This window comes from Coregonus lavaretus (genome assembly GCF_964263955.1).
Source record: "Coregonus lavaretus genome assembly, chromosome: 23".
Lineage (NCBI taxonomy): Eukaryota > Metazoa > Chordata > Actinopteri > Salmoniformes > Salmonidae > Coregonus > Coregonus lavaretus.
Genome location: NC_140010.1, coordinates 3467540 through 3611718, shown reverse-complemented (window position 1 = coordinate 3611718; position 144179 = coordinate 3467540). Strand labels below are relative to the sequence as shown.

Below are 144179 nucleotides of genomic sequence, written 5' to 3'. Positions count from 1 at the left end.
AGGCTGCTGAGGAGAAACAGACACAGGAATAACTTTGAACCGCCACCCAGAAACATTTTTAAATCTGCCTGCTAAAGACACACTGCCTTATGTCAGGGTCAATCACACACTCGCAGTCCAGCCTCAGTGCATTACTTAGCCATTGTACTGTACAATAGAACAAAAAATGATTCATACCTGGACAATGCATCTGATGTGAGATGTTGGAAGATGTCGTGGCTGTCTCCCAGTCTGCAGCCAAATAGATCCAAGCACTTCAGACTGTGAAACGTTTTGATCTCTTCCAGCTTTTCAGACAGCAAGGGAAACCTGTGGGGAAATAAGGCAACAGGTAGCCAGCCCATTTATGAACAGTCAATGAAGTGCATCGCAAATTCCTAAATGGGTTGTAGGTTACATAATGTTGGTGGTACTACAAGGTGGGGTGAGTAGGCTAGATATAATGTGACATGGAGGGTGTTTTTAACCAAGCTTTGGGGGGGGGGTTAATCAAGTTATTCAAGCCTTACCTATGTCGTAAACAAAGTGACCCGAGCACTATGTCCCCGTATGCATCACTGAACAACTGCAGAGCCCTAGGCGCTGCCTCAGGATCTGAGAATATCTGTTTTTCCTCCGCAGCGGCGAAGAGTCTGTCCCCTACTTGTTCTGGGAATCCTTCGAGTGAATCGACATGGTGGATGTTGTACGCTACAAACAGCAGAGAGATGTCGTAGAGGGATTTGGCAGTGTACCTCAAACTGCCTTCTTTGTTATAGGTGAAGACGAAGTGCTCCTTTTTCAACGCAAGAGGGTTTGTTGTTGTTCTGTGTGATGATGAATGCGGCTTCGTCTCTGCGAGCACAATGTTATTGACGCGACGAAGCTGTCCTCTCTCTCGCACATATACCATGCCAGAGTCAAGGTCGACCATTTTATAAGACTTTACTACGAATTAACGCCGTTCCACACCATTCATCTAGCTTCAGTAGCTAACCATCAAGTCGTTTTAACAAAAGTTAGCTAAAAAGATTTTCGATTCTGCCGCCAGCTTCCGTTTATAATTCTGGCTGACCAGGGCCTAAAATGACGTCTAGGGTAAATGTATTCATTCGTCCTTCACAATAAAGGTCCCTCACGTAGAGAACCTTCAATTCATTAAACAAACCTTTGCTCCCTCAATTTAGTACAACAATACTTCAACATACAACAATAAAACTCACAAGAGAAAAGTTACTAAAGACAACAAATAAAATAGGACCTTTTTTTAGGGGGTAGATCAGCTTTAATATTGCAGATAGTAATTGTCTGCATCACTTCCAATCCCCCATATGTTGTTTTTTTTCCTCTTCTCTCGCATATATATATATATATATATATATATATATATATATATATATAGCTGTGGAAAAAATTAAGAGACCACTGCAAAATTATCAGTTTCTCTGGTTTTACTATTTATAGGTATGTGTTTGGGTAAAAATATTTTTTTTGTTTTATTCTATAAACTACTGACAAGATTTCTCCCAAATTCCAAATAAAAATATTGTCATTTAGAGCATTTATTTGCAGAAAATGACAACTGGTTGTCTTGGCATGCTCTCTACCAGTCTTTCACATTGATGTTGGGTGACTTTATGCCACGCAAAAATTCAAGCAGCTCGGCTTTGTTTGATGGCTTGTGACCATCCATCTTCCTCTTGATCACATTCCAGAAGTTTTCAATGGGGTTCAGGTCTGGAGATTGGGCTGGCCATGGAGATTGGGCTGGCCATGACAGCGTCCTGATCTGGTGGTCCTCCATCCACACCTTGATTGACCTGGCTGTGTGGCATGGCGCATTGTCCTGCTGGAAAAACCAATCCTCAGAGTTGGGGAACAATGTCAGAGCAAAAGGAAGCAGGTTTTCTTCCAGGACAACCTTGTACGTGGCTTGATTCATGCGTCCCTCACAAAGACAAATCTGCCCGATTCCAGCCTTGCTGAAGCACCCCCAGATCACCACCGATCCTCCACCAAATTTCACAGTGGGTGCGAGACACTGTGGCTTGTAGGCCTCTCCAGGTCTCCGTCTAACCATTAGACGACCAGGTGTTGGGCAAAGCTGAAAATTGGACTCGTCAGAGAAAGATGACCTTACTCCAGTCCTCTACGGTCCAATCCTTATGGTCTTTTGCAAACCTCAGCCTGGCTCTTCTCATTGATGAAGGGCTTTTTTCTAGCTTTGCACGACTTCAGCCTTGCTCCTAGGAGCCTGTTTCAAACCGTCCTCGCTGTGCACTTCACCCCAGCTGCCGTTTGCCATTCTTTTTGTAGGTCACTTGATGTCATCCTACGGTTGTTGAGTGATATTCGAATGAGTTGGCGGTCATCCCGGTCAGTAGAGAGTCGTTTTCGCCCTCTGCCGGTCTGTAGCTTTGTTGTCCCCAATGTCTACTGCTTGACCTTGTTCTTATGAAACGCCGTCTTTGAAATGTTAAGGATGGAAGCAACCTGACGCTCACTGTATCCCTCTGCCAGTAAAGCCAGAATTGAACCCTTCTTTTCCTCACTCAAAACTTTCCTTTTCAACTCTTTTGGCATGGTCAATAGTTCTTTTTTGATTAATATTACTTTTGAGATACTATTAGCACTGTTTTTGCCATCCAGCTGGTCCTATTGCAAGAGGATAGTGATGACCACAGCAGTGGTTTTTATACTTTTCCTTGTTAAATAAAGATTTGGTTAATGTGATCACCTAATCAGTACCTAATTCAGTAGAATGAGGTGTGCCTTTGTTGGAATTCAACAGACACTGGAATGGAATGGCTGTCATACATGTAGAGATGCTGATTTAAGAAACATTTGCAGTGGTCTCTTAATTTTTTCCACAGCTGTATATATATACACTGCTCAAAAAAATAAAGGGAACACTTAAACAACACAATGTAACTCCAAGTCAATCACACTTCTGTGAAATCAAACTGTCCACTTAGGAAGCAACACTGATTGACAATAAATTGCACATGCTGTTGTGCAAATGGAATAGACAACAGGTGGAAATTATAGGCAATTAGCAAGACACCCCCAATAAAGGACTGGTTTTGCAGGTGGTGACAACAGACCACTTCTCAGTTCCTATGCTTCCTGGCTGATGTTTTGGTCACTTTTGAATGCTGGCGGTGCTTTCACTCTAGTGGTAGCATGAGACGGAGTCTACAACCCACACAAGTGGCTCAGGTAGTGCAGCTCATCCAGGATGGCACATCAATGCGAGCTGTGGCAAAAGGTTTGCTGTGTCTGTCAGCGTAGTGTCCAGAGCATGGAGGCGCTACCAGGAGACAGGCCAGTACATCAGGAGACGTGGAGGAGGCCGTAGGAGGGCAACAACCCAGCAGCAGGACTGCTACCTCCGCCTTTGTGCAAGGAGGAGCAGGAGGAACACTGCCAGAGCCCTGCAAAATGACCTCCAGCAGGCCACAAATGTGCATGTGTCTGCTCAAACGGTCAGAAACAGACTCCATGAGGGTGGTATGAGGGCCCGACGTCCACAGGTGGGGGTTGTGCTTACAGCCCAACACCGTGCAGGACGTTTGGCATTTGCCAGAGAACACCAAGACTGGCAAATTCGCCACTGGCGCCCTGTGCTCTTCACAGATGAAAGCAGGTTCACACTGAGCACGTGACAGACGTGACAGAGTCTGGAGACGCTGTGGAGAATGTTCTGCTGCCTGCAACATCCTCCAGCATGACCGGTTTGGCGGTGGGTCAGTCATGGTGTGGGGTGGCATTTCTTTGGGGGCCGCACAGCCCTCCATGTGCTCGCCAGAGGTAGCCTGACTGCCATTAGGTACCGAGATGAGATCCTCAGACCCCTTGTGAGACCATATGCTGGTGCGGTTGGCCCAGGGTTCCTCCTAATGCAAGACAATGCTAGACCTCATGTGGCTGGAGTGTGTCAGCAGTTCCTGCAAGAGGAAGGCATTGATGCTATGGACTGGCCCGCCCGTTCCCCAGACCTGAATCCAATTGAGCACATCTGGGACATCATGTCTCGCTCCATCCACCAACGCCACGTTGCACCACAGACTGTCCAGGAGTTGGCGGATGCTTTAGTCCAGGTCTGGGAGGAGATCCCTCAGGAGACCATCCGCCACCTCATCAGGAGCATGCCCAGGCGTTGTAGGGAGGTCATACAGGCACGTGGAGGCCACACACACTACTGAGCCTCATTTTGACTTGTTTTAAGGACATTACATCAAAGTTGGATCAGCCTGTAGTGTGGTTTTCCACTTTAATTTTGAGGGTGACTCCAAATCCAGACCTCCATGGGTTGATAAATTTGATTTCCATTGATAATTTTTGTGTGATTTTGTTGTCAGCACATTCAACTATGTAAAGAAAAAAGTATTTAATAAGATTATTTCATTCATTCAGATCTAGGATGTGTTATTTTAGTGTTCCCTTTATTTTTTTGAGCAGTGTATATACAGTGCCTTGCAAAAGTATTCATCCCCCTTGGCGTTTTTCCTATTTTGTTGCATTACAACCTGTAAATGTATTTTTATTTGGATTTCATGTAATGGACATACACAAAATAGTCCAAATGGGGGAAGTGAAATGAAAAAAATAACTTGTTAAAAAAAATTCAAATAAATAAATAACAGAAAAATGGTGCGTGCACATGTATTCACCCCCTTTGCTATGAAGCCCCTAAATAAGATCTGGTGCAACCAATTACCTTCAGAAGTCACATAATTAGTTAGATTGCACACAGGTGGACTTTATTTAAGTGTCACATGATCTCAGTATACACTACCGTTCAAAAGTTTGGGGTCACTTAGAAATTTTGTCAACAGTGAAGAGGCGACTCCGGTATGCTGACCTTCTAGGCAGAGTTGCAAAGAAAAAGCCATATCTCAGACTGCCCATCTTAATCTTTTATTTTTATTGCCCAGTCTGAGATATGGCTTTTTCTTTGCAACTCTGCCTAGGTCAGCATCCCGGAGTCGCCTCTTTACTGTTGACGTTGAGACTGGTGTTTTGTGGGTACTATTTAATGAAGCTGCCAGTTGAGGACCTGTGAGGCGCCTGTTTCTCAAACTAGACACTCTAATATATTTGTCCTCTTGCTCAGTTGTGCACCGGGGCCTCCCACTCCTCTTTCTATTCTGGTTAGAGCCTGTATGCGCTGTTCTGTGAAGGGAGTAGTAAACAGCATTGTACGAGTTTCTTGGCAATTTCTCGCATAGAATAGCCTTCATTTCTCTGAACAAGAATAGACTGACGAGTTTCAGAAGAAAGTTCTTTGTTTCTGGTCATTTTGAGCCTGTAATCGAACCCACAATTGCTGATGCTCCAGATACTCAACTAGTCTCAAGAAGGCCAGTTTTATTGCTTCTTTAATCAGCACAACAGTTTTCAGCTGTGCTAACATAATTGCAAAAGGGTTTTCTAATGATCAATTAGCCTTTTAAAATGATAAACTTGGATTAGCAAACACAACGTGCCATTGGAACACAGGACTGATGGTTGCTGATAATGGGCCTCTGTACGCCTATGTAGATATTCCATTAAAAATCAGCCGTTTCCAGCTACAATAGCCGTTTACAACATTAACAATGTCTACACTGTATTTCTGAACAATTTGATGTTATTTGAATGGACAAAAAAAGTGCTTTTCTTTCAAAAACAAGGACATTTCTAAGTGACCCCAAACTTTTGAACGATAGCGTATTTACACCTGTTCTGAAAGGCCCCAGAGTCTGCAACACCACTAAGCAAGGGGCACCACCAAGCAAGCGGCACCATGAAGACCAAGGAGCTCTCCAAACAGGTCAGGGACAAAGTCGTGGAGAAGTACAGATCAGGGTTGGGTTATAACAAAATATCCGAAACTTTGAACATCCCACGGAGCACCATTAAATCCATTATTCAAAAATGGAAAGAATATGGCACCACAACAAACCTGCCAAGAGAGGGCCACCCACCAAAACTCACAGACCAGGCAAGGAGGACATTAATCAGAGAGGCAACAAAGATACCAAAGATAACCCTGAAGGAGCTGCAAAGCTCCACAGCGGAGATTGGAGTATCTGTCCATAGGACCACTTTAAGCCGTACAATCCACAGAGCTGGGCTTTACGGAAGAGTGCCAGAAAAAAGCCATTGCTTAAAGAAAAAAATAAGCAAACACGTTTGGTGTTCGCCAAAAGCCATGTGGGAGACTCCCCAAACATATGGAAGAAGGTACTCTGGTCAGATGAGACTAAAATTGAGCTTTTTGGCCATCATGGAAAAGGCTATGTCTGGCGCAAACCCAACACCTCTCATCACCCCGAGAACACCATCCCCACAGTGAAGCATGATGGTGGCAGCATCATGCTGTGGGGATGTTTTTCATCGGCAGGGATTGGGAAACTGGTCAGAATAGAAGGAATGATGGATGGCGCTAAATACAGGGAAATTCTTGAGGGAAACCTGTTTCAGTCTTCCAGAGATTTGAGACTGGGACGGAGGTTCACCTTCCAGCAGGACAATGACCCTAAGCATACTGCTAAAGCAACACTCGAGTGGTTTAAGGGGAAACATTTAAATGTCTTGGAATGGCCTAGTCAAAGCCCAGACCTCAATCCAATTGAGAATCTGTGGTATGACTTAAAGATTGCTGTACACCAGCGGAACCCATCCAACTTGAAGGAGCTGGAGCAGTTTTTCCTTGAAGAATGGGCAAAAATCCCAGTGGCTAGATGTGCCGAGCTTATAGAGACATACCCCAAGAAACTTGCAGCTGTAATTGCTGCAAAAGGTGGCTCTACAAAGTATTGACTTTGGGGGGGTGAATAGTTATGCACGCTCAAGTTTTCAGTTTTTTTGTATTTTTTTTTTTTTTTTTTTTGTATTTTTATTTCTTGTTTGTTCACAATAAAACATATTTTGTATCTTCAAAGTGGTAGGCATGTTGTGTAAATCAAATGATACAACCCCCCCAAATATCCATTTTAATTCCAGGTTGTAAGGCAACAAAATAGGAAAAATGCCAAGGGGGGTGAATACTTATATAAGTTTTAGAACACCTACTCATTCAAGGGTTTTCTTTATTTTTTACTATTTTCTACATTGTAGAATAATAGTGAAGACATCAAAACAATGAAATAACACTTATGGAATCATGTAGTAACCAAAAAAGTAATATATTCTTCAAATAGCCACCCTTTGCCTTGATGACAGCTTTGAACACTCTTGGCATTCTCTCAACAAGCTTCCCCTGTAATGCTTTTCCAACAGTCTTGAAGGAGTTCCCACATATGCTGAGCACTTGTTGGCTGCTTTTCCTTCACTCTGCGGTCCGACTCATCCCAAACCATCTCAATTTGGTTGAGGTTGGTTGATTGTGGAGGCCAGGTCATCTGATGCAGCACTCCATCACTCTCCTTCTTGGTAAAATAGCCCTTACACAGCCTGGAGGTGTATTGGGTCATTGTCCTGTTGAAAAACAAATGATAGTCCCACTAAGCCCAAACCAGATGGGATGGCGTATCGCTGCAGAATGCTCTGGTAGCCATGCTGGTTAAGTGTGCCTTGACTTCTAAATAAATCACAGACAGTGTCACCAGCAAAGCACCCCCACACCATAACACCTCCTCCTCCATGCTTTATGGTGGGAAATACACATACGAAGATCATCCGTTCACCCACAACGCGTCTCACAAAGACACGGCGGATGGAACCAAAAATCTCAAATTTGGACTCCAGACCAAAGGACATTTCCACCGGTCTAATGCCCATTGCTTGTGTTTCTTGGCCCAAGCAAGTCTTTTCTTCTTATTGGTGTCCTTTAATAGTGGTTTCTTTGCAGCAATTCGACCATGAAGGCCTGATTCACACAGTCTCCTCTGAACAGTTGATGTTGAGATGTGTCTGTTACTTGAACTCTGTGAAGCATTTATTTGGGCTGCAATTTCTGATGCTGGTAACTCTAATGAACTTATCCTCTGCAGCAGAGGTAACTCTGGGTCTTCCATTCCTGTGCCGGTCCTCATGAGAGCCAGTTCCATCATAGCGCTTGATGGTTTTTGCCATTGCACTTGAAGAAACTTTCAAAGTTCTTGACATTTTCCGGATTTAAACTTTTAATCGGTAGTATGTATGTGTGTGTATATATATATATATATATATATATATATATATATATGGCATATTTGGGCAATGTTATTGTGTTCTAAACACCAACTAAAATATTTTAAGCCACCATTGGGCATTATGTAGCAATTATTTATTGACGTCTATTTGGCACCATGGAACTGGTAGGCAGCCATATTGGAAAACTGCTGCCCTAGAGTGTAAAAGGTAAAATCTGCAATGGCACTATAGCTGGACATCTTTATTGAGACACATCCTGGCTTTTTGAAAAAGTTTTGTGGTCTCATCATAAAGGGATTTTGCTAAAATGGGTTATCTCTGTCCCTGCTTGCATTCCTATGGGGTTTTACACAGAGATACTTGTACAGGGCAGGTTTCCTGACATTTCTTAAAAGTGACACAGTATATAATATCATATATCATTGTAATCAATAGACTTCAGGAAACAAATATAACTTTTTGTAAACGGTAACTTTGTATTTAATACACCACTTTGAAAGTGAAAATATCAACATTTTACTGTGATTTCTGATGTTTTTTCATCATTGTTACCATCATGAAGGCCAAAACAAAGGCCATATGGTTTGGTTGTTGGTTGAATGTGTTCCTCAAACATTTTAAGCTATTTTGGGGCCATGTAGACCCAACACAGGGGAAGCCATTAACCAAAAGTGAATGCATTTTCACCAAATAAACATACACATATTTAGCAAATGTTATTGTGGGTGTAGCGAAATGCTTGTGTTCCTAGCTCCAACAGTGCAGTAGTATCTAACAATTCACAACAATACACACAAATCGCAAAGTAAAAGAATGGAATTAAGAAATATATAAATATTAGGATGAGCAATGTCAGAATGGCATTGACTAGAATACAGTAGGTGTCCTGGAGGGCAGGCAGTGTGCCCCCGGAGATGCGTTGGGCAGACCGCACCACCCTCTGGAGAGCCCTGCGGTTACGGGCGGTGCAGTTGCCGTACCAGGCGCTGCTACTGTCTATTATCTATCCTGTTGTCTAGTCACTTTACCCCTACCTACAGTATACTGCTGCTACTGTCTATTATCTATCCTGTTGTCTAGTCACTTTACCCCTACCTACAGTATACTGCTGCTACTGTCTATTATCTATCCTGTTGTCTAGTCACTTTACCCCTACCTACAGTATACTGCTGCTACTGTCTATTATCTATCCTGTTGTCTAGTCACTTTACCCCTACCTACAGTATACTGCTGCTACTGTCTATTATCTATCCTGTTGTCTAGTCACTTTACCCCAACCTACAGTATACTGCTGCTACTGTCTATTATCTATTCTGTTGCCTAGTCACTTTACCCCTACCTACAGTATACTGCTGCTACTGTCTATTATCTATCCTGTTGTCTAGTCACTTTACCCCTACCTACAGTATACTGCTGCTACTGTCTATTATCTATCCTGTTGCCTAGTCACTTTACCCCTACCTACATGTACATAGCTACCTCAATTACCTCGTACCCCTGCACATCGACTCTGTACTGGTACTCCCTGTATATAGCCATGTTATTACCTGGTACTCCCTGTATATAGCCATGTTATTACCTGGTACTTCCTGTATATAGCCATGTTATTACCTGGTACTCCCTGTATATAGCCATGTTATTACCTGGTACTTCCTGTATATAGCCATGTTATTACCTGGTACTTCCTGTATATAGCCATGTTATTACCTGGTACTCCCTGTATATAGCCATGTTATTACCTGGTACTTCCTGTATATAGCCATGTTATTACCTGGTACTCCCTGTATATAGCCATGTTATTACCTGGTACTCCCTGTATATAGCCATGTTATTACCTGGTACTCCCTGTATATAACCATGTTATTACCTGGTACTCCCTGTATATAGCCATGTTATTACCTGGTACTCCCTGTTTATAGCCATGTTATTACTGAGAGAGAGCCTCAAATATAAAAAAAAACTTCAAATTTCCATAGGAATACATGGATGTTGACAGTGCTATCACTATCTACAGGTCTTAATGTCTATGGTTAGAAGTCTATGAATGTTAGCAATTGTTATTCTAAAAGCTAGCTACATCAGCCATTGACCCATCAACCAAAATGTAAAGGTGCACTATGCAGGAATCTCTCTGCCATTTCCTGATTGCAAAAATTCAAAAACTTCGCCTAATTTACGTTTTTGTGACAAAACAAGCAAGTATTGTGTAGAGAATCATTGTACCATCTAAACTGCTGTGAAATATATTTTCCATAACCAAAAACATAGTATTTTCAGCTGTTTGTGAAGTTGGTGTACAAAACCGAACGTAAAAGAAGCAAAAACTAAAAGAAATATCGCACATAGAACAGATCTACTGCTTCTTAGACTTGCTTTCAATGAGAAGGACAGATCTATAACTCACATTTCGATGTGAATTTGGTCGGGTCGCCCACCCAAAATTGCATATTGCATCTTTAAATATGTCTCCAAAATAAACCTAGCAAACCAGACCTATGTGAAGCTAGCCACAATAAGGATTAGCCACAATAGTGGGATTTGCGGTTCACCTTCAATATAAAAAGTCCCCCCATTGAAACTGATGCAAACGGATACAAATAGTGGAATAATGCCATATTCGGACTAGATCATGCTAAACAAGGCTGGAATGTTGGTAAATAAATTCAACAAAAGACAATGAGTTAATTTGACCCCAAAAAGTTTGAAAAATCTGTTGAAATCGCACAGTGAATGTATTAGACTTCAGAATTGAATTGGGGCATACTTATTTCACTGTACAGCCTTGCATTTTGATCTTGGGTCTATGAAATAGGGTATGAGCCTTCTCAGTGACACCCACAAAACATAAGTGAAAAGTTTACACAAATATTAGCGCCATAGCACTTATTGCGGGACTTTGACAATGGTGTGAATGGAGCCAAATTAACTAATTGTCTTTTGTTTGATTTATAGAACATTCCAACCTTGTTTAGCATCTAGTCCAAAATGTGGCATTATTCCACTATTTGTATCCATTTGCATCGGTTTCAATTGGGAACTTTTATTTTGAAGGCGAACCGCAAATCCCACTATTGTGGCTAATCCTTATTGTGGTTAGCTTCACAAAGGTTTGGCAAACTAGCTAATTGTCACATTTTTGGTTACCGTAAATACTAGAAAAGTGAGCACCAAATTTGCAAGGGCAGAAATAGGAATCTCTTATAGAATAAGTAAAACAGTGAACCCACAAGATTGACACATTCAGAATATAATTTATTACATTTATAAAAAGACACCAGCAGAAACAAAAAAACTAAAACTTTTTGATAGCTGGAGTAAAAAACTCAATAATTTCAACTACTCAACGAGTACGGTTACATGCGCACAATAATGTGATTATTGTGGCTTGTCGGATTAATATAATAATTTGATTAAAACGTTTATATTAATAATCCTGTTTACATGGACACATCTGAAATCAGGCTACCTGATAGCACTGATGAATGCAGAAAATCGCCAATCAAAATAAACATTCTACAGCAGTGACCATGTTATTTTTGGGAAGCATATTTGATTTGAGTACGGACATATAAAGTTTGTATGTTAAAACTACTTCTAAGACGCATACATTCAGTTGTTCCAAACTCAATTTACTCGCGCTAAAGAGTGAGGCTCACTAGGCTGGTGCTAACACATGCGCAGATCAAACACACCGCTGGAACACTAAGGTCAGGCACCACACCCTAATAGGGATTTTTTCAACTTTTACCAGTTGAATAATAATAATAATAAATAATTTTTAGCAAATATGCAAATGTTGCAATGTCTCATTAAATATGTGCATACCACATACATTAATTTTTTCTGTACACTGGATGAAGTCAGCCTAAATATTTTCATCCAGACTTGTCCAGAGCAGATTGTGGATAAATACTTTTTTCATCTTTCTATCTGTTAAATAAATACTTTTTTTAATTTGTCAAAATATAATGTTACCTAGAATAAAATTTTACAGCATATCAACAATTCCCTCTGGGCAAGTCTGGAGAATATACAGTGCATTCGGAAAGTATTCAGACCCCTTGACTTTTTCCAAAAAAAATTGTTACAGCCTTATTCTAAACTGTATTCAATTGTTTTTTTCTCTCTCATCAATCTACACACAATACCCCATAATGACAAAGGAAAAACAGTTTTTTTTTCATTTGTGCAAATGTATAAAAAAATTAAAACGGAAATATCACATTTCCATAAGTATTCAGAACCTTTACACAGTACTTTGTTGAAGCACCTTTGGCAGCGATTACGGCCTTGAATCTTCTTGGGTATGACGCTACAAGCTTGGCACACCTGTACTTGGGGAGTTTCTCCCATTCTTCTCTGCAGATCCTCTCAAGCTCTCAGGTTGCATGGGGAGCGTTGCTGCACAGCTATTTTCAGGTCTCTCCAGAGATGTTCAATCAGGTTAAAGTCCGGGCTCTGGCTGGGCCACTCAAGGACATTCAGAAACTTGTCCCGAAGCTTTTTTTTGTTTTATTAGCAAAACATTCTAAAAAACCTGTTTTCGCTTTGTCAGTATGTGGTATTGTGTGTAGATTGCTGAGATTTATTTTATTTAATCTATTTTAGAATAAGGCTGTAATGTAACAAAATGTGGAAAAAGTCAAGGGGTCTGAATACTTTCAGAAGGAACTGTATCTAAGGATAACCACACACAATTTGGTGAATGCAGATGCTTCTAAAGCTGAAAAAAATTAGTTTGCGTGTGGGAAGAGTCTGACTTTCAGGAAATGACAGTTAAAGACAAGTACACTGAATTAAGACTACCAATCGTCAAAAGCCTGTTTAGAACCAATCATCATCTCAAAGTAAGTTACTAAATGTAGTCCAGTTTGTAACATTCTCTATAAAATGGGCTTTGAAATTGTGTAATTCAGTGTAGTGAACTTTGAAATGATTGATGCATGTCGATTTTAAAGTCGTTAAAATTCATAAAACTGTTGATGACGGTAGGATGATAAACGAAAGAAAATATAAATGTATTTAAGTTATTTATATTTGTGTTTACTTTTTGAAAATACTAATATAAAAAAATTGACCAAAATACCAACAAATATCAAAATTGATAGGTAAATGCAAAAATGTAATTTCAGCCTGTGGTGCATGGCCTCAAGGTGTCCTAATAATTAGCAAGATTACTCAGAAAACTCGGTGTTTTAATCGGCGTATGTAAGGTATTTACATGACTATTGCATAATCTGTCTACTGCCATAATCAGTTTAATATCTAATTATTACTGTGCATGTAAACATACCCATTGAGTAATAGGCAACCCCTACCACCAACATCTTCACACACAAAACAAGATATGTAAAAGATATGTTAAATTGAATCAATGATCCATAAGTTTGATGCAGGAAGATACGAAAACATTTGAATAATGAAATCGTTTTTTCTTTATACATTATTGGGAGAGATACCTGATGACAACATTATAAACTAAGAACTACTAAAAATGTTCATTTTCCATAGCCCCAGCATTTGAATAGTGTACTGGAATCAACCATTTCAAACAAATATGACGTTTTATCATCACAATTTAGTTGTACTTCTAAACTGTTGCAACACCATCAACTTGTTACCAATAGCAGACAAATGTCACATACTCATTAACTGGTGTCGATTGAGTTTTGATGAGGACGAAACAACTTTCAGTAAGGGTGCGTACCAAATTATAATCCATTTCCTGTATAGTACACTTATTTTGACCAGAGACCTACAGTGAGGGAAAAAAAGTATTTGATCCCCTGCTGATTTTGTACGTTTGCCCACTGACAAAGAAATGATCAGTCTATAATTTTAATGGTAGGTTTATTTGAACAGTGAGAGACAGAATAACAACAAACATAACATTTCTGACATGCGTTTTTCTGGATTTTTTTGTTGTTATTCTGTCTCTCACTGTTCAAATAAACCTACCATTAAAATTATAGACTGATCATTTCTTTGTCAGTGGGCAAACGTAAAAAAATCAGCAGGGGATCAAACACTTTTTCCCCCCCCTCACTGTATGGGCCCTGGTCAAAGGTAGTGCACTAAATAGGGAATAGGGTGCCATTCGGAACGCAAACCAAGACTCTTTGGCCCTTGATTAACCTGTATGAAGTCTCTGATGAGCTTTCAGGCTGCTCTTCTGAGTGAAACTCTTACCACATATCTCACAGCTGTAGGGCTTCTCACCTGTATGAGTGTGCTGGTGTCTTTCAAAATGACTGTGGCGATCAAAACTCTTTCCACAAAAGGAGCATATGAAACATCTATTTCTGGTGTCGTCTGTGGTGGCACTGGCACTGCTGCCCTCTGTACTGTCAAAACTGTCTATACCAAGGGCAAATAAAATTCCCTCTTGACTGTAGTTTGGTTCTGTGATGTACTCTCTCATCGCTGTTTCCTCCTCTACAGGAAGTGGTGGAGGTGGTGCCCGGTCCTGAAACCTGGGTAGTATTCTCTCATCAGCATCCTCCCTGTTCCTTGCATGTAGAGCCATCCCTGCATACTGCTCTTCCTCAATCATATCCAGCTTGTCTTCCTCATCCTGAAAAGACAAGTCTTCAAGTTCCACCTCTCTAGAAGCTGACGTATAGAACCCCTGGTGGTGGTGCTGCTGGTGCAGTCCATCAAAAGGACTGGGATGGTATTTGACACTGGGTGAAACAGGATGGGAATTCTGCTGCTTTGTCACATCGGAGGAGCAACCTGGATGTACTGATCCAGACTCGGTATCACTGTGCCTCTCTGTGAAAGATCTACACAGCTGCGTCTCCCTCCCATCCATGACATACTCTGGGTCGTCCTGATAACCTGGTCGCTCTGTGGTTTGTTGGTGTTGATGTCCTGACTGACTGAGTATCTGGGATCCAAACTGTTTCTCTTGCTCCGCTTTCCCCACCAAGCCCTGCCCCCTGCCCTCCTCCTCACTGTGCCCACAGACAGGCTGTGCTTCAGCAGGTGGGGGCTGATCCATCGGTTCCTCTGGGTTCTCCGAGGGTCTAGGATAAACGTCAGGCTTCTCATCATCAAGCGGAGGTTGTCCCGTTAGCATGTCAGCACCGTCTGCTTGACAGGAAAAGAGTATGAAGTATTTTAGCATAGATTTTAACAACAATACGGCAATTCAAACAATGTAAATCATCCAACGTGAACTGTTTAACTTCATCATAAACCACTGATAGAGAAAGGGAAAACACTTTGTGTCCCAAATGGCACCCTATTCTGTATGTAGTGCACTACTATTGATCAGATCCCTATGGGCCCAGGTGAAAAGTAGTGCACTATGAAGGGAATCGGGTGTCATTAAGGACACAGCCTTATATAATGATATAACAGGCATACTGTCTGTTAATTACAGAATAATTGACTGATTTACGCACTTAAGAGTTAACCTTTTTCATGTATTAAAAGTATGAAAACACATCAATATTATCCTCGTCCCTTACCTCTGTGAGTTTTCAGATGCCCTTTGAGGCTACTCTTCTGGTTGAAACACCTTCCACATATGTCACAACTGTACGGTTTCTCACCCGTATGAATTCGCTGGTGCCTTTCCAGATGACCAACACGCTCAAAAACTTTCCCACAGAATGAGCAGATGAAGCACTTCTTGTCCTTGGTGACTCCTTGGAAGGTTTTAACTTTCCTTGGAAAACCAGAGAAGATGGGCTGATGGTTCAGAGAAGCCCCGTCCATGCCCTGTGAGTTTGGCTGTACTGTCCCGTCACTTGCTATCAAGAGTGTGTCTGAAGGTCCATAATGTTGCTGTCCGACCCGTAAAATCATATCCTCTCTGACATCTACATATGGTTTCCCTGGAGATGAAGCACTGCTGCATGACGCCTCCGCCATTCCTGGGACAGGAGAGTGATCAGTGAGACACTGGGAGTTCTGACCTGAACTGCTGAAATATTCTGAATTGCTCATCTCTATATCATTGTCTGCTTGTGAACCGGACATCCACGGCTGGCTGTCTCTCTCGTACATTGACAGTTCCTCATCCAGTTGATGTTCTGCTCTCCCTGCAGTCTGTTCTTCTGCTTTATGATCCAGTATCTGGGATGCATCCTTCTCCTCCCCTGGCTCAGACTTCATAGGCATTTCAGGAGCAGTTTGGATCACTTCGTCCTTTTCGTTGCACTGCTCTTCCTCAGACTGACGTCTATCCAGGGAAGGCTTCTCCTCGTTGTTAGCTAGTCCGTCCATCGATACTGTGTGGAAAATGGATTAATAAAACAATGGAGGCATAGAATTGTTTATGTCCTATAATAACCAATATATTGGATGTCATTATGTAGTGAATGTGTCCCAAACAGTATCCTATTCCCTATATGATGCACTACTTTTGACCAGAGTCCTATGGGCCCTAGTCAGAAGTAGAGTAGTGCACTAAATAGGGAATAGGTTATTTGGTACACAGGCATGGAATTGTCTTTGACCTATAACCTATGAAGTGATTCTAATCTCTTACCTCTGTGAGTCTTCAGATGCCCTTTGAGGCTACCCTTCTGGTTGAAACACCTTCCACATATGTCACAACTGTACGGTTTCTCACCCGTATGAATTCGCAGATGTCTTTCAAGATGACTGTAACGTTCAAAACTCTTTCCACACAGTGTGCAAATGAAGTGTTTATTAACCTGGCAAAACCTATTGGTCCTCGCTCTCCTTGCGGTATTATAATTCGGGCCAAAACCGAATACGCTTTGAGGGTCTGGGTTTGACTTTACTGTGCCGTCGCTTGTTCTCCTGAGCGCGTCTGACTGATGATAATGTTGTTGTTGTCTGAGCTGTAAAATCATATCCTGTCCGACATCTGACTCTAAATATGGTTTCCCTGGAAACGAAACACTGCTGCATGATGCTTCCTTGTCTTTTCTCCCTGCAGTGTGCTCTTCCTGGTCACCCTCCTCCGCTCCTGGCTCAGTCTTCACTGGAGTCTCATCCGCAGGCCGAACACCTTCATCCTTCTCATTACCGTCTTCCTCAGGCGACGTCCTCCCCACACAAGTGGTACCACTTTTACCAGGCCCTGTGCAAATGAATAAGTATTGTGTGTCAGTCATCAAAAATCATTCACTGTTTGTTTTAATAGTAATCTAAATGAATATGTGCCTGTGGGACAGTTGTGTCAAAGAAGGGTGTAATGGTTTGTAATGATTTGATTTCACAAGTCTCCTGTTTCTATAGCGGGATGTACAAGTACACACCCTGGACAGGATACTAGTCTGTTGTGGGGCATTACCCCTAAATCCATCTCCTTAATGCGGAGTGCCAAGCAGAGAGAGAGTCTCTATGGTCGAACCCCCAACCTTCCAATCTCAGGGCGTAGGCCTGCACTCTGACCACGGAGTTGGTTATAATGATAGTCTTTCCTATTCATCTCCCGTCCCATTGGACAGTCAGAGATATGACTGGAAGACACACGAGGCCTTCAGACTGAAAATGATTAACGTTAGCCCTGGGCTAAGCGCAGTCTGAACGCGAGCAGGCTGATTAAATAGGCCTAGTTACATTGTTTACCTGCAAAATGTGTAATATTGCTGGCTGACTAATGTTACGTCACGTGCATAGTTAGCTATTGATAACTATTGATTGATTGTAAAATAGTTATTGCTACTACGTCGACCCACCTCTCCCAAGATTCCCAGCAGCGACTGATCGACCATGATGAATGCGTTTTCGAGCTTGAATCCCTCGAGCTCTTCGAAGCTCGCTGTCAAGTTGTTGTACAGTCTTTTTCAGGACGTTGATTTCATTTTCCCGTTGACACATTTCCACACGTAACACAACTATGCCATCGTCGACTACTTTGCTAATTTCTGCAACCGCAGCTTTAGAAAGTAACTCTATGATGGAAGCGATCTGAGCCCGGAGAGAAACACTGCTTAACATTTTTCAAACGTTTGCTTCTGCAGATGATTGAAACTTTGTATCTAAGTAATATGCTAATAATTTGGTTTAAATATGCTAGCAACAATGTGAACCGTGTAGTTCTGTGCAGCTACAGAGAGGAAGAGGCGAAGCGAGAGCTTTTAGTCCACCCAAACTCTGTCCAAGAAAATAAGCCCACGAAGTGAGGAATTTTTGTACGGAGGTCAACGAGAGAATGTCGAATTTGGTCAGCAAAAAAATTAATTGGTAATTTGCTACGTGAGGCTTATTTGAAAGAATATACGTTTCGTAATGGTTAGGTTGTTATGAATGTACTGATATAAGTGAACCCATGTGGCAATTTAGGGGGGGAAAAACGACTATATCTGAGTTGTCATAGAGCTAGATAGAGACCTCATCGTGGATATAATAGTGCCATTGAGGGCTTCCATCATTTTAAAGTAATCAACTTGGTGGTGATTTCTATGAGTTGGGAGCAATCAGCCAATGAAGTGGGGAAAAAAAGTAACTACTTTAAAATGGAGACAGACTCAATGGCGCTGCCCATGCTGTCACGGACGCTACAATGGCACAGATACAAAGATGAGTCCTCTATCTATCTCTATGGCTGTTCACACGCGTTTCTGCCCGCTCATTGGCTAGAATGGTCCCACCTGATCTCGCCTCCTCCCGCCTGCCTTCCATCTTTGAGGACATGTATTTCCGTTGTTAGAGTAGTAACTCGAACATCTTGTCAATATAATAGACAATCTTCGATGTAACAAACTAAAAATAGGTGTTATGGCCGGAAGTGATGAAAATAGTGAACCGTAAATAGAAGCGATTATGCGCAAAGGAATTTGAGATCTCGCGTCACTTTTTTGACGAGGCAAAGAAAAATAACATGATGAGGTTCAACATCTTTAATAATTTATATATGAATACTTCATATTTTGGAAACTTAAACCTTCCCAGTACAGGTATACAATATATCCAGTAAACGTGATTTTGAATCCCAAAATACAGGAACTGGAAATGTAACCATTTAGGCTGTGGGCGGGATGTACACTATGACAGTGATTGGCTGGTTTACCAGCATAAACATGTTATTATATGTTTTTTACGGTCATTTAAGAAGTGTCCTTGCTATCAGGAATCCTTGGGACGTCCAACTCTGACATCACCCCATTGAAGTAGAAATGTAGTGTCTGTGGGATTTAGGTTTTTCCTTTTAAATCAGAGACGCAACTTTGGTTTTAGAAGTGGGAGGGGGGGCATAATATAATATATATATATATATTTTAAATCCAGTCAGATTAACACTCCAAACAGCCTACCAACCGCTCGGAGGCGTCCGCATGGTCCTAAAGCACACCGGGGCATCGTTTTGTATCACATTCCAATGATAAAACTGGGGGGGACAAAAATCCACCCCGTCCCAGTCCCCGTCCCCGTCCGTCCCCCCGTCCCCAGTGAAAGTTGCGCCCCTGCTTTTAATTAACACCTAGACAACCAGGTGAGGGGAGTTACTTACTAATTAGTGACCATCATTCATCAATCAAGTACAAGGGAGGAGCAAAAACCCGCAGACACTCAAACCTCCGTGGCACGTGGGTTAAGGGAAGGGTCAGTTACATTAAATCAGATTACAAAAAACTGGTAATTGTAATCAGGTACCTTACCAGCGAAAAATATTAATAATCAGATTCCAGATGATTTTGAAAACATTTTTTAAATTCAGAAAGGATACATTATGACACCTTTCTGTTTTCTCAATGACATTCAATTCAGCATTGAAAAAAGGCGCAAATTTAAGTTTGTTCCACCTGATCAAGTCTATTGGTTTATTCGGATCGCGATTAGCTTTTGCAGAAGCAGCAGCTACTCTTCCTGGGGTCCACAAAAAAACACAAAACATGAGAAGTAACAAAACACTGAGACACTGATAGACAAGGAAAGTCACACAAATGTTAAATACAACGATATACAAACAATACAACAACAAAAAATAAATACTAATAGTACAAGTCTGACCACAAGTCAGAGACCATTATGATGACACACCAAATGCATTTGACCTGAGAGGAAGAGGCAAACTGAGCCCAAAATCTGTCTTCTCCAGCACGGATGGGATCGATGAGTTTTTGTATGAAGGTCAATGAGAGAATGTCAAATTTGGTTAACAAAAATAATGGCTTATTTTCTACGTATGGCTTATTTGAGTAGAAGTCATTTTGTAATGCTTAGGTTGTTACAATTTCTGACAACAATAACGTCTACAACTTAATAATTTGCAAGATGTCAAACTATCGTCAATTAAGCACAAGCTACACGCTGTTTATCAGTGCCCAAAATCACTTGCTAGCTATCTAAGTTCCAACTCTGTGTTTGGCAATGAAGCTAGCAAGTAGTAGCTAGCAGGCACATTGAGCAGCCAGGCCACAATCAGTTTATCAAGTCACTGGTGAGTGGCGACGTGTGTGCTTCGGTGCCGTTTAGTTTCTTTGAACTTTCTAACTATCTATCACCAAACTGTGCGTCTGTCTGTCACTGTTTCATAGGGAATCATGTTGCAAAACAGGTCGCGGGGGGATACAAGATGCTCGTGAATAGGTTTTGGAATATTGACAAGTTGCAGTTGGGATACAAGTGTACTCTGATCGTCTCAATTCTAATTTTGCCCAGAAAAGTGGCAGACTCGAGTGATTAACATTATCAAACATCCGCAAGTAGCCACTCCATAAAGGACTTAGGGCCAAGGGTTATTTCAACAAAACATTGGCGAGGTGTTAAATATATATACAGTGGCGTGAAAAAGTATTTTCCCCCTATCTTGATTTTCTCAATTTTTGCATATTTGTTATCAGCTCTTGAACCAAAACCTAATATTAGATAAAGGGAACCTGAGTTTATAAATAACAAAAAAAAATTGTACTTATTTCATTTATTTAATTAACAAAGTTATGCAACACCCAATTCCCCTGTGTGAAAAAGTGGGTTGTGGGTTTTCAAGCATGAACTGCTCATTTCAAGTCCTGCCACAACATCTCAATTGGCAGTAGGTCTGGACTTTGACTAGGCCAATCCAAAACTTCAAATGTGTTGCTTTTCAGCCATTTTCATGTAGACTTGATTGTGTATTTTGAATCATTGTCTTGATGCATGACCCAACTGCTCTTCAGCTCACAGCTGGATGGCCTGACATTTTCCTGTATAATTCTCTGATACTGAGCAGAATTCATGGTTCATTCTATTAAGGCAAGTCATCCAGGTCCTGAGGCACCAAAGCATCCCCAAACCATCACACTACCACCACCATGCTTGACCGTTGGTATGTGGTTCTTACTCTGGAATGCAGTGTTTGGTTTTCGCTAGGCATTACTGGGACACATATCATCCAATAAGTACTGAAACAGGATACAAGTGGGAAATATAAAGATCCAGTCCATTAAAAAAATTGGAGGCCCCTTACACTTCAGTATTGTGATGCAAAGATTCCAGCAAAATCTATAGCGCATAGAATTAAAAAGGTATTGTTGGACATTATTCATTCTAATCAGACAGGTTTTTTTACATGGACGATACATTGGAGATAATATAAGGCAAGTACTGGAAACATTAGAACATTGAAAAATCTGGGAAACCAGGCCTGCTATTCATAGCCGACTTTGAAAAGGCGTTTGATAAAGTACGACTGGAGTTTATATATAAATGCCTGGAGCGTTTCAATTTTGGATAATCTCTTATAAAATGGGTTAAAATCATGTATAGGTGTAAAATTGTAAATAAGGGCTATTTCTCAGAAAGTTTTAAACTGCCAAGAGGAGTGAAACAAGGTTGTCCACAATCGGCATATCTATTTATTATGGCCATCGAAATGTTAGCTATTAAAATCAGATTCAACAATAATATCAAGGGATTAGAAATCCAGGGCTTAAAAACAAAGTTGTCATTATACGCTGAGGATTCATGTTCTTTTAAATCCACAACTTGAATCCCTCCACAGCCTCATAGAGGATCTAGATACAGTGGGGGAAAAAAGTATTTAGTCAGCCACCAATTGTGCATGTTCTCCCACTTAAAAAGATGAGAGAGGCCTGTAATTTTCATCATAGGTTCACGTCAACTATGACAGACAAATTGAGAATTTCTTTCTCCAGAAAATCACATTGTAGGATTTTTAATGAATTTATTTGCAAATTATGGTGGAAAATAAGTATTTGGTCACCTACAAACAAGCAAGATGTCTGGCTCTCACAGACCTGTAACTTCTTCTTTAAGAGGCTCCTCTGTCCTCCACTCGTTACCTGTATTAATGGCACCTGTTTGAACTTGTTATCAGTATAAAAGACACCTGTCCACAACCTCAAACAGTCACACTCCAAACTCCACTATGGCCAAGACCAAAGAGCTGTCAAAGGACACCAGAAACAAAATTGTAGACCTGCACCAGGCTGGGAAGACTGCATCTTCAATAGGTAAGCAGCTTGGTTTGAAGAAATCAACTGTGGGAGCAATTATTAGGAAATGGAAGACATACAAGACCACTGATAATCTCCCTCGATCTGGGGCTCCACGCAAGATCTCACCCCGTGGGGTCAAAATGATCACAAGAACGGTGAGCAAAAATCCCAGAACCACACGGGGGGACCTAGTGAATGACCTGCAGAGAGCTGAGACCAAAGTAACAAAGCCTACCATCAGTAACACACTACGCCGCCAGGGACTCAAATCCTGCAGTGCCAGACGTGCCCCCTGCTTAAGCCAGTACATGTCCAGGCCCGTCTGAAGTTTGCTAGAGTGCATTTGGATGATCCAGAAGAGGATTGGGAGAATGTCATATGGTCAGATGAAACCAAAATAGAACTTTTTGGTAAAAACTCAACTCGTCGTGTTTGGAGGACAAAGAATGCTGAGTTGCATCCAAAGAACACCATACCTACTGTGAAGCATGGGGGTGGAAACATCATGCTTTGGGGCTGTTTTTCTGCAAAGGGACCAGGACGACTGATCCGTGTAAAGGAAAGAATGGGGCCATGTATCGTGAGATTTTGAGTGAAAACCTCCTTCCATCAGCAAGGGCATTGAAGATGAAATGTGGCTGGGTCTTTCAGCATGACAATGATCCCAAACACACCGCCCGGGCAACGAAGGAGTGGCTTCGTAAGAAGCATTTCAAGGTCCTGGAGTGGCCTAGCCAGTCTCCAGATCTCAACCCCATAGAAAATCTTTGGAGGGAGTTGAAAGTCCGTGTTGCCCAGCGACAGCCCCAAAACATCACTGCTCTAGAGGAGATCTGCATGGAGGAATGGGCCAAAATACCAGCAACAGTGTGTGAAAACCTTGTGAAGACTTACAGAAAACGTTTGACCTGTGTCATTGCCAACAAAGGGTATATAAAAGTATTGAGAAACTTTTGTTATTGACCAAATACTTATTTTCCACCATAATTTGCAAATAAATTCATTAAAAATCCTACAATGTGATTTTCTGGAATTTATTTTCTCATTTTGTCTGTCATAGTTGACGTGTACCTATGATGAAAATTACAGGCCTCTCATCTTTTTAAGTGGGAGAACTTGCACAATTGGTGGCTGACTAAATACTTTTTTTCCCCACTGTACATGTTCTAACCTCTCTGGATTACAACCAAATTATGATAAATGTACTAAATGTATTACGTATTGGATCACTAGAAAATAAAAAATTTACATTACCGTGTAGTTTACCGATAAAATGGTCTGATGGTGATGTGTATATACTCGGAATACATATCCCAAAAGAAATAAATGATCTCACTCCAATAAATGTTAATAGAAAGTTAGCAAAAATAGATAAGATCTTGTTACCATGGAAAGGTAAATACCTGTCTATTTGTGGAAAAATCACCCTGATTAACTCTTTAGTATTATCCCAGTTTACCTATTTGCTTATGGTATTGCCTACAGTTTTTAAAATTATATGAGAAAGAAATATTCAATTTTATTTGGAACAGCAAGCCAGACAAAATTAAACGGGCCTATTTATATAATGAATATGAATTTGGAGGACAGAAATTATTAAATATTAAAGCATTAGACCTATCACTAAAAGCTTCAGTCATACAAAAATTATACTTAAATCCGAACTGGTTCTCTAGCAAACGAGTAAGATTGTCTCACCCCATGTTCAAGAATGGCCTTTTTCCCTTTATTCAGATTACAACCTCTCACTTTCAGTTATTTGAAAAGGAAATAATCTCCCAAATATCACTATTTCTAAAACAAGCCATAGAAAGTTGGTTACAATTTCAATTTAATCCTCCAGAAACGACAGAAGAAATAATGCAACAAATATTGTTGTTAAACTCAAATGTACTAATTGATAAAAAACAAATATTTTTTTTAAAGGTATAATCTTCGTAAATGATGTCATAGGTAGGACTGGTGGAGTTATGTCGCACATGCAGCTAACAAAAACATATGGAAATGCAGCATTACTGCAAAAATGGGAGAGGAAAGTGGAACGGGGTAAAAGTAAGGAACTTGTCTGTCGGCCCTGCATTAAAGACCATAATTGGTTAAAAAAAAAGAAGTGATAAATAAAACAGTATACCAGTTTCATTTAAGGACCAAAGGATTGACAGCCGTCCCATATAGATTGCAAAATAGTTGGGAAGAGATTTTTGACATACCGATCCCATGGCATAGTGTTTATGAAACGACGCCGGATTCAAAACATCTAATTTTTCAATTGAAATGACTATACAAAATTCTTGCTACCAATAGAATGTTATTTATATGGGGGATACAATCTTCCCAGCTCTGCAGATTTTGCTGCGAAGAGACAGAAACATTATATCATTTGTTTTGGTACTGTCCATTTGTAGCTTGTTTTTGGTCACAGGTCCAAGAATGGCTGAAGGATTGCAATATTTACCTGGAGCTAACCCTACAGATAGCATTACTGGGTGATCTGAAAAGTCATAGTCAATCAAGCAAAAACATTTATTTTCAATTTACAATCTGTAGAAACAATGAGAATAGAAGGGTTCAGAACTTTTGTGAAAATCACAGTACGGTTGAAATATATGACAAATAGAATATGGATGGTGTTAAGAGATAGATGGGAGGGGTTGAATGGAGCTGAAGGTTGGGACTAATAACAACTAATAGCAACAAAATAACTAATGTAAAACATACTGTGTCCATAACTAGACACTCTAATGTATTTGTCCTCTTGCTCAGTTGTGCACCGGGGCCTCCCACTCCTCTTTCTATTCTGGTTAGAGCCAGTTTGCGCTGTTCTGTGAAGGGAGTAGTACACAGCGTTGTACGAGATCTTCAGTTTCTTGGCAATTTCTCGCATGGAATAGCCTTCATTTCTCTGAACAAGAACAGACTGACGGGTTTCAGAATAAAGTTATTTCTGGCCATTTTGAGCCTGCAATCGAACCCACAATTGCTGATGCTCCAGATCCTCAATTAGTCTCAAGAAGGCCAGTTGTATTGCTTCTTTAATCAGCACAACAGTTTTCAGCTGTGCTAACATAATTGCAAAAGGGTTTTCTAATGATCAATTAGCATTTTAAAATGATAAACTTGGATTAGCAAACACTACGTGCCATTGGAACACAGGACTGATGGTTGCTGATAATGGGCCTCTGTACACCAATGTAGATATTCCATAAAAAAGCTGCCGTTTCCAGCTACAATAGCCATTTACAACATTAACAATGTCTACACTGTATTTCTGATCAATTTGATGTTATTTTAATGGACAAAAAAATTACTTTTCTTTCGAAAACAAGGACATTTCTAAGTGAGCCCAAACTTTTGAACGGTAGTGTATGTATGAATGTGTGTGTATATATATATATTTGCGGAGAAAAAAAAACATATGGGGGATATGACGTGATGCAGACAATTACATTGATGGAAGTTACAATCTATCTACAATATTAAAGCTGATCTACCCCCTAGAAAAAATGTCAAAAATAAATTTAAAAAAACATTTGTCCAGGTCCTGAAGCATCAAAGCATCCGCAAACCATCACACTACCATGCTTGACCGTTGGTATGAGGTTCTTACTCTGGAATGCAGTGTTTGGTTTTCACCAGTCATTAATGGGACCCATGTCATCCAAAAAGTTGACTCAATTTTGCCAAAAAGCACCTGGATGATCATCAAGACTCTCGGAAGAATGTTCTATGGATTGATGATTCAAAAGTATAACTTTTTGGACACACAAATGTCGCTGAGTTACAGCAGTTCTGCATGGAAGAGTGGGCCAAAATTCCTCCACAGCGACATGAGAGACTTATCAACAACTACAGGAAGCGTTTGGTTGGAGTCATTGCAGCTAAAGGTGGCACAACCAGTTATTGAGTGTAAGGGGGCAATTACTTTTTCACACAGGGGCATTTGGTGTTGCATAACTTTGTTAATTAAATAAATGAAATAAGTATATAATTGTTGTGTTATTTGTTCACTCAGGTTCCCTTTATATGCAAAAGTAGAGAAAATTAGAAAGGGCGCAAATACCTTTTCACGGCACTGTATATGCACTGAACAAAAATATAAACGCAACATGTAAATTGTTGGTCCCAGAAATGTTCCATATGCACAAAAAGCTTATTTCTCTCAAATGTTTTGCACAAATTTGTTTCCATCCCTGTTAGTGAGCATTTCTCATTTGCCAAGATAATCCATCCACCTGACAGGTGTGGCATATCTGTAATGAATACTCGGACAGAGTGGTAAGATCCAATCGCAGAATAGCGATGCTTTATTAGAGTACAGACAAGGGAATAGCTTAATCGTGGTCGGGCGGGCTGTGGTCAAAACCGGGCCAGGCATAGACAGGCAGAGGTACCAAGGGAGCGGGCGTAGTCGTAGTCGAGGGCACAGGCACAGGGTCAGAGTACGGTAATCACTGGGATAGACAAGCAGAGGGTTAAGCAATTCGGGGAGTCAAACAACAAGGCACAGGTCGGATACACGGGTAATCAAAAACAACAAACTCTCTCTCTCGGAACAAAACTCTCTCTCTCTTAGCAAGTCACAATGGAACAATACCTCGCACCGCCTGAACTTCTGAGCACACCTTATATCCTACCCTAATTACGGACAGGTGTGCTCAGAACTCAGGTGAACCAGATCGAGTCTGATGACTCCCCCTCTCTGTAGATCGGGGAAGTGTCAGACTCTGTCTAGACCCAGCCAACCCCCGATCCCTTACAGTATCCCCCTCCCCAGGGCCGGCTCCTGACGGCCTTCTACCTCTACCGGGTGGTCTTCCTCTGGGTCGGGGTCCGGGATGATCTGGGTGTTCAGCGTGGAAAGTGGCCTTGAGAGCGGGGTCTAGTATGTCCTTAGCAGGGACCCAGGACCGTTCCTCCGGTCCATATCCCTCCCAGTCCACGAGATATTCGATGCCCCCTCGTCTCCGTCTTGACTCCAGTATCTCGTGGACTGTATAGGTGGTGTCCTGTTCATCCTCCAAAGGTGGTGTAGTAGGTTGTTGAGCGATTGGTGGGTACATCGGGCTATAATGTACAGGTTTCAACAGGGAGACTTGGAACGTAGGGTTTATCCTGTAGTGTCGAGGGAGTAACAGACGGTAGGTGACAGGGTTAATACGTCTCTGTACCTTGAAGGGACCAATGTACCTGGGTTGGAGCTTCTTGCAGCTCCGTCGGAACCGCAGGTCTCGGGTAGACAGCCACACTCGCTGCCCGGGTTGATAAGTGGGAGTAGGTCTCCGGCGTCGGTCAGCGTAGGTCTTTTGCTGTTGGGAGGCTTGACTGAGATGTTGATGGGCCGTCTCCCAGACCTGCGCACTCCGACGGAACCACTCGTCCACCCCCGGTACCATCCCTGATGCGGTATCCCACGGGAACAGGGGTGGTTGATACCCTAGAACACACTGGAAGGGCGTTAGGCGCAGGGAGGTGTGAATGAGTGAGTTCTGAGCATACTCTACCCAAGGAAGGAATCGGCTCCACTCTTGCGGCTGCCGCGAATATTGTTGCCGTAGATATTTCCCAATTTCCTGGTTGAGTCGTTCTGTCTGCCCATTGGCCTGGGGATGATATCCGGAGGTTAGGCTAACCGAGATGCCCAAGCGTTCGCAGAAGGCCTTCCATACCCGGGATACAAACTGGGGTCCCCGGTCGGAAACAATATCCTCCGGGACACCAAACTGCCGGAACACCTGGGTAAACATAGTCTCAGCCATCTGAGTGGCGTTAGGCAAACAGGTCATGGGTACCAACCGGCACATCTTGGAGAAACGATCGATGACCACGAGAATTACAGTATGGCCCTCTGATTCTGGTAGGTCGGTAACAAAGTCCATAGCAATGTGCGACCAGGGTCGTTGAGGAGTTGGCAATGGCATCAGCTTACCTTCCGGTAGTGCACGAGGTACCTTGGACTGAGCACATACTGGACAGGATAAGACATAGTCTCTGACATCATCTGTGAGGGAATCCCACCAGTATTTTCGGCTGATGAGTCGTGTAGTTCGAGTGATTCCGGGATGACCAGATCCCAGCGACGTGTGGCACCATTCCATCAGTTGAGGTCGAAGTGGAGCTGGTACAAACACCTTAGACACCGGGGTTTCTGGAGGGGCTGGTTCCGCTTGTAAGCTCTCCTGAATAGTGTCATCAATAGCCCACCTCACCGGACCAGCACGGCAACTCCTGGGGAGAATAGGTTCTGGCTCCACGGGTCTTTCCGCGCGCTCGAACCGTCGGGAAAGCGCGTCCGCCTTACAATTCTTGGACCCGGGAATATAAGAGACAGTGAATTGGAAACGGGTGAAGAATAAAGACCACCTTGCCTGTCGGGAGTTCAGTCGTTTAGCACTGTGAAGATACTCCAGATTGCGGTGGTCCGTGAGCACTTGGAACGGATGAGCTGCTCCCTCCAGCCAATGTCTCCACTCCTCCAGTGCTAACTTCACCGCCAGTAATTCACGATTTCCCACGTCGTAGTTCTGCTCGGCCGGATTCAGCTTCTTAGAAAAAAAAGCACAGGGTCGTGATTTGGGCGGCTCACCTTGGCGCTGGGATAGCACGGCTCCAACTCCAACCTCCGAGGCGTCCACCTCCACGATGAACGGCAAGGTAGGATCCGGCTGACATAAAATGGGAGCGGTGGTAAATCGTTGTTTCAATGTCTCAAAAGCCCGCACTGCCCCCTCCGTCCATTTCAGACCACGACCCTTGTAGCTGGTCATCGCCGACAGGGGAGCTGCGGTTGTGCTGAAATTACGCACGAACCGTCTATAGTAATTGGCAAACCCTAAGAATCTCTGGAGCTCTTTCACCATCTGGGGTTGAGGCCAGTCTCGTACAGCTTGCACCTTGGATTCATCCAGTTTTACCCCGTCGGGAGTGAGTATGGCCCCAAGGAAGGAAATCGTCGTGACATGGAATTCACTCTTTTCGGCCTTCACGAACAGAGAGTGTTGTCGGAGTCGGTCCAGAACCTGTCGTACATGGGACACATGTTCACTCAGAGAGTTAGAGTAGATTAGGATGTCATCAATGTACACTATGACAAAGCGATCAATCAAGTCCCTGAAAATGTCATTCATGAACGCCTGGAACACAGAGGGCGCGTTAGTAAGTCCATAGGGCATGACACAATATTCATAATGTCCTCGATGGGTGATGAAGGCGGTCTTCCATTCATCCCCTTCTCTAATGCGCACCAGATTGTACGCACTCCTGAGGTCCAGTTTACTGTAGATGGACGCCTGCCCCACCTGCTCGAGGGCTGCTGGAATCAAAGGAAGGGGGTAACGATTTTTAATGGTAATATCGTTCAAACCTCGATAGTCTATACAAGGACGCAGTCCGCCATCCTTTTTCTTAACAAAGAAAAAACTGGATGCGGCGGGAGACGTAGATGGGCGAATGGCCCCTTGCTGTAGTGCCTCATCAATATACTTGCTCATTGATTCTCGTTCCGGCTGTGACAAAGGGTAGATTCGTCCGCGAGGAGGTGTAGCCCCGGATAGCAGATCAATTGCACAATCCCAGGCCCGATGCGGTGGTAACACGGTAGCCCTCTCCTTGGAGAACACCTGCGCGTAATCCTGGTACTCTGTAGGAACAACAGTAGACACCGCACCCTTCGCATCCTCCACAGTAGACGTTTTGCAAGGTAAAATGAGGCACTCTGCCCTACATACCTCACTCCAAGCCGTGATATCGCCAGATTTCCAGGAGATGACCGGATCATGGGTAACGAGCCAGGGGTGGCCGAGGACTAGCGGCTCCCGTGGAGCGGAGATGACGAACAGAATGATGTTCTCATGGTGCAGGGAGCCCACTTGTAATTTGATTTCCTCGGTACGGTGCGTAATGAACCCAGTGCCCATGGGCTCACAGTCTAGCGCGTTGACTCGCAGGGGAGGTTGAATTGGGATAAGTTGAACTCCCAACTCCTCAGCAAGACCCATATCCAGAAAGCTGGCAGCCGCTCCGGAATCAATAAGTCCTTCCAACCTGCGCACTTTCTCTCCGACAGATAAGGTAACTGGCACATACATTTGTTTAGATGTAATGTTCAACACTGGAGTCTCACTCACCGGTTTGGCAGTTCCGAGGCGATATCCTGGGGTACGGTTGGGTCGTACCGGACATTGACGAACGAAATGACCCGACTGACCACAATACAGGCATAGTCCGTCTTGCCGACGTTGTTGTCTCACCGACCCTTGTAGAGGTGACCGTCCCAGTTGCATAGGTTCCTCCTCAGATTCTCTCCTCCGCTCTGTCGATTGCTGAGGACCAGTGATCGAGGGCTCCCGGACTGTGGATACCTTGTGTTGCACTATCAGATTATCAATAGAGATGGCTATTTTGATAAACTCATGTAGCGCAGTGATATCTCCTCGACAAGCCAACTCAGTCTGTACGTCTTTGCGCAGCCCTCTTCGGAAAACGGTGAGAAAACCCGTCTCGCTCCATCCGCTACCGGCTGCTATAGTACGGAACTCTAAAGCGTAGTCGGCTACGGTGCGACGGCCCTGCTGAAGTTCGCATAGTTGGTCTCCCACACTACGCCCAGATACTGGGTGGTCGAACACCTCCTGGAACAGTCTCTTGAACTGAACTTCCGCATTCAACTCGGGAACCTCAGCTGCCCAAAGCGCAGTAGCCCAATCCAGTGCTCTTCCCGTTAGTAGAGAAATCATGAAATCCACCCTGCTACGGTCATCGGGAAACATAGTACGATTATACGACATATACAGGGACGTCTGAAGTAGAAACCCCTGACATTTGCCAGGTTCCCCGTCGTACCTAGTCGGTAGAGAAATCGGAGGTGTAGGACGAGGACTGACCGTGCTCGGGGTGGTGCCTTCAGCTGCACCAGTGTTGAGTAGCTGTAGGAATTCATCCATCCGTTTCTCCCATCGCCTCTGTAATTCCGCTGGATCCATGGTAATGGCGAGGTATTCTGTAATGAATACTCGGACAGAGTGATAAGATCCAATCGCAGAATAGCGATGCTTTATTAGAGTACAGACAAGGGAATAGCTTAATCGTGGTCGGGCGGGCTGTGGTCAAAACCGGGCCAGGCATAGACAGGCAGAGGTACCAAGGGAGCGGGCGTAGTCGTAGTCGAGGGCACAGGCACAGGGTCAGAGTACGGTAATCACTGGGATAGACAAGCAGAGGGTTAAGCAATTCGGGGAGTCAAACAACAAGGCACAGGTCGGATACACGGGTAATCAAAAACAACAAACTCTCTCTCTCGGAACAAAACTCTCTCTCTCTTAGCAAGTCACAATGGAACAATACCTCGCACCGCCTGAACTTCTGAGCACACCTTATATCCTACCCTAATTACGGACAGGTGTGCTCAGAACTCAGGTGAACCAGATCGAGTCTGATGACTCCCCCTCTCTGTAGATCGGGGAAGTGTCAGACTCTGTCTAGACCCAGCCAACCCCCGATCCCTTACAATATCAAGAAGCTGATTAAACAGCATGATCATTACACAGGTGCAACTTGTGCTGGGGACAATAAAAGGCCACAGTAAAATGTGCAGTTTTGTCACACAACACAATGCCACAGATGTCTCAAGTTTTGAGGGAGCGCACAATTGGCATGCTGACCGCAGGAATGTTCACCAGAGCTTTTGCCAGAGAATTGTATGTTCATTTCTCTACCATAAGCCGACCTCCAACAAATTAGGCAGTACGTCCAACCGGCCTCAAAACCACAGACAACGTGTAACCACGCCAGCCCAGGACCTCCACATCCGGCTTCTTCACCTGTGGGATCGTCTGAGACCAGCCACCCCGACAGCTGATGAAACTGGGTTTGTACAACCGAAGAATTTCTGCACAAACTATCAGAAACCATCTCAGGGAAGCTCATCTACGCAGTGGTGGAACAAGTACTCAATTGTCATTACATTTACATTTTAGTCATTTAACAGACGCTCTTATCCAGAGTGACTTACAGTTAGTGAGTGCATGTTTTTTTAATATATATTTTAGAAAATGACTCAAGTAAAAGTCACCCAGTAAAATACTGCTTGAGTAAAAGTCAAAGTATTTGGTTTTAAATATACCTAAGTATCAAAAGTAAATGGCATTGCTAAAATGGAGTATCAAAAATGTAGTATCAACTAAACACACAACAAAACGAAACGAAATGTGAAGTCCAAGGTAGCACACACACACCATACCTTACCAGGAACAAGATCCCACAACTAGACAGTGCCAATAGGCTGCTTAAGTATGGTCCCCAATCAGAGACAACGAGCGACAGCTGCCTCTGATTGGGAACCACACCGGCCAACATAGAACTATACATACTAGAACACAAACATAGAAAACGCACAACAAAGAATATACACACCCTGACTCAACATTTAAGCGTCCCCTGAGTCAGGGCGTGACAGTACCCCCCCACCCCCCCCCCAAAGGTGCGGACTCCGACCGCACAACATAAACATAACAGGGTAGGGGCCGGGTGGGCATTCCGCCTCGGAGGCGGATCCGGCTCGGGGCGTGACGACCTCTCACTCTCCGCCTCCCTGTTGCGCCACTGGTCTGGTCTGGACCTCGTCGCGCTGCTTCCCCTCTCCTTCTTCCCACGATACGCCAGGCCCTGTCTGGACCCTGGTGTGGGAGACCCCGAACCTGGAGAGGGGCTGACGTCATGGTCTGGATTGGAGCCGCTGACAGGAGCTGGACTAGGCACCGGTGGAGCGGGCTGCTCTGGCTCCGGAGTGGAGTCGCTGACCAGAGCTGGATCAGGCACCGGTGGAGCGGACTGCTCTGGCTCCAGAGTGGAGCCGCTGACCGGAGCTGGACTGGACCCCGGTGGAGCGGACTGCTCTGGCTCCGGAGTGGCGCAGCTGACCGGAGCTGGATCAGGCACCGGTGGAGCGGACTGCTCTGGCTCCGGAGTGGAGCAGCTGACCGGAGCTGGATCAGGCACCGGTGGAGCGGACTGCTCTGGCTCCGGAGTGGAACAGCTGACCGGAACTGGATCAGGCACCGGTGGAGCGGACTGCTCTGACTCCGGAGTGGAGCAGCTGACCGGTGCCGGACCAGGCACCGGTGGAACGGGCACAGGCCGTGCCGGACTGGACAAACGCACCACTGGTCTGGTGCGAGGAGCAGGAACAGGCCGGGCCGGACTGGCGACGCGCACCACTGGCTTGGTGCGAGGAGCAGGAACAGGCCGGGCCGGACTGGCGACGCGCACCACTGGCTTGGTGCGAGGAGCAGGAACAGGCCTGGCCGGGCTGGGAACACGCACCACTGGCTTGGTGCGAGGAGCAGGAACAGGCCGGGCCGGGCTAGCGATGCGCACCACTGGCTTGGTGCGAGGAGCAGGAACAGGCCGGGCCGGGCTGGCGACGCGCACCACTGGCTTGGTGTGAGGAGCAGGAACAGGCAGGGCTGGCGACGCGCACCACTGTCTTGGTGCGAGGAGCAGGAACGGGTCGGCCCGTACTGGGAACACGCAGCACTGGCTTGGTGCGGGGAGCTGGAACGGGCCGGACCGGACTGGCGACACGCACCACTTACTTGGTGCGAGGAGCAGGACTGGGTTCCTTTATTAACCCCCGCTCCTTCTGCTGCCTAACCAGCTCCTCTCGCCGTGCCTCTACTCTTTCCTTCTCCCTTTTAGCCTCCTGTAACGCCTCCTCTGACCGAATAACTCCTGCTCCCTCTGAACCAATAGCCCCCGTAACATGGTGGCCTCCTCTCCTAACCTGCAGATCCGCCCTTTAACGGCCTCCTGCTGCCTCGTCGTCCACACCGTGTGCCCCCCCAAAAATGTTTTCTTGGGGTTGCCTCTCGGGTCTCCGTTTCACCTCTCCTGCCTGGGCTTCCTCCTTCGCCCAGGGTCCGCTATCGGCTAATCTCACCTCCTTCTCCCTCATCCCTTTCAGGGCCTCCATATGCTTGGCCAGATCCTCTCTTATCTCCTCCCAAGTCCATGATCTCTGCTCCATTACCTGTGTCCAGGGTGTCTGCTGCTCCTGGGCACGCTGCTTGGTCCATGTTTGGTGGGATCTTCTGTCACGTTCGTTGAAGGACGGGTCAGACCAAGGCGCAGCGTGATATACGTACATGTTTATTAAACCAACTAAACACACGACAAAACAATAAACGAAACGTGAAGTCCAAGGTGGCACACACAACATACCTTACCAGGAACAAGATCCCACAACTAGACAGTGCCAATAGGCTGCTTAAGTATGGTCCCCAATCAGAGACAACGAGCGACAGCTGCCTCTGATTGGGAACCACACCGGCCAACATAGAACTATACATACTAGAACACAAACATAGAAAACGCACAACAAAGAATATACACACCCTGACTCAACATTTAAGCGTCCCCTGAGTCAGGGCGTGACAGTATGGATGACCAGGGATGTTCTCTTGATAAGTGTGTGAGTTGGAATATTTTCCTGTCAAAATGTAATGAGTACTTTTGGGTTTCAGAGAAAATGTATGGAGTAGAAAGTACATTATTTTCTTTAGGAATGTAGTGAAGTAAAAGTTGCCAAAAATATAAATAGTAAAGTACAGATACTCCAAAAAACTACTTAAGTAGTACTTTAAAGTATTTTTACTTAAGTACTTTAAATCTACGTGCTCGTCGTCCTCACCAGGGTCTTGACCTGACGGCAGTTTGGCGTCGTAACCGACTTCAGTAGACAAATGCTCACCTTCGATGGCCACTGGCACACTAGAGAAGTGTGCTCTTCATGGATGAATCCCAGTTTCATCTGCACTGGGCAGATGTCAGACAGTGTGTATGGCGTTGTTTGGGCGAGCGGTTTGCTGATGTCAATGTTGTGAACAGAGTGCACCATGGTGGCGGTGGGGTTATGGTATGGGCAGGCATAAGCTATGGACAACGAACACAATTGACTGATTTCCTTATTTAAACAGTAACTCAGTAAAATCGTTGAAATTGTTGCATGTTACATTTATATTTTGGTTCAGTATTCGGAAAGTATTCAGACCTTTTTACTTTTTCCACATTTTATTACGTTACAGCCTTATTCTAAAATGTATTAAATAAAACAAATCCTCATCAATCTACACACAATAACCCATAATGACGAAGCAAAAACAGGTTTTTAGACATTTTTGCAAATGTATGAAAAATAAAAACAGAAATATCACATTTACATAAGTATTCAGACCATTTCTGTTCCACACAGTTTTTTTTAATTTTTTTTTTATTTTTTAGTTTTATCATTGCAATGTGATAGAAAACTAGGCAACAGTGTGCTTTAGGACCATGTGGATGCCTCCGAGCGGTCGGGCAGGCTGTTTGGAGTGTCCAACTGGATAAAAAAGTTATCCCCCCCCCCCCCCCCCCCCCCACTTCTAAAACCAATGTTTCACCAGTCAAAAGTTTGTACACACCTACTCATGCAAGTGTTTTTCTTTATTTTTACTATTTTTTACATTGTAGAATAATAGTGAAGACATTAAAACTATAAAATAACATATGGAATCAATGTAGTAACCAAAAAAGTGTTAAACAAATCGAAATATATTTATATTTGACATTCTTCAAATAGCCACCCTTTGCCTTGATGACAGCTTTGCACACTCTTGGCATTCTCTCAACCAGCATCATGAGGTAGTCGCATGGAATGCATTTCAATTAACAGGTGTACCTTTTAAAAGTTAATTTATGGAATTTCTTTCCTTCTCAATGCGTTTGAGCCAATCAGTTGTGTTGTGACAAGGTAGGGGTGGTATACAGAGGATAGCCCTATTTGGTAAAAGACCAAGTCCATATTATGGCAAGAACAGCTCAAATAAGCAAAGAGAAACAACAGTACATCATTACTTTAAGACATGAAGGTCAGTCAATACGGAAAATGTCAAGAATTTTGAAAGTTTCTTCAAGTGTAGTCGCAAAAAACATCAAGTGCTATGATGAAACTGGCTCTCATGAGGACCACCACAGGAAAGGAAGACCCAGAGTTACCTCTGCTGCAGAGGATAAGTTCACTAGAGTTAATGCCACCTCAGATTGCAGCCCAAAAAAAATGATTCACAGAGTTCAAGTAACAGACACATCTCAATATCAACTATTCAGAGGGGACTGCGTGAATCAGGCCTTCATGGTTGAATTGCTGCAAAGAAACCACTCCTAAAGGACACCAATAAGAAGAAGAGACTTGCTTGGGCTAAGAAACACGAGCAATGGACATTAGACTGGTGGAAATCTGTCCTTTGGTCTGATGAGTCCAAATTTGAGATTTTTGGTTCCAACCGCCGTGTCTTTGTGAGACGCATAGTAGGTGAATGGATGATCTCCGCATGTGTGGATCCCACTGTGAATCATGGAGGAGGAGGTATGATGGTGTGGGGGTTCTTTGCTGGTGACACTGTCTGGGATCTATTTCGAATTCAAGGCACACTTAACCAGCATGGCTACCACAGCATTCTGCAGGATACGCCATCCCATCTGGTTTGTGCTTAGTGGGACTATCATTTGTTTTTCAACAGGACAATGCGGGCTATTTGACCAAGGAGAGTGATGGAGTGCTGCATCAGATGACCTGGCCTCCACAATCACCCGACCTCAACCCAATTGAGATGGTTTGGGATGAGTTGGACCGCAGAGTGAAGGAAAAGCAGCCAACAAGTGCTCAACATATGTGGGAACTCCTTCAACACTGTTGGAAAAGCATTCCTCATTAAGCTGGTTGAGAGAATGCCAAGAGTGTGCAAAGCGTTCATCAAGGCAAAGGGTTGCTACTTTGAAGAATCTCAAATATAAATAAATTGATATTTGTTTAACACTTTTTTGGTTACTACATGATTCCATATGTGTTTTTTCATAGTTTTGATGTCTTCACTATTATTCTACAATTTAGAAAATAGTATTTAAAAAATAAAGAAAAACCCTTGAATGAGTAGGTGTGTTCTAACTTTTGACTGGTACTGTATATGTACGTTTATTTTATTTTTTTATGTTCACAATTAAATAGGCAAATTTTACATACGAAGTGTTAGGCACTGAACTCACTTACAAAACTCTGTTTTGGACGAGACTGACTTAATGACCAAAATTATCCTATTTACATTTTACATTTGAGTCATTTAGCAGACGCTCTTATCCAGAGCGATTTACAGTTAGTGAGTGCATACATTTTTCATACTTCGTAGTACATTTTGTCACTAGAATTAATGTTTCTGACTCAAATCGATGCCATACAGGCCGTTTAAAAACGGAGAAGTTGGTTCTAAGGGGCAGTTGGATTTAAGGGGAAAATAATCCAAAAGTAACTGAAAGTAATCAGATTCCATTACTGAGTGTGGGATAATGCAAAAGATATGCTACTGATTACAATTGTGGACAGGTAACTAGTAACTGTAAAGGATTACCTTTAGAAAGTAATTTAGCCTGCCCTGGTAAGGGTTAAGGTTAGGTTTAGGGTAAGGGTTAAGGTTAGGTTTTAGGGTAGGGTTTTGCCAAGGATTCAGTATAACACTGACCATTTATGAAGTGCAAACATACAATCAATTATTTGATATAAATAATACAGTTATATGAATCAATTTACATACAAATCGCATTATGTACAAGACAAGGACATTTTTCAAAATTCCTTAATACGAAAGAAATAAAAAAAAGTTATAAATTAAGTGAAGGAAATGATGGGAGGAGTTTAGCGGGATCGTGGATTCTTCACAGCTGCGTTGTTGTAGGCACATTATTGCAAGCATGGCCGGGGACACTGAAACACATCTGAGCGACTCTGCCGAAAATGACAACATTATCCGACAACCATTCCTTATCGGTGTGTCCGGAGGCACTGCCAGTGGCAAGGTTGGGACCTCAGTACATTTGGCACCTTACATAGATTGTCTATTGTTGTATGTTTTTAGTTGTTGTTGCAACTGATGGAATGTGTTCGAGTCGCTCGTCAACTCGCCGACCGCGTGGCTCATATCAAACTGTTTGAATGACATCAGCCTCTTGCCATCCTTTTAGTCATCATCAGCGTTTATTGATGAGTTAGCTAATTGATTGTAACTTTTACATGTGGTCTCCTTCATCCCTTGCCCCCAGGATGCCTAATTCCACCACACACAATGGAAACAGTTTGCAAAATTGGCAAATAGCTAATTAGTATATTTGGCTATGAAATCAACCCAAAGTTTCTAGTAAGTAAATGAGCTAAACTATAATAGTTTTCATCCCCGGCACTAAATGCCAACTAGCTAGGTTTGTAACTAGACTGGCTAGACATCTAGCTACATTTTTGCGCACACCGCTAGAGATTGAGAAAGCCTACCCGATTCTGCTATGAGACTAAGGTTAGCTTGCTATCTAGCTACAGCCAGCTAAAACATTCTTTTGTTTAAATTTCTTTGATTAGCTAGCTAGCACCGCTTGTTAGCCGAATAAGACCACTGTTCGTACCCCCTTTTGAATGTCAAAGTGACGAACTATTCGACACAATGTGGCTATTACCCACGATTGGACTTATTTATTGACGGGGGAACACGCCTTTTGGCTATTTTTATTTAATCGATTGCTGACGCGTAGCTACCTAGCTAACATTAGCTACATAACAATAACAGAGGTGGGCGCTAGCGGTCAACGGGCGTCAGTTCCGACTCATACAAAATAATATATATATTCATTCTCTTAACTTTCTCAGCGTTGGGATTACAATTCAAATTAGCCCTTTCTGTTTGGTTTTTACATATTTTGATTCCCAGGTATGTAATAACATATTTTATGGGAATATCGGCAATGTCAACCAAATAATTGTTTATCCTTTAAAGCAAATAAATCACATCCGACTTAGAGTTCCTTCCTTGAGCCGACATGACATAGACATACATGGATTTTCAGATGTGGGGGGGGGGGTTAAATTAGTCTGGGTACTAATCTTTTTAGCTAACATTCATTCCACTCCTGTCTTTGGCAAATGAAAGGAGTGGCAAGGAGTCGAATGTTTGCTAAAAATACTGGTACCCAGGCTATAAAGAAATGTATTTGTGAGAGAGATTATTACAGTTAATAAAGTAGGACAGGACGATGTCAAGATTGTTATGTAGTTACCACGCTATGTAGTTAATAGCTTTGTGTGATTGATCATGACAACGTGGGAACACCGAGCCTAGTATGGTCTGTAGCTTTCTGCAGTAGTTTTGTTCCTACTTGTTGGTTTGAGACCAGAATTAAATACCAGTCTTGATACCAACAGTAGTTTGGAAAGCAAATGAATAGTAGTTGCATTGGTAATAAACCATTCTGAAACCACCTTGTGAACTAAACTAAAGTTCAAGTTCTTGAACTAACTCGATTGAAGCTCCCATCCCATGCCCTTTTCTTTCCCTGGCCCCTTCGTTGCCCTCCGGTCCTACTGTTCAGTTGACCCAGATATGAAGTTAGCTTTTGGCATAGGGCCACTGTTTGGCTCCTTGAAAATCCCGTACATGGCGTTGGGTGGGTGGTTTGGGATTGCTGGCCCCAGAGTTATGAGGAAGTAGTGAGCTAACAGTAATAACCCCCCTCCCCCAGTATCCCAAGGTGTTAGATCACTGAATTTCTGGTAAACTGGTGTAACAAACATGACATAACATTGCCCTACTGTAAGTGCAATGAAACCAATATGGCTCGGGTTGAATGACATCCAGGCTTTTGCATGCTTGTATTTGTTAACTGAGATTACTTACTGCCTGTAATATTTACTGTACACACTCCCTGCTGTAGTGGGATGTCTTGCCAAGTCATAGACAAATGAGGCAATTTTATTTCAAATGTTAGTCTGTATGTAGAAGCTACATCATGTTTGATAGGCTCTTAGATGAGCAGCTTTAGGTTAGTCTGTGTGCTGCAGTGCTGAACAACACGGTCTCCCGAGTGGGTGTCTGATTTCATTGTGACACCTTTTCACGGACACAAAAGCACCATAGTCTGTGGCAGGGCAGGAGAATGCCCCGTCAGCACTGGTAGGCAGGAGATCCTGGCATTTGAGGGTGTCGGTGAGGACAGATGGCCTGGGCACTGGGAAGGCCACTTGGGTCCGGGGTGGTGCTTCCATAGTGCTCCATGTTCTACTGGTGTACTAGGGACAGTATATTCTACTGGTGTACTAGGGACAGTATATTCTACTGGTGTACTAGGGACAGTATATTCTACTGGTGTACTAGGGACAGTATATTCTATACAGTATGTTCTACTTGTGTACTGTACAATATGGTGTGCTAGTTACATTCTGTTCTACTGTGTACTAGTTACAGTATGTTAATAATAAATAATAATATGCCATTTAGCAGACGCTTTTATCCAAAGCGACTTACAGTCATGCGTGCATACATTTTTGTGTATGGGTGGTCCCGGGAATCGAACCCACTACCTTGGCGTTACAAGCGCCATGCTCTACCAGCTGAGCTACAGAGGACCACATGTTGTACTGGTGTACTGTGTCAGCCAGTGATTGTCAAGCAAATAACTGCCTGTCTCACGGTAATTGACCGTTAATTAACAAACACATTTAGCATCTCCTGGCTTCCACGCATAGCCTACAAGCCACTGATACAGACCTTTGGAACATCTACATTTAAAAAAGTCTAATAAATCCATTATTTATTTTAGACCGGTCTAAAGAAACAAGAAATGAAGAAAATGTAGTCTAGTTCAGAAGAACAGAATAGCATACTCTGAGTTGTCCTTATGTCAGGCTGTGGGCTGCACTAGTTCATTTAGCAGACAAGATTTGCTTAGAATTCCGTGGCATTATTTTTTTAGTATGAAGAACACAGTTGAACATAGCTGAATAAAATAGAAAGGTTATTTTCTCCAAACCATTTGAGGGAGTGCGCACATGCGGCTATTCTGTGTTGAGCTGTTTAATTTAGTTATTTATGAAACTTCAGTTGTGATATAAACGTTGGGCTATATGTTTGGCTGCATGATGCAACTCTAATGATGATTTGAAAAAGGTCACATGAAAGGCATGAGCTTTGTTTTTTGCGCAGGCTGCACACACTTCATCAGTCTCTCATTCACAATTTGACAAGGACTTGAAAATGCCTTGAATTTCCCGTAATGACCCCTAAAAAAATGCTTGCCTTTTGTGGCCGTTGTGCCCTTGGGCTGACTATAATAATTATAATTCCCGGCTGCGTGCTCCGAAGCACCTCTCACAGATATCTCAATTGTTATTAGCCAATGCCCGTCACGTGATCGGGTCCTTCTCACAGGCTACAAGTGAAGAGACACATCGGATGTTGGAAGAACTGTCCACATTTACTTTTCGTCAGCCAACGAAATGAGTAGGCCTAACGAACAACAAAAGCACTAGCCTATGTCGATCTACTATCCCCCATAGCACAAAAGTTGACCTATTCTATTGGTCAACTTTTCCTTTTGTGCGAGAAACAAATATACAAACATTGTCTGGGACAGTTGTGGGGTGCGATAGATCCCAAATTAATACAACCACTAGCATCAAAAAACATTTTTTAAGCAATGTGGCTGATGCAACGGATCAGAACATTTAGATCAAAATGTTAAACTATTAGGCTATTTCTTCACATAAGCTCAGCAATGCACACATGGCAGTAGGCTATAAGCGCGATTGTTCCAAAATGCAATCAGTTAGCGGGAAAATCAAATCAAGTGTCACATGCACCAAATACAACCGGTGTAGACCTTACCTTGAAATGCTTACTTACAAGACTTTAACCAACAATGCAGATTTACAAAAAAAACAAAAAAACAATGAGGCTATATACAGGGGGTACCGGTACAGTCAATGTGTGTGGGTACAGGTTAGTTGCCGTAATTGAGGTAATATGTAAATGTAGGTAGGGGTAAAGTGACTATGCATACATAATAAACAGCAAGTAGCAGTAGGAGGGGGGTCAATGCAAAAAGTCTCTGGGAAGCCATTTGATTAATTATTCAGCAGTCTTATGGCTTGGGGGTAGAAGCTGTTAAGGAGCCTTTTGGACCTAGACTTGGCGCTCCGGTACCACTTGCCGTGCGGGAGCAGAGGGTACAGTCTATGACTTGGGTGGCTAGAGTCTTTGGAAATGTTTTGGGGCCTTCTTCTGACACCACCTAGCATAGAGGTCCTGGATGGCAGGAAGCTTGGCTCCAGTGATGTACTGGAACGTACGCGCTACCCTCCATAGCACCTTATGGCCGGATGCCGAGCAGTTGCCATACCAGGCAGTGATGCAACCGGTCAGGATGTTCTCGATGGTGCAGCTGTAGAACTTTTTGAGGATCTGGGGACCCATGCCAAATCTTTTCAGTCTCCTGAGTGGGGAAGGGTGTTGTCGTCCCCTCTTCACAACTGTCTTTGTGTGTTTGGACCATGATAGTGTGTTGGTGATGTGGACACCAAGGAACTTGAAGCTCTCAACCTGCTCCACTACAGCCCCGTCGATGAGAATGGGGGCATGCTCAGTCCTCCTTTTCCTGTAATCCACAATCATCTCCTTTGTCTTGATCACGTTGAGGGAGAGGTTGTTATTCTGGCACCACACAGCCAGGTCTCTGATCTCCTCCCTATAGGCTGTCTCATCGTTGTCGGTGATCAGGCCTACCACTGTTGTCGTCTGCAAACTTAATGATGGTGTTGGAGTCATGCTTGGCCATGCAGTCATGGGTGAACAGGGCGTACAGGAGGGGACTGAGCACGCACCCCTGAGGGGCCCCCGTGTTGAGGATCAGCGTGGCAGATTTGTTACCTACCCTTACCACCTGGGGGCGGCCCGTCAGGAAGTCCAGGATCCAGTTGCAGATGGAGGTGTTTAGTCCCAGGGTCCTTAGCTTAGTGATGAGCTTTGAGGGCACTATGGTGTTGAACGCTGAGCTGTAGTCAATGAATAGCATTCTCACGTAGGTCTTCCTTTTGTCCAGGTGGGAAAGGGCAGTGTGGAGTGCAATAGAGACTGTCATCTGTGGATCTTTTGGGGCGGTATGCAAATTGGAGTGGGTCTAGGGTTTCTGGGATAATGGTGTTGTGAGCCATGATCAGCCTTTCAAAGCACTTCATGGCTACAGACGTGAGTGCTACGGGTCGGTAGTCATTTAGGCAGGTTACCTTAGTGTTCTTTGGCACAGGGACTATGGTGGTCTGCTTGAAACATGTTGGTATTACAGACTTGGTCAGGGACAGGTTGAAAATGTCAGTGAAGACACTTGGGAGTTGGTCAGCACATGCTCGGAGTACACGTCCTGGTAGTCTGGCCCTGCGGCCTTGTGAATGTTGACCTGTTTAAAGGTCTTACTCACATGGGCTACGGAGAGCGTGATCACACAGTCGTCCAGAACAGCTGGTGCTCTCATGCATGCTTCAGTGTTGCTTACCTCGAAGCGAGCATATAAGTAGTTTAGCTTGTCTGGTAGGCTCGTGTCACTGGGCAGCTCGCGGCTGTGCTTCCCTTTGTAGTCTGTAATAGTTTGCAAGCCCTGCCACATCCAACGAGCACCGGAGCCGGTGTAGTACGATTCAATCTTAGTCCTGTATTGACGCTTTGCTTGTTTGATGGTTCGTCGGAAGGTATAGCGGGATTTCTTATAAGCGTCCGGGTTAGAGTCCCACTCCTTGAAAGCGGTAGCTCTACCCTTTAGCTCAGTGCGGATGTTACCTGTAATCCATGGCTTCTGGTTGGGGTATGTATGTAAAGTCACTGCGGGGACGACGTCATCGATGCACTTATTGATGAAGCCAGTGACTGAGGTGGTATACTCCTCAATGCCATCGGAAGAATCCCAGAACATATTCCAGTCTGTGCTAGCAAAACAGTCCTGTAGTTTAGCATCTGAGTCATCTGACCACTTCTGTATTGACCGAGTCACTGGTGCTTCCTGCTTTAGTTTTTGCTTGTAAGCAGGAATCAGGAGGATAGAATTATGGTCAGATTTGCCAAATGGAGGGCGAGGGAGAGCTTTGTACGCGTCTCTGTGTGGAGTAAAGGTGGTCTAGAGTTTTTAACATGCTGGTAGAAATGAGGTAAAACTGATTTAAGTTGCCCTCCTTGCATTAAAGTCCCCGGCCGCTAGAAGCGCCGCCTCTGGATGAATATTTTCTTGTTTGCTTATGGCCTTATACAGCTCGTTGAGTGCGGTCTTAGTGCCAGCATCGGTTTGTGGTGGTAAATGGAAATCTGCGAAAAATATAGATGAAAACTCTCTTGGTTAACAGTGTGGTCTACAGCTTATCATGAGATACTCTACCTCAGGTGAGCAAAACCTAGAGTCTTCCTTAATATTAGATTTTGTGCACCAGCTGTTGTTTACAAATATACACAGACCACCACCCCTTGTCTTACCGGAGGCAGCTGTTCCATCTTGCCGATGCACCGAAAACCCCGCCAGCTGTATGTTATCCATGTCGTCGTTCAGCCACGACTCGGTGACACATAAGATATTACAGTTCTAAATGTCCCGTTGGTAGGATATTCTTGATCGGAGCTCATCCATTTTATTATCCAATGATTGTACGTTGGCTAATAGGACTGATGGTAGAGGCAGATTACCCACTCGCCATCGGATCCTTACAAGGCACCCTAACCTACGTCCCCAATATCAGTCTCTTCTTCATGCGAATGACAGGGATTTGTGTCTTGTCGGGTGTCTGAAGTAAATAATTCGCGTCCGACTGGTTAAAGAAAAAATCTTTGTCCAGTACGAGGTGAGTAATCACTGTCCTGATATCCAGAAGCTCTTTTCGGTCAGAAACATTATGTACAAATAAGTTCCAGATAACGCGACAAAACACACAATAGCCATTATTATAGTATCACAAGTGATAGGCTAATATTGCCACCCATCAGACTGTTATTAATTCAATCTTGTCTTTACATATACTAAATCATGTGTGAAATTTGTTTTCATTTAGAATGGACAGTTATCATGCACCTGCCTCGAAGCAGGGGAAAAAATACATCTATGCACTTAAATAGCGAATGGGGGACACTTTTCCCGTGGTTAATTTTCATGCCAGCCAGGTAGGCTGTACTCCTGTTGTAAAGAGAAGCAATGTGCTTAATATTAGGAAGGTTGAGACATAAATAAAGGAGCCTAGCCTATAGAAAGCTGATGGGATCCTCTATTAGAGGCCATCTCAACTGTTCTCACAATTGCATAGCCTATAGAAATGTTGCGCAACATGAGGTCATGGGCTCTCATGAAGTGTTTGATTTCTATTTTTGATGACATTTGCATTGATGTCAGAGTGATTAGAGGGACAATAGAGTGCTGAGTACCAGGCATGTTTGGTAGGCTACTAATGGCCACCAGAGCTTGGTAGGCTACTAATGGCCACCAGAGCTTGGTAGGCTACTAATGGCCACCAGAGCTTGGTAGGCTACTAATGGCCACCAGAGCTTGGTAGGCTACTAATGGCCACCAGAGCTTGGTAGGCTACTAATGGCCACCAGAGCTTGGTAGGCTACTAATGGCCACCAGAGCTTGGTAGGCTACTAATGGCCACCAGAGCTTGGTGGGCTACTAATGGCCACCAGAGCTTGGTGGGCTACTAATGGCCACCAGAGCTTGGTGGGCTACTAATGGCCACCAGAGCTTGGTGGGCTACTAATGGCCACCAGAGCTTGGTGGGCTACTAATGGCCACCAGAGCTTGGTGGGCTACTAATGGCCACCAGAGCTTGGTGGGCTACTAATGGCCACCAGAGCTTGGTGGGCTACTAATGGCCACCAGAGCTTGGTGGGCTACTAATGGCCACCAGAGCTTGGTGGGCTACTAATGGCCACCAGAGCTTGGTGGGCTACTAATGGCCACCAGAGCTTGGTGGGCTACTAATGGCCACCAGAGCTTGGTGGGCTACTAATGGCCACCAGAGCTTGGTGGGCTACTAATGGCCACCAGAGCTTGGTGGGCTACTAATGGCCACCAGAGCTTGGTGGGCTACTAATGGCCACCAGAGCTTGGTGGGCTACTAATGGCCACCAGAGCTTGGTGGGCTACTAATGGCCACCAGAGCTTGGTGGGCTACTAATGGCCACCAGAGCTTGGTGGGCTACTAATGGCCACCAGAGCTTGGTGGGCTACTAATGGCCACCAGAGCTTGGTGGGCTACTAATGGCCACCAGAGCTTGGTGGGCTACTAATGGCCACCAGAGCTTGGTGGGCTACTAATGGCCACCAGAGCTTGGTGGGCTACTAATGGCCACCAGAGCTTGGTGGGCTACTAATGGCCACCAGAGCTTGGTAGGCTACTAATGACCAGCAGAGCTTGAAGAAGACTAAACAATCACCTGGAATTTGACTGCGGTCATGACTCGTGTGGCGGTAATAGTCACCTTAACCAGCCCTAGGACTGTGTACTAGTTACTGTAACTAGTTACTGTATGTTTATAGTATGCAAGATATGAATTGCCACTGTTCTTCAAATTATGTATTTTGTTAACTGAAAAATGAAGTAAATAGCCCACATGTTGAAAAATGTATTTAAAGGTATTGTTTTTCCAGGTTTCCATTTTTTTCAGGTTTTCGCTCTCAAAATCACTTTTTTTTTTTTAAATAGAAAAACAAAATTGGATGGAAGTCCACAACAATCTTAAAACCCTTTCCTCCAGTCAAATGACCAAATCGCCCTCTAGTGGCCTCATGGGTGGAATGTTATGAATATTTTTAATTATTAATAAACATTTATTTATTTTATCTGTTTCTGTCAAACGATTTTGTTATATTTCAGTCTTCTGTGATGTGTGTGTATAAAAGTGTAATATTGGGATGCAAACTCAATGTAATACATTTCAACTCTGACATGGTACAGGTGTCTTCTTTGTTTAAGCGCATAACCGTGTGTGTGGCATATACTCTTGTTTCAAAGTAGATTTGTTTGACTACCAAGAAACACTGTGACCCTGATTTAAGGTAGCTTAGTGGGTAAGAGCGTTGTGCCAGTAACCGAAAGGTCGCTGGTTCTAATCCCCGAGCCGACTAGGTGAAAAATCTGTCGATGTGCCCTTAAGCAAGGCACTTAACCCTAATTGCTCATGTAAGTCGCTCTGGATAAGAGCGTCTGCTAAATGACTTAAATGTAAATTTAAGCCCACTGCAGTAAAAGGTTAAACCACAGCAGGAGACCACTTTTGAAGTCTTGGAAAAATCGGAGATTTATTTTTGGGTGTATTTACCCTTTAATTTATGTGCATACCTAGCAAGAGGCTGTTTAGCTGTGTTTTTTTAGCGCATATGTGATGGTAGAGTTTGCAAAACAAATAGCCACTGGATTGAAGAAAATAATCATATTCTGCCAGGTAAGCATAGGTACCTTGTAGTTTAGTCTACCAGAAGACTGTTCATTAGCATAATCACTAATGGCTACACAGTGGTAGACGCGCGCACCGCGCACACACACACCGACAGAGGCATTCTCGTTGCTTCAGAAAGTTGCAGGAAATAAGAATCACTGATGCATTCTGTTCATGTCTTATGATGAACTTGGTTTTAATGCCTGGATTCCGCGAGGGCCCAAATGATCAGAGGCTCTCCACTACTACCTATTGTTCCTGCAGTGATGATTCACCATCTTCATCGAATGTTTCCATAATTTATCTGAAGGTAATTGTCAAAAAGCCTAGGCCTACCAGTAGCATATGCAAATTAGCGAGCTAAATGAGCGGCTCTCTCTCACCGATGCGATCCGGTAGTCTACAGACGAGTCACTCACTTTAGCGTCACTGTTTGGCAAGCCCCGACGTCTAGGAAATCCTTTGGTTTACTTGTCCCGACGTGATACCATGGACATGTAACTACGTTGCATGGTATATGAATGGCAAAGTGCCTTCGGAAAGTATTCAGACCCCTTGACTTTTTCCACATTGTTAGGTTACAGCCTTATTCTAAAATTGATTAAATTGTTTTTTTCCCTCATCAATCTACACACAATACCCCATAATGTTTTTAGTAATTGCTAATTTAAAAAAACTGATATCATATTTACATAAGTATGTTGGGTTGGATGGGGAGCGTTGCTGCACAGCTATTTTCAGGTCTCTCCAGAGATGTTAGATCGGGTTCAAGTCTGGGCTCTGGCTGGGCCACTCAACGACATTCAGAGACTTATCCCGAAGCCACTCTTGCATTGTCTTTGCTGTGTGCTTAGGGTCTTTGTCCTGCTGGTGGTGAACCTTTGCCCCAGTCTGAGGTCCTGAGTGCTCTGGAGCAGGTTTTCATCAAGGATCTCTCTGTACCTTGCTCCGTTAATCTTTGCATCGATCCTGACTAGTCTCACAGTCCCTGCCGCTGAAAAACATTCCCACAGCATGATGCTGCCACTACCATGCTTCACAATAGGGATGGTGCCAGATTTCCTCCAGACGTGATGCTTGGCATTCAGGCCAAAGAGTTCAATCTTGTTTTTTTCAGACCAGAGAATGTTGTTTCTCATGGTCTGAAAGTCTTTAGGTGCCTTTTGGCAAACTCCAAGCGTCTGTCATGTGCCTTTTACTGAGGAGTGGCTTCCGTCTGGCCACTACCATAAAGGCCTGATTGGTGGAGTGCTGCAGAGATGGTTGTCCTTCTGGAAGGTTCTCCCATCTCCATCGGGTTCTTGGTCACCTCCCTGACCAAGGCCCTTCTCCCCCGATTGCTCAGTTTGGCCGGGCGGCCAGCTCTAGGAAGAGTCTTGGTGGTTCCAAACATCTTCCATTTAAGAATGATTGAGGCCACTGTGTTCTTGGGGACCTTCAATGCTGCAGAAATGTTTTGGTACCCTTCCCCAGATCTGTGCCTCGACACAATCCTGTCTCGGAGCTCTACGGACAATTACTTCGTCCTCATGGCTTGGTTTTTGCTCTGACATGCACTGTCAACTGTGGGACCTTATATAGACAGGTGTGTGCCTTTCCAAATCATGTCCAATCAGTTGAATTTACCACAGGTGGACTCCAATCAAGTTGTAGAAACATCTCAAGGATGATCAATGGAAACAGGATGCACCGGAGCTCAATTTCAAGTCTCATAGCAATGGGTCTGAATACTTAAGTAAATAAGGTATTTCTCTTTTTTTATTTTTAATACATTTGCAAAAAATTCTAAACCTGTTTTCGCTTCGTCATTACATTTACATTTTACATTTTAGTCATTTAGCAGACGCTCTTATCCAGAGCGACTTACAGTTAGCACATACATTATTTTATCAAACCCACAACCCTGGCGTTGCAAACGCCATGCTCTACCAACTGAGCTACATTCCCTGCCGGCCATTCCCTCCCCTACCCTGGACGACGCTGGGCCAATTGTGCGCCGCCCCATGGGTCTCCCGGTCGCGGCCGGCTACGACAGAGCCTGGATGTGTGTGTAGATTGCTGAGGATTTTCTTTTATTTAATCAATTTTAGAATAAGGCTATAACTTAACAAGTCTGAACTTTCCGAAGGTACTGTAGGAGATTTACTTTATGCAGTCAGTTCCACACCTTTTATAAACTAGTCAACACTTGCTGTTCAGTTGTCAATCAACACACAGTAAACAGCCTTCTATGTGCTACAACTCCGCGTGGCTGGCTATGTGGAACACGAGAAAGAAAATAAATGAATGTGTCACAAGGCAATTAAGCTAACTCGTGGATTTAGACTCAACGTTACCACTTACGTTAAATGGGACGTGCAAATTCACGAACATCATGCTCTCTCCGAACTCCCGTGTAAAGAAATGTGACTGCAACCAGAGATCTGTAATATAATGACGTGATGTTCATGTCTTCGCCCTAACGATGGGAGTCGTTGTTCCAAAGGCGGGAAGGCAGGCGATAAGCTTAAGTCTACAATAAACCCATAGAAACGCATTGGGCTTATTTAGGACCGATTTTTGGCGAGTGAAACCTCTCGCTTCGCCTCTTCCTCTCTCCCGCGTTTCCCTTTTCACCATCGCTTTGTGACTGACAGGCGCCTATCCTATCAATAGATCTCTAAAATGTTCATTCTAGCGGGAGAGGGCTCGACGTACTAGCGAATTGAAACTTTTAAAAGAAAAGTAGGCTAGTTAATATGAAGTGGAAAATGTAGCCGGCTGAAAATATGCCTGTAACCGGGCTAATGGAAAACACTACTGTATACTAGTTACACTACCTTTTAACTCTCACTTTCTTCTAACATGCAAGGGGATCTTGACCCACATACAGTACAACATACGTGTGGCGCTTCCTGTTCCTGTCACCAAAGGAAATGCTTAGCTAGTCAATCCTTTGTGTATAAATACTACACGTGACTATGGTATGGGCTTTGTGTAGCTACACATCTCTGCACAACAATGTTTTAAGCCTATCAAATATCAATGTTCTACAACATGCGTAGTCTATCCTACAACAGTGTAAAATGCGTCCGTGTTCTTCTGTGTCTGCAGTCGTCGGTGTGTGAGAAGATCATGGAGCTTCTGGGGCAGAACGAAATCGACCACCACCAGCGACAGGTAGACAACCTCACTCTCCATTCTCTCCCCCCCGGTCCTGGTTTTTCTGTACCGTAGCTCACAGCCCCAGCACTCAGGGGTCAGGGGTTAGCTTCCACTTCCGGTCCTGGTTTTTCTGTACCGTAGCTCACAGCCCCAGCACTCAGGGGTCAGGGGTTAGCTTCCACTTCCGGTCCTGGTTTTTCTGTACCGTAGCTCACAGCCCCAGCACTCAGGGGTCAGGGGTTAGCTTCCACTTCCGGTCCTGGTTTTTCTGTACCGTAGCTCACAGCCCCAGCACTCAGGGGTCAGGGGTTAGCTTCCACTGTCTAGCCCTGACCTATCGGTGTCATTATTTTTCCAGGAAACCAACCTCTCTCCAATCTATCCCTGTTCAGGTTTTTCTATATACCGGTATTATACAACCTGAGATGGTTAGCTGCCACAGTGTAGTGCTGACTTATCTGTCGTTGTTTTCCAGGTAGCCATCCTCAGCCAGGACAGTTTCTACAGAGAGCTGACTCCAGAACAGAAGGCAAAAGCACTCAAGGGCCAGTTCAACTTCGATCACCCAGGTATGGGGTCAGGGCCGCTTGTGACTGCTAGCTACACATAGGACTGCTAACTATGGGGCTGCTAGCTACACAGGACTGGTAACTATGGGGCTGCTAGCTACACATAGGACTGGTAACTATGGGGCTGCTAGCTACACATAGGACAGGTAACTATGGGGCTGCTAGCTACACACAGGACTGGTAACTATGGGGCTGCTAGCTACACACAGGACTGGTAACTATGGGGCTGCTAGCTACACACAGGACTGGTAACTATGGGGCTGCTAGCTACACACAGGACTGGTAACTATGGGGCTGCTAGCTACACACAGGACTGGTAACTATGGGGCTGCTAGCTACACACAGGACTGGTAACTATGGGGCTGCTAGCTACACACAGGACTGGTAACTATGGGGCTGCTAGCTACACACAGGACTGGTAACTATGGGGCTGCTAGCTACACACAGGACTGGTAACTATGGGGCTGCTAGCTACACATAGGATTGCACCGAGCTGTCTGTTTGAACTACTGGCGCACAGCTCGGACACCCATGCATACCCCACAAGACATGCCACCAGAGGTCTCTTCACAGTCTCCAAGTCCAGAACAGACTATGGGAGGCGCACAGTACTACATAGAGCCATGACTACATGGAACTCTATTCCACATCAAGTAACTGATGCAAGTAGTAAAATTAGTTTTAAAAAACAAACACCTTATGGAACAGCGGGGACCGTGAAGCAACACAAACATAGGCACAGACACATACATACGCACTATACACACATGTACACATGGATTTTGTACTGTAGATATGTGGTGGAGTAAGGGCCTGAGGGCACACCATGTGAATGTAATGTTTTTTAAATTGTATTTACTGCCTTAATTTTGCTGGATCCCAGGAAGAGTAGTTGCTGCCTTGGCAGCAGCTAATGGGGATCCATAATAAATACACATACAAATTCCCAATTACATATATCACCAGTAGTACATTTACTGTTAATAACATCATTTCTAATCTACAATGTTTGTTTGGCTACGGTAATTTCTGCTAATGCATTCAATATAATATTATTATTATTATTAGTTGTTTGCAGAGCGCACAACCAATGCTAGACTTGTGAGAAACAAGTTTTAAGTTTATTTCATTCAATTTACGAATTTTGTCAATTTATTCGTTGGCTTTTGTTTGGAGCGCTCCTGTCAATGTTGAGTAAGGACTTGTACCTGATTACACATAGAAGTATGGCCTAGCCTACCTGGCCTGCACGCGATTGTATAAATGTGCCCATTTGGGGATCTGATTAGTATTTCTTATTGTCTTAACTCACCACCACTAATGAACTGTGGAGCTTCTCAAAGTAATTTTGAGAAGCTCCACAGTTAAATTCAATGAGTGACAATAGTTCCTCAATGTATTTTTTAAAAATATTTCCAGCTCTCTCCCTTTCGATAACCACTTGGCGTGAAAGGGAAAAATGTCATGCTCTGATCCAGTGAAAATGTCATAAAATAGGCCTACCTGATTACTTCTTATCTCTTGCACGAATAGTCTACAGCTGTGTCAGTCCGGAGCTCACATGCTCGGGAAACTCTGAGGGTACAGAATATTTTATACAATGTTGCTAGTTTGCTAGCACGAGCTTAGGGGCCGGACCCAGTTGATAGTTGATCCAATGATTCACCCTTTTTGATTCCATTTCAAACAACACTACATTTTTTTTTAAATCACATGACCCACAGCCACATTCCATAAACAATTTCAGAGGTACTCAAGTTTTTACCATTGCATACCTGATCCATTTTTGGCCTCTGTTGGCCATCCATCCCTGATACTCTTAGCCCATCTTCCTGACATACTCCTAGTCAGCAGAGCTATAGTAGCAGAGTCTCTCTCAGCTGCTGCAAGGCAAGGGGGTGCGTCTCAATCCCTACTTTCTCCTGAAGTGTGCACTTGTTCATTTCCTTTCACTGATTTTAAAAGGGAAATGCCTGGCATACAAAATTGGGGAAATTCCCTCTAGTCTAGCCCATGTCTCCACCAATCCAATGCTTTTAGATTTGTAGGGAGGAAGTGTCAGGAGATAGTATTAGGACACACCCAGGGACTGAGAGAAAAACCTTAACAGCTGTGACCCAGTAGACTCCACAAAGATTCCTCAATTACATTAGGCTAGTGTGTGTGTGTGATAGCGTGGGCTCACACGTGTACTTGGTTGAGGGGGAGGCCCATGTATGGTCAGGTATTTTACCAATGGAATAGAAGTGAGAAACCTTATTGGAATGTCTCTCTCACTTTTCTCTTAAACCATTTCTCTCCCGTCTCTTATTTTACTTGTGTGAACCTCGTGGAATTTCTTTCTCTAAAACTGTCATTCTTCAGATGCCTTTGACAATGAGCTGGTCACGCAGACTTTGTGGCAGATCATGCAGGGGAAGACCGTACAGATCCCTGTGTACGACTTTTTCACCCATTCCAGGTGAGCTCCTCGATACTCTGTGAGTGTGGTGTGTCCAATCTGATGCAGTGCCGTTATGGTGATTTACATTATTGAAGCCATATTAGGCTCCCATGCTGTATTCAATGTTTCTCCGTCACAGGAAGGATGTTTGTAACTGTGTACCCAGGTGTTCGAGGGCATCCTGTTGGGTCATCCTGATTTTTATATTCATGGTGTCTTGTTCGATTCCAGGAAGGATGAGTTTGTGACTGTGTACCCGGCTGACGTGGTGTTGTTCGAGGGCATCCTGATGTTCTACTCCCAGGAGATCAGAGACCTGTTCCAGATGAAACTGTTCGTAGACACGGATGCAGACACACGGCTCTCACGCAGAGGTGTGTGTGTTTGCTGACTCCACTTCTGTGTATATTTCTGGATAAGGAGAAGTCGTACAAAATCTTGCCAGTCAGACTTGGTGTCAGTATCTCTTCACTTCTAACGCGTGTGTTCTGTGTTCCAGATCTAACGTGTGTGTTCTGTGTTCCCGTTTTTTTATGTTTTATTTCTTCCAGTGCTAAGAGACATAGGTGAACGGGGCAGGGACCTTGAGCAGGTTCTTACTCAATATATCACGTTTGTCAAGCCTGCCTTTGAGGAGTTCTGTCTTCCAGTAAGTCTCCACTCTCTGTATGTCTCTGTTTTATATTGTATGCCTGGCTTCATTGACCAGCACAATCTTTGCAAGTACTTGCCTAGTTATTGTAATGTTTGTTTCCAGACCAAGAAGTATGCTGATGTGATCATCCCTCGTGGAGCAGATAACTTGGGTAAGGAGGAAGGTCCATGAGATCCGATCCTTGAATACCCCTTTGTGTTGTATGGAATCTTTTTTTGCCCCTTTTTGTCAATATAGTAAAGGGGTATGGTAAGGAAATGTTGGCTCTTACGGAGCCGTCACGTTACATGACTCATCAATTTTCCCTCAGTGGTTTCCTTGTTGATACCTCTTTGTGAATGTACCATGGTCACACTGACTTCGCTCTTCCCTTCCTCCTGACTATTTTTTCTTTTTCAGTGGCAATAAACCTGATAGTACAGCACATCCAGGACATTCTGAACGGCGGACTGACCAAGCGGCACAACGGCTGCATGAACGGGCACAGCACGCCCGCCCGGCAACGACTGACCTCCGAGTCCAGCAGTCGCCCTCATTGACCTCTCCTTTATTGAAGGCGGAGTGTGGTTTAGACCTGTACATAATTCCCAATGGCATTGCTGTATTTAAGATGGAGGAAGGCTACGTCCTGATTCTCTACCCTTTTACCGGAGTTTGTGCTTGCAGGAGAAGTCCTTTATAGGAGAAGGGTGGAGAATCGGGATGCAGCCGAAAGAGGAACTACAATGCCTTCATTATTATTATTACTACTACTGTTATTACAGTTACTTTTATTGTAATTGTTGGACTTGATTTGTTTCAGGCGGGGAGAGAGAGAACCTCTGGTTTTTGCAACGAGACCATGTGTTAAGAATGAACCCCTTTTCTGTTTTCATCCATTTATTTCAAATTTGTATTTAAAAAGTATTTCATATCGTCTGCTGCTTTTTGGCAGACTGAATAAAAGAGGGAAACTGTTGGTGTTGTCCAATGAAAATGAAACCCTAAAATCACAGGCTGGGATCCAATTCATCAGTGAGAAGAATTTTGGATTTAGAACATGTGGACGAAACTAGACTGAAAGTTGAAATGTGAACTCAGGATTGCTCACGTAGTCCTGTGTAGCTCAGTTGGTAGAGCATGGCGTTTGCAACGCCAGGTTGTGGGTTCGATTCCCGCGGGGGGGGGGGGCAGTATGAAAATGTATGCACTCACTAACTGTAAATCGCTCTGGATAAGAGCGTCTGCTAAATGAATAAAATGTAAAAAATGTTATTTGTTTTTGTTGGCAATCTTGAAGTAGGTTTTTCCTACCCCTTTTTGTCAGTCCTATCGTGTTTTTTTAAATCTGTATGTTCCATTCCCTAGCTGAGTTGTCTTGTACCTGTGCGCTTAACCTGCACCATTCTCAAAGCTACAGAACCTCCACAGTAGCGCAGTTCCAAACTCCATGGCATTCAGAAACGCTAATAGACACACAGAATATGAGGTTGAGAAAAGTGAGCTAAGAAGTAGTAACAAAGGTTGAATATTCTCAAACATGGGTTTTCCTTTATGGAAGCCCAATTTAGATGTTACTTACCTGACAGCAGTGATGTGGTTAGTTTGGGCTGACTCGTCCATGATAATGTATTGTGTATTTCCTGGTGGGGTAATCCCAATCCAAACTCGTCATCAACACAGTCATGATGCGTGATATAGCACAAATATATATTTTATTTTTGTCAGGTTAATTTATAAAATGTTCCTTAAATTAATTATGCTTCAAGATTAATTATCACTAGGAACAAATTAATTATATTAGTTTAATTTCCCCTAGTCGTCATTTAGTAGTGGTTATTTCCAGAAATAGCGTGATGATTTTTTTTTGAATACTTTTCTCAGGTTGACGGAAAACCATTAAAGTGCAGAGATATTAGTCAAACTGATTGAAGGGTCACATAACAGCAATACACATGTGTTCAAATGGCTTTTATATGCCAAGTGCTGTATTTAATAAGCATTCAGTTGCGGAATTGTGACTTGATTTTTACCATACAATTTTGTGGAGTCGATGTTGGATGATTGAAACAATAAAAGCCCATTGCAAAATGGTCTATGAAAAACTGGAGGCGTGTTTGGCTTCATTATTCAATAACTAATTGATTCTTGAGAATCTCAGTTCGGTATGTACGAGTAACAGTGTAATTGAATACGGAAAAGCGTGCCTTGACGTAGCTACGCTTCCGTATTTTGAAACTAGTGTTTACGCAAATGTACTAGTGTCAAGATGGTGGTAAGTGAGGCCACATCATTCAGAGCATGCACTTCTGCCAACAATAATATTTACATTATAATGAATTAAATACGTGGTATTATATTTTTCATAGAAAATTGGGCTGCAGTTCAAAGCCACTTTGGAAAATGTCACAAATGTGCGGCCAGTGGGTGAAGACTTCCGCTGGTTTCTAAAGGTAACTAAGAACGTGCTAACAAGCTGAAGCTAGCCATTTTACGATTAGCTCTATATCATGACACACAATAAGCGAATTTGTCAAATGGTGAAAAGGTGTGTCACTACATAAACAAGACATTTAAAACACGACTAGCAACGAAAGGTACTCATGCGACGTTATTTTCAAAACATTATTGCTCGTTTTTAGCCAGTAAGCATTAAGTATGTGACGTGTAACGTTAGCTACGCTACTGTTAGCTAGGTAACAAAAGCAATGCTGATGCAGTGTTGTGGACTCACAATAACCCATAGAATTAGGGTTAGAATAGAATCTCTATGCCACAATCACACACAATGCATGCTTCCCTAGTTGACACACTATTCCCTATTGAGTGCACTACTTTTTTGACCAGCGCATGCGCCCTGATCAGAAGTAGTGCACTATATAGGCAATAGGGTGCCATTTGGGACAAATATAACATACCTACTTTTGTTACAGTTAAAATGTGCCAATTGTGGTGAGATCCCAGAGAAATGGCAGTATATCAACCTTATGGTAAGTAAAGGTGGATTTATAAATGTCTCTTTTTATTATTTAACATCACATTGATATGGTGACAACGGTTATCGCACACTTTGCAGTGACTGTCAGTTTCCCTAGGACAGTGTGCCACTCAAAGGAGGACGAGGGAGTGCCAGCATGGTGCAGAAATGTAAACTCTGTGCCAGGGAGAATTCTATCGGTAAGCAAACAGAAGCATTACACATCTGCATTTTAAGTTGTTTCACACATTCTGCCTATATAGTCTCCTGAGTGGCGCAGTGGTCTAAGGCACTGCATCGCAGTGCTAACTGTGCCACTAGAGATCCTGGTTCGAATCCAGGCTCTGTCGCAGCCGGCCGCGACCGGGAGACCCATGGGGCGGCGCACAATTGGCCCAGCGTCGTCCAGGGTAGGGGAGGGAATGGCAGGTAGGGATGTAGCTCAGTTGATAGAGCATGGCGTTTGCAACGCCAGGGTTGTGGGTTCGATTCCCACGGGGGGCCAGTATAAAAAAATATGTATTCACTAACTGTAAGTCGCTCTGGATAAGAGCGTCTGCTAAATGACTAAAATGTAAATATTTCACTCTCCTTTGGGGATCTAAGATGACTGGATAGGGGTAAGCAACAGCTCCACCTTGTTTCTGCAATGATGTTCATATGTATGTGTCTGTTCACAGATATCATGAGAGACACAATCACCCCTTACAACGTGAGTACAGTACTTATTGCGAAGCTTACCTCTCAATCGATCAATTGAAGGCGGGAAATGTTTAGTAATAATACTGCCTATTTCATCCTACCACTCTGTTGCTGCTGATGCTTGAAGTGTTCTGCTGTACTGGTACAGAACAATACATCTTTAAAACACAAGAGTATTTCTTTATTTCAGCCACTCACACCATCTTATCTCTTTCTCACGGTGCTGCTGCTGTGAAGGCTGAGGATAGTGAGAGGTTTAAGACCATGGTGCAGTTTGAGTGTCGAGGCCTGGAGCCAGTGGACTTCCAACCACAAGTGAGAACAGAGTACACTCTTGTACTGTATATTGTCAAATCTCAACTAAGGTTGCGGTTACAGCATCAAAGTGGAATTTGTTTCCTTTATGACTATTTCTGATTAAAGTATAAAAATTGGATCCACTCTACCATTCAAAAACAGATTCCAAATGTTTAGCATAGACATTTCTAACACCTTGACATTTTCTTTATTTAGTAAGTTTGTAAAAGTTTTTTTTTTGTAACAGCAAATAATTCTGTTTTCAATGACAATTGTTCTTAAGAACTTGTAATACTGCTGAAATAACAATAAAGTCAACTAAAACATTTGCTTTACAACACTTCAACCTTGTCCCATGTCTCTAACGTCACATTTTACTTTGACCTTGAAACACACCAGGCGGGCTTTGCAGCAGAGGGAGCTGAGTCTGGGACCAAGTTTACTGAAATCACCCTACTGGAAAAAGTGAGTATTTTTTTCTTTCTCTACGGCCAGTAGGTCAACATAGTAAATGTGAATATTGATAATAAGACTAGTTTCCAGTACCCAATACAATACAGTTATTTTCAGTTCTAGGAAAGCATTTTTAATACTTCTTCTCCATATCAGGACTGGACAGACTACGACGAGAAGGCCAGCGAGTCAGTGGGCATCTATGAGGTCACACATCAGTTCATCAAGTGTTGAGTTACGGTCAAGCGCTTTGTACGACCAGCTACACTATGGCCAGATATCCACTCATCCACTGGCTGACTTCCAATGCTAATGCAGTGCTGTTGACAGTTATAATGCAGTGCTGTTTGGTTTGTGACGAGCAAGAAGCATTGGAGGATTGATTGGATGGAATGGCCGTCCACATCATGCTGGATTGAATGATCCAAAATGCCTTGCCTTTTGTCACTACCCCAATAAAGATCATGAATGGAAGAAAACCCCCAGATCATGTGTTTTTAAAAATGTTTTCTTCTCTGCCTGGAATGATCAGTATCAGAATGCATTGAGTAAATCTGAGGCAGTTCGGTCACAAGAAGTAGTGATGAAACTCAGCAATGTGTGACTGCCACTTTTTTTGAAAGTTTGTCTGTTACTATTGTCAACAATAGTACAGTACTTTGCTCTTAAATGCACTTTTTAATACAGCCAATAGCAAAACGTTATCTAGCTACGTATTTGGTCAGCCCCTTTATGTCAACAGAGTATATCCATTGCTTACACAACTGGATACACTTTCAACTGACTTCATTAAGAAGTCATTGAATTGTGTAACGTTAATATGGGTAAAGGGAGCTAGCTACACGACAGGCAAGGAGTTATGCTGCGTTCACGTGCTCCACTGAAACTCCTTCTTCGTAGTACTTTGACTTCTCAGTTGGGTAAACTGTCATCATCCGTATTGTCACTCTGCCCTCTTGGAAGCACTAGTCTCAGCACAACAACCAGAATGGCTCCTCAAAAGAACAGAGTATTCGTCATTGGAGTGGGAATGACAAAGGTAAATCTTGCTATTCGATATAATAACCTATAAAGGGTTGCATTTCGACTAGCATCCGTGCTAGCTGGATTGCTATCTGGCATTGAAAGACAATTTAGCAAAGAGCTAGCGAGTTGTCCTTAGCTAGCTAGCAAACGTTACCTGTCATGTCACGTTGGCTAGCAGCATTTCCCAAAAACGTAGGTAGCTACAGTAGCTTGTAATTTATTTCGATATTTAACGTAGGCTAACTAGCTAGTTAACATCTAACGCGAGATTCAAGGCTTTTGTGAGCTGTTCATGTTGGTGTTACTAGCTGACTAGGTAGCTAACTTAGCTACTTGCCAGCTTTCTAGCTCTGCTAGTTAGCTAACACGAAACATTGAATAACAAATGTATTGGGCTAACGATGTTTACAATTGTATTGTGAAGTATGGCTTGGAAATGCATTTGCTAAATGCAATTGTCATACGTGGCATTTTAAAACACCGTCTTATCTGAAAGTCCAATACTCCATGGTCAAAGGCTAATTGTGCCAAGGGTCATGGATGCATTGTACACACCGATAGCTAGATAATCACTAGCTACATTACATGCAGCTGAAGGACGTACCTCATGTACAGTCAGAATTAGAAGAATACTTTCTTTGTCCATTGCCTTTTTAGATCACACACAGGAGTTGGAAGCCAGGGTCAGCTATAGGCCCGAGCAGTAAACGGGCAAAGTGCCTTGCTCAAGTACGCAGCAGTCATGTTGACCCAGAGCGCTGTCTGTGTAGTAATTGAACTGTTATCCCCAGTCTGAGGTTTTATCCGTAGCCCTCTCCCGTGTTTTGTCTTTGCAGTTTGAGAAGCCAGGAAAAGAAGACTTTGACTATCCCGACATGGCAAAGATAGCAGGTGGTTGTCATTTCATTACTGCACCTGTCCTGTACTTAGCTATAAATGAAACATTTTTGCCAACATTACTACATTCACCTGGATACTACCTGGTTATAATACCCTGTGTTATACATGTCATATAATAGCCCCATTCTACATGCAACATTTTGAGTGATGTTCCCTGTGCTTGTGTCTTTTAATCACGTTCTTATGAGTCAGGTGAGAGGGCCTTGTCGGATGCTGGAGTCCCCTACTCTGCCATAGAGCAAGCCTGTGTGGGCTATGTGTATGGTAAGAGACTGTCATTGATTATTAATTGTAAGTTGGTTAACGGTACGTTACTTAACTGTATTCTTTTGGGCATATTAAACGCCTTGTGAGTTGGCTTCAAATTCAGTTAAAAAGGGCTGTAAGTGTCCGCCTAGTAATAAGCTATGATGTTGTATATAGGCCTGTAAGATATTATAACACAATGTAATCCTTCACCTGAGCTGACCTGTGTCTGTGTCATGAAGATAACTATCTAGTGATGAACTATCGTGTTTAATACAAGATCACTTTAAGATGAAGTCATTTTGACATCTGTCCGTCCATCTTTGTCTCATCATGTCTCAGGTGACTCCACTTGTGTTACTGTCAATGTAAATGACCATGTTATTATCATACTTTTTCAGGTGACTCTACCTGTGGCCAGAGGGCCATCTACCACAGTCTTGGCCTGTCAGGGATCCCCATCATCAATGTCAACAACAACTGCTCCACAGGCTCCACTGCCCTGTTCATGACCCGACAGCTAATTCAGGGAGGTGCGTGGGACTCGACCATAGATACATGAATCATATCTGTGTTATACATACAGTACACTATATATACAAAAGTATGTGGACACCCCTTAAAATTAGTGGATTCGGCTATTTCAGCCACACCCGTTAATGACGGGTGTATAAAATCGAGCACACAGCCGTTCAATCTCCTAGACAAACATTGACAGTAGAATGGCCTTACTGAAGAGCTCAGTGACTTTTAACGTGGCACCGTCATAGGATGCCACCTTTCCAATAAGTCAGTTCGTAAAATTTCTGCCCTGCTAGAGCTGCCCCTGTCTACTGTAAGTGCGAAGTGGAAACGTCTAGGAGCAGCAATGGCTCAGCCGCGAAGTGGTAGGTCACAAGCTCACAGAACGGGATCGCCGAGTGCTGAAGCCCGTAGCGAGTAAAAATCGTCTGTCCTCGGTTGCAACACTCACTACCGAGTTCCAAACTGCCTCTGGAAGCAACGTCCGCACAATAACTGTTCGTCGGGAGCTTCATGAAATGGGTTTCCATGGCTGAGCAGCCGCACTCAAGCGTAAGATCACCATGCGCAGTGCCAAGCGTCGGCTGGAGTGGTGTAAAGCTTGCCGCCATTGGACTCTGGAGCAGTGTAAACGCGTTCTCTGGAGTGATGAATCACGCTTCACCATCTGGCAGTCCGACGGACGAATCTGGGTTTGGCGGATGCCAGGAGAATGCTACCTGCCCGAACGCATAGTGCCAACTGTACATTTTGGTGGAGGAGGAATAATGGTCTGTGGCTGTTTTTCATGGTTCGTGCTAGGCCCCTTAGTTCCAGTGAAGGCAAATCTTAACGCTACAGCATACAATGACATTCTAGATGATTCTGTGCTTCCAACTTTATGGCAACAGTTTGGGGAAGGCCCTTTCCTGTTTCAGCATGACAATGCCCCCGTGCACAAAGCTAGGTCCGTATAAAAATGATTTGTTGAAATTGGTGTGGAAGAACATGACTGGAGCCTGCACAGAGCCCTGACCTCAACCCCATCAAACAACTTTGGGATGAATTGGAACGCCGACTGCGAGCCAGGCCTAATCGGCCAACATCAGTGCCCAACCTCACTAATGCTCTTGTGGCTGAATGGAAGCAAGTCCCCGCAGCAATGTTCCAACATCTAGTGGAAAGCCTTCCCAGCAGAGTGGAGGCTGTTATAGCAGCAAAGGGGGGGGACCAACTCCATATTAATGCCCATGGTTTTGGAATGAGATGTTCGACGAGCAGGTGTCCACATACTTTTTTTTTCAGTACGTCATTGGATGGGACACAGGGAGGTGAGTAGAACTGGGAGAGAGGGGGGCAGGATTAATGCCTAGAGCCAGGAGTCTTTCCCTGCTCTGGTCACATGTTCAGGACAAACTCCTGGCCCTAGTGATGCCATGTCCTGGAAGATTTCCTGTTGAAAGTTGACAAATAAGCAAACTGAAATAGGACGCGTGTTCATCTCCTATGATACGTTTTATGCTGGACCTGAACATTTACCTTATCTTTGCTGACTGTAGGTCTGGCTGAGTGTGCACTAGCCCTGGGCTTTGAGAAGATGGAGAGAGGCTCCTTGTCATCAAAGGTAAGACCAGGGGTGGGGTATTGTAGTACATGGACAGGACTAACCCAGTGTATTGTTGTACATAATCTGGACTAACCCAGTGTATTGTAGTACATCATCTGGACTGACCCAGTGTATTGTAGTACATGATCAGGACTAACCCAGTGTATTGTAGTACATGGACAGGACTAACCCAGTGTATTGTAGTACATGGACAGGACTAACCCAGTGTATTGTAGTACATGATCAGGACTAACCCAGTGTATTGTAGGACATGGACAGGACTAACCCAGTGTATTGTAGTACATGGACAGGACTAACCCAGTGTATTGTAGTACATGGACAGGACTAACCCAGTGTATTGTAGTACATGGACAGGACTAACCCAGTGTATTGTAGTACATGATCAGGACTAACCCAGTGTATTGTAGTACATGATCAGGACTATCCCAGTGTATTGTAGTACATGATCAGGACTATCCCAGTTTATTGTAGTACATGGACTGGACTAACCCAGTGTATTGTAGTACATGATCAGGACTATCCCAGTGTATTGTAGTACATGATCTGGACTAACCCAGTGTATTATAGTACATGATCTGGACTAACCCAGTGTATTGTAGTACATGATCAGGTCTAACCCAGTGTATTGTAGTACATGGACAGGACTAACCCAGTGTATTGTAGTACATGGACAGGACTAACCCAGTGTATTGTAGTACATGGACAGGACTAACCCAGTGTATTGTAGTACATGGACAGGACTAACCCAGTGTATTGTAGTACATGATCTGGACTAACCCAGTGTATTGTAGTACATGGACAGGACTAACCCAGTGTATTGTAGTACATGGACAGGACTAACCCAGTGTATTGTAGTACATGGACCGGACTAACCCAGTGTATTGTAGTACATGGACAGGACTAACCCAGTGTATTGTAGTACATGGACAGGACTAACCCAGTGTATTGTAGTACATGGACAGGACTAACCCAGTGTATTGTAGTACATGGACAGGACTAACCCAGTGTATTGTAGTACATGGACAGGACTAACCCAGTGTATTGTAGTACATGGACAGGACTAACCCAGTGTATTGTAGTACATGGACAGGACTAACCCAGTGTATTGTAGTACATGATCTGGACTAACCCAGTGTATTGTAGTACATGGACAGGACTAACCCAGTGTATTGTAGTACATGGACAGGACTAACCCAGTGTATTGTAGTACATGGACAGGACTAACCCAGTGTATTGTAGTACATGATCTGGACTAACCCAGTGTATTGTAGTACATGGACAGGACTAACCCAGTGTATTGTAGTACATGGACAGGACTAACCCAGTGTATTGTAGTACATGGACAGGACTAACCCAGTGTATTGTAGTACATGGACAGGACTAACCCAGTGTATTGTAGTACATGGACAGGACTAACCCAGTGTATTGTAGTACATGATCTGGACTAACCCAGTGTATTGTAGTACATGGACAGGACTAACCCAGTGTATTGTAGTACATGGTCTGGACTAACCCAGTGTATTGTAGTACATGATCTGGACTAACCCAGTGTATTGTAGTACATGATCTGGACTAACCCAGTGTATTGTAGTACATGGACAGGACTAACCCAGTGTATTGTAGTACATGGACAGGACTAACCCAGTGTATTGTAGTACATGATCTGGACTAACCCAGTGTATTGTAGTACATGGACAGGACTAGCCCAGTGTATTGTAGTACATGATCTGGACTAACCCAGTGTATTGTAGTACATGATCTGGACTAACCCAGTGTATTGTAGTACATCATCTGGACTGACCCAGTGTATTGTAGTACATGATCAGGACTAACCCAGTGTATTGTAGTACATGGACTGGACTAACCCAGTGTATTGTAGTACATGATCAGGACTATCCCAGTGTATTGTAGTACATGGACAGGACTAACCCAGTGTATTGTAGGACATGGACAGGACTAACCCAGTGTATTATAGTACATGATCAGGACTATCCCAGTGTATTGTAGTACATTATCAGGACTAACCCAGTGTATTGTAGTACATGGACAGGACTAACCCAGTGTATTGTAGTACATTATCTGGACTAACCCAGTGTATTGTAGTACATGGACAGGACTAACCCAGTGTATTGTAGTACATGATCAGGACTAACCCAGTGTATTGTAGTACATGGACAGGACTAACCCAGTGTATTGTAGTACATGATCAGGACTAACCCAGTGTATTGTAGTACATGGACAGGACTAACCCAGTGTATTGTAGTTCATGGACAGGACTAACCCAGTGTATTGTAGTTCATGGACAGGACTAACCCAGTGTATTGTAGTACATGGACAGGACTAACCCAGTGTATTGTAGTACATGGACAGGACTAACCCAGTGTATTGTAGTACATGATCTGGACTAACCCAGTGTATTGTAGGACATGGACAGGACTAACCCAGTGTATTGTAGTACATGGACAGGACTAACCCAGTGTATTGTAGTACATGGACTGGACTAACCCAGTGTATTGTAGTACATGGACAGGACTAACCCAGTGTGTTTTTGTATTATAGTTCATGGACAGAACTAACCCCATGGACAAGCACATGGAGGTGATGTTCAACACATATGGGATGGCAGCAGCACCAGCAGCACCACAGATGTTCGGCAACGCCGGCAGAGAACACATGGAGAAATACGGTAAACATGATGGCGTGCGTGCACATGTGCGCAGTACTGTATGAAGTGTGTTGTTGGTGCTGTGCTTAGCCTTTTCTTTCATTTAGATGATACACCATGTAGCGTGTGAGTGTGGAACTCTGGGAAGTCTGTCATAGAATAGTTAACTATTTCTATTAATTCTCGGGACTCTTCCAGGCACTACACCAGAGCACTTTGCCAAAATCGCATGGAAGAACCACAAGCATTCCACCAACAACCCGTAAGACTGCAGCCATCAACTATTTTCAACACACAGAAGGCCTGATCAATGTTTTCCTGCCACTGCAAGACAACACATATATGTTTATTTATATATATATATACAGTGAGGGAAAAAAGTATTTGATCCCCTGCTGATTTTGTACGTTTGCCCATTGACAAAGAAATGTTGTCACCTTCTCATCAAGCTGCTTGGCGATGGTCTTGTAGCCCATTCCAGCCTTGTGTAGGTCTACAATCTTGTCCCTGACATCCTTGGAGAGCTCTTTGGTCTTGGCCATGGTGGAGAGTTTGGAATCTGATTGATTGATTGATTGCTTCTGTGGACAGGTGTCTTTTATAGAGGTAACAAGCTGAGATTAGGAGCACTCCCTTTAAGCGTGTGCTCCTAATCTCAACTCGTTACCTGTATAAAAGACACCTGGGAGCCAGACATCTTTCTGATTGAGAGGGGGTCAAATACTTATTTCCCTCTTTAAAATGCAAATCAATTTATAACATTTTTGGCATGTGTTTTTCTGGATTTTTGTTGTTGTTATTCTGTCTCTCACTGTTCAAATAAACCTACCATTAAAATTATAGACTGATCATTTCTTTGTCAGTGGGCAAACGTACAAAATCAGCAGGGGATCAAATACTTTTTTCCCTCACTGTATATATGTGTGTGTGTGTGTGTGTGTGAACAGGTACTCTCAGTTCCAGGATGAGTACAGTCTGGACCAGGTCAAACAGTCCAGGAAGGTGTTTGAATTCCTCACTCTGCTCCAGTGTTGGTAAGGAGCCCCACTAGCTCTCTGGGGCAGTGTTTCCCCTACCAGAGGATAGGCAGGGCGGGGCAGGCCCCTCTGACCTCCACCTAAAAGAGTTTGGCTTTATTTGAATACAATTTAAAATGTTGGTGTTAAGGACCAGGGTGTTGCTTTGGGGCTTTTGCACTCTGTCCGGAAAACAATCTAGGGGAAACTAACACTGTTGTTTCTACCCCCCCCCTCCCAGTCCTACCTCCGACGGTGCAGGGGCAGCTGTCCTGGCCAGTGAGGACTTTGTGAGGCGTCATGGTCTAGAGGGCCAGGCGGTGGAGATCTTAGCCCAGGAGATGGTCACAGACCTCGCCACCACGTTCGAGGACAACAGCTGCATGAAAATGGTGAGAGGGACTTAAAGCTGTTCAAAAGTAGTGTCTCCAACAAAAAGATAGCATGATCAGTTATTATTCAAGGTGTGGGTATTTCCCTTGAGCTAAAATCTGGGGGGGGGGAAAGCAAGGTTTCTCAATAAAACACCAAGTAGTGACCTTTTGGAGTTGTTTCCCGTTAGGTTGGATATGACATGACCTCCCTGGCAGCCAAGAAGTGTTTTGAGTCAGCGGGTCTGAAACCCAGTGACGTCAATGTGATCGAGCTGCACGACTGTTTTTCTGCCAACGAGCTGATCACGTACGAGGCTCTGGGGCTGTGCCCAGAGGGTGAGTCTGACCCTACCAATCTACGACCTATTTCTGGTCACATAAAAGTAGCATTGTTAAACTCCCTATAATGTTTTTTCACCGTCTCTGATTTAATGTTCAGTTCAATGTTTTTGCTATAGTTTAATTATTAATAGTCAGAATGAGAGGCCATCTGTGTGTCTATTTTAACTCTTGTCATACTCCTGTCATAAACATAGTGAGTTTTCCCCCCTGGCTGTGTTCCCTTAGCATTCTGACTTTTCCCCCTGGCTGTGTTCCCTTAGCATTCTGACTTTTCCCCCTGGCTGTGTTCCCTTAGCATTCTGACTTTTCCCCCTGGCTGTGTTCCCTTAGCATTCTGACTTTTCCCCCTGGCTGTGTTCCCTTAGCATTCTGACTTTTCCCCCTGGCTGTGTTCCCTTAGCATTCTGAGTTTTTCCCCTGGCTGTGTTCCCTTAGCATTCTGACTTTTCCCCCTGGCTGTGTTCCCTTAGCATTCTGACTTTTCCCCCTGGCTGTGTTCCCTTAGCATTCTGACTTTTCCCCCTGGCTGTGTTCCCTTAGCATTCTGACTTTTCCCCCTGGCTGTGTTCCCTTAGCATTCTGACTTTTCCCCCTGGCTGTGTTCCCTTAGCATTCTGACTTTTCCCCCTGGCTGTGTTCCCTTAGCATTCTGACTTTTCCCCCTGGCTGTGTTCCCTTAGCATTCTGACTTTTCCCCCTGGCTGTGTTCCCTTAGCATTCTGACTTTTCCCCCTGGCTGTGTTCCCTTAGCATTCTGACTTTTCCCCTGGCTGTGTTCCCTTAGCATTCTGAGTTTTTCCCCTGGCTGTGTTCCCTTAGCATTCTGACTTTTCCCCCTGGCTGTGTTCCCTTAGCATTCTGACTTTTCCCCCTGGCTGTGTTCCCTTAGCATTCTGAGTTTGTCCCCTGGCTGTGTTCCCTTAGCATTCTGAGTTTGTCCCCTGGCTGTGTTCCCTTAGCATTCTGTTCTGTTTTACCTTTGTACCACACTTTGTGACTGTCTGCCTGTAGGCCTACATGAAAAGTGCTTTAAAGATGAAGTGGATTATATGATTTAATGTATCACTGTTCTATTTTCCTAGGTAAGGCTGGAGAGCTGATAGACAGAGGAGACAACACGTACGGAGGCCAGTGGGTGGTCAACCCCAGCGGAGGACTCATCTCTAAAGGTCACCCTCTGGGAGCCACAGGTAATAACAACCTCTAACCCCTCACCCGTCTGGCCGTCACAAGTAAACACAACCACCTGCTGCTGACCCAATAACCCCTGACCTCGTAACCCTTGACCCCTATATGAGCTACAGGTAATAACAACCTCTAACCCCTCACCCGTCTGGCCGTCACAAGTAAACACAACCACCTGCTGCTGACCCAATAACCCCTGACCTCGTAACCCTTGACCCCTATATGAGCTACAGGTAAACAACACAACCACCTCCTGCTGACCCAGTGATCTCTAACCCCCTGACCTTTCACCCCTGACTTCATCATCCTCCTAATCCAACAACTAATTCTGTATGTAACAAATCATGTTGAAAAAGCAACATTATAGATTCAGAAGTTGCAAAAAAATAAATATCTAATGGAATCTGGATGTGTGATGTGACTAATGTGTTTCAGTCATGACCACAAGAGGGAACTAGTCTCCTGGGAAAGTCAGTAACTCCCACAAAAGCCTTTATCCATGCTCTGCCTGTTACACACAGGCAGCTAGGCAGACAGACAGACAGGCAGCTAGGCAGACAGACAGGCAAACAGAAAGACAGCTAGGCAGACAGACAGGCAGCTAGGCAGAAAGACAGACAGGCAGACAGACAGGCAGACAGAAAGACAGCTAGGCAGACAGACAGGCAGACAGACAGAAAGACAGCTAGGCAGACAGACGGGCAGCTAGGCAGACAGACAGACAGGCAGAAAGAGAGCCAGCCAGGCAGACAGCCAGAGAGAGACAGACAGGCTGTGACATCTTGGAGGATATTGAACGGTCTGCTAAGTGCTGGGTCCACTCCAGAGAGCAATAAGTGACACTCAGGGTTTTTTCTGGATCAAAAAGGGGCGTATGTGGTGGGCGTGGCAGGGGGCGCGGTCGGCCCGTCGGCGCAGCTGAATTTGAAATAATTTTAGAGGCCCCCATCTTGGCGGTGTAGAGAAATGTTAGCATTTCTACACATTTCTCCATAGAGCTGAGAGACATTTTTGCAGTTTAAAGCAAATTTGCTGCCAATTCTATGTATTTTGACATGACTAATGTTGTGTTCTTTTTCTCAAACATAATAACAAAATCTATACCGCTAAATTAATTGTTGATTTTCAAGTCTCTCTGACTGTGTAGCTTTTATTTTGGTGATTGTTATTTCTCAAAGATTATATTATTGTAAAATATAGCCCTACACCCACTTGAACTTTTATCATATTTTGTTGCATTACAAAGTGGGATTGAAATGTAATTAATTGTAATTTTTTGTTGTTGATCTACACAAAATACTCAATGTACAAAATAAATGAATAAAATATAGTTGTTGCGTAAGTATTCACCCCCTTTGTTTAGGCAAGCCTATATTAGTTCAGAAGTAAAATTTGGCTTAACAAATCACATAATAAGTTATATGGACTCCCTCTGTGTGAAATAATAGGGGTTGACATGATTTTTAGGCACTGTATTGTATTTATTAAGGATCCCCTTTAGTTCCTGCCAAGGCAGCAGCTACTCTTCCTGGAGTTTATTAAGTATCCCCTTTAGTTCCTGCCAAGGCAGCAGCTACTCTTCCTGGGGTTTATTAAGTATCCCCATTAGTTCTGCCAAGGCAGAAGCTACTCTTCCTGGGGTTTATTAAGTATCCCCATTAGTTCTGCCAAGGCAGCAGCTACTCTTCCTGGGGTTTATTAAGTATCCCCATTAGTTCCTGCCAAGGCAGCAGCTACTCTTCCTGGGGTTTATTAAGTATCCCCATTAGTTCTGCCAAGGCAGAAGCTACTCTTCCTGGGGTTTATTAAGGATCCCCTTTAGTTCCTGCCAAGGCAGAAGCTACTCTTCCTGGAGTTTATTAAGTATCCCCATTAGTTCTGCCAAGGCAGAAGCTACTCTCCCTGGGGTTTATTAAGTATCCCCATTAGTTCTGCCAAGGCAGAAGCTACTCTTCCTGGGGTTTATTAAGGATCCCCACTAGTTCTGCCAAGGCAGCAGCTACTCTTCCTGGGGTTTATTAAGTATCCCCATTAGTTCTGCCAAGGCAGCAGCTACTCTCCCTGGGGTTTATTATGGATCCCTATTAGTTCCTGCCAAGGCAGAAGCTACTCTTCCTGGAGTTTATTTAGGATCCCCATTACTTCCTGCCAAGGCAGAAGCTACTCTTCCTGGGGTTTATTAAGTATCCCCATTAGTTCCTGCCAAGGCTGCAGCTACTCTCCCTGGGGTTTATTAAGGATCCCCATTAGTTCTGCCAAGGCAGAAGCTACTCTTCCTGGGGTTTATTAAGAATCCCCTTTAGTTCCTGCCAAGGCAGAAGCTACTCTTCCTGGGGTTTATTAAGGATCCCCTTTAGTTCCTGCCAAGGCAGAAGCTACTCTCCCTGGGGTTTATTAAGGATCCCCATTAGTTCTGCCAAGGCAGAAGCTACTCTTCCTGGGGTTTATTAAGTATCCCCTTTAGTTCCTGCCAAGGCAGAAGCTACTCTCCCTGGGGTTTATTAAGTATCCCCATTAGTTCTGCCAAGGCAGAAGCTACTCTTCCTGGGGTTTATTACGGATCCCCTTTAGTTCTGCCAAGGCAGAAGCTACTCTCCCTGGGGTTTATTACGGATCCCCTTTAGTTCTGCCAAGGCAGAAGCTACTCTCCCTGGGGTTTATTAAGGATCCCCATTAGTTCCTGCCAAGGCAGAAGCTACTCTCCCTGGGATTTATTAAGTATCCCCTTTAGTTCTGCCAAGGCAGAAGCTACTCTCCCTGGGGTTTATTACGGATCCCCATTAGTTCCTGCCAAGGCAGAAGCTACTCTCCCTGGGGTTTATTACGGATCCCCATTAGTTCCTGCCAAGGCAGAAGCTACTCTCCCTGGGGTTTATTAAGGATCCCTATTAGTTCCTGCCAAGGCAGAAGCTACTCTCCCTGGGGTTTATTAAGTATCCCCTTTAGTTCTGCCAAGGCAGAAGCTACTCTCCCTGGGGTTTATTACGGATCCCTATTAGTTCCTGCCAAGGCAGAAGCTACTCTCCCTGGGGTTTATTACGGATCCCTATTAGTTCCTGCCAAGGCAGAAGCTACTCTCCCTGGGGTTTATTACGGATCCCTATTAGTTCCTGCCAAGGCAGAAGCTACTCTCCCTGGGGTTTATTACGGATCCCTATTAGTTCCTGCCAAGGCAGAAGCTACTCTCCCTGGGGTTTATTAGGGATCCCTATTAGTTCCTGCCAAGGCAGAAGCTACTCTCCCTGGGGTTTATTAAGTATCCCCTTTAGTTCTGCCAAGGCAGAAGCTACTCTCCCTGGGGTTTATTACGGATCCCTATTAGTTCCTGCCAAGGCAGAAGCTACTCTCCCTGGGGTTTATTACGGATCCCTATTAGTTCCTGCCAAGGCAGAAGCTACTCTCCCTGGGGTTTATTACGGATCCCCATTAGTTCCTGCCAAGGCAGAAGCTACTCTCCCTGGGGTTTATAGTACCCCATTAGTCCTGCCAAGGCAGCAGCTACTCTCCCTGGGGTTTATTAAGGATCCCCATTAGTTCCTGCCAAGGCAGCAGCTACTCTTCCTGGGGTTTATTAAGGATCCAAGGCAGCAGCTACTCTCCCTGGGGTTTATTAAGGATCCAAGGCAGCAGCTACTCTCCCTGGGGTTTATTAAGGATCCAAGGCAGCAGCTACTCTCCCTGGGGTTTATTAAGGATCCAAGGCAGAAGCTACTCTTCCTGGGGTTTATAGTACCCCATTAGTTCTGCCAAGGCAGCAGCTACTCTTCCTGGGGTTTATAGTACCCCATTAGTTCTGCCAAGGCAGAAGCTACTCTCCCTGGGGTTTATTAAGGATCCCTATTAGTTCCTGCCAAGGCAGAAGCTACTCTCCCTGGGGTTTATTAAGGATCCCTATTAGTTCCTGCCAAGGCAGAAGCTACTCTCCCTGGGGTTTATTATGGATCCCCATTAGTTCTGCCAAGGCAGAAGCTACTCTTCCTGGGGTTTATTACGGATCCCCATTAGTTCTGCCAAGGCAGAAGCTACTCTCCCTGGGGTTTATTATGGATCCCCATTAGTTCTGCCAAGGCAGAAGCTACTCTCCCTGGGGCAAGGCAGCAGCTACTCTTCCTGGGGTTTATTAAGGATCCAAGGCAGCAGCTACTCTCCCTGGGGTTTATTAAGGATCCAAGGCAGCAGCTACTCTCCCTGGGGTTTATTATGGATCCAAGGCAGAAGCTACTCTCCCTAGGGTTTATTATGGATCCAAGGCAGCAGCTACTCTTCCTGGGGTTTATTATGGATCCAAGGCAGAAGCTACTCTCCCTGGGGTTTATTAAGTATCCCTATTAGTCCTGCCAAGGCAGAAGCTACTCTTCCTGGGGTCCAGCAACTTTAAGGCAGTTAATGTATATGTAGGGGGGAAATGATTGATCCATTATGAATTATTATTCGGCTGTATGGATTACCGGTAGTTAACGTTTTGGAGGCCTTTTTTGTCAACAATAACATGTTTTTAGTTGTTGCCAGGAAGTCCAGGATGTGATGCTTATTATGGCAAGGAGGGGGCACAGCACGTGTCCTCCGGTTTGGCCATTTGCACACTGAAAATATAGAAGATATTGTTTATTTTACAAATTGACATTACTAATTCAGACATTACACATTTTCCGCCTTCACTTTGACAGCCTGATGTCAGTTGTGGTGAGCGTAGATGGAGGATGATTTCAAAATGGACTTTTCACTGTTGATTATTGTACATAGAGATCCAGCTTTCAATTCTAGTTATGTGAGAGGTTTGAGGTATTTAATGTTGCCTAAACCTAAAAAAACGTTTTTTAGCATAGACCTCTATACTACAGTATTAGCATCCTTCCATACTTTGTTCTAAAAGGTTAGTTTGCCTCAGGATGCGTCCTAAATGGAAGCCTATTCCCTATATACTGCACTACTTTTGACCAGAGCCCTACCAGCTACAGGGTCAACTTGTCAACCCTCTTTGATGTGGCAGGAAAGAGTTTATGGAAATTAAGTGCATTGCGACACTAGAGAGAGTGAGATTTTTGACCACGATGACCCGACCTGGTTAAATCGGAGAGGATTATAAATGTCTGTAATGGAGACCCTGTGTGGTCATTTTTCAACGTAAAAAATGAGAAAATCAAAATGGAAGGTCGTTGTGTTTTTAAAGGGACCAATGACGTGCTGTGTCAGGGACCTAGGGTTATTTTTAATTTGTGAAATGACATCCTGCCTCAGCCACACTCTGGGTTCAGATGCCTGTTGTCCATCTGGTTAGACTTAACAATCCAGCATTAGCACTCACAGGCTGGATGGGGCTGTGTGTGAGCCCGTTTGTCTGTGCCCATGTGCAGTGTGTGTGTGTGTGCGTAAGGAAGGACTGAAACAGGAAATCTGTCATCTGTGATAGGAAATCAATCTGATCATTGAGATGCCTTTTCAAATATGAAAACATTTGAAATATGAAATGTTCATACGTGATATTCAGTTTGTTGTTCAAGTAGATATTACAGTAGGCTTTCCAATCCCTCTGGTCGTCAGCATGATGAGTTTCTTATATAACGCTTATATAGCTGTAGATTGCGTTGACCTGTGATCTGGGAGTTCTGGCACAGTGTTCTGATCTCACAGACACCCTACAGTTCTATGTTTTTTTTATTTTTTTTATTTCACCTTTATTTAACCAGGTAAGCCAGTTGAGAACAGGTTCTCATTTACAACTGCGACCTGGCCAAGATAAAGCAAAGTAGTGCAATAAAAACAACACAGAGTTACATATGGGGTAAAAAAAAACATAAAGTCAGAAATACAACAGAAAATATATATACAGTGTGTGCAAATGTAGCAAGTTATGGAGGTAAGGCAATAAATAGGCTATAGTGCAGAATAATTACAATAGTATTAACACTGGAATGCTAGATGTGCAAGAGATGATGTGCAAATAGAGATACTGGGGTGCAAAAGAGCAAAATAAATAACAATATAGGGATGAGGTAGTTGGGTGGGCTAATTTCAGATGGGCTGTGTACAGGTGCAGTGATCGGTAAGGTGCTTTGACAACTGATGCTTAAAGTTATTGAGGGAGATAAGAGTCTCCAGCTTCAGAGATTTTTGCAATTCGTTCCAGTCATTGGCAGCAGAGAACTGGAAGGAATGGCGGCCAAAGGAGGTGTTGGCTTTGGGAATGACCAGTGAGATATACCTGCTGGAGCGCAGACTACGGGTGGGTGCTGCTATGGTGACCAATGAGCTAAGATAAGGCGGGGATTTGCCTAGCAGTGATTTATAGATGGCCTGGAGCCAGTGGGTTTGACGACGAACATGTAGTGAGGACCAGCCAACAAGAGCGTACAGGTCACAGTGGTGGGTAGTGTATGGGGCTTTGGAGACAAAACGGATGGCACTGTGATAGACTACATCCAATTTGCTGAGTAGAGTGTTGGAGGCTATTTTGTAAATGACATCGCCGAAGTCAAGGATCGGTAGGATAGTCAGTTTTACGAGGGCATGTTTGGCAGCATGAGTGAAGGAGGCTTTGTTGCGAAATAGGAAGCCGATTCTAGATTTAACTTTGGATTGGAGATTCTTTATGTGAGTCTGGAAGTTGAGTTTACAGTCTAACCAGACACCTAGATATTTGTAGTTGTCCACATGTACATTAACCTCCCCTCTCTGTGGCGTATTACTCAGGTCTGGCTCAGTACATTAACCTCCCCTCTCTGTGGCGTATTACTCAGGTCTGGCTCAGTACATTAACCTCCCCTCTCTGTGGCGTATTACTCAGGTCTGGCTCAGTACATTAACCTCCCCTCTCTGTGGCGTATTACTCAGGTCTGGCTCAGTACATTAACCTCCCCTCTCTGTGGCGTATTACTCAGGTCTGGCTCAGTACATTAACCTCCCCTCTCTGTGGTTGATGTGTCGTATCAAATCAAATCAAATTTTATTGGCCACATGCGCCGAATACAACAGGTGCAGACATTACAGTGAAATGCTTACTTACAGCCCTTAACCAACAGTGCATTTATTTTTTAATAAAAAAGTAAAATAAAACAACAAAAAAGTGTTGAAAAAAAGAGCAGAAGTAAAATAAAATAACAGTAGGGAGGCTATATATACAGGGGGGTACCGGTGCAGAGTCAATGTGTGGGGGCACCGGCTAGTTGAGGTAATATGTACATGTGGATAGAGTTAAAGTGACTATGCATAAATCATTAACAGAGTAGCAGCAGCGTAAAAAGATGGGGTGGGGGGTGAGGGTGGGGGGGCAGTGCAAATAGTCCGGGTAGCCATGATTAGCTGTTCAGGAGTCTTATGGCTTGGGGGTAGAAGCTGTTGAGAAGTCTTTTGGACCTAGACTTGGCACTCTGGTACCGCTTGCCGTGCGGTAGCAGAGAGAACAGTCTATGACTAGGGTGGCTGGAGTCTTTGACAATTTTGAGGGCCTTCCTCTGACACCGCCTGGTATAGAGGTCCTGGATGGCAGGAAGCTTGGCCCCAGTGATGTACTGGGCCGTACGCACTACCCTCTGTAGTGCCTTGCGGTCGGAGGCCGAACAGTTGCCATACCAGGCGGTGATGCAACCAGTCAGGATGCTCACGATGGTGCAGCTGTAGAATTTTTTGAGGATCTGAGGACCCATGCCAAATCTTTTCAGTCTCCTGAGGGAGAATAGGCTTTGTCGTGCCCTCTTCACGACTGTCTTGGTGTGTTTGGACCATGATAGTTTGTTGGTGATGTGGACACCAAGGAACTTGAAGCTCTCAACCTGTTCCACTACAGCCCTGTCGATGAGAATGGGGGCGTGCTCAGTCCTCTTTTTTTTCCTGTAGTCCACAATCATCTCCTTTGTCTTGGTCACGTTGAGGGAGAGGTTGTCCTCTGTAGCTCAGCTGGTAGAGCACGGCGCTTGTAACGCCAAGGTAGTGGGTTCGATCCCCAGGACCACCCATACACAAAAATGTATGCACGCATGACTGTAAGTCGCTTTGGATAAAAGCGTCTGCTAAATGGCATATTATTTATTTTTATATTATCCTGGCACCACACTGCCAGGTCTCTGACCTCCTCCCTATAGGCTGTCTCATCGTTGTCGGTGATCAGGCCTACCACTGTTGTGTCGTCGGCAAACTTAATGATGGTGTTGGAGTTGTGCCTGGCCATGCAGTCATGGGTGAACAGGGAGTACAGGAGGGGACTGAGCACGCACCCCTGAGGGGCCCCCGTGTTGAGGATCAGTGTGGCAAATGTGTTGTTACCTACCCTTACCACCTGGGGGCGGCCCGTCAGGAAGTCCAGGATCTAGTTGCAGAGGGAGGTGTTTAGTACCAGTATCCTTAGCATAGTGATGAGCTTTGAGGGCACTATGGTGTTGAATGCTGAGCTGTAGTCAATGAATAGCATTCTCACGTAGGTGTTCCTCTTGTCCAGGTGGGAAAGGGCAATGTGGAGTGCAATAGAGATTGCATCATCTGTGGATCTGTTGGGGCGGTATGCAAATTAGAGTGGGTCTAGGGTTTCTGGGATAATGGTGTTGATGTGAGCCATGACCAGCCTTTCAAAGCACTTCATGGCTACAGATGTGCTGGCCCAGGTCTGGCCCTGTGTTCTGACCTCTCTCTCTCTCTCTCTCTCTCGTTTGTTCTTGTTGATTACTCAGGTCTGGCTGAGCGTTCTGATCTCTAAGATTGGCTCAGTGCATTGACCCTATCGGTTTGTGTGATTGCTCAGGTCTGTCCCAGTGTGTTGGCCTCATTTCTCTCTGTGGTTGATTACTCAGGTCTGGCCCAGTGTTCTGATCTGATCTCTCTCTCTGTGTATGTGTCATTGACCTCCCCGCTCTCTCTCTCTCTCTCTCTCTCTCTCTCTCTCTCTCTCTCTCTCTCTCTCTCTCTCTCTCTCTCTCTCTCTCTCTCTCTCTCTCTCTCTCTCTCTGTCTCTGTCTCTGTCTCTGTCTCTCTGTCTCTCTGTGTGTGACTGTGCTTGCTCAGGTCTGGCCCAGTGTGCGGAGCTGTGCTGGCAGCTGAGAGGCCAGGCTGAGAGGAGGCAGGTCCCGGGGGCGAAGGTGGCCCTGCAGCACAACATCGGTCTGGGAGGAGCTGTGGTCGTCACTCTCTACAGGATGGGCTTCCCTCAGGACGCCAGGTGAGTTTATCTGCCAACCAACTAACTAATTAACTGACTAGGTGAGAAACACACCACTGAGGTGATTTACCAACTAACTAGGCTAGCTAACTAACTAGTTAACAAACTATTAAACTAATTAGCGAACTGACTTAACTGACTGCTAGAAGAGTTAATAATGTGTGATTTCTTAGTCTATATCTCTCAGATCCTTGCAGAAATCGTATGTTGTTTAAAATAATAGAAACCAGCTTTAGCATAAAGGCAAAGTTTTTTTTTAAAAATTTTAGGGGCAATTCCATGGTAACAGAATTTTTCTACTTTAAAATGTACAATAAATAAAACCATTGCTTTCCATGTTTAACAAACCATAAAACTCTATGCACAAGGACAACTTTAAACAATTTCCACAGAACATGTTGCAACACAGATACAACGTTTTTCCAATAAAGGTTTTTATAAAAACAATTGACTGTTTTTTATTTGTTCAAAGTAGTCATTGTACATAGAGTTGTTTGGTTTATCAAATGTTGAAATCAATGTTTTTTTGTTAGGCAAATATTTTAAAGTGACAAAATCGTCTCAGAGTAATTCTGTTACAGAGGAAATGGCTGGATCTCTTCAGGCTTACATCTTCAAAAAGTCATTGTTTGAGCTGGGTAACATGGTTCTCATCTCAAAACTGTTTTTCACGGTATTGAATTGGCTTCAAAGATATAGTTGGTGGCATTGTGAACAATCTTGTTGCTTCTCTGTATGATAGTTGTTGTGAATATTGTGAGGTAAAATGTGAGCATTCCTCACAACTCGGTCTTATCCTCTATACTGCACCAAACCCATGTTTTGTAAAAAGTTCCTAATGTGAGAGAAAGATGAATGTGTAACATGTTTACCTGCTTTGTTTAACAAATAGTAAGACATTTCTGTCCTATTAATGCTGTGTTTTTGTAAAGGGATGGTTTCTACTCCAGCTCCCTGCAGCTAGTCTAGGCGTGTGGTCAAGGACATGGGGTTTTACTTGAGATATGGGTATCTGGAGCTGGCAACTGATTTATGAATGTCTAGGTGATAAAACCAACAGCCACATTCCATTTAACGATGTGTGAGAGGGAGATGTCTCTGGTCTGACTGAGCCTGCATTTTGAATTGGTGTTTGTGTAATGTAAGGTACCAGGGAGAGATGGCTCGGGTGTGGATAATGTTGATAAGAACCTTGTCTTGGGGGCCAAACCCTGGTTTCCATACAATGAGAACAGTCTTCACCGCAGATACTGTCTGCTGTGAATTATTAATTGATTTCATACAAATCCTAACCTTTTGACTCATTCCACACATCTGCTGTTTGTCATGTAGAGTGAGAGGGGGTATCGTGCTATAAAAGATGTCAGAGCTCTCAACCCAACAGTCAAGAGTGTTGGGTCGACCAGCCTCACTTTACTACCTTATTAATACGTTTTGAATAAAGTAATATCCTGATCGGTGATTGACCTTGTCTCTCCTCATTATTGATTAGAATTTCCACGACACTAATAACTGAGAAAAGCAAACATTCTCACACACACACACACACACACACACACACACACACACACACACACACACACACACACACACAAACACACAACAACAGGGACAGACCTACTTGTCTTTTTTCCACCTGTTCTTTCTCCTGAGTGACAGGCTATAGAAAAACACTTGGCATTCAGGTAAATAGTCTACCTGTCGTTCAGACCTGTCGTTCAGTCTACCTGATGTGTAGGTAGACAGACCTGTCATTCAGTCTACTTGATGTGTAGGTAGACAGACCTGTCATTCAGTCTACCTGATGTGTAGGTAGACAGACCTGTCATTCAGTCTACTTGATGTGTAGGTAGACAGACCTGTCATTCAGTCTACCTGATGTGTAGGTAGACAGGTCTGTCGTTCAGTCTACCTGATGTGTCGTTCAGTCTACCTGATGTGTAGGTAGACAGGTCTGTCGTTCAGTCTACCTGATGTGTCGTTCAGTCTACCTGATGTGTCGGTAGACAGGTCTGTCGTTCAGTCTACCTGATGTGTCGTTCAGTCTACCTGATGTGTCGGTAGACAGGTCTGTCGTTCAGTCTACCTGATGTGTCGTTCAGTCTACCTGATGTGTAGGTAGACAGGTCTGTCGTTCAGTCTACCTGATGTGTACAGTTCGGAACAAGTCGGATGTTTACATACACTTAGGTTGGAGTCATTAAAACTCGTTTTTCAACCACTCCACAAATTTCTTGTTAACAAACTATAGTTTTAGCATGTCGGTTAGGACATCTACTTTGTACATGACACAAGTAATTTTTCCAACAATTGTTTACAGACAGATTATTTCACTTATAATTTACGGTATCACAATTCCAGTGGGTCAGAAGTTTTACATACATTAAGTTGACTGTGCCTTTAAACAGCTTGGAAAATTCCAGAAAATGATGTCATGGCTTTAGAAGCTTCTGATAGGCTAATTGACATCATTTGAGTCAATTGGAGGTGTACCTGTGTATGTATTTCAAGGCCTACCTTCAAACTCAGTGCCTCTTTGCTTGACATCATGGGAAAATCAAAAGAAATCAGCCAAGACCTCAGAAAAGAAATTGTCGACCTCCACAAGTCTGGTTCATCCTTGGGAGCAATTTCCAAATGCCTGAATGTACCACGTTCATCTGTACAAATAATAGTATGCAAGTATAAACACCATGGGACAACGCAGCCGTCATACCGCTCAGGAAGGTGACGCGTTCTGTCTCCAAGAGATTAACGTACTTTGGTGCGAAAAGTGCAAATCAATCCCAGAACAACAGCAAAGGACCTTGTGAAGATGCTGGAGGAAACCGGTACAAAAGTATCTATATCCACAGTAAAACGAGTCCTATATCGACATAACCTGAAAGGCCACTCAGCAAGGAAGAAGCCACTGCTCCAAAACCGCCATAAAAAAGCCAAACTACAGTTTGCAACTGCACATGGGGACAAAGATCATACTTTTTTGGAGAAATGTCTTCTGGTCTGATGAAACAAAAATAATAATAAATAATAATAATATGCCATTTAGCAGACGCTTTTATCCAAAGCGACTTACAGTCATGCGTGCATACATTTTTGGGTATGGGTGGTCCCGGGGATCGAACCCACTACCTTGGCGTTACAAGCGCCGTGCTCTACCAGCTGAGCTACAGAGGACCAATGGTCATTATGTTTGGCCATAATGACCATTGTTACGTTTGGAGGAAAAAGAGGGTAGCTTGCTAGCAGAAGAACACCATCCCAACTGTGAAGCACGGGGGTTGCAGCATCATGCTGTGGGGGTGCTTTGCTGCAGGAGGGACTGGTGCACTTCACAAAATAGATGACATCATGAGGAAGGAAAATTATGTGGATATATTGAAGCAACATCTCAAGACATCAGTCAGGAAGTTAAAGCTTGGTCGCAAATGGGTCTTCCAAATGGACAATGACCCCAAGCATACTTCCAAAGTTGTGGCAAAATGGCTTAAGGACAACAAAGTCAAGGTATTGGAGTGGCCATCACAAAGCCCTGACCTCAATCCTATAGAAAATGTGTGGGTAGAACTGAAAAGGCGTGTGCGAGCAAGGAGGCCTACAAACCTGACTCGGTTACACCAGCTCTGTCAGGAGGAATGGGCAAAAATTCACCCAACTTATTGTGGGAAGCTTGTGGAAGGCTACCCGAAACGTTTGACCCAAGTTAAACATTTACATTTTAGTCATTTAGCAGACACTCTTATCCAGAGCGAGTTACAGTTAGTGAGTGCATACATTTAATTTTTTTATACTGGCCCCCCATGGGAATCGAACCCACAACCGTGCTCTACCAACTGAGCTACATCCCTGCCGGCCATTCCCTCCCCTACCCTGGACGACGCTGGGCCAATTGTGCGCCGCCCCATGGGTCTCCTGGTCGCGGCCGGCTACGACAGAGCCTGGATTCGAACCAGGATCTCTAGTGGCACAGCTACCACTGCGCCACTCTGGAGACAATTTAAAGGCAATGCTACCAAATACTAATTGAGTGTATGTAAACTTCTGACCCACTGGGAATGTGATGAAATAAATAAAAGCTGAAATAAATCATTCTCTCTATTATTATTCTGACATTTCACATTCTTAAAATAAAGTGGTGATCCTAACTGACCTAAGACAGGGAATTTTTACTAGGATTAAATGTCAGGAATTGTGAAAAACTGAGTTTAAATGTATTTGGCCAAGGTGTATGTAAACTTCCAACTTTAACTGTAGGTAGACAGGCCTGTCGTTCAGTCTACCTGATGTGTAGGTAGACAGACCTAAAAGTACTGTGGTACTTACCTTAAAACATTCTGTACAAAGGACTAACAACAGCAGAGCATTATGATCTACTAGCTACTGGTGTTTTATTAAAGGCCTTTTTAGTAGGACAAAAGCCAAGGCGTGTGTGTGTGTGTGTGTGTGTGTGTTTTTGTGTTTGAATGTACCAATGTTGAAAGTGGTGTGTCCAAGGCCATTATTGTGTGTGTCAAAAGTAGTGCACAAACTAGGGAATAGGGTACCATTTGGGCCTCAGACACAGCCTGTACTTTAACCTTCTGTGTTGGAACAGTTTAAGTGGAGCCACTGCAGTATGACCTTGGACAGACTCCTTTCAACACACACGTTTACTTTATGACTGTCCTTCAATGATGATGTTGCAAACACACACTCATTTTTAATAGCCTCTCTTTCTCTCTCGTAGAGAACGCTCTCCAACTGAAGCCTGTCTCTGTGTGTGTGTTCTAGGTCCCAGATAGCGGCTGTCCCCACCAGAGCAGAAAGTCTGGAGGGCTTCAAAGCCTATTCTGTCTTCCAGGAGATAGAGAAGAAACTACACGAGGTACACCCCCTGGACAAACCAAATTCCTATTAACCATTTATATCCTTTTAATGCAAAGTCCAAATGTATTCATGTTCTGTGTGGGTGCTGACGACTGCAGACTCTTACCTCAGTCTCACTCTGCAGTGTCATTGCTGCTTGTTTGTCACATCAATTAAGTGCCACATTTTAATGTTATTTAACAAAGCTTTTTGTATTATAATAATGACTTATTTGCCACATTTGAATTTTATTTAACAAAGCTTTTTTAAAAATTATAATAATGACTTTATGAGGTCATTTGTGTCTCTGTTTAACAGTCTGTCACCAGAGACCAATGTCAAGGTAGTCTCAGAACCCAGTAAAACTAGCTAGCTACGTGATTTATGTGAGTCCGTCACCTCATACAGTACCAGTCAAAAGGTTGGACAAACCTACTCATTCCAGGGTGTTTCTTAATTTTTTACTATTTTAAACATTGTAGAATAATAGTGAAGACATCAAAACTATGAAATAACACATATGGAATCATGTAGTAACCAAAAAAGTGTTAAACAAATCAAAATAAATTTGAGATTCTTCAAAGTAGCCAACCTTTGCCTTGATGACAGCTTTGCACACTCTTGGCATTCTCTCAACCAGCTTCACCTGGAATTGTTTTCCAACAGTCTTGAAGGAGTTCCCACATATGCTGAGCACTTGTTGGCTGCTTTTCCTTCACTCTGCGGTCCAACTCATCCCAAACCATCTCAATTGGGTTGAGGTCTGGGGATTGTGGAGGCCAGGTCATCTGATGCAGCACTCCTCACTCTCCTTCTTGGTCAAATAGCCCTTACACAGCCTGGAGGTGTGTTTTGGGTCATTGTCCCACTAAGCGCAAACCAGATGGGATGGCGTATCGCTGCAGAATGCTGTGGTAGCCATGCTGGTTAAGTGTGCCTTGAATTCTAAATAAATCACTGACAGTGTCACCAGCAAAGCTCCATCACACCAACTCCTCCATGCTTCTAGGTGGAAACCACACATGCGGAGATCATCCGTTCACCTACTCTGCGTCTCACAAAGACACGGCGGTTGGAAGCAAAAATCTCAAATTTGGACTCAACAGACCAAAGGACAGATTTCCACCGATCTAATGTCCATTACTCGTGTTTCTTGGCCCAAGCAAGTCTCTTCTTATTGGTGTCCTTTAGTAGTGGTTTCTTTGCAGCAATTCGACCATGAATGCCTGATTCACTCAGTCTCCTCTGAACAGTTGATGTTGAGATGTGTCTGTTACTTGAACTCTGTGAAACATTTATTTGGGCTGCAATCTGAGGTGCAGTTAACTCTACTGAACCTATCCTCTGCAGCAGAGGTACTCTGGGTCTTCCATTCCTGTGGCGGTCCTCATGAGAGCCAGTTTCATCATAGCGCTTGATGGTTTTTGCGACTGCACTCTTGACATTTTCAGTATTGACTGACCTTCATGTCTTAAAGTAATGATGGACTGTCTCTTTGCTTATTTGAGCTGTTCTTGCCATAATATGGACTTGGTATTTTACCAAATAGGGCTATCTTCTGTATACCCCCCCTACCTTGTCACAACACAACGGATTGGCTCAAACGCATTAAGATGGAAAGAAATTCCACAAATTAACTTTTAATAAGGCACACCTGTTTAATTGAAATGCATTCCAGGTCACTACCTCATGAAGCTGGTTGAGAGAATGCCAAGAGTGTGCAAAGCTGTCATCAAGGCAAAGGGTGGCTACTTTGAAGAATCTGAAATATAAAATATATTTTGATTTGTTTAACACTTTTTTGGTTAGTACATGATTCCATATGTGCTATTTCATAGTTTTGATGTCTTCACTATTATTTTAAAATGTAAAAATAAAGAAAAACCCTGGAATGAGTAGGTGTCCAAACTTTTTTGACTGGTACTGTATATATTTAGGTAACGTTAACCCGACGCCAGCCTCCGCTTCCGTGTTTGAGTGATGGACAAGACTTTGAAGTATGGTGATGCAACATTAACCTAACACAACCCAACAGAACGCAAAGCCATAACAGTCCATCTCTCTCTGCTCTGATTGGGTCACATTGCAGGAAGGAAAAGACGTTGTGAAGAAGATTGGTGGAGTTTTTGCCTTCAAGGTGAAAGATGGACCAGAGGGGAGAGACGCTCTGTGGGTCGTAGACGTGAAGAATGGACAAGGCTCCGTGAGCAACGATGCTGGTGTGTGTCTGTCCGTGTGTCTGTCCGTGTGTGTCTATGTGCGTGTCTCATCAGAATATTTGGTCTTTGTGTTTTGACAATGTTGAGTGTTTTTATCAATGTGAGCGTTAGAGGACTTGGAGGAGCTGGGATTCTGCCATATTAGATTTCCTGACAAAAAAAAAACAGAACTAATGTCCGTCTGAGGAGATGGTTGTCTGCAGAATATAAAAGGATGGACAGTCTGTCTTCTGAGAGCAGCTCTCTAATGCAAAGACAAAGAAGGATTTTAATCAAACGCCAAACGCACACAAACACAACTTTTAAATTGCATCCTTTAGGAAACACACACACAGTCTCACAGATAAACTTTTTAAATTGCTTCCATTATGGCTGTCTGGACCAGTGTCCTGTTCTTCCACTCAGCTCTGTTGAAAAACCTTTCTAAACTTGACCTTCCTCTGAGCATGTTATCAAACCCATCTCACTTGTTAGGATGTTGTATAGAAAGCAAGTGTGCGTCCCAGATTGCACCCAATGCCCTATATGGTGCACTACTTTTGACCAGAGCCGTATTCGGGTGGCATTTGGGACACAGCCCCAACAGTACGTTGAATGGTCTCTAAAGTGCAGCGAACATACTCTTCCTGGGGTCCAAACATATTAAAACACTTACATTACATATAAAAACAAAGTATAAAACAGTACATCATATAACATTATTACACCACTACCTATCTACAATACAACATGTTTAATACCACCATACAACAATATCACAAAGGGTGCGTATGCATGTGTCTATACCTTTGTGTGTGTCTCTTCACAGTCCCCGTTGTTCCATAAGGTGTGTTTTTATCTGTTTTTTTAAAAATCTGATTCTACTGCTTGCATCAGTTACCTGATGTGGAATAGAGTTCCATGTAGTCATGGCTCTATGTAGTACTGTGCGCCTCCCATAGTCTGTTCTGGACTTGGGGACTGTGAAGAGACCTCTGGTGGTATGTCTTGTGGGGTATGCATGGGTGTCCGAGCTGTGTGCCAGTATTCCAAACAGACAGCTCGGTACATTCAGCTTGTCAACACCTCTTACAAAAACAAGCAGTGATGAAGTCAATCTCTCTTCACTCTAAGCCAGGAGAGACTGACATGCATGTCATTAATTTTAGCTCTCCGTGTACTTTTAAGGGCCAGCCGTGCTGCCCTGTTCTGAGCCAACTGCAGTTTTCCCAAGTCCCTCTTTGTGGCACCTGATCACACTACTGAACAGTAGTCTAGGTGCAACAAAACTAGGGCCTGTAGGACCTGCCTTGTTGATAGTGTTGTTAAGAAGGCAGAGCAGCGCTTAATTATGGACATACTTCTCCCCATCTTAGCTACTGTTGTATCAATATGCTTTGACCATGACAGTTTACAATCCAGGGTTACTCCAAGCAGTTTAGTCACCTCAACTTACTCAATTTCCACATGATTCATTATGAGATGTAGTTGAGGTTTAGGGTTTAGTGAATGATTTGACCCAAATACAATGCTTTTAGTTTTGGAAATATTTAGGACTAACTTATTCCTTGCCACCCATTCCGAAACTAACTGCAACTCTTTCTTAAGTGTTGCAGTTATTTCAGTTGCTGTAGTAGCTGACGTGTATAGTGTTGAGTCATCCGCATACATAGACACACTGGCTTTACTCAAAGCCAGTGGCATGTCGTTAGTAAAGATGGGAAAAAGTAAGGGGGCTAGACAGCTGCCCTGGGGAATGCCTGACTCTACCTGGATTAAGTTTGAGAGGCTTCCATTAAAGAACACCCTCTGTGTTCTGTTAGACAGTTAACCCTTTATCCACATTATAGCAGGGGGTGTAAAGCCATAACACATACGTTTTTCCAGCAGCAGACTATGATCAATAATGTCAAAAGCCGCACTGAAGTCTAACAAAACAGCCCCCACAATCTTTTTATCATCAATTTCTCTCAGCCAATCATCAGTCATTGATGTAAGTGCTGTGCTTGATGAATGTCATTTTCTATAAGCATGCTGAAAGTTTGTTGTCAATTTGTTTACTGTAAAATAGCATTGTATCTGGTCAAACACTATTTATTCCAATAGTTTACTAAGGGTTGGTAACAGGAGATGGCTCCTGAGTGGCGCAGTGGTCTAAGGCACTGCATCGCAGTGCTAACTGTGCCACTAGAGATCCTGGTTCGAATCCAGGCTCTGTCGCAGCCGGCCGCGACCGGGAGACTCATGGGCGGTGCACAATTGGCCCAGCGTCGTCCAGGGTAGGGGAGGGAATGGCCGGCAGGGATGTAGCTCAGTTGATAGAGCATGGCGTTTGCAACGCCAGGGTTGTGGGTTCAATTCCCAGAGCATGGAGTTTGCAACGCCAGGGTTGTGGGTTCAATTCCCACGGGGGGCCAGTATAAAAAAAAAAAATGTATTCACTAACTGTAAGTCGCTCTGGATAAGAGCGTCTGCTAAATGACTAAAATGTAATGTAAATGTAACAGGCTGATTGGTCGGCTATTTGAGCCAGTAAAGGGGGCTCTACTATTTTTAGGTAGCGGAATGACTTTTGCTTCCCTCCAGGCCTGAGGTTACACACTTTCTAGTAGGCTTAAATTGAAAATATGGCAAATAGGAGTGGCAATATCGTCCGCTATTATCCTCAGTAATTTTCCATCCAATTTGTAAGACCCCGGTGGCTTGTTATTGTTAATAGACAGCAATACGTTTTTCACCTCTTCCACACTCACTTTACAGAATTCAAAATTACAGTGCTTGTCTTTCATAATTTGGTCAGATATACTTGGATGTGTAGTGTCAGCAGTTGTTGCTGGCATGTCATGCCTAAGTTTGCTCATCTTGCCAATGAAAAAATTATTAAAGTAGTTGGCAATATCAGTTGGTTTTGTGATGAATGAGCCATCTGATTCAATGAATGATGGAGCTGAGTTAGCCTTTTGTTGTTGTTTTCATGTTGAGTTAATAATAATAATAATAATATGCCATTTAGCAGACGCTTTTATCCAAAGCGACTTAGTCATGCGTGCATACATTTTTGTGTATGGGTGGTCCCGGGGATCGAACCCACTACCCTGGCGTTACTAGCGCCGTGCTCTACCAGCTGAGCTACAGAGGACCACAAAAACTAGACGTTGAACTGACGTCTGTGCCCAGTGGGTTGCGAAAGTTTCCATGTCCCCTAATGTTTTTACAGCTACTAGGAAGATTTTAACCTACTTAACCCAAACATTTCCCCAAGTTTTCACCATCATTGTAAAGCTCTAGGTATGTTGTTGCTTTGACAGTCATTTCTGAAAGACTATTATTTAATCATGTGATTAGTAATTCATTTACGTCTCTCATTTTAAGGTCAACCCTGTTACTTGAACTGAACTCTCGTTTTATAGTCCAAATAAATATTGAACATCTAATAGTGAAATCATAATGTACAAGCAGGGTGAGCTCTTTTTCGCCGTTTTGTGGTGGAAAACTGAGGGGCTCGAGCGTAACACGTAAAAACCCTCTTATCCATAGATAGACAGGCTAGAAATGTTTTTAACCATTACATTTTTTTTGGTGAAACATGCATTCAATTGCCCCTCGCTGTTGCACACAACAAGCTTCCATTCCCCCTGTCACAAGGGGAGTTATGGCTGATAAGATGAAATCATCAACCCTGATACTTTATTTGGAACTTATAGGCATTTACTATAGTATAAAAAAAAAAAATTACTATAGTATTTACAATTTTTTTTACTATAGTATTTTTTTTACATTTAAACTCTTGATGTGAACATTTGTTATTTTATTAAGTTGAACATGTGAGCCAGTTTCATCATAGCGCACATAACATGTGCTCTTTAAAACAATGTTAAAATTAGGTGAAATCAAACGTTTTTTTTGGACCAAGTTATACTACTCAAAAGGCACCCAATTGGTGGAACGACCCAACAACCGAGTCTATCATCTGTCTAGCTATGAATAGCAAAGTCCTTATTATTATGGTGCAAATAATTGATGTTCCCATGTACTGCATTGTTGATCAGACCATTCTCACCTCATCCTACCCACTTATGTATGTCTGTGTCCCAAATAGGCTCTGGTCAAAAGTACTACACTTTATAGGGAAAACGTTGCCATTTGGGACACAGCCTATGTCACATGTAATCAGTAGTACAGTAATCATTTTAATACTGGAAAGTTATGTGGGGCAGGATAATTGAAGGAAGGTTATGTGGGGCAGGATAATTGAAGGAAGGTTATGTGGGGCAGGATAATTGAAGGAAGGTTATGTGGGGCAGGATAATTGAAGGAAGGTTATGTGGGGCAGGATAATTGAAGGAAGGTTATGTGGGGCAGGATAATTGAAGGAAGGTTATGTGGGGCAGGATAATTGAAGGAAGGTTATGTGGGGCAGGATAATTGAAGGAAGGTTATGTGGGGCAGGATAATTGAAGGAAGGTTTTGTAGGGGCAGGATAATTGAAGGAAGGTTTTGTAGGGCAGGATAATTGAAGGAAGGTTTTGTAGGGCAGGATAATTGAAGGAAGGTTTTGTATGGCAGGATAATTGAAGGAAGGTTTTGTAGGGCAGGATAATTGAAGGAAGGTTTTGTAGGGCAGGATAATTGAAGGAAGGTTATGTGGGGCAGGATAATTGAAGGAAGGTTTTGTAGGGCAGGATAATTGAAGGAAGGTTTTGTGTGGCAGGATAATTAAAGGAAGGTTTTGTAGGGCAGGATAATTAAAGGAAGGTTTTGTAGGGCAGGATAATTGAAGGAAGGTTATGTGGGGCAGGATAATTGAAGGAAGGTTTTGTAGGGCAGGATAATTGAAGGAAGGTTTTGTAGGGCAGGATAATTGAAGGAAGGTTTTGTAGGGCAGGATAATTGAAGGAAGGTTTTGTAGGGCAGGATCATTGAATGAAGGTTTTGTACGGCAGGATAATTGAAGGATGGTTTTTGTAGGGCAGGATAATTGAAGGAAGGTTTTGTGGGGCAGGATAATTGAAGGAAGGTTTTGTAGGGCAGGATAATTGAAGGAAGGTTTTGTAGGGCAGGATAATTGAAGGAAGGTTTTGTAGGGCAGGATAATTGAAGGAAGGTTTTGTAGGGCAGGATAATTAAAGGAAGGTGTTGTAGGGCAGGATCATTGAAGGAAGGTTTTGTGGGGCAGGATAATTGAAGGAAGGTGTTGTAGGGCAGGATAATTGAAGGAAGGTGTTGTAGGGCAGGATAATTGAAAGAAGGTTTTGTAGGGCAGGATAATTGAAGGAAGGTTTGGTAGGGCAGGATAATTGAAGGAAGGTTTTGTAGGGCAGGATAATTGAAGGAAGGTTTTGTAGGGGAGGTTAATTGAAGGAAGGTTTTGTAGGGCAGGATAATTGAAAGAAGGTTTTGTAGGGCAGGATAATTGAAGGAAGGTGTTGTAGGGCAGGTTAATTGAAGGAAGGTTTTGTAGGGCAGGATAATTGAAGGAAGGTTTTGTAGGGCAGGATAATTGAAGGAAGGTTTTGTAGGGCAGGATAATTGAAGGAAGGTTTTGTAGGGCAGGATAATTGAAGGAAGGTTTTGTAGGGGAGGTTAATTGAAGGAAGGTTTTGTAGGGCAGGATAATTGAAAGAAGGTTTTGTAGGGCAGGATAATTGAAGGAAGGTTTTGTAGGGCAGGATAATTGAAGGAAGGTTTTGTAGGGGAGGTTAATTGAAGGAAGGTTTTGTAGGGGAGGTTAATTGAAGGAAGGTTTTGTAGGGCAGGATAATTGAAGCTCTGTTATTTTATTCTCTCCTCCATTCAGATAAGAAGGCTGACTGTACTATCACCATGGGAGATGAAGACTTAATGATGCTGATGACAGGCAAGATGAATCCACAGACGGTGAGTCTTTAAAACAACAATGAGTAATGCTGCCTATTCCTTATATAGTACACTACTTTTTACCAAAGACCTACGGTAATAGGGTTCCATTTGGGATAAAGCCCAATGCTCTTGTCCTCTTGTTCAGTTTTCACGAGGTAAATAGGTGTTAGATGACCTTTTATAGAACACGTGTGCATTTACTTTACACAGATGTCACATGAGAATGAAAGCTCCTAAAATGGATCCCTCGTCTTGGTTATAATCATGCATGGATGAAAGTGGCGAAGTGTTGCTGTTTACACATTTTTGGGTGAAGGGTGAGTACTTCACCTGGATATGACCACACTTGAAGTTATATACAGTAAAGTGGATCTCTATGTCTCATTGATGGAGATCAGTCATTTCAATATCTTTTATATTGAGATTCTTCACTCACTTTTAGTCCAAATTAGGCTTGGGCGGTACACCAGGGCATTTGGAAAAAGCCACGGGATGGTTTTTCAATACCGTCAAAACTATTTATTTAAAGTTTTCAATAAATGTCAATGTTTGTAGCTGCTTTTTAAGTGAATACCTGCAGTGAACTTGTGCAATACGTTAGGAGATAAAGCAGATCACATTCTTCATTTCACTTGTCACTTTATTTTACATTATGAGGCTTACCGTAGTTCCCCAGAACAGTTGAGCCAGTCACGTGTTTTGTTGTTGTAAATAACACAACAGGTGTTGAGCTGGTGAGTCCATAGCGTTCTATACTCTCTGTTGTGCGGCGGACAGGTGATGAAGTTAAACTTGTATGCAATTCACTACTAAATGTTTGATATCTTATAATAGCTTTCTGACAGAAGTCAAAGAGCCCTGGATGAGTTCTGTACAGCTGCCATTTTGTCCCTGTGCTTCCTGCTAGTGTTCTTTTTCTCCTCCGTTCTCCCCTCTGCTCCGTGTGCACATGCTGCTCTTCCTTCAGAAAAGCATGCATCACAACTTTGTTCATTTTCACAATTAATCTCGTTCACTTTCGCTTGTAAATGTCCCCACTCACTGAAAATGACAAGCTACTAGCGATGCTTGTATAACTTGATGAGCTCTCTCTCTCTCTCTCCCCTTCTCTCTCTCTCACCCCTTCTCTCTCTCTCCCCTTCTCTCTCTCTCACCCCTCCCCTAATAAATAAATGTCTAGTCAAGGCCTCCAGATGTATTAAGTGTACTAAGGGCAGTCTGTTCATGGACATTGACCCTGGACGTAAGGGACACAGTCTGACAACGCCCACAGACCAAGGACAATACACTCAACATGTAACAGACAGAGAAAAATTTTTATTGAAGGAGTTAGTTCCGTTCGGAAGCCAGGTAACACAGGGAAAGGACAGGTTTGGTCTCAGACCTCCGTTCAGAACCCAGGTAACACATGGGCCAGATTTGGCCAGGTTTGGTCTCAGACCTCTGTTCAAAACCCAGGTACCAGAGGGGCCAGGTTTGGTCTCAGACCTCCGTTCAGAACCCAGGTGCCAGAGGGAAAGGCCAGGTTTGGTCCCAGACCTCCGTTCAGATATAAAGGATTTCAAAGACCTGAGAGAGATTAGATTTATTGTTATTCAACTAACCTCGTCCCCAGGCCAGCTGGGGGACCAGACTATTATTGAAGTAACCTCGTCCCCAGGCCAGCTGGGGGACCAGACTATTATTGAAGTAACCTCGTCCCGAGGCCAGCTGGGGGACCAGACTATTATTGAAGTAACCTCGTCCCGAGGCCAGCTGGGGGACCAGACTATTATTGAAGTAACCTTGTCCCGAGGCCAGCTGGGGGACCAGACTATTATTGAAGTAACCTCGTCCCCAGGCCAGCTGGGGGACCAGACTATTATTGAAGTAACCTTGTCCCGAGGCCAGCTGGAGGACCAGACTATTATTGAAGTAACCTCGTCCCGAGGCCAGCTGGGGGACCAGACTATTATTGAAGTAACCTCGTCCCCAGGCCAGCTGGGGGACCAGACTATTATTGAAGTAACCTCGTCCCCAGGCCAGCTGGAGGACCAGACTATTATTGAAGTAACCTCGTCCCCAGGCCAGCTGGGGGACCAGACTATTATTGAAGTAACCTCGTCCCCAGGCCAGCTGGAGGACCAGACTATTATTGAAGTAACCTCGTCCCCAGGCCAGCAGGGGGACAAGACTATTATTGAAGTAACCTCGTCCCCAGGCCAGCTGGGGGACCAGACTATTATTGAAGTAACCTCGTCCCGAGGCCAGCTGGGGGACCAGACTATTATTGAAGTAACCTTGTCCCCAGGCCAGCTGGGGGACCAGACTATTATTGAAGTAACCTCGTCCCGAGGCCAGCTGGGGGACCAGACTATTATTGAAGTAACCTCGTCCCGAGGCCAGCTGGGGGACCAGACTATTATTGAAGTAACCTTGTCCCGAGGCCAGCTGGAGGACCAGACTATTATTGAAGTAACCTCGTCCCGAGGCCAGCTGGGGGACCAGACTATTATTGAAGTAACCTCGTCCCCAGGCCAGCTGGGGGACCAGACTATTATTGAAGTAACCTCGTCCCCAGGCCAGCTGGGGGACCAGACTATTATTGAAGTAACCTCGTCCCGAGGCCAGCTGGGGGACCAGACTATTATTGAAGTGACCTCGTCCCCAGGCCAGCTGGGGGACCAGACTATTATTGAAGTAACCTTGTCCCGAGGCCAGCTGGGGGACCAGACTATTATTGAAGTAACCTTGTCCCGAGGCCAGCTGGGGGACCAGACTATTATTGAAGTAACCTCGTCCCCAGGCCAGCTGGGGGACCAGACTATTATTGAAGTAACCTCGTCCCGAGGCCAGCTGGGGGACCAGACTGTTATTGAAGTAACCTCGTCCCGAGGCCAGCTGGGGGACCAGACTATTATTGAAGTAACCTCGTCCCGAGGCCAGCTGGGGGACCAGACTATTATTGAAGTAACCTCGTCCCCAGGCCAGCTGGGGGACCAGACTATTATTGAAGTAACCTCGTCCCGAGGCCAGCTGGGGGACCAGACTATTATTGAAGTAACCTCGTCCCACCAGACTATTATTGAAGTAACCTCATCCCGAGGCCAGCTGGGGGACCAGACTATTATTGAAGTAACCTCGTCCCGAGGCCAGCTGGGGGACCAGACTATTATTGAAGTAACCTCGTCCTCAGGCCAGCTGGGGGACCAGACTATTATTGAAGTAACCTCGTCCCCAGGCCAGCTGGGGGACCAGACTATTATTGAAGTAACCTCGTCCTCAGGCCAGCTGGGGGACCAGACTATTATTGAAGTAACCTCGTCCCCAGGCCAGCTGGGGGACCAGACTATTATTGAAGTAACCTTGTCCCCAGGCCAGCTGGGGGACCAGACTATTATTGAAGTAACCTCGTCCCCAGGCCAGCTGGGTGACCAGACTATTATTGAAGTAACCTTGTCCCGAGGCCAGCTGGAGGACCAGACTATTATTGAAGTAACCTCGTCCCCAGGCCAGCTGGGGGACCAGACTGTTATTGAAGTGACCTCGTCCCCAGGCCAGCTGGGGGACCAGACTATTATTGAAGTAACCTTGTCCCCAGGCCAGCTGGGGGACCAGACTATTATTGAAGTAACCTCGTCCCCAGGCCAGCTGGGCGACCAGACTATTGTTGAAGTAACCTCGTCCCCAGGCCAGCTGGGGGACCAGACTATTATTGAAGTAACCTCGTCCCGAGGCCAGCTGGGGGACCAGACTATTATTGAAGTAACCTCGTCCCGAGGCCAGCTGAGGGACCAGACTATTATTGAAGTAACCTCGTCCCCAGGCCAGCTGGAGGACCAGACTATTATTGAAGTAACCTCGTCCTCAGGCCAGCTGGGGGACCAGACTATTATTGAAGTAACCTCGTCCCCAGGCCAGCTGGGGGACCAGACCATTATTGAAGTAACCTTGTCCCCAGGCCAGCTGGGGGACCAGACTATTATTGAAGTAACCTTGTCCCGAGGCCAGCTGGGGGACCAGACTATTATTGAAGTAACCTCGTCCCGAGGCCAGCTGGGGGACCAGACTATTATTGAAGTAACCTCGTCCCCAGGCCAGCTGGGGGAACAGACTATTATTGAAGTAACCTCGTCCCGAGGCCAGCTGGTGGACCAGACTATTATTGAAGTAACCTCGTCCCCAGGCCAGCTGGGGGACCAGACTATTATTGAAGTAACCTCGTCCCCAGGCCAGCTGGGGGACCAGACTATTATTGAAGTAACCTCGTCCCGAGGCCAGCTGGGGGACCAGACTATTATTGAAGTAACCTCGTCCCGAGGCCAGCTGGGGGACCAGACTATTATTGAAGTAACCTTGTCCCCAGTCCAGCTGGGGGACCAGACTATTATTGAAGTAACCTCGTCCCCAGGCCAGCTGGGGGACCAGACTATTATTGAAGTAACCTCGTCCCGAGGCCAGCTGGGGGACCAGACTATTATTGAAGTAACCTTGTCCCGAGGCCAGCTGGGGGACCAGACTATTATTGAAGTAACCTCGTCCCGAGGCCAGCTGGGGGACCAGACTATTATTGAAGTAACCTCGTCCCGAGGCCAGCTGGGGGACCAGACTATTATTGAAGTAACCTCGTCCCGAGGCCAGCTGAGGGACCAGACTATTATTGAAGTAACCTCGTCCCCAGGCCAGCTGGGGGACCAGACTATTATTGAAGTAACCTCGTCCCGAGGCCAGCTGGGGGACCAGACTATTATTGAAGTAACCTCGTCCCCAGGCCAGCTGGGGGACCAGACTATTATTGAAGTAACCTCGTCCCCAGGCCAGCTGGGGGACCAGACTATTATTGAAGTAACCTCGTCCCCAGGCCAGCTGGGGGACCAGACTATTATTGAAGTAACCTCGTCCCCAGGCCAGCTGGGGGACCAGACTATTATTGAAGTAACCTCGTCCCCAGGCCAGCTGGGGGACCAGACTATTATTGAAGTAACCTCGTCCCCAGGCCAGCTGGGGGACCAGACTATTATTGAAGTAACCTCGTCCCGAGGCCAGCTGGGGGACCAGACTATTATTTAAGTAACCTCGTCCCCAGGCCAGCTGGGGGACCAGACTTTTATTGAAGTAACCTCGTCCCGAGGCCAGCTGGGGGACCAGACTGTTATTGAAGTAACCTCGTCCCCAGGCCAGCTGGGGGACCAGACTATTATTGAAGTAACCTCGTCCCGAGGCCAGCTGGGGGACCAGACTATTATTTAAGTAACCTTGTCCCCAGGCCAGCTGGGGGACCAGACTATTATTGAAGTAACCTCGTCCCGAGGCCAGCTGGGGGACCAGACTATTATTGAAGTGACCTCGTCCCCAGGCCAGCTGGGGGACCAGACTATTATTGAAGTAACCTCGTCCCGAGGCCAGCTGGGGACCAGACTATTATTTAAGTAACCTCGTCCCCAGGCCAGCTGGGGGACCAGACTTTTATTGAAGTAACCTCGTCCCGAGGCCAGCTGGGGGACCAGACTATTATTGAAGTAACCTCGTCCCCAGGCCAGCTGGGGGACCAGACTATTATTGAAGTAACCTCGTCCCGAGGCCAGCTGGGGGACCAGACTATTATTGAAGTAACCTCGTCCCTAGTCCAGCTGGGGGACCAGACTATTATTGAAGTAACCTCGTCCCCAGGCCAGCTGGGGGACCAGACTATTATTGAAGTAACCTCGTCCCGAGGCCAGCTGGGGGACCAGACTATTATTGAAGTAACCTCGTCCCCAGGCCAGCTGGGGGACCAGACTATTATTGAAGTAACCTCGTCCCGAGGCCAGCTGGGGGACCAGACTATTATTGAAGTAACCTCGTCCCCAGGCCAGCTGGGGGACCAGACTATTATTGAAGTAACCTCGTCCCGAGGCCAGCTGGGGGACCAGACTATTATTGAAGTAACCTCGTCCCGAGGCCAGCTGGGGGACCAGACTATTATTGAAGTAACCTCGTCCCCAGGCCAGCTGGGGGACCAGACTATTATTGAAGTAACCTCGTCCCGAGTCCAGCTGGGGGACCAGACTATTATTGAAGTAACCTCGTCCCCAGGCCAGCTGGGGGACCAGACTATTATTGAAGTAACCTCGTCCCGAGGCCAGCTGGGGGACCAGACTATTATTGAAGTAACCTCGTCCCCAGGCCAGCTGGGGGACCAGACTATTATTGAAGTAACCTCGTCCCCAGGCCAGCTGGGGGACCAGACTATTATTGAAGTGATTCCCAGGATCATTGTCTGACATTGAGGAGAGAGGGAGAAGACACAGCAGAGAGATTAGATTGATTATCGTGATGTCTTCAGCAGGTGGGCGTTTTCCAATCAACTTTTTGCCACTGATACAAAAACAATACAATTAGAGGAGAAATTCAACAGGGGAAGAATGTGATTAGTGATAGTGGATGTTTTTGGGCAAGTGAAGTGGGCGATTTTCAATCAAACTTTTGTTGCCAGGCCAGATCTAGGCCAACTTCCCACCCACACACCTGGGGCCATTGATTTATTTGGTTGAATTTATCCTTTCAGCAACACTGAACACAATCCTTTCTCTGTTTTCCCCTCCTTCATTTCCCCAAAGGAAAAATAAACCCGCACACTGCTCTTCTTACTATCACTTATGTTATTCAAGCTTTACGTGTCGGACTCTTAGTCTTCATCAGAGCTTTTATTTTGAGAGTCAGCATCAGCAAGCATAATTAATTGAACCTTTATTTAAACAGGAAAGACACTTGAGGTTAGAAACCTATTTTTGTAACTTTAACAGACATCACACACATACTTCCTCTAGGATGAATCCTGTAATGTTATGGTTATTTTGAGGGTTTAGGTCTGGGCCATTAATCCTGTCACCGTTTCTGCATTGGGTTTTATCTGAACGGCTGAAACGCAGGCAGGCACGCCTCCAGTTGGTTCCTGTCAGAGCAGAGCCGTTCCCTGGCTGAAAGCTGTCACCCTGACCAACACTGACATGGCCAGCCACTTGCTCCCTCCCTCCCTCCGTCCCTCCGTCCGTCCCTCTCTCCCTCCTTCCCTCTCTCCCCCTCTTTCTCTCTCCCTCTCTCCGGTGTCCCAGTTTTCAGTGTACCGTATTAATCCTGCAACTGGGTAACCTGAACCCTTTAAACCGCTGAGCCTGAGCCGTAGTTGACTTTCCCTATGCTTTAACCCATTCTCCTCTGATTTATAATTTCTCTCCCCTACATGTCCGCTGCAGGCGTTCTTCCAGGGCAAGCTGAAGATCGCAGGAAACATGGGCATGGCCATGAAGCTTCAGAGTCTGCAGCTGGTGCCAGCCAAAGCCAAGTTGTGATTGGCTGATAGACCCTCAGCTCTGGAACTCCTGCCATATGTAGCAGTTATGCACATTCTCTCTCTCACCTCTCCTCCTCTCTCACCTCTCCTCCTCTCTCACCTCTCCTCCTCTCTCACCTCTCCTACCTCTCTTCCTCTCTCTAACCTCTCCTCCTCTCTCACCTCTCCTCCTCTCTCACCTCTCCTCCTCTCTCACCTCTCCGCCTCTCTCACCTCTCCTCCTCTCTCACCTCTCCGCCTCTCTCACCTCTCCTCCTCTCTCACCTCTCCTACCTCTCTTCCTCCCTCTCACATCTCCTCCTCTCTCACCTCTCTCACCTCTCCTCCTCTCTCACCTCTCCGCCTCTCTCACTTCTCCTCCTCTCTCACCTCTCCTCCTCTCTCACCTCTCCTCCTCTCTCACCTCTCCTCCTCTCTCACCTCTCCGCCTCTCTCACCTCTCCTCCTCTCTCACCTCTCCTACCTCTCTTCCTCCCTCTCACATCTCCTCCTCTCTCACCTCTCTCACCTCCTCCTCTCTCACCTCTCCGCCTCTCTCACCTCTCCTCCTCTCTCACCTCTCCTCCTCTCTCACCTCTCCTACCTCTCTTCCTCTCTCTCACCTCTCCTCCTCTCTCACCTCTCTCACCTCTCCTCCTCTCACCTCTCGCTCACCTCTCCTCCTCTCTCACCTCTCCTCCTCTCTCACCTCTCCTCCTCTCTCACCTCTCCTACCTCTCTTCCTCTCTCTCACCTCTCACCTCTCCTCCTCTCACCTCTCGCTCACCTCTCCTCCTCTCTCACCTCTCCTCCTCTCTCCTCCTCTCTCACCGCTCCTCCTCTCACCGCTCCTCCTCTCTCACCTCTCCTCCTCTCTCACCTCTCTTCCTCTCTCACCTCTCCTCCTCGCTCACCTCTCCTCCTCTCTCACCTCTCCTCCTCTCTCACCTCTCTTCCTCTCTCACCTCTCCTCCTCTCTCACCTCTCCTCCTCTCTCCTCCTCTCTCCTCCTCTCTCACCTCTCCTCCTCTCTCACCTCTCCTCTTCTCTCACCTTTCTCTCACCTCTCCTTTCTCTCTCACCTCTCTCTCACCCCTCCTCCTCTCTCACCTCTCTCTCACCCCTCTTACTTCCCCTCCTCTCTCACCTCATGCCATCTCATCTCTCTCCACACCCTTTCACACTCACTCTTAATAATATAGCCTCTTGCTCTCTCTATCTCTATCTCTCTGTGTCCTTCGATCTGTCTATCGATCTCTTTGTCTCGATCTTTGAAATAGATTCTGTAGTAGATAATTAGTTAGAAATCAACCCCAGTGTGCCAAGATTCTAACTGCCTCAAGTGTCCTCTAACATAATTAATAATTAGATATTTTTCATATTTAATTCACATTTTCCTCATGATTATGGGTTCCTAATGTTTCGACCAACCAATGTGAAGATACATATATATATATATACACATAGAACTGGGAAATGTGTCTTAACTGTTGTCACAATATTCTGCTATCAGCTGCTGGGATAAACTGGAGGAGGAGAGATTGTGAAAGTTGTGAAAAGCAATTGAGGTCTCTCTGGACTCTTTGACGGCCATCTTATAAACAGCTTATGAAGCTGTTGCTGTGTCAAGAAAAGGAAAATATCATCTTTAAGACCCAACTAATCTGGTTTGATCTCCGGCACTGCTGTTCAGTCATTTAATACCACAGCGACCAGGCGTTAGCTGTGAGAAGACGGCAGGGACTCTCGCCTGCTCTCCCGCTACATAATAATAACACTGTCATTGCAGTAAATGTATACAATATTTTATGATTGTGTAGTAAATAATGTTTAATAGTAATGTAACATTGTGGACTAGTTGATAATAATACTGTCTGGACACCACTTTATGTGGCTCTGGGGTCTTTTTCTATGAACTGACAGTCTGATAGGTCCTGATTTGAGGAAATTATTTTGTATAGAATGTATATGTGTGAATGACTGAGCGAATGCTATTGATTTTTAAATAATAAATAACCCCCTATATTGACCAGCAGACTGAGCGTTTCATTAATTACATACAGATGAGACCGTATTAATCATGTGTTTGCTGATTTTACGTTTAATTACTTCACAAAGTCACTGCATTTTTGGGAAAGAGCTCTCAAGGTAAGAATTTCACAGTACTGTTTTACACCTGTTGTATCCTGTGCACATGGCGAATAAACTCTGAAACTTGAAATGCTTGACCAGAAGTGTTTTGGGTGAACCAATTATCTGTACATACGTACACGGACCGTTTGCTTTGTTCCTAATATGCCTTCCTTACATTTTCCTCAACAATTATTCTGTTCTGAAGTAGTTTATTTTGTTGTTGTTAAAGGTATAATGCATAGTAATGAAATCCCTTTCCCCAGTTTTCTCTGATGAAACCTAGAGGGCTACAGCTTTGGGATTTGGCATCCTATTCTCTATTTAGTGCACTACTTTTGACCAGAAAAGTAGTGCACTAAAAACTGAATACTGTGCCGTTTTGAAAATGGCTTTGTGTTTGTGTAGTAAGTCTCCCAGTCTGCATAGCGATATCTACTGCATTTAAAACCCATGTTTATTGGAGACAACTTGTTCTATCTACGGTCTCCAGCTTTAATTTGATTTCCACCTTGTTCTGACACATCTACAGTGCCTTCAGAAAGTATTCACGCCACTTGACTTTTTCCACATGTTGTTTTACAAAGTGGGATTAAAATGGATAAGTATTTTTTTGGTCAACGATCAACACAAAGTGAAAGAAAAATTCTAATATTTTTGTAAATAGAATAATGAAAAATAATACATTAATATATCTTGATTAGATAAGTATTCAACCCCCTGAGGCAATACATGTTAGAATCTCCTTTGGTAGTGATTACAGCTGTAAGTGTTTCTGGGAAAGTCTCTAAGAGCTTTGCACACCTGGATTGTACAATATTTGCCCATTTTTATTCTTTTCAAAATTCTTCAAGCTCTGTCAAATTGGTTATTGATCATTGTTAGACAACAACTTCCAGGTCTTGCCATAGATTTTCAAGCGGATTTAAGTCAAAATTGGAACTCGGCCACTCAGGGACATTCACTGTCTTCTTGGCAAGCAACTCCAGTGTAGATTTGGCCTACTGAAAGGTGAATTAATCTCCCAGTGTCTGGTGGAAAACAGACTGAATCAGGTTTTCCTCTAGGATTTTGCCTGTGCTTAGCCCATTCCGTTTATTTTTATCCTGAAAAACTCCCCAGTCCTTAACGATGACAAGCATACCCATAACACGATGCAGCCACCACTCTGCTTGAAAATAATGGAGAGTGGTGCTCAGTAATGTGTTGTATTGGATTTGCTCCAAACATAACACTTTGTATTCAGGACACAAAGTTAGTTGCTTTACCTCATTTTTTGCAGTATTACTTTAGTGCCTTGTTGCAAACAGGATATTTGGAATATTTTTATCCTGTACAGGCTTCCTTCTTTTCACTCTGTCAATTAGGTTAGTATTGTGGAGTAACTACAATGTTGATCCATCCCCAGTGTTCTATCACAGCCATTAAAGTCTGTAATTGTTTTAAAGTCACCATTGGCCTTATGATGAAATCCCTGAGTGGTTTCCTTCCTCTCCGGCAACTGAGTTAGGAAGGATGCTTGTATCTTTGTAGTGACTGAGTGTATCGATTCACCATGTGTGATTAATAACTTCACCATGTTCAAAGGGATATTAAATGTCTGCTTTTTATTTTATTTTTACCCATCTACCAATAGGTGCCCTTCTTTGCGAGGCATTGTAAAACCTCCCTGGTCTTTGTGGTTGAATCTGTGTTTGAAATTCACTGCTCGACTGGTCAGATAATTTTGTTTGTGAGGGGTACAGAGATGAGGTAGTCATTCAAAAACCACGTTAAACACTTATTGCACACAGTGAGCAAATTAAACTTATGTGACTTGTTCAGCAAATGTTTACTCCTGAACTTTAGGCTAGCCATAACAAAGATCTTGAACACTTATTGACTCAAGACATTTCAGCTATTCATAAAAAAAAATATATATATATATATATATTATAAAAACATAATTCCACTTTGACGTTATGGGGTATTGTGTGTAGGCCAGTGACACATTTAAAATGTAGGCTGTAACACAACAAAATGTGGAAAAAGTCAAGGGGTGTGAATACTTTCTGAAGGCACTGTATTCGCTGGTCTGGAATTGTAATTATGCAATATTTGACATATGAGTATTGTTAGAAGTCAAAGTTTCCTTTTAAATTCCCCTTGCCTTAAGGGGCAATCTGCAGTTGCTACATCCATTTTTTGAATTATAAATACATTTTACGTACCCATTGATTCTAGAAGAATGACTTATAAAATGGCTCATGAGCTTAGTTAAACTGTCCTACCCCATCAGAACCCAAAATATAAGCTTGTTTTACTCCAATGTTTGTAAACAAAGTACATGTAAACAAACACTAGATAGCCTCAAACCATGGTTAAAACTAGAATGTTCATATCACGGACGGTCAGTCCTTGCATCCATAGCTCTGTCTATGAGTTTGAGAGTGGTTACATTTTAATAGCCCCATCCCTTAGATTTTTACCAAAAGTCAAGTGGTGGGATTAACTTTGTCATTGTTTCAAATGAGGATTGCCCCTTTAAATACTGTTCTGGCACAACTACTCTGGAATTGTAATGATGCAAAGTTCAAAGTTCCAGGACTAGATTAAAACAAATTGACATCAGCATAGTGGTTGTTTTGGCGGTGTCGGAACCGCATTAGAGCTGTCAAATCCACAAGCGGCTCGTTGCATTACCTTATCGCGGACACTGCCATTGGATGCAACAAAACCACACCCGACTTTAATCCGGCAAATCACATGCAGCCGCATTAGAAGTTCATGCAGCAGCATTACAAGTTCAAACACTTGAATTAGACCGATAGGCCATAAATCCCCCCACCCAAATGAACATGAAAACATATATTAGTCTAACATCAATGGTTTGACATTTGAGAGTCCTTATTTCTAAACTCGATAGAGCCTACACTTTCTTGCGCCATTTTGAACTTCTAACGCAGTGGGGACAATAAGGAAGGTAGTGGTTTGTGACACACGAGCATCCGCTCACCGATATGTCAGCTCATATGTCAGTTACCTCTCCAACACCTCCAGAACATCTGCTGTCAGTTACACCTCCAACACCTCCAGAACATCTATCAGTTACACCTCCAACACCTCCAGAACATCTGCTATCAGTTATACCTCCAACACCTCCAGAACATCTGCTATCAGTTATACCTCCAACACCTCCAGAACATCTGCTATCAGTTACACCTCCAACACCTCCAGAACATCTGCTATCAGTTATAGCTCCAACACCTCCAGAACATCTGCAATCAGTTACACCTCCAACACCTCCAGAACATCTATCAGTTATACCGCCAACACCTCCAGAACATCTATCAGTTACACCTCCAACACCTCCAGAACATCTGCTATCAGTTATACCTCCAACACCTCCAGAACATCTATCAGTTACACCTCCAACACCTCCAGAACATCTATCAGTTACACCTCCAACACCTCCAGAACATCTGCTATCAGTTATACCTCCAACACCTCCAGCACATCTGCTATCAGTTATACCTCCAACACCTCCAGAACATCTGCTATCAGTTATACGTCCAACACCACCAGAACATCTGCTATCAGTTATACCTCCAACACCTCCAGAACATCTGCTATCAGTTATACCTCCAACACCTCCAGAACATCTGCTATCAGTTATACCTCCAACACCTCCAGAACATCCATCAGTTACACCTCCAACACCTCCAGAACATCTGCTATCAGTTATACCTCCAACACCTCCAGAACATCCATCAGTTACACCTCCAACACCTCCAGAACATCTGCTATCAGTTATAGCTCCAACACCTCCAGAACATCTGCTATCAGTTACACCTCCAACACCTCCAGAACATCTGCTATCAGTTACACCTCCAACACCTCCAGAACATCTATCAGTTACACCTCCAACACCTCCAGCACATCTGCTATCAGTTATACCTCCAACACCTCCAGAACATCTATCAGTTACCCCTCCAACACCTCCAGCACATCTGCTATCAGTTATACCTCCAACACCTCCAGAACATCTGCTATCAGTTACACCTCCAACACCTCCAGAACATCTGCTATCAGTTACACCTCCAACACCTCCAGAACATCTGCTATCAGTTATAGCTCCAACACCTCCAGAACATCTGCTATCAGTTACACCTCCAACACCTCCAGAACATCTGCTATCAGTTATACCTCCAACACCTCCAGAACATCTGCTATCAGTTATACGTCCAACACCACCAGAACATCTGCTATCAGTTATACCTCCAACACCTCCAGAACATCTGCTATCAGTTATACCTCCAACACCTCCAGAACATCTGCTATCAGTTATACCTCCAACACCTCCAGAACATCCATCAGTTACACCTCCAACACCTCCAGAACATCTGCTATCAGTTATACCTCCAACACCTCCAGAACATCCATCAGTTACACCTCCAACACCTCCAGAACATCTGCTATCAGTTATACCTCCAACACCTCCAGAACATCTGCTATCAGTTATAGCTCCAACACCTCCAGAATATCTGCTATCAGTTACACCTCCAACACCTCCAGAACATCTGCTATCAGTTACACCTCCAACACCTCCAGAACATCTATCAGTTACACCTCCAACACCTCCAGCACATCTGCTATCAGTTATACCTCCAACACCTCCAGAACATATATCAGTTACCCCTCCAACACCTCCAGCACATCTGCTATCAGTTATACCTCCAACACCTCCAGAACATCTGCTATCAGTTACACCTCCAACACCTCCAGAACATCTGCTATCAGTTATACCTCCAACACCTCCAGAACATCTGCTATCAGTTATACGTCCAACACCACCAGAACATCTGCTATCAGTTACACCTCCAACACGTCCAGAACATCTGCTATCAGTTATACCTCCAACACCTCCAGAACATCTGCTATCAGTTACACCTCCAACACCTCCAGAACATCTGCTATCAGTTACACCTCCAACACCTCCAGAACATCTGCTATCAGTTATACCTCCAACACCTCCAGAACATCTGCTATCAGTTACACCTCCAACACCTCCAAAACATCTGCTATCAGTTACACCTCCAACACCTCCAGAACATCTGCTATCAGTTATACCTCCAACACCTCCAGAACATCTGCTATCAGTTACACCTCCAACACCTCCAGAACATCTGCTATCAGTTATAGCTCCAACACCTCCAGAACATCTGCTATCAGTTACACCTCCAACACCTCCAGCACATCTGCTATCAGTTATACCTCCAACACCTCCAGAACATCTATCAGTTACCCCTCCAACACCTCCAGCACATCTGCTATCAGTTATACCTCCAACACCTCCAGAACATCTGCTATCAGTTACACCTCCAACACCTCCAGAACATCTGCTATCAGTTATACCTCCAACACCTCCAGAACATCTGCTATCAGTTACACCTCCAACACCTCCAGAACATCTGCTATCAGTTACACCTCCAACACCTCCAGAACATCTGCTATCAGTTATAGCTCCAACACCTCCAGAACATCTGCTATCAGTTACACCTCCAACACCTCCAGAACATCTGCTATCAGTTATACCTCCAACACCTCCAGAACATCTGCTATCAGTTATACGTCCAACACCACCAGAACATCTGCTATCAGTTATACCTCCAACACCTCCAGAACATCTGCTATCAGTTACACCTCCAACACCTCCAAAACATCTGCTATCAGTTACACCTCCAACACCTCCAGAACATCTGCTATCAGTTATACCTCCAACACCTCCAGAACATCTGCTATCAGTTACACCTCCAACACCTCCAGAACATCTGCTATCAGTTATAGCTCCAACACCTCCAGAACATCTGCTATCAGTTACACCTCCAACACCTCCAGCACATCTGCTATCAGTTATACCTCCAACACCTCCAGAACATCTATCAGTTACCCCTCCAACACCTCCAGCACATCTGCTATCAGTTATACCTCCAACACCTCCAGAACATCTGCTATCAGTTACACCTCCAACACCTCCAGAACATCTGCTATCAGTTACACCTCCAACACCTCCAGAACATCTGCTATCAGTTATACCTCCAACACCTCCAGAACATCTGCTATCAGTTATACGTCCAACACCACCAGAACATCTGCTATCAGTTATACCTCCAACACCTCCAGAACATCTGCTATCAGTTATACCTCCAACACCTCCAGAACATCTGCTATCAGTTATACCTCCAACACCTCCAGAACATCCATCAGTTACACCTCCAACACCTCCAGAACATCTGCTATCAGTTACACCTCCAACACCTCCAGAACATCCATCAGTTACACCTCCAACACCTCCAGAACATCTGCTATCAGTTACACCTCCAACACCTCCAGCACATCTGCTATCAGTTATACCTCCAACACCTCCAGAACATCTATCAGTTACCCCTCCAACACCTCCAGCACATCTGCTATCAGTTATACCTCCAACACCTCCAGAACATCTGCTATCAGTTACACCTCCAACACCTCCAGAACATCTGCTATCAGTTACACCTCCAACACCTCCAGAACATCTGCTATCAGTTATAGCTCCAACACCTCCAGAACATCTGCTATCAGTTACACCTCCAACACCTCCAGAACATCTGCTATCAGTTATACCTCCAACACCTCCAGAACATCTGCTATCAGTTATACGTCCAACACCACCAGAACATCTGCTATCAGTTACACCTCCAACACGTCCAGAACATCTGCTATCAGTTATACCTCCAACACCTCCAGAACATCTGCTATCAGTTACACCTCCAACACCTCCAGAACATCTGCTATCAGTTACACCTCCAACACCTCCAGAACATCTGCTATCAGTTATACCTCCAACACCTCCAGAACATCTGCTATCAGTTACACCTCCAACACCTCCAGAACATCTGCTATCAGTTACACCTCCAACACCTCCAGAACATCTGCTATCAGTTATACCTCCAACACCTCCAGAACATCTGCTATCAGTTACACCTCCAACACCTCCAGAACATCTGCTATCAGTTACACCTCCAACACCTCCAGCACATCTGCTATCAGTTATACCTCCAACACCTCCAGAACATCTATCAGTTACCCCTCCAACACCTCCAGCACATCTGCTATCAGTTATACCTCCAACACCTCCAGAACATCTGCTATCAGTTACACCTCCAACACCTCCAGAACATCTGCTATCAGTTACACCTCCAACACCTCCAGAACATCTGCTATCAGTTACACCTCCAACACCTCCAGAACATCTGCTATCAGTTACACCTCCAACACCTCCAGAACATCTGCTATCAGTTATACCTCCAACACCTCCAGAACATCTGCTATCAGTTACACCCCCAACACCTCCAGAACATCTGCTATCAGTTATACCTCCAACACCTCCAGAACATCTGCTATCAGTTACACCTCCAACACCACCAGAACATGTGAATGTCAGCCAACGCTAGTTAACGCTCGATCTGATTGAATATAGACCCTAGATTTTTGTTCTGTTATGTTGTACACAAGTATCTTTAAGGGTCAAATGTCATGTTGATCTTTCTCTCAGGACATGATTGGTTTTCTACAAAGACAGAACTCCTGCATACCAGTTGACACACTATTCCCTATATAGTGCACTACTTTTGACCATATATAGTGCACTACTTTTGCCATTTAGGAAGTAAGCAGCGAGTTTGCAGTCTTTCCAGCTTCAGTTGGAAGTGATTGCTTTAGCTGTGTTGTTTGCTAGCTCCTCTGAACAACAGTTTCCTGACGAGTGAGCACATTTTCTATGCCAGGCGAAATCGCACCTCATTAGCTCATTGTTATGGATGTATCCAAATAAATGTCACTAGAAAAGAGCTTAAACAAATGCAAATGCGGCTACTTTACTGTTATTCTGGCTGCACTTTTTGACGTGACTGTAAGTTAGCCGTAGTTGGCTAGCTAGCAAGCAAGGGATAAGTACGTTGCCAGCCAGTATTTAGAACGAACGACTGTGTCACGTCCATAGTTACAGAACAAAAAGACTGAACGACCAGCCGGCTTGGGTAGCAGCCCTAGATTTGTGTCGGGACTATATCTTGTGGAAGGATGAAATAGCATTAATAAATTAATAGAAACTAATATTTATAACGAAAATATGTCTATCATTATTTGATTATGTTGGTAACCTGTTGTATAAAAGTGATAATGCCCTCGAAACCGGTGTTTGGAGGATATATAGGAGAACAACACCGGTGCCAATGTATCCTCCAAACACCGGCTTCTCTGGCATTATCACTTAAGTGTGCATGTGCACGTGTTTGTCTGACAGAGAGTGAAGGTGATTGTGTAGTGGCGTTGGGAGTTAGTTCTGGTTGGTGAAGGTGACCAGACGTGTTAGGAGCTGATGTGGTTCATGCTCAGGCCCTGAAGGTATACATTAGATTTGTGGTGGAGAGATCCTCAGGCTGAACATGCTCAGGCAATCTACCTCTGAGCGTGCCTCTGTGGTATATTTGTTCCTAAACCTTTTTGGAAGAAAACCTTTCTTTTTTTGGAGGGAAAATCCTTTGATTGAATCCTGGCTTAAAGACATGTTCCGGGAACTTTGGTGACAAGTGTGTTTTAAAACTTCCCGGTTTGGGCTGGATGTGTCAATGTGTAGTTCATACATACATAATTTATGAGCAGAATTACTGTCTTACCTCAATTAGCCACGAAATCCCTAGTTTGCAAGCGACGGATTTCTGGAAGCTGTGCTACACCATTTTCCCTAAATATTTCCCCCACATGGGCCAGCCCCCTAGCAATTCGAGGTTCATCTAGTGAGCTTCAGCCCCTTGCCTTTTGGGTGACAGCTATGCAATTTTCGGGGACCACTTTTGGCTCATGAGCGCTACTTTCACAACTACTGGCTAAAAAGTATACAAAAGTACCGGAGAATCTCTTTATCCCTCATACTACCGACTGGGATCAATTTGACCCCAAAGGCATATTTTTGATCATAGCCCAAAGGTGGTTTTTTCAGTTCTTCAAAATTTTCATGATTTGTCCATCAACTTGTTTTTAATAAATCTAAATAATTGTTTAATCTCTGTATCAATATAGACTTTTAATAAAAGTCCTTTGAGGTCATTTTCACCCCCGCCAAAAACACCTAATTCTGCCTATAGTAATTTGATAGATAGGACCTTTATTTGAATCTCGTTATCTCTGGAGACATACCACCAGTGGGTGGAGGGGGACCTGTATCAGTATTGTGTACTGCCCCTTTAAATGGCAGTCGTTTTTACCATATAAATATGACCAAATTACACTGAACAAAAATATAATAGAAACATGTAAAGTGTTGGTCCCATGTTTCATGAGTTGAAATAAAAAATCTCATACACACAAAAAGCTTATTTCTCTCATTTTGTGCACAAATTTGTTTACATCCCTGTTAGTGAGCATTTCTCCTTTGTCAAGATAATCCATCCACCGACAGGTGTGACATATCAAGAAGCTGATTAAACAGCATGATCATTACAAAGGTGCACCTTGTGCTGGGGACAATAAAAGGCCACTCTAAAATGTGCATTTTTGTCTCACAACACAATGCCACAGATGTCTCAAGTTTAGAGGGAGCGTGCAATTGGCATGCTGACTGCAGGAATGTCCATCAGAGCTGTTGCCAGAGAATGTAATGTTCATTTCACTACCACAAACGTTGTTTTAGAGAATTTGTCAATACATCCAACCGGCCTCACAACCACAGACCACGTTTAACCACGCCAGCCCAGGACCTCCACATCCAGCTTCCTCACCTGCGGGATCGTCTGAGACCAGCCACCCGGACAGCTGATGAAACTGTGGGATTGCACAACCAAAGAATCTCTGCACAAACATTCAGAAACCGCCTCAGGGAAGCTCATCTGCGTGCTCGTCATCCTCACCAGGGTCTTGACCTGACTTGCAGTTCGGCATCATAACCGACTTCAGTGGGAAAATGCTCACGTTCGATGGCCACTGGCACACTGGAGAAGTGTGCTCTTCACTGCTGAAACCCGGTTTCAACGGTACCAGGCAGATGGCAGACAGCGTGTATTGCATTGTGTGGGGTAGTGGTTTGCTGATGTCAACATTGTGAACAGAGTGCCCCATGGTGGCGGTCGCGTTATGGTATGGGCAGGCATAAGCTACGGACAACGAACACAATTGCATTTTATCGATGACAATTTGAATGCAGAGATACCGTAACGAGATCCTGATGTCCATTGCCGTGCCATTCATCCGCCACCATCACCTCATGTTCAGCATGATAATGCACGGTCCGATGTCACAAGGATCTGTACACAATTCCTGGAAGCTGAAAATGTCCCAGTTCTTCCAAAGCCTGCATACTCAACAGACATGTCACCCATTGAGCATGTTTGGGATGCAGTGGATCCACATGTACGACAGCATGTTCCAGTTCCCGCCAATATCCAGAAACTTCGCACAGCCATTGAAGAGGAGTGGGACAACATTCCACAGGCCACAATCAACAGCCTGATCAACTCCATACGAAGGAGATGTGTCGCGCTGCATGAGGCAAATGGTGGTCACACCAGATACTGACTGGTTTTATGATCCACGCCCAACGTTTTTTTGTAAGGTATCTGTGACCAACAGATGCATATCTGTATTCCCAGTCGTGGAATCCATAGATTAGGGCCTAATGAATTTATTTGAATTGAATGATTTCCTTATATGAACTGTAACTCAGTAAAATCTTTGAAATTGTTGCATGTTGCATTTTATATTTTTGTTCAGTGTAGTATTTACTTCCAAATTCAAAAAACTAAAATTATATCACAATCAAATCATGCTTTTTAGTACTTATGTGGATTGTACTTTGGAAAAAAGCTGCACATTATTTAAGGGAAACATTTATATTCTCGTTTTACAGAATATGCAAATTACTGTAATTTAAGTTTTTAAAAATTTTTCAGATAACATTATTTACATGTCTAATGATGTTTTGATAAGAATTAAGTTTATGTTTTTCTATGATTGTTGCTTTTTCCAGTAGTTATTTCTTGGGGTCAAAACGATCCCAATTGGTAATCCATGTATGTAAAATATGTTGCTAGTATGAGGGTTAAGCAGGGGAGAACGACTGCCCCCTCTCATTGAAGCCACGGAAGTTCAAGGCCGACCGCGGTACTGCACGCATTGTTAGCAGAAAACAGGATCCCCATTATAGTGAATGGAAAAATTGCAATCTTTGTGTATCTAAAAATTATTTTTGAAAACAATCATGGTACCAATAATTATTTATAGTACACCAGATGTATGTCCTTGAACCAATTATTTTAAAATCGCACGCAGAAGAGGATCATTTAGTTGCTAATTGCAGCCTGCAGTACCACGGTCGGCCTTCAACTTGAGTTACTCAATGAGAGGGGGCAGCACTGAGCTAGCCTGTAACGTCACTTCCTGGAGTAGCTCAAACTGTGCATGTTATGTCTCCATGAGACGCCATCTTAACCGACTTCATTTGGCTTCAATGCGCTATTGAGTCTTCACATAGGAATGAATGGTGTCACGTGACCGATGGCTTTGTCCATTCATATATACAGGAGGTTGGTGGCACCTTAATTGGGGAGGACGGGCTCATGGTAATGGCTGGAGCGGAATAAGTGGAATGGTATCAAATACATCACACACATAGTTTCCATGTGTTTGATGCCATTCCATTTGCTCCGATCTGGCCATTATTATGAGCCGTCCTCCCCTCAGCAGCCTCCTGTGGTTCATATATACAGTCATTGCGGTTAAGCCTCTGAGGCTTTTTGGTAAAGCAAAACAAACAGAACAAAACAAAAAGCACTGTTTCTAGATGATCCGAATTAGAACAAATTCTGAATGGCTTCCGAGGCATTTGTAATTTCCATTTTGTGCATTCATCTCATGATGCCCCCCCCCCGCCCTGCCCTCCCCCCACGCTTAACCCACCTCCACCCTAAATCTAACCCCACCGGGCCGCACCTTCTGCCAGATACAGCCTGGGCTCTTAATATCTCCCTCCACCCCTCCCTCTATCCACCCCTCCCTTCCTCCATCCAACGGTGCCAACAGCTGTGGCCGTGTGGCCTGGCTCAGGGACCATTTAGTCAATCCCCTCAGTCCCGGGCTACCAGAATTAAGGCACCTTAACGTTACCGGATAAGGGAAACTAGTGGGATCTGATCTAAGAAGAAGAGAACCAGGGCAGGCTGGTGTTAAGACTAAGGGGATCCCTTAAGGACTACCGATTTGGGTTTGTGTCGCAAATGGCACCTTATTCTCCAGAGCCCTGGTCAAAAGTAGTGCACTACACAGGGAATAGAGTGCTATTTGGGATGCGACAGTGGCCACAGTATGGAAAGTGTGAACTCAATGTTCTATTCTGAGACTGTATCTCGTTCCTGGCTCACTCAGGAGAGCTCACCAAGGAGTGCGCAGCAGCTTATCTTCTCTCACCCTGTCAGGCTGTGGGCCGTGCGCATCAACGCTAGCGGTTGCTATAGATTATGGTAACTATGACTTTGATAGAACATTGGGTTCTTTGAGAATTTATCCATTTGGTTTTTGAACTTTTGTAACTGACCGTTTCCTTCCTCAGAGGAGCATTTTGAATGTTTGCCATGTCCCTTCTGTGTTGTCGGTCTTCTTTGAACTCTTAACATGGTCTTTCTTTTTGTTCAACATAATAAGGTGCAGAAAGTGTATTTACAATAGCAAGAAAATCCAACTCGGCTAGCAATTCCAAACTACCGATTTCAAATAAGAACACCAAACAATCAGATCATCAAAAGAAACAATACACCACAGTTCAATATGTGTATTTGTGTTTCCTTATATATTTGTTGTTGTTTTTTGTTTTGTTTTTACAGAAAAGGGGGTTACATTTGGTGCAATTGGACTAGATGAAACAATGAATAATTATGTTCATTTCATGACAAAGAGATATAATGGCGCCTGTTGAATCATACTGTCTGTTTATACAAACTACAAATTCCTTTTCACTTTTGAAATAAATATATGTACAGCATATATTATCATAAACATTATCAGAGTATGACCTGTGGTTATTTAGTTTTAGCTTGCTGCTCTTGCCTTGAATGTTTAGGGGTACCCCCATATGATTTGGGGTACCCCCATATGTTTAGGGGTACCCCCATATGGTTTGGGGTACCCCCATACTGTATACGACTGTATTATCTCCCCACATGCTTCTCCTTTGTACTTTAAGCCAAAGAGGGAATACTATGGGTGCAAATCATTTTACACTAGACATTTTTCAATAAGGGCTAACACCAACTGGCGCACTATGGCTCTGACACATACATAACCTATCTCCGTCACTGTGTGCATCCCATATGGAATCTTATTCCCTATATAGTGCATTAGAGTTTGGGCAATAGAACCCTGTTCCCTACAGTGTACAGTGCACTGTGTTATGGAACAGGATGCCATTTGGTCTCCATCATGCCAGTTACCATATATGAGTCAGAGGTGTACTACCCTGATTACAAGGGAATAAAAAGGCAAAGAAGAAAAATAGGATGGAAATGTTGAGCAGAAAAGGTACCAAAAGGTTGAAATCAGTGAGAGAGATGCAACATGCTCAGTTTGCTGAGGAAGGAGAGTAGAGCAGTGAGAATAGGAGTTCTACAGATCCCTTCTTTGCTGAATGTGAACACAAATGTCTTGAAAAGCAGTTCTAGATATCGATGAACGGAGTTCTTCCAAAACATAACCGCCAGAGTAAATGTACCAACTCATTTCTCAATGACAGAAAACATTTAGACATGTATCTCTTTGTTTTAGATGTGGGAAAAAATTAAATAACTAGATTTGACCTTAGCTAGATTTGACCTCAGCTAGATTTGACCTTAGCTGAAAAGTTTTACAAATAACCTCCAATGATGATTGTGAGAGTAACCTGCTGGGTATATAAGACTAACCAATGAGCCTAAAATGACCATAACCCTGTGTGGGGGTTTTGAGGGAACATTATATTTGTTTGTGTGATGATGTTGTTCAAAAAGAGAAGAACTGATTGATCAAAACATAAAAAAATCAACAAGAAAAAAACAACGCAAAATATGATAACATTTTTCAATAACATTTCAATAATTTTTCAAAAAAGAAATTAGCGCTTCCTACTTATCCATAATCCACAACATTTTTACATTTTAGTAATTTAGCAGACGCTCTTATCCAGAGCGACTTACAGTTAGTGAGTGCTTACATTTTCATACTGCCCCCCCCGTGGGAAACGAACCCACAACCCTGGCGTTGCAAGCGCCATGCTCTACCAACTGAGCTACAGTAATGAGAGCGTAGTCACATTCACCTCTCAGCTCAGCAGACAGACAGATAGACAGACAGACAGACTGACAGACTCACACATCCATTGTGAGGGGGGCGTTGATTAGCTAAGATGGAAGGCTAAAGCTCAAGTTTAGCTGTCCTGTCATTAGCCACAGGTCCACAGTTCCCCAATCCCCGACTGAAGATTCCCACAGTTCCTCTTCTTTATCCCTTATGTCATCGTATAGAATGTATACTTATCATATAGAATGTCTGCTTATCATACATAGAATGTCTCCTCATCATATCAAAAATCTGCTTTTCATATAGAATGACTCCTCATCGTATAGAATGTCTCCTCAACATATAGAATATCTGCTTTTCATATAGAATTACTCCTCATCATATAGAATCTCTCCTCATCATATAGAATGTCTCCTCGTCGTATAGAATGTCTGCTCTTCATATAGAATTTCACCTTGTCATATAGAATGTCTGCCCTTCATATATAATATCTCCTTGTCATTTATAATGTCTCCTCATTGTATAGAATGTCTGCTCGTCACATAGAATGTCTCCTTGTCATATAGAACATCTCCTCAAAGTATAGAATGACTCCTCATCATATAGAATGTCTGCTCTTCATATAGAATGACTCCTCATCATATAGAATGTCTGCTCGTCATATAGAATGTCTCCTTGTCATATAGAATGTCTCCTCATCATATAGAATGTCTCATTGTCATAGAATGGCTCCTCATCGTATAGAATGTCTGCTTGTCATATAGAATGACTCCTTGTCATTTAGAATGACTCCTCATCATATAGAATATCTCCTCATTGTATAGAATGTCTGCTCGTCATATAGAATGACTCCTCATCATATAGAATATCTCCTCATTGTATAGAATGTCTGCTCGTCATATAGAATGACTCCTCATCATATAGAATATCTCCTCATTGTATAGAATGTCTGCTCGTCATATAGGATGACTCCTTGTCATTTAGAATGTCTCCTGATCATATAGAATGTCTCCTTGTCATGTAGAATGTGTTCTCAACATATAGAATGTCTGCTATTCATATAGACTGTCTGCTCATCCTATAGAATGGCTGCTCGTCATATAGAATGTCTCCTTGTCATTTAGAATGTCTCCTCATCATATAGAATGCCTCCTTGTTATATACAATACCTCCTTGTCCTATAGAATGTCTCCTTGTCATATAGGTTGCATTCGTAAATTCGCTCTGGCTATCTACTCCAATTTCAGAGCACTCTCGTCTGAGTGTGCCAGAGCGCAGAATAACTGAGGAATTTGCGAACGCTCAAAACCCGTTGAATATGGCCGGTGTCAGTAAACTTTGGCAAAAAAACTTAATTAAATTGTTGCAAGCAGCACCGTTACAGTCACCAACGCTCTGGATAACATGAAAACAGCCTAACCAGCTCTGCTAGGGTGAGTAAAATGGTCAGAGTGAGCTGTTCATTTGTGTCTGGAAGTAGCTAGCAAGCTAGCCAGTTAGCTTGGGTACTTGACTTCTGTTGTTAGGTCAGAACGCTCGGATCAACCCTACTCCTCGGCCAGAGCGTCCAGTGTGCGCTCTGAATGCTCCGAGAGCGAAACGCTCTGAATTTACGAATGGACAATCTGACAAAGCTCTGAATTTATGAACTCTCAGAGCGCACTCCAGATTGAATTTACGAACACACCCATTGAATGTGTCCTCAACGTATAGAATGTCTCCTCATCATATAAAATATCTCGTCATCATATAGAATGACTCCTTGTCATATAGAATGTCTCCTCATCGTTTAGAATGTCTGCTCTTCATATAGAATGGCTCATCATCATATAGAATGTCTTCTTGTCATATAGAATGTCTCCTCATTGTATAGAATGTATGCTCTTCATATATAATGGCTCATCATCATATAGAATGTCTCCTTGTCATATAGAATGTCTCCTCATTGTATAGAATGTATGCTCTTCATATAGAATGGCTCATCATCATATAGAATGTCTTCTTGTCATATAGAATGTCTGCTTGTCATATAGAATATGTCCTCTACGTATAGAATGTCTCCTCATCATATAAAATGACTCCTCTTCATATAGAATATCTCCTTGTCATATAGAATGGCTCATCATCATATAGAATGTCTGCTCTTCGTGTAGAATATCTCCTTGTCATATAGAATGTCTCATTGTCACATGGAATGTCTCCTCATCATATATAATATCTCCTTGTCATGTATAATGTCTCCTTATCATATAAAATGCCTCCTCATCATTTAGAATGTCTCCTCATCAAATATAATGTTTTCTTGTCATATAGAATGTGTCCTCAACGTATAGATTCTCTTCTCATCATATAAAATGCCTGCTCGTCATATGAAATGTCTCCCAGCACATCCCTCTGCTGGTGTATAACAACTCTGATAAATATATACACACACATGCACAATCATAGTGGGTTGTAATATAAATAATGTAGAAAATCATCGTTCTTTTTGGATCCTCTGTCCTGCATCCTGCATCTGGTGCAGTTAGTCAGTCAGTCCCTTCCTCTCGCCCTCTCTCTCGCCTGTAGCTATAATCCTGGCTGCATTCTGATTGTCTACCCTTTTTCCAAAGTATGCACTTTTCCCACTCCTTGTCATGGTGTTAAAAGCATTGGATTGGTGTCACCATTGGCTTGAGGGAGTTGTTAGATCCATGACGGAGAGTGTGCATTTCAGGAGAAGTGTGGAGAATCGGGACGCAGCCGGTAGCTGTGGTGCTGTTGGCTGGCTCCCTCTATACGTTAGTCTCCAGGCCGTTCATGTCGATGGAGCAGTGGTCCTTGTCCTTGTAGTCCCTCTTGGGTTGGGGCGCGTGGGGGTTCCTCTTCCTCTGCTCCGGCCGAACCCCCTCCTCCAGCTGCACCAGACGGGCCACGTCTGGGCTCCCGGGGACCCCCGGGCCGCAGGGAGGCTGGTACCCACCGTTCTTCTGGTACGTCATCATCTGCTGGATGCTGATCATGGGCTTGGTCTCGCAGATCAGAGGCACCTGCAGGAGGGTAGAAGAAGGAACCAATACCTGAATATGTGCCAAAGCAACGTATTCCCTATGCAAAACAAATAGATGGCCTTGGATCTGACTATTGGATCAAAATAGTTTTTCTGCGTCCAGAGAAACGATCATATCAGAGGCACCTGAGGGCCACAATGGAGAATAGGAAACCCAAAATGAAAAGGCCAGCGCTCACACGTGGATATAAGTTGCAATTGAAGCTTTGTTTTAATGTTCTTTAATCTCATAACAACATTTCTTAATAGACCATGTGTCTGTGCCTATGTTTGTGTTGCTTCACAGGTGTATTTATATCTGGTTTTTAAATTTTACTGCTTACAGCAGCTACTTGATGTGGAATAGAGTTCCATGTAGACATGGCTCTATGTAGTACTGTGCGCCTCCCATAGTCTGTTCTGGACTTGGAGACTGTGAAGAGACCTCTGGTGGCATATCTTGTGGGGTATGCATGGGTGTCCTCCCGAGTGGCACAGTGGTCTAAGGAACTGCAACGCAGTGCTAGCTGTGCCACTAGAGATCCTGGTTCGAATCCAGGCTCTGTCGTAGCCGGCCGCGACCGGGAGACCCATGGGGCGGCGCACAATTGGCCCAGTGTCGTCCAGGGTATGGGGAGGGAATGGCCGGCAGGGATGTAGCTCAATTGGTAGAGCATGGCGTTTGCAACGCCAGGGTTGTGGGTTCAATTCCCACGGGGGGCCAGTGTGAAAAATAAAAATATAATGTATGCACTCACTAACTGTAAGTCGCTCTGGATAAGAGCGTCTGCTAAATGACTAAAATGTAATTGTGTCCGAGCTGTGCACCAGCAGCTCAAACAGACAGCTCAGTGCTTTCAACATGTCAATACCTCTCATAAATACAAGTAGTGATGAACTCAATCTCTCCTCCACTTTGAGCCACTTAATGTTTGCTCTCTGTGTACATCCAAGGGCCAGCCATGCTGCCCTGTTCTGAGCCAATTGCAATTTTCCTAAGTCCCTCTTTGTGGCACCTGACCACACGACTGAACAGTAGTCCAGGTGCGACAAAACTAGTAGGACCTGCCTTGTTGATAGTGTTGTTAAGAAGGTAGAGCAGCGCATAATTATGGACATACTTCTCCCCATCTTAGCTCCTGTTGTATCAATATGTTTTGACCATGACAGTTTACAATCCAGGGTTACTCCAAACAGCTTAGTCACATCAACTTGCTCAATTTCCACATTATTTATTACAATATTTAGTTGAGGTTTAGGGTTTAGTGAATGATTTGTCCCAAATACAATGCTTTTAGTTATAGAAATATTCCTTGCCACACACTCTGAAACAAACTGCAGCTCTTTGTTAAGTGTTGCAGTCATTTCAGTCGCTGTAGTAGCTGACGTGTATAGTGTTGAGTCATCCGCATACATAGACACACTGGCTTTACTCAAAGCCATGTCATTAGTAAAGATTGAAAAAAGTAAGGGGCCTAGACAGCTGCCCTGGGGAATTCCTGATTCTACCTGGATTATGTTGGAGAGGCTTCCATTATAGAACACCCTCTGTGTTCTGTTAGACAGGTAACTCTTTATCCACAATATAGCAGGGGGTGTAAAGCCATAATGTTTTTCCAGCAGCAGACTATGATCGATAATGTCAAAAGCCGCACTGAATTCTAACAAAACAGCCCGTTGAGCTATTTGTTGTTTGTATCCACTCCGGGCTTGTCGTTGGGAGTGTAGACTGCTTTGCGGGAGGCTCTTCGGCTTCCACGGCTCGTGACATGCGACCATCATTAATTGCCTTGCTGCTCATGCTGTGCTCCTTCGACTCCGCTATCAGATGGGGGAGCGCCTGGCAACACCGGCCAGTCGGATAACGACAAACGACAAGGCGAAGATGCGTCCAACAAGCGCGAATGCCGTCCAGCCACCGGCGTATAAAATGTTAACATTCCACTCTGCATTTTCCCCAGTTTCTTACGTAGGCTGGCGACCTGCGTGATCAAGGAAGCCACCTCAAGCCTATAATCCTCGGCAAGCAAACAATTGCCGCATTGGAACTCTGAGTGATCCGGTTTGTCCCGAAACAAAGCGTAGTAGATACACATCCTACAGCGCTGGAACGGTTAATTTATTTCTCCAGGCGAAGAGGGCTCCATTGCAAAACTCATCTGGTACCAACTTCGTTAGCTTGATGGCTAGCAGCTTAGCGTCTCTGTCAAGCACGCTTCAACCTGTCTGTTAAGCGGGATTCTGGTACAATAAATAGCGGTCCTAGCTGTTAAAAGCTAACCGCGTCGCGAAATCCACACAAAAACAAGTTCAGTATTCGTATTTAATGAATAGCGGTTTTGTTTCAATAAAAAATGACAAACCGAGTGTTTCCAGCATACTATGCTAAACAAATAGATAGCCCAGGATCCGACTACAGCATCAGAGGTTTGTTTTGCGTACAGAGAAATGAGGAAAATCATCAGGATTAGTTGAGTGAGATGGAGTGCAAATATAATTGAGAAGCTCATAAATATTAGAGTAAGATGGTCAAAACCTAATGAACTTTGTGTGATTGTTTTTGAATATAATGGGAACGATAGACTTTATTGTGCATTTAGCAGAGAGAGTGAACAATAGGAACCATATAGTATCTGTATTCAACAGAGAGATTGGGTGACAGAACTGCTAGTAAGAATTGTAATATCTGTATTCAACAGAGAGATTGGGTGACAGAACTGCTAGTAAGAATTGTAATATCTGTATTCAACAGAGAGATTGGGTGACAGAACTGCTAGTAAGAATTGTAATATCTGTATTTAACAGAGAGATTGGGTGACAGAACTGCTAGTAAGAATTGTAATATCTGTATTCAACAGAGAGATTGGGTGACAGAACTGCTAGTAAGAATTGTAATATCTGTATTCAACAGAGAGATTGGGTGACAGAACTGCTAGTAAGAATTGTAATATCTGTATTTAACAGAGAGATTGGGTGACAGAACTGCTAGTAAGAATTGTAATATCTGTATTTAACAGAGAGATTGGGTGACAGAACTGCTAGTAAGAATTGTAATATCTGTATTCAACAGAGAGATTGGGTGACAGAACTGCTAGTAAGAATTGTAATATCTGTATTCAACAGAGAGATTGGGTGACAGAACTGCTAGTAAGAATTGTAATATCTGTATTTAACAGAGAGATTGGGTGACAGAACTGCTAGTAAGAATTGTAATATCTGTATTCAACAGAGAGATTGGGTGACAGAACTGCTAGTAAGAATTGTAATATCTGTATTTAACAGAGAGATTGGGTGACAGAACTGCTAGTAAGAATTGTAATATCTGTATTCAACAGAGAGATTGGGTGACAGAACTGCTAGTAAGAATTGTAATATCTGTATTTAACAGAGAGATTGGGTGACAGAACTGCTAGTAAGAATTGTAATATCTGTATTCAACAGAGAGATTGGGTGACAGAACTGCTAGTAAGAATTGTAATATCTGTATTTAACAGAGAGATTGGGTGACAGAACTGCTAGTAAGAATTGTAATATCTGTATTCAACAGAGAGATTGGGTGACATAACTGCTAGTAAGAATTGTAATATCTGTATTTAACAGAGAGATTGGGTGACAGAACTGCTAGTAAGAATTGTAATATCTGTATTTAACAGAGAGATTGGGTGACAGAACTGCTAGTAAGAATTGTAATATCTGTATTCAACAGAGAGATTGGGTGACAGAACTGCTAGTAAGAATTGTAATATCTGTATTTAACAGAGAGATTGGGTGACAGAACTGCTAGTAAGAATTGTAATATCTATATTTAACAGAGAGATTGGTTGATAGGTGGCAAATAAATGTTTGGGTCTCTTCTCGGCTTTTGTATAAGTTTTCTACTGCGGTACGTACTACAAACAGTGTCACATTCTCCAAGGTTCTGCCCAGTTACCACTCCTCAGTCAATTCGCTGTACACAACGGAAATAAAACTCCCTTGAATGGAACGTTTCTAATGTTGAGGGACTTGAGAGTGTCTGGCAGGCATTGTGATGACATGTGAGCGTGTTTCTCTCACCTGCTCTCCTTCCTTGACAAAGTCTTTTCTACAGATGTGAGCCATGATCCCCGTGGCCAGGGCATCTCCCATCACGTTGACCATGGTCCTGAAACGGTCCCTGGAACACAAAATGGAAGTTCAGCTGCCTTGGTGGTGTTGGGAGGCTCTGTGGTGCGCTGGCTCTGGAGCTGCAGTCTACACTAGTAGTCTTGTGAGACACAACACTATACAATTACAGTAGCAATGTTTTTGTGGCATATTGACATCACTTTGTTATATATTTGAAAATCACCTTGTCATAATGTCTCAGTAAAACGTCAATAACATTTTACCCTGTAAAATATGACCTACTTTATTTTGGTTTAATCTTATCAACCCCATAACCTTTATTGCTATATGTATAAGCATTAATAAGACTAACCAAGGAGAATACAAACTATACTTACAACGCCCAATCCACAGCGATGATAAGAGTGATGTCATCAGTGGGCAGGCCCACCGAGGTTAACACGATCACCATGGTGACCAATCCGGCCTGCGGGATTCCAGCTGCACCAATACTGGCCGCCGTAGCTGTGATACTGGGAACGAAAGAGGAAATGGTATTAGTGACCTTGACTGGATTATTGCAGATCTGTACTGTGTCCAACACCTTTCAAATGATGCCTCAGTACAAATCAAATCAAATCATATTTTATAGGTCACGTACACATTTTTAGCAGATGTTATTGCGGGTGTAGCGAAATGCTTGTGTTTCTAGCTCCGAAAGTGCAGTAATATCTAACAAGTAATATCTAACAATTTCACAACATGTACCCAATACACACAAATCTAAGTAAAGCAATGGAATTAAGAATATATAAATATATGGATGATAACCCTCTAGTTGATTGTATTGTAGGCTATTGACCATGGTGCATCCCAAATGGCACCCTATTCCATATTTAGTTCACTACTGGGCTCTGGTCAAAAGTAGTGAACTGCATAGGGAATAGGGTGCTATTTGGGACACAGTCCATGAGGGACAGAAAAGAGAGAGCGAGAGAGTGAGTGAAGAAAGACAGTGAGGCTCTGAAATCATTGGTTTCTTGGTGTGTGATGTAATGATTGAATTTTACCAATAATCCTTGACCTGTGATTCTGACACACACAGCATGTACTACACAGTACGTCCCTCCACACGGACACAGTACGTCCCCCCACACGGACACAGTACGTCCCCCCACATGGACAGTACGTCCCCCACACGGACAGTACATCCCCCCACACGGACAAGGTATGTCCCCCCACACGGACAGTACGTCCCCCCACATGGACAGAGTACGTCCCCCCACACGGACACAGTACGTCCCCCCACACGGACACAGTATGTCCCCCCACACGGACACAGTACGTCCCCCCACACGGACAGTACGTACCCCCACACGGACAGTACATCCCCCCACACGGACACGGTATGTCCCCCCACACGAACAGTACGTCCCCCCACACGGACACAGTACGTCCCCCCACACGGACACAGTACGTCCCCCCACACGGACACAGTACGTCCCCCCACACGGACACAGTACGTCCCCCCACACGGAGAGTACGTCCCCCCACACGGACAGTACATCCCCCCACACGGACACAGTACGTCCCCCCACACAAACACGGTATGTCCCCCCACACGGACAGTACGTCCCCCACACGGACAGTACATCCCCCCACACGGACAAGGTATGTCCCCCCACACGGACAGTACGTCCCCCCACATGGACAGAGTACGTCCCCCCACACGGACACAGTACGTCCCCCCACACGGACACAGTATGTCCCCCCACACGGACACAGTACGTCCCCCCACACGGACAGTACGTACCCCCACACGGACAGTACATCCCCCCACACGGACACGGTATGTCCCCCCACACGAACAGTACGTCCCCCCACACGGACACAGTACGTCCCCCCACACGGACACAGTACGTCCCCCCACACGGACACAGTACGTCCCCCCACATGGACACAGTACGTCCCCCCACACGGACAGAGTACGTCCCCCCACACGGACAGTACGTCCCCCCACACGGACAGAGTACACAGTACACGGACACAGTACGTCCCCCCACACGGACACAGTACGTCCCCCCACACGGAGAGTACGTCCCCCCACACGGACAGTACATCCCCCCACACGGACACAGTACGTCCCCCCACACAAACACGGTATGTCCCCCCACACGGACAGTACGTCCCCCCACACGGACACAGTACGTCCCCCCACACGGACACAGTACATCCCCCCACACAGACACAGTACGTCCCCCCACATGGACACAGTACGTCCCCCCACACGGACAGTACGTCCCCCCACATGGACAGAGTACATCCCCCCACACGGACAGTACGTCCCCCCACACGGACAGAGTACACAGTACATGGACACAGTACGTCCCCCCACACGGACACAGTACGTCCCCACACACGGACACAGTACGTCCCCCCACACGGACACAGTACGTCCCCCCACACGGACACAGTACGTCCCCCCACACCGACACAGTACGTCCCCCCACACGGACACAGTACGTCCCCCCACACGGACACAGTACGTCTCCCCACACGGACACAGTACATCCCCCCACACAGACACAGTACGTCCCCCCACATGGACACAGTACGTCCCCCCACACGGACAGTACGTCCCCCCACATGGACAGAGTACATCCCCCCACACGGACAGTACGTCCCCCCACACGGACAGAGTACACAGTACATGGACACAGTACGTCCCCCCACACGGACACAGTACGTCCCCACACACGGACACAGTACGTCCCCCCACACGGACACAGTACGTCCCCCCACACAGACACAGTACGTCCCCCCACACGGACACAGTACGTCCCCCCACACGGACACAGTACGTCCCCCCACACGGACAGAGTACGTCCCCCCACACGGACAGTACGTCCCCCCACACGGACAGTACGTCCCCCCACACGGACAGAGTACGTCCCCCCACACGGACAGTACGTCCCCCCACACAGACAGAGTACACAGTACACGGACACAGTACGTCCCCCCACACGGACAAAGTACGTCCCCCCACACGGACACAGTACGTCCCCCCACACGGCCACACAACGTCCCCCCACACGGACACAGTACGTCCCCCCACACGGACAGTACGTCCCCCTCACACGGACACAGTACGTCCCCCCACACGGACACAGTACACAGTACACGGACACAGTACGTCCCCCCCACACGGACACAGTACGTCCCCCCACACCGACAGTACGTCCCCCCACATGGACAGAGTACGTCCCCCCACACGGACACAGTACGTCCCCCCACATGGACACAGTACGTCCCCCCACACGGACAGAGTACACAGTACACGGACACAGTACGTCCCCCCACACGGACACAGTACGTCCCCCCACACGGACACACAACGTTCCCCCACACGGACACAGTACGTCCCCCCACACGGACACAGTACGTCCCCCCACACGAACACAGTACGTCCCCCCACACGGACACAGCACGTCCCCCCACACGGACACAGTACGTCCCCCCACACGGACAGTACGTCCCCCCACATGGACAGAGTACGTCCCCCCACACGGACAGAGTACGTCCCCCCACACGGACAGAGTACGTCCCCCCACACGGACAGTACGTCCCCCCACATGGACAGAGTACGTCCCCCCACACGGACAGTACGTCCCCCCACACGGACAGAGTACGTCCCCCCACACGGACACAGTACGTCCCCCCACACGGACACAGCACGTCCCCCCACACGGACACAGTACGTCCCCCCACACGGACACAGTACGTCCCCCCACACGGACAGTACGTCCCCCCACACGGACAGTACGTACCCCCACACGGACACAGTACGTCCCCCCACACGGACACAGTACGTCCCCCCACACGGACAGAGTACGTCCCCCCACACGGACACAGTACGTCCCCCCACACGGACAGAGTACGTCCCCCCACACGGACACAGTACGTCCCCCCACACGGACACAGTACGTCCCCCCACACGGACAGAGTACGTCCCCCCACACGGACACACAACGTCCCCCCACACGGACACAGTACGTCCCCCCACACGGACAGTACGTCCCCCCACACGGACACAGTACGTCCCCCCACACGGACAGAGTACGTCCCCCCACACGGACAGAGTACGTCCCCCCACACGGACAGAGTACGTCCCCCCACACGGACAGTATGTCCCCCCACACGGACAGAGTACGTCCCCCCACACGGACACAGTACGTCCCCCCACACGGACAGTACGTCCCCCCACACGGACAGAGTACGTCCCCCCACACGGACACAGTACGTCCCCCCACACGGACAGTACGTCCCCCCACACGGACACAGTACGTCCCCCCACACGGACACAGTACGTCCCCCCACACGGACACAGTACGTCCCCCCACACGGACACAGAGCTGCTTGACATTTGACATGGCTCGGTTTCTGTCTCTGAGAACACTCTGACACACAGCCTGCATCCTGAATGGCACCCTGTTCCCTTTATAGTGCACTAATTCTGACCAGAATGCACTACTTTTTACCCTCTAAAGAGAACAGGATGCCATTTGGAACACACACTCTAACACAGTCTCTGGGGAAGGGGACATTACAGATGGACCATCGTTCCACTACAAACAGCCAAAGGTCACGGGAATAGAACAGGACGCTACAAAAGAATATAAAAACCCTCCTGATAATTCTGCCGTGACAAGAGAGCTGAGTTATACAGGTCATATGGGTCTTACTGCCAGGAGATTACTGCCTGCCTGGCCAAAGTCGGCCCGCGTCCCAAACGGTACCCTATTCCCCATAAAGTGCACTACTTTTGACCAAAGCCCTCTAGTGCACTATATGGGGAATAGGGTGCCGTTTGGAAAGCAGGAGTCTGTGACGAGTAGAGGAGGATAGGATAGGTCTGCTTAATGTTATTACAGTTTAACATGTCATTAAATCAGGGGAGAGCAAGGCCATTTTACACCATAGGTCTACGGGGGGATGACTGCCTGTCTGTCTGTCTCTGCTATGTAATAACCACTGATTTAAGGATTTAGTTTACAGGATAGATCATTGCAAAGTAAGCCGTAGTAGTCACATGTCACATTTACGTTTATCTACGTGCTTGATTCAGTATAATCTCATAATATTCATTAATTCATCCTCAAAACTGTAACACTAGATTAATTTCTGTGCTTCACAAACCGCAAAGCTACAGATGTGTTGCACCCATGGCGCTATTTTGGACAAAATAATTCCACAGGGAATATACATAACTGGATGATTTAGCAATCAATAATCAATATGATAATCCATGTGTTTTTCACCCCATTTCAATTCAGGTCCATTCCAGTAATTAGAGCTTCCAGTACAACCACTTCCGGGTTTCTGACCAGGAAGTCCACTCACTGGGCACAGAAGTCAGTTCAACGTCTAGTTTTGATTTACATTTGGTTGAGTTGTCAACTAACAAGAATTCAACGTGAAATCAACAGCAAATGTCACCATGTCATTGGATTTAGGTTAATAATTGATTGAATGAAATGAAATACCCTTAGTTGATTAATTTTTGAAAATCCAATCAGATTTCCACGTTGATTCAACGTCATCACATAGATTTTTGGGGGAAAACGTTGATTCAACCAGTTCTTGCCCAGTGGGCAGGCTGTTTGTTAATGCCACATGTTCTAATTATGACTTCTTTCTACGTGTTCAATAAGTCCGTTTGCATTTGTAATTGGGGTGCCCCATGTATCCCTTTTCATACTAAAGCCGGGGTTCAATCAAGTCGCGCTTGTAGATAATGCAGCTTTTAAAGGCAATGTTACCGCGTTAGTGGAGATCACATTCAAGTTAATGCTGCAGATGTCGGCTTAATTGGAAATAACCTTTAAATGTCAAGCGCGAACAAGGTTTTGGATTGAATCCCGGCATAAAACACTAAAACCCCTCTTTCAAGTAATTTGTTTACCTTCCCTTCTAAGGCTATATAGGCTGCATACCTTTACTATAAAGGCTATATAGGCTGCATACCTTTAATATAAAGGCTATATAGGCTGCATACCTTTAATATAAAGGCTATATAGGCATCATACCTTTAATATAAAGGCTATATAGGCTGCATACCTTTAATATAAAGACTATGTAGGCTGCATACCTTTAATATAAAGGCTATATAGGCTGCATACCTTTAATATAAAGGCTATATAGGCTGCATAGCTATACTATAAAGTCTATGTAGGCTGCATACCTTTAATATAAAGGCTATATAGGCTGCATACCTATACTATAAAGACTATGTAGGCTAAATACCTTTAATATAAAGGCTATATAGGCTGCATACCTTTAATATAAACACTATATAGGCTGCATACCTTTAATATAAAGGCTATATAGGCATCATACCTTTAATATAAAGACTATATAGGCTGCATACCTATACTATAAAGACTATGTAGGCTGCATACCTTTAATATAAAGGCTATATAGGCTGCATACCTATACTATAAATACTATGTAGGCTGCATACCTTTACTATAAAGGCTATATAGGCTGCATACCTTTAATATAAAGACTATATAGGCTGCATACCTTTAATATAAAGGCTATATAGGCGTCATACCTGATAGTTATGATCTGGCCGAAGTCTAGCTCGTAGTTGTTAACCTGGGCGATGAAGATGGCTGCCACGGCCTCGTAGAGCGCTGTCCCATCCATGTTGATTGTGGCGCCCACGGGGAGCACGAAGCGGATGATGCGTCGGTCGATGTGGTTGTTCTCCAGGAGGCACTTGAAGGTGATAGGCAGCGTGGCAGAGCTGGGGAGTAAATTCAGTTTTAGTTTAGTATTTATATTATTACATTCAACGCTCTCAACTCTATTACCTCAGTAAGTAGTACACTTCAGAGCTGGATAGGGGCCAAACAGAGGACCGCCTTGTGACGCAGATCACGTGGGGAAAAAAACTGTTCTTCAATTTCTATCAATGTCTTCCCTTGAAGCTAGAATCCTTAGTTGCTACATCCATTTTCTGACTTTTAAATTAGTGATACATAATCATTGATTCTAGAAGAATATAACTTAGAAATGCCTCATGAGCTTTAGTTCAACTGTCCTACCACATCAGAACCCAAAATATAAACTTGTTTTACTCCAATGTTTGTAAACAACGTAAATGTAAATAAACACTGTATAGCCTCAAAACATGGTTAAAACTATACATTTGATATCATGGATGGTCAGTCCTTGCATCCATAGTGCTGTCTGAATTTGAGAGCGGTTACATTTCTCCAGCCCATTCCTCAGCTTTTTATCGAAACAGGGGCGGGGAATACGCTTTGTTATTTTTTCAATTAAGGATTCTAGCTTTAATGTGTAATAATGACAAGCGAGACACAGTCAGTTGGAGGGGTAGTGATTCAAGATCATATTTTTTCATTTGAATTCAACCAAACTCAAGAGACAGACTCTTATTTATTATTTAAATGACAATGATTCATTCAAGAACAGAAAGATTCATTGAAAGACACATCATTCTCATTACATTCACACCACTCCTGCTGTCAATGTTTAATTATGGGTAGTCGAGGAACTAGAAGACTGACACAGAAACAGCACTTCTATCTCTTCTGTGGGAGGCTCTGTAAAGCACTGTAATAATAATAATAATAATAATGCCATTTAGCAGACGCTTTTATCCAAAGCGACTTACAGTCATGTGTGCATAAATTTTTAGGTATGGGTGGTCCCGTGGATCAAACCCACTACCCTGGCGTTACAAGCGCCATGCTCTACCAATTGAGGTACAGAGGACCACTGTGTGACAACTGCTGATGTAAAAAGGGTTTATAAAATATATTTCACTGATTAAGGACATCCTGACTGCAGATACTCCATAATTCTCAATTATGTCCTAACACGCGAGACAGAACCCGAGTCTACTCTGACACAGACCCGTCTGGCGAATCTAAACCTGTCTGTCCAACAGCCGGGGAGCTGAGGAGCAGAGACTAATGAAGAGATAATATCACTCAATGGGTGGTGTGCCATTACACACTATCAGAGTGAGACATTGGGTTGCGTCCCAAATGGCACCCTATTCCCTACATAGTGCACAACGTTTGACCAGAGCGGAGAGATGGAATAGGAAGGAAGGTGGAGGAGGAAGGATAGATGGAAGGAGAGGTGGAGGAGGAAGGAGAAGGTGGAAGAGGAAGGAGAGGTGGAAGAGGAAGGAGAGGTGGAAGAGGAAGGAGAGGTGGAGGAGGAAGGAAGGTGGAGGAAAGAGAGATGGAAGGAGAGGTGGAGGAGGAAGGAGAGGTGGAAGAGGAAGAAGAGGTGGAAGAGGAAGGAGAGGTGGAGGAAAGAGAGATGGAAGGAGAGGTGGAGGTGGAAGGAGAGGTGGAAGGAGAGGTGGAGGAGGAAGGAGAGGTGGAAGAGGAAGGAGAGGTGGAGGAGGAAGGAGAGGTGGAAGAGGAAGGAGAGGTGGAGGAAAGAGAGATGGAAGGAGAGGTGGAGGAGGAAGGAGAGGTGGAAGGAGAGGTGGAGGAGGAAGGATAGGTGGAAGAGGAAGGAGAGGTGGAGGGGGAAGGAGAGGTGGAAGAGGAAGGAAGGGGGAAGAGGAAGGAGAGGTAGAAGAGGAAGGAGAGGTGGAGGGGGAAGGAGAGGTGGAAGGAGAGATGGAGGAGGAAGGAGAGGTGGAAGAGGAAGGAGAGATGGAAGTGGTAGGAGAGGTGGAGGAGCAAGGAAGGTGGAGGAAGGAGAGATGGAAGGAGAGGTGGAGGAGGAAGGAGAGGTGGAAGAGGAAGGAGAGATGGATGAGGAAGGAGAGGTGGATGAGGAAGGAGAGGTGGAGGCGGAAGGAACGTGGAGGAAAGAGAGATGGAAGGAGAGGTGGAGGAGGAAGTAGAGGTGGAGGAGGAAGGAGAGGTGGAAGAGGAAGGAGAGATGGAAGAGGAAGGAGAGGTGAAGGAGGAAGGAGAGATGGAAGAGGAAGGAGAGGTGGAAGAGGAAGGGGAGGTGGAGGAGGATGGAGAGGTGGAAGGAGAGGTGGAAAAGGAAGGAGAGATGGAAGAGGAAGGATAGGTGGATGAGGACGGAGAGGAGGAGGAAGGAAGGAAGGTGGAGGAAAGAGAGATGGAAGGAGAGGTGGAGGAGGAAGAAGAGGTGGAAGAGGAAGGAGAGGTGGAAGAGGAAGGAGAGGTGGAAGAGGAAGGAGAGGTGGAGGAGGAAGGAAGGTGGAGGAAAGAGATATTGGAGGAGGAAGAAGAGGTGGAAGAGGAAGGAGAGGTGGGAGAGGAAGGAGAGGTGGAGGAGGAAGGAAGGTGGAGGAGGAAGGAGAGGTGGAGGACGAAGGACGAAGGAGAGATGGAAGGAGAGGTGGAGGACGAAGGACGAAGGAGAGATGGAAGGAGAGGTGGAAGAGGAAGGAGAGGTGGAAGAGGAAGGAGAGGAGGAAGGAGGAGAGGTGGAAGGATAGGTGGAAGAGGAAGGAGAGGTGGAAGAGGAAGGAGAGGAGGAAGGAGGAGAGGTGTGAGACGATGTATACGGCTGAGTGTAGATGTCTGTGGGTGAGAAGAATCATTTGGCACTGGATATTGTTTTGATCAAATCAAATCAAATTGTATTTGTCACATGAGCCGAATACAACAGGTGTACAGTAGACCTTACCGTGAATTGCTTACTTACAAGCCCTTAACCAACAATGCAGAATTTCTAAAACAGTAAGTAAGAAAGTATTTGCTAAAAATACATCCAAAATAATAATAAACTAAAGTAAGAAAAAAAGTAAGACAATAAAAGAACAATAAGGAGGCTGTATACATACAGGGGGTATTGATATCTAGGTTGCCAGGGAGATGAGCAGGGCCTGCAGGATAGGGTTAGGGTTAGGGTTAGAGGTAGGTTGTTGTTGTTGTTGTTTACCTGGAGGAAGTTGCCAGGGAGATGAGCAGGGCCTGCAGGATGCCCCTGATGTAGACGATGGGGCTCTTCTTGGTGATGAAGAAGTACATGGCAGGGAGGATGAAGAGACCATGGAGGATCAGCCCCATCACCACGGTGATAGCATAGAAACCCAGCTTCTTCCCCATGGCTGACGGGTCGTCCATCTCCAGGATCTTACCGGCCACCAGGAACACAATGCCGAACGGGAAGTACCTGGAATGGACCAGGAAGTTCGTTTTTATTTGTTTTTTTTTTTCATGGGAGACAGGTTTGTTCTTGGACTAGCCCAGGTGATTGACTGCAGTTGACAACATTGCTGAATATTGGTAGAATAGAATATGAGCTCTTTTGTTGACCCTCCCGCACACATGACTATCTCAGCATGTTGTCTAATACGATGTTATTGAGAGGACATGTCTTTGGGTTGCTCTTCCCATAAGCTACAACTCTTACCAGATCACTATGGCGACAATCTTCAGGACAGCCTCGTTTAAACTCTGACAGAAGTTGACCAGGGCGCTGCCGTTAGGCCCCATTCTACCCAGCATGATACCTAGACAACAACAACAACGTCAACAACATTGTTGTGTTAGACTGAGACAACATGGACACCATGGGCCAGACTGATTTGCTAAAGGTTTGTGTTTTTACTAAAGGGATTGATCAACAATGAAGAGAGAACAAAAGGGTCATTTAAAGGTTAATTATGTTAACTGTCACTCAGGCTGTGGCTGAAGGGCAGGGACAATGGTGATACTGTCAACCGTAATGATACTACAAGGTAGTGTGCCTTGGTGGGTTTGTATGTGTGTGTGTGTGTGTGTTGTGTGTGTGTGTTGTGTGTGTGTGTGTGTGTGTGTGTGAGAGTGTGTGTGAGAGTGTGTGTGTGTCTGTATGTGTCTGTGTGTGTGTGTGTATGTCTGTGTGTGTGTGTGTGTCTGTGTGTGTGTCTGTGTGTCTGTCTGTGTGTGTGTGTGTGTGTGTGTGTGTCTGTGTGTCTGTGTGTGTGTATGTGTCTGTGTATGTGTGTGTGTCTGTGTATGTCTGTGTGTGTGTGTGTATGTCTGTGTGTGTGTGTGTGTGTATGTGTGTCTGTGTGTATGTGTGTGTCTGTGTGTGTCCGTATGTGTCCGTATGTGTCTGTCTGTGTGTGTGTGTGTCTGTGTGTGTCTGTGTGTGTCTGTGTATGTCTGTGTGTGTGTGTGTAGTGTGTATGTCTGTGTGTGTGTGTGTGTGTGTGTGTGTGTCTGTGTGTGTGTGTATGTGTTCGTGGAACTGTCCCTCATCCATAATGACATCACACAGTGTCTGGGGAGTTAGGGTTAGAGGTCAGAGGTCAGTCGTGACGTTACTCACCCATGGTGGCGGAGAAGATGACGATCCCCAGGACATTCATGCCGTCGCTGGTCCCGGGCAGCGTGCGCATCTGGATGTCGGGCGGTGGCGTCAGGTCCAGGGAGAAGTTCTGGATGTCTGTTCCGTTGTCGTCCTGGACGCCGTAGATATAGACCCTCCGGGTGGTGCTCTCCATCAGGGCGGCTGTCACCGTGGGCGGAGGGGTCTTAATGATGGGGATACTCCTGGTACGGTACTAAACAGACCAGATACATTCAGTACACACTGAGTGGACAAAACATTAAGAACACCCGCTCTTTCAATGACATAGACTGACCAGGTGAATCCAGGTGAAAGCTACGATCCCTTATTGATGTCACTTGTTAAATCCACTTCAAATCAGTGTAGATGAAGGTGAGGAGACGGGTTAAAGAAGGATTTTATAAGCCTTGAGACAACTGAGACATGGGATCGTTGTACGTGTGCCATTCAGAGGGTGGATGGGCAAGACAAAAGATTGAAGAGCCTTTGAACGGGGTGTGGTAGTAGGTGCCAGGAGCACCAGTTTGTGTCAAGAACTGCAACGCTGCATGACATGGAAAGAGCAGGTGTTCATAATGTTTTGTACACTCAGTGTGTGTGCTGCATGTACATTAATATCACACTGAAGTATCTAACATGTTACGTATAGGTACACAAGCTACACATGGGGATGGTACAGGTGTGAAACAGAGAGTCGGAATTTGTTAAAGATACTGTATTTAATTAATTCCTGTCACTAACTGCCACCCAAACGTCTGGTGAATTGGTTTGTCAAACGGACACAGACTTCCATTAAAAAAGATCTTATTATCTCGTTCATCTCCTACTGTTATCAACATGAAGTGATAGAACTTAATATATTATTGATATAATAAGTGAGCTTCGCCACTCCTCCTAAAACTCTTCAGAAACGGATACATTTCCACTATATATAGGATAATGTCATGCTGCTTACCTGTTACCGGATACATTTCCACTATATATAGGATAATGTCATGCTGCTTACCTGTTACCTGATACATTTCCACTATATATAGGATAATGTCATCCCGCTTACCTGTTGGAAAGTTGCCTGGACCAAGTTGGCCGGGAACATGTTGCTGAAAGGGAAGAATACAGGAAAGTGTTCAACTCTAGAGCCGGCAGACTGGTTTCAGAAATAAACTAGAAAAGCCTGGTTCACAATTTTGTGCTCACGAGTCAAAACGGGTCCCCAAATTGTATTTTATTTATATTTTTTTTCAGATTCGTATGATATGTTTTTACGAATTCCAATTCGTTCAATATGTTACAAATTTGTAAGTGCTTAAGATCCCGAACTGCATCTTTAAGTTAAAATCTGTTATGTGACTAGTGACTAGACTTGTCTTATAATAGGCATGGAAGCACATAATGTTCCATGTGAGGGGTCGGAGAACTTGACCGCATCCAAAAACTTGACTTATCATCTTTTTACGCTACTTGTCTCCTTTGGATCCTTTTGTGAATATTCAGAAACTACTTCCTGTGTAAAACCAGTAGTACTATGTTTACTAAAATAAGACAGTCACAGCAGGCCTTAAAACATGCATGGATTAGACCAGGGTTCTTCAATTCCGGTCCTGGAGGGCCGAAACACCTCTGTTTTTCATCCTCTCCTTCTAATCAGGGGCTAATTCAGACCTGGGACACCAGGTGAGTGCAATTAACTACCAGGTAGAAATAAAAAACAGAAGTGTTTCGGCCCTCCAGGACCGGAATTGAAGAACCCTGGATTAGACCAATGATATTTAACTACTGCTTATGGATTAGACCAATGATATTTAACTACTGCTTTTTAAATGTTCTACTTAGTAGTTCATTGGTCAATTAATATCACTGATTGGTCAGGGAGTTGATTGAATAGCCCTGGATGAAATCATACAAACAGCTCTAATTCTTATCATAATGTCTTTTGGATTTGGAAGACGTCAGTCTTCTCCCCAATGACTATCAAGCTCCGGTGCTGATTTGAACAAATTGCATGATTGCATGTAAGAAAAATCAATCTCACTGACTGAGTACATAGCATCTAACACAGCTATCATACTAGACAATGCCTCTCTAATTACACCTCAGGCAATGGACAGGGTCTCATACAGGTTCTGTGCAGCCAGCCATCAAAATACGCATTTTATCTAATCAGAGCCAATATTGTGCTCTCTAGCCATGCTCTCATTGGTTAAGCTTCTCTAGCCACCCTAGGCCCTACTTGACCAGGACTCTCTGACATATGGAACTCAGCCTCTCAGGAAGATGAGAGTAGAGGAGAAGAGTAAGGCAGGGAGGGAGAGCCGGATGAACATGCGAGCAGCCAGGCGGCCACGCAAAGTCACTCCTTCCTGGGCGACAGGTGGGGAAGAACAGCTAGCCAACCGAATCGGCCCAGCTGCCCCACGCCACGAGTCTTAACTGCTAGTTCTAATAGGAGTCTTAGTTGCTGTTATAAAATGGTCTTATCTGCTAGTTCTAATATGAGTCTTAGTTGCTGTTATAAAAGGGTCTTATCTGCTAGTTCTAATAGGATTCTTAGTTGCTGTTATAAAAGGGTCTTATCTGCTAGTTCTAATACGGAGTCTTAGTTGCTGTTATAAAAGGGTCTTATCTGCTAGTTCTAATACGGAGTCTTAGTTGCTGTTATAAAAGGGTCTTATCTGCTAGTTCTAATACGGAGTCTTAGTTGCTGTTATAAAAGGGTCTTATCTGCTAGTTCTAACAGGTTATAATACGGTCTTTGACATGGACATCTTAGAACTTAACTCTCTTCCCAGCTCTATATGGGAAGAGGGAGGACGTTTATCATGTGCATGACATCTGTATGTGGCTATTTGTATGTGCACTGAACAAAAATATAAACACAACATGCAACAATTTCAAAGATTTTACTGAGTTACAGTTCATATAAGGAAATCAATCAATTCAAATAAATTCATTAGGCCCTAATCTATGGATTTCACGGCTGGGAATACAGATATATATTTTTTTAAAGGTAGCGACGTGGATCAGAAAACCAGTCAGTATCTGGTGTGACCACCATTTGCCTCACACATCTCCTTCGCATAAACAACATGCTACCTACACAACATTTATAAAATACACTGTATAAATAAAATGTGATTGATTTGTTGATTGATAGTTTGAAAAAAAAGTGATTGATTAAAACTACAATATTAATAAAAACTCTATATTATAGAGTATTCAAGTATTGCAGAAGTCATCCAGTTGGTCCATCCATGAGAGACAGAGAGAAAAGCAGGCTAATCAAGCCCTGTGTGGATCAGAACTAAACTCTGTGGGATCAGAACTAAACCCTGTGGGATCAGAACTAAACCCTGTGGGATCAGAACTAAACTCTGTGGGATCAGAACTAAACCCTGCGGGATCAGAACTAAACTCTGTGGGATCAGAACTAAACCCTGTGGGATCAGAACTAAACTCTGTGGGATCAGAACTAAACCCCGTGGGATCAGAACTAAACCCTGTGGGATCAGAACTAAACCCTGTGTGGATCAGAACTAACCCCTGTGGGATCAGAACTAAACCCTATGTGGATCAGAACTAACCCCTGTGTGGATCAGAACTAAACTCTGTTGGATCAGAACTAAACCCTGTGGGATCAGAACTAAACCCTTTAGGATCAGAACTAAACCCTGTGTTGATCAGAACTAACCCCTGTGGGATTAGAACTAAACCCTGTGTGGATCAGAACTAAACTCTGTGGGATCAGAACTAAACTCTGTGGGATCAGAACTAAACCCTGTGGGATCAGAACTAAACTCTGTGGGATCAGAACTAAACTCTGTGGGATCAGAACTAAACCCTGTGGGATCAGAACTAAACCCTGTGTGGATCAGAACTAAACTCTGTGGGATCAGAACTAAACCCTGTGGGATCAAAACTAAACCCTGTAGGATCAGAACTAAACCCTGTGTGGATCAGAACTAAACCCTGTGGGATCAGAACTAAACCCTGTGGGATCAGAACTAAACCCTGTGGGATCAGAACTAAACTCTGTGGGATCAGAACTAAACCCTGTGGGATCAAAACTAAACCCTGTAGGATCAGAACTAAACCCTGTGTGGATCAGAACTAAACCCTGTGGGATCAGAACTAAACCCTGTGGGATCAGAACTAAACCCTGTGGGATCAGAACTAAACCCTGTGTGGATCATAACTAAACCCTGTGGGATCAGAACTAACCCCTGTGGGATCAGAACTAAACCCTGTGTGGATCAGGACTAAACCCTGTGGGATTAGAACTAAACCCTGTGGGATCCGAACTAAACCCTGTGGGATCAGAACTAACCCCTGTGGGATCAAAACTAAACCCTGTAGGATCAGAACTAAACCTTGTGTGGATCAGAACTAAACTCTGTGGGATCAGAACTAAACCCTGTGGGATCAGAACTAAACCCTGTGGGATCAGAACTAAACCCTGTGGGATCAGAACTAAACCCTGTGTGGATCATAACTAAACCCTGTGGGATCAGAACTAACCCCTGTGGGATCAGAACTAAACCCTGTGTGGATCAGAACTAAACCCTGTGTGGATCAGGACTAAACCCTGTGGGATCAGAACTAAACCCTGTGATATTGGAACTAAATCCTGTGGGATCAGAACTAAACCCTGACCTCAATGCCACTAATTAAACCTAAGCACATCACAAATCTTCATACACACCACATTAAACACACATGCACAGGCATACACATACATATACTGTACAAACGCACAAACACATGAACATAAGCACAGACAAACAGACACACGCGCGCGCGCACGCATACACACACACAGAGACACGCACACACACACACACACACAGAAACAGTGCACACACACACACACACACAAACAGTACGCACACGGCCCACGGACATAAGCGCACACATGACTAATAAAAACCCTTGAACCTTCAATGTAGGCTGATTTTAAAACAATTAAATTACATTGGACACAACAACAAAGGTCAAAGGTCAATTTAATGATCTTCATCCTGTCTCTTACCGAATCAGATCGAGCAGGGCATCAGCGGAGCTCATGATTGGCTTGCCGCTGTCCTCGTTGTCCTCCTTCTGGGCGGCGCCCCCGGGGTGGATGATGGTAACCATGAGGATGCCCACCACCACCGCCACGAAGGTGGTCCACAGGTAGTAGGAGACGGTCATGATGCCCAGGCGGCTGGAACACTTGGCATCCAGAGCTGCCAGCCCCGACATCAAACTAGAGAGAAGAGCAGAATGGTTAAGAGGAAGGAGACAAACTGATCATCCCAGAGAGAATAACAAAAACAAACAGAATCGTCATAATCAATCTGTAGACAGTGAGCGGATGAGAGAGAGAGAGAGGGGTCAAAACAGAATGGGTCAGGAAAGAGAGAACTCAGTGGTAAAGGTTGTTGAAATGGTTAGCAACCTGCTGTTCTCTTCTGTATAGTGTGTTGGGACATTCATGTTAAATGCACTTTTTAAATAGTGTTTAATTTGAGAGCTTCTTTGAGAGCTTCAGCCACGGTGATTTTAGAATAGGTTTGGTTTCAACTAAGAGCATACATTTCTGCCCACTAACTTTCCCGGAAAATGCCATTGGCACAGACATCAAATATACACAGAAAAATATAAAAATAGATCTATGACATGAAATGTAAGAGAGAGAAATAAGTCAAGAAACCCACCACTCAAAGCAAAGCGTAAAACCCTTGAGGACATAATGTCCAACATTAGAGCAACTTTACAACTTCCATCCCACTAATGAACTCAACTGGGTAATAACTATTAATGTAATATTGAATCACTGAGATTATGTACTTGCTCTCCTGTCCTACTATTTCAAGTCTTTCAAATATTTAGAGCGTTTGCTCTAGCCTGTCTGGAGTGTCAGATCGTCTGGGTGTGCAGTTCTGAGACTATTCTATTGGTCCAGTAGGACAGACAAGCTCAATCAATCACAGATAAAGTATTTGAAATGATTTCAATCCAGGTCTGCTGCTCTCAGTGATATATAGTGTGGTAGATAGTGTGGTAGATAGTGTGATAGTGTGGTAGATAGTGTGATAGTGTGATAGATAGTGTGATAGATAGTGTGATAGTGTGATATATAGTGTGATAGTGTGGTAGATAGTGTGATAGATAGTGTGATAGTGTGGTAGATAGTGTGATAGATAGTGTGGTAGATAGTGTGATAAATAGTGTGGTAGATAGTGTGATAGATAGTGTGATAGATAGTGTGATAGATAGTGTGATAGTGTGGTAGATAGTGTGATAGATAGTGTGGTAGATAGTGTGGTAGATAGTGTGGTAGATAGTGTGATAGATAGTGTGATTGTGTGGTAGATAGTGTAGTAGATAGTGTGATAGATAGTGTGGTAGATAGTGTGGTAGATCGTGTGATAGATCGTGTGATAGATAGTGTGGTAGATAGTGTGATAGGTGTGGTAGATAGTGTGATAGATAGTGTGATAGATAGTGTGGTAGATAGTGTGGTAGATAGTGTGGTAGATAGTGTGGTAGATAGTGTAGTAGATAGTGTGGTAGATAGTGTGATAGATAGTGTGGTAGATAGTGTGGTAGATAGTGTGATAGATAGTGTGGTAGATAGTGTGATAGATAGTGTGGTAGATAGTGTGATAGATAGTGTGGTAGATAGTGTGGTAGATAGTGTGATAGATAGTGTTATAGAAAGTGTGGTAGATAGTGTGATAGTGTGGTAGATAGTGTGATAGTTTGATAGATAGTGTGATAGATAGTGTGATAGTGTGGTAGATAGTGTGATAGATAGTGTGGTAGATAGTGTGATAGATAGTGTGATAGTGTGATAGATAGTGTGATAGTATGATAGATAGTGTGATAGTGTGGTAGATAGTGTGGTATATAGTGTGGTGGATAGTGTGATAGATAGTGTTATAGATAGTGTGATAGTGTGGTAGATAGTGTGGTAGATAGTGTGATAGATAGTGTTGTAGATAGTGTGATAGTGTGGTAGATAGTGTAATAGATAGTGTGGTAGATAGTGTGGTAGATAGTGTGATAGATAGTGTGATAGAGGGCGGCAGGTAGCTTAGTGGTTAAGAGCGTTGTACCAGTAACCGAAAGGTTGCTGGTTCTAATCCCCGAGCCGACTAGGTGAAAAATCTGTCGATGTGCCCTTGAGCAAGGCACTTAACCCTAATTGCTCTGGATAAGAGCGTCTGCTAAATGACCAATTTATTTATAGATAGTGTTATAGATAGTGTGATAGATAGTGTGGTAGATAGTGCGGTAGATAGTGCGGTAGATAGTGTGGTAGATAGTGTGATAGATAGTGTGGTAGATAGTGTGATAGATAGTGTGATAGATAGTGTGGTAGATAGTGTTATAGATAGTGTGATATATAGTGTGATAGATAGTGTGGTAGATAGTGTGATAGATAGTGTGGTAGATAGTGTGGTAGATAGTGTGGTAGAAAGTGTGATAGTGTGGTAGATAGTGTGGTAGATAGTGTTATAGATAGTGTGGTAGATAGCGTTATAGATAGTGTGGTAGATAGTGTGGTAGATAGTGTGATAGATAGTGTGATAGTGTTATAGATAGTGTGGTAGATAGTGTGGTAGATAGTGTGGCAGATAGTGTGGTAGATAGTGTGGTAGATAGTGTGGTAGATGGTGTAACAGTGTGGCAGATAGTGTGGTAGATATTGTTATATATAGTGTGGTAGATATTGTTATATATAGTGTGGTAGATAGTGTGATAGATAGTGTGGTAGATAGTGTGATAGATAGTGTGATAGATAGTGTGATAGATAGTGTTATAGATAGTGTGGTAGATAGTGTGGTAGATAGTGTGGAAGATAGTGTGATATATTGTGTGATAGTGTGGTAGATAGTGTGGTAGATAGTGTTATAGATAGTGTGATAGTGTGGTAGATAGTGTGATAGATAGTGTTATAGATAGTGTGATAGTGTGGTAGATAGTGTGGTAGATAGTATTATAGATAGTGTGGTAGATAGTGTGGTAGATAGTGTGATAGATAGTGTGATAGATAGTGTGGTAGATAGTGTGCTAGATAGTGTAGTAGATAGTGTGGTAGATAGTGTGATAGATAGTGTGGTAGATAGTGTTATAGATATTGTGGTAGATAGTTTGATAGATAGTGTGGTAGATAGTGTGATAGATAGTGTTGTAGATAGTGTGGTAGATAGTGTGGTAGATAGTGTGGTAGACAGTGTGATAGATAGTGTGATAGTGTGGTAGATAGTGTGATATATAGTGTGGTAGATAGTGTGGTAGATAGTGTGGTAGATAGTGTAACATTGTGGCAGATAGTGTGGTAGATAGTGTGGTAGATAGTGTGGTAGATAGTGTGATAGATAGTGTTATAGATAGTGTGGTAGATAGTGTGGTAGATAGTGTGGTAGATAGTGTGATAGATAGTGTGATAGTGTGGTAGATAGTGTGGTAGATAGTGTGGTAGATAGTGTGGTAGATAGTGTGATAGATAGTGTGGTAGATAGTGTGAAATATAGTGTGATAGATAGTGTGGTAGATAGTGTGGTAGATAGTGTTATAGATAGTGTGATATATAGTGTTATAGATAGTGTGATAGATAGTGTAATAGATAGTGTGATAGTGTGGTAGATAGTGTGGTAGATAGTGTGATAGTGTGGTAGATAGTGTGGTAGATGGTGTTATAGATGGTGTGGTAGAGAGTGTGGTAGATAGTGTTATAGATAGTGTGGTAGATAGTGTGGTAGATAGCGTTATAGATAGTGTGGTAGATAGTGTGGTAGATAGTGTGGTAGATAGTGTTATAGATAGTGTGGTAGATAGTGTGTTAGATAGTGTGGTAGATAGTGTGGTAGATAGCGTGATAGTGCGGTAGATAGTGTGGTAGACAGTGTTATAGATAGTGTGGTAGATAGTGTGGTAGATAGTGTGGTAGATAGTGTGATAGTGTGGCAGATAGTGTGGTAGATAGTGTGGTAGATAGTGTGGTAGATAGTGTAACAGTGTGGCAGATAGTGTGGTAGATAGTGTTATAGATAGTGTGGTAGATAGTGTGATAGATAGTGTGGTAGATAGTGTGATAGATAGTGTGATAGATAGTGTGATAGATAGTGTTATAGATAGTGTGGTAGATAGTGTGGTAGATAGTGTGGTAGATAGTGTGGTAGATAGTGTTATAGATAGTGTTATAGATAGTGTGATAGTGTGGTAGATAGTGTGGTAGATAGTGTGGTAGATAGTGTGGTAGATAGTATTATAGATAGTGTGGTAGATAGTGTGCTAGATAGTGTGGTAGATAGTGTGATAGATAGTGTGGTAGATAGTGTGATAGATAGTGTGATATATAGTGTGGTAGATAGTGTGGTAGATAGTGTTATAGATAGTGTGATATATAGTGTGATAGATAGTATTAGAGATAGTGTGGTAGATAGTGTGCTAGATAGTGTGGTAGATAGTGTTATAGATAGTGTGATATATAGTGTGGTAGATAGTGTGGTAGATAGTGTGATAGTGTGGCAGATAGTGTGGTAGATAGTGTGGTAGATAGTGTGGTAGATAGTGTGGTAGATAGTGTAACAGTGTGGCAGATAGTGTGGTAGATAGTGTTATAGATAGTGTGGTAGACAGTGTGATAGATAGTGTGGTAGATAGTGTGATAGATAGTGTGATAGATAGTGTTATAGATAGTGTGGTAGATAGTGTGGTAGATAGTGTGGAAGATAGTGTGATAGATAGTGTGATAGTGTGGTAGATAGTGTGGTAGATAGTTTTATAGATAGTGTTATAGATAGTGTGATAGTGCGGTAGATAGTGTGGTAGATAGTGTGGTAGATAGTGTGGTAGATAGTATTATAGATAGTGTGGTAGATAGTGTGCTAGATAGTGTGGTAGATAGTATGATAGATAGTGTGGTAGATAGTGTGGTAGATAGTGTGATAGATAGTGTGATATATAGTGTGGTAGATAGTGTGGTAGATAGTGTTATAGATAGTGTGATATATAGTGTGATAGATAGTATTAGAGATAGTGTGGTAGATAGTGTGCTAGATAGTGTGGTAGATAGTGTTATAGATAGTGTGATATATAGTGTGGTAGATAGTGTGGTAGATAGTGTGATAGTGTGGCAGATAGTGTGGTAGATAGTGTGGTAGATAGTGTGGTAGATAGTGTGGTAGATAGTGTAACAGTGTGGCAGATAGTGTGGTAGATAGTGTTATAGATAGTGTGGTAGATAGTGTGATAGATAGTGTGGTAGATAGTGTGATAGATAGTGTTATAGATAGTGTGGTAGATAGTGTGGTAGATAGTGTGGAAGATAGTGTGATAGATAGTGTGATAGTGTGGTAGATAGTGTGGTAGATAGTTTTATAGATAGTGTTATAGATAGTGTGATAGTGCGGTAGATAGTGTGGTAGATAGTGTGGTAGATAGTGTGGTAGATAGTATTATAGATAGTGTGGTAGATAGTGTGCTAGATAGTGTGGTAGATAGTATGATAGATAGTGTGGTAGATAGTGTGATAGATAGTGTGATAGATAGTGTGGTAGATAGTGTGGTAGATAGTGTTATAGATAGTGTGATAGCTAGTGTGATAGATAGTGTGATAGTGTGGTAGATAGTGTGATAGATAGTGTGATAGTGTGGTAGATAGTGTGGTAGATAGTGTGATAGTGTGGTAGATAGTGTGGTAGATAGTGTTATAGATAGTGTGGTAGATAGTGTGGTAGATATTGTTATAGATAGTGTGGTAGATAGTGTGGTAGATAGTGTGGTAGATAGTGTTATAGATAGTGTGGTAGATAGTGTGGTAGATAGTGTTATAGATAGTGTGGTAGATAGTGTGATAGTGTGGTAGATAGTGTGGTAGATAGTGTTGTAGATAGTGTGGTAGATAGTGTGGTAGATAGTGTGGTAGATAGTGTGGCAGATAGTGTGGTAGATAGTGTGGTAGATAGTGTGGTAGATAGTGTTATAGATAGTGTGGTAGATAGTGTTATAGATAGTGTGGTAGATAGTGTGGTAGATAGTGTGGTAGATAGTGTGATAGTGTGGCAGATAGTGTGGTAGATAGTGTGGTAG

At 44.0% G+C, this 144179-nt stretch overlaps 7 protein-coding genes across 7 annotated transcripts in view; 3 read left to right on the top strand and 4 right to left on the bottom strand.

Annotated features, from left to right (window-relative positions):
• lrrc42 (leucine rich repeat containing 42) overlaps window positions 1-1053 on the bottom strand; it is a 4044-nt gene extending 2991 nt beyond the window's left edge. Inside the window, exons 1-2 of the mRNA XM_084188036.1 lie at window positions 510-1053; window positions 178-309 (exon numbers count right to left, since the gene is read on the bottom strand). Coding sequence (XP_084044162.1) covers window positions 178-309; window positions 510-913 — 536 coding nt within the window. The 5' untranslated portion in view covers window positions 914-1053. The remainder of the gene's footprint in view (window positions 1-177; window positions 310-509) is intronic.
• A 13059-nt stretch (window positions 1054-14112) lies between these two features.
• Window positions 14113-18103, bottom strand: LOC311150683 (uncharacterized protein). The gene is made up of 4 exons (XM_084188187.1): window positions 17763-18103; window positions 16601-17161; window positions 15576-16340; window positions 14113-15192 (listed from the first exon to the last, which is right to left on the bottom strand). Exons 1-4 carry the CDS (start codon window positions 18022-18024, stop codon window positions 14231-14233), a joined length of 2550 nt encoding a protein of 849 aa, XP_084044313.1. The 5' UTR covers window positions 18025-18103; the 3' UTR covers window positions 14113-14230.
• A 20126-nt stretch (window positions 18104-38229) lies between these two features.
• Window positions 38230-56665, top strand: uck2b (uridine-cytidine kinase 2b). Its single transcript, XM_084139272.1, has 8 exons — window positions 38230-38342; window positions 50861-50926; window positions 51387-51480; window positions 53845-53941; window positions 54155-54297; window positions 54475-54572; window positions 54681-54729; window positions 54978-56665. The coding sequence occupies exons 1-8, from the start codon at window positions 38238-38240 to the stop codon at window positions 55115-55117; spliced, it is 792 nt and encodes a 263-aa protein (XP_083995398.1). The 5' UTR covers window positions 38230-38237; the 3' UTR covers window positions 55118-56665.
• A 158-nt stretch (window positions 56666-56823) lies between these two features.
• czib (CXXC motif containing zinc binding protein) lies at window positions 56824-59471 on the top strand. The gene is made up of 8 exons (XM_084188109.1): window positions 56824-56832; window positions 56927-57010; window positions 57491-57547; window positions 57653-57734; window positions 58215-58246; window positions 58474-58551; window positions 58933-58998; window positions 59143-59471. Exons 1-8 carry the CDS (start codon window positions 56827-56829, stop codon window positions 59218-59220), a joined length of 483 nt encoding a protein of 160 aa, XP_084044235.1. The 5' UTR covers window positions 56824-56826; the 3' UTR covers window positions 59221-59471.
• A 286-nt stretch (window positions 59472-59757) lies between these two features.
• scp2a (sterol carrier protein 2a) lies at window positions 59758-100236 on the top strand. Its single transcript, XM_084188107.1, has 16 exons — window positions 59758-60025; window positions 60849-60903; window positions 61105-61176; window positions 61560-61691; window positions 63219-63283; window positions 65846-65972; window positions 66150-66213; window positions 66899-66985; window positions 67209-67359; window positions 67530-67677; window positions 68766-68873; window positions 77860-78013; window positions 82784-82877; window positions 84948-85077; window positions 90854-90933; window positions 98130-100236. The coding sequence occupies exons 1-16, from the start codon at window positions 59846-59848 to the stop codon at window positions 98223-98225; spliced, it is 1743 nt and encodes a 580-aa protein (XP_084044233.1). The 5' UTR covers window positions 59758-59845; the 3' UTR covers window positions 98226-100236.
• On the bottom strand, window positions 91975-97411 carry LOC311098803 (uncharacterized protein; the record flags this gene model as incomplete). The annotated part of the gene is made up of 9 exons (XM_084139376.1): window positions 91975-93059; window positions 93105-93599; window positions 93690-93989; window positions 94035-94050; window positions 94195-94484; window positions 94575-94754; window positions 95115-95670; window positions 96534-97064; window positions 97394-97411. The coding sequence occupies 9 exons, from the start codon at window positions 97409-97411 to the stop codon at window positions 92515-92517; spliced, it is 2931 nt and encodes a 976-aa protein (XP_083995502.1). The 3' UTR covers window positions 91975-92514.
• Window positions 100237-117447: 17211 nt separating the features above from the next.
• Window positions 117448-138341, bottom strand: slc1a7a (solute carrier family 1 member 7a; the record flags this gene model as incomplete). The annotated part of the gene is made up of 9 exons (XM_084139867.1): window positions 138127-138341; window positions 134158-134200; window positions 133080-133314; window positions 132177-132276; window positions 131703-131936; window positions 128401-128595; window positions 122186-122320; window positions 121758-121857; window positions 117448-117702 (listed from the first exon to the last, which is right to left on the bottom strand). The coding sequence occupies exons 1-9, from the start codon at window positions 138336-138338 to the stop codon at window positions 117448-117450; spliced, it is 1509 nt and encodes a 502-aa protein (XP_083995993.1). The 5' UTR covers window positions 138339-138341.
• Window positions 138342-144179: the final 5838 nt, after the last annotated feature.

What these genes read in the sequence shown, in the direction of transcription:
- LOC311150683 (XM_084188187.1), bottom strand. Translation starts at nt 18,024, where the DNA reads ATGTTAAGCAGTGTTTCTCTCCGGGCTCAGATCGCTTCCATCATAGAG. An exon ending in TGCTGGGAATCTTGGGAGAG is followed by an intron (nt 17,162 to 17,762) that starts GTGGGTCGACGT and finishes TCATTTGCACAG; the next exon opens with GGCCTGGTAAAAGTGGTACC. An exon ending in GCATCTGAAAACTCACAGAG is followed by an intron (nt 15,193 to 15,575) that starts GTAAGGGACGAG and finishes CCTGTCAAGCAG; the next exon opens with ACGGTGCTGACATGCTAACG.
- uck2b (XM_084139272.1), top strand. Translation starts at nt 38,238, where the DNA reads ATGGCCGGGGACACTGAAACACATCTGAGCGACTCTGCCGAAAATGAC. An exon ending in CACACGGCTCTCACGCAGAG is followed by an intron (nt 54,298 to 54,474) that starts GTGTGTGTGTTT and finishes TATTTCTTCCAG; the next exon opens with TGCTAAGAGACATAGGTGAA. An exon ending in TTGAGGAGTTCTGTCTTCCA is followed by an intron (nt 54,573 to 54,680) that starts GTAAGTCTCCAC and finishes GTTTGTTTCCAG; the next exon opens with ACCAAGAAGTATGCTGATGT.
- czib (XM_084188109.1), top strand. An exon ending in TGCCAGGGAGAATTCTATCG is followed by an intron (nt 57,735 to 58,214) that starts GTAAGCAAACAG and finishes GTCTGTTCACAG; the next exon opens with ATATCATGAGAGACACAATC. An exon ending in CAGTGGACTTCCAACCACAA is followed by an intron (nt 58,552 to 58,932) that starts GTGAGAACAGAG and finishes GAAACACACCAG; the next exon opens with GCGGGCTTTGCAGCAGAGGG.
- scp2a (XM_084188107.1), top strand. Translation starts at nt 59,846, where the DNA reads ATGCTGCGTTCACGTGCTCCACTGAAACTCCTTCTTCGTAGTACTTTG. An exon ending in GAGGCTCCTTGTCATCAAAG is followed by an intron (nt 63,284 to 65,845) that starts GTAAGACCAGGG and finishes TTTGTATTATAG; the next exon opens with TTCATGGACAGAACTAACCC. An exon ending in CTCACTCTGCTCCAGTGTTG is followed by an intron (nt 66,986 to 67,208) that starts GTAAGGAGCCCC and finishes CCCCCCTCCCAG; the next exon opens with TCCTACCTCCGACGGTGCAG.